Source organism: Meriones unguiculatus, chromosome 14, assembly GCF_030254825.1.
Source record: "Meriones unguiculatus strain TT.TT164.6M chromosome 14, Bangor_MerUng_6.1, whole genome shotgun sequence".
Taxonomy (NCBI): Eukaryota; Metazoa; Chordata; class Mammalia; order Rodentia; family Muridae; genus Meriones; species Meriones unguiculatus.
This window is the reverse complement of record NC_083361.1, coordinates 48796812-48911205: the sequence shown is the minus strand read 5'-3', so window position 1 is coordinate 48911205 and position 114394 is coordinate 48796812. Positions and strand designations below refer to the sequence as shown.

The following is a 114394-nucleotide window of genomic DNA, read 5'->3' as shown; positions in this document are numbered from 1 at the left end:
TCCCTCTCATGGCTAAACAACCTAGGCTTCGTCTTGCCTCTTGATGGTGGAACACTTGCTATGGCCCTGGCATTGTAGGGGACTTAGCTAGGTAGTCCCAACCCAAGCAAGTGACAAGGATACTACCTAATACCATTAGTATTTTGAGGTGCATTTGGAAAACCAACAGTTGGGTGAAGTTATTGGCATATTTGACTATCATTTGAAGCTACCATTGAAGCTTCCAATTCTAAATAATATATCCAGAAGTACTAAGAAAAGCCTTCTCCCAGCTCCTTCCCTTATGGACATTCAAGCTCAAAGAATTAAACTCTTCTTTCTGCCTTGACAGGTGTGGAACCCAAAGGAAGATGATTGGGTGTTAGGACTCTAGACCCGTAGAGCACAGAACAATAACCCTCACAAATTTCATCTATCCTTGATCCTCTGGCGTGGATACTAAGAGAGCCACCCATGCGTTTTCACTTCCTTGTAAGTAGCATGGAAACATGCAATCTTGCCCTCTAAAATTCAGGTGAATTGCCATAAAGTTTTCGAAAACCCAAACAGAGCTGACAATGAACCGTATTTATTCTTTTTATAAATGATTATGGATTATGTTGAGCCAGAAATCTAGTTGTCCATTGTCAGAACAAAACAAAACAAAACTAAGAATATTTTTGGTATTAAATGCAATGCATTCCTTCATCTTGGAAACTGGGTGGTGTTGAGTTCATTTGAAGAAACATGACATGAGAGGTGATACGAAGAGAAGATTCAGGAATCAGGCACACAGAACCCAACTCCTGTCCCTGTCAATGTCCTGTGGGATACCTGGTGATGTATATGGACCAAAATGTAGCTTGGCCTGTGTGTTGCTTTTTGTTGTCCTAGGAAATATGGAAGGAGCTGGTGGTCATGCGACATATATCACAAAATCCTCCAGAGCATTGACAATTCCAGGACAACTGGAAGGCTCAGTACTGGGCACTGTAAGATGGAGAGGAACATACATGGAAGACAGGGAACAGGAGGAGGAAGTGTAAAGGCGGGTTAACATGAAGAGCATAGAATCAAAACCACAAATTAGGATGTTGAAAAATCTTATCTAGATAGGAAAAAAAGTCATTTTGCTTTCTTGAATGTTTTCTCTATTCTTACCAAATCTTTGTTGTAAAGATTAAATACATAAGTTCAGGGAACATTCACAGGTACCCGATTTGGGGCCAGTGACACCCACCAAAGGCAATGTGTTGACCTCTATTTTTCTCATATGGTGTCAAAGGGGAAAGGCTCTTTAATCCTGTCCTCTGTGTTTCCACAGAACGTTTGACAGAATGAGCTACATGCCTCCTGCACAGTTTTGAACTTCCTTGTCAAGGCCCAGGTGTCTAGCTCTCTGGGGTTTCACTTGGTAGGTGAAAACTCATGTGTTGAGCGAAGGCCTTTCTGGATCTATGATGACAACAGGTATCTGAGGACGTTGACTGACTTGAACAGATGCGATCTGAGGTCCAGATATGAGGGCCTCGTGAGACCCATGAGGATTTCAGAGCCTGCCTTGCACTCTTCCCTCTTCAGAGAGGATGAGAACTGTGCAGTATGGCATCACATTGTGAGATTTTTCGAAAAAGGCCTCATAACAGTACCCATACTTTGTTTGATACAATCTTACTTGCTTTCTATTTTCAAAGAGATAGAAATGATTCCAAGTGATAGGGAGACAACCTTTACTATAGGAGTAGGCACATATATCAGGTAGAGATGACTGTAGGTGCAAATGACGTACTCAAAAAATATGTAAGAACTGATGAATTCGAACGTGCTGCTCATTCCTAGTCTCCGGCGATGTACCCTTGCACATATTTGGTAAAGTGTCAGGAGGGGAGGTTAGGGCTCATGCCAGTAGTCCCAAGAATATTGGAGGACAAGGACTGCCATCGCACTGTACCCAAAGTTGTGTAAAGGCTGACGAATAACTAATAATTAAAGGATCATTCAATTTATATAGAGTGAAAATTGAAATGGTCTTTCCTGTTGGAGGCTGGGTAAATTCTAGATAATAATGGCTAGGTGAGAAGCCAGGGCACCTGTTGGAGACATTCCCTAGTTTTATTGGTGTTCATCATTTATGTCTTATCTCCCAAAATCTTCCAGAGCATGTTGTGTTTACCTTTCTCTCTCTCGCATGGAAACCATCTCAGTTGATCCATCATGAGAAATGACAATTGGGCTTTGCTTTCTGTTATTTGTTGTTGTTGTTTCTGTTTTCCTCCTGGGTACATTCATCCTCTTATTGCCGTTCTCACACAGATGCAAATCATCTATTCTAACAAAATTTGCGTGTTACCCAAGATCTATGAAAACAACTATTCCTTTATGAAACAAGGAAAGATATTTCTAAAGAACATGTTGCTAGCTGGTAGACCTACAATCCTGATAATGGATCAGATGCGCTAACTCTTCAATGAAACAAGAAAGAACCACACACTGAATCTTCTTAACATCCTCATGATGAACACAATTAATTCAGAACTGACACACACATATATGTATATATATATATCTTACTACTAACAGACTTTTACGAAGCTGTAGCATAGGACTCTTGGTAACACTTGCTGGATACACAATTTCTAAAGCCATGGTTGAAGCTTGAATATCCAATCAAGGACATCATGTAATCTCAGATGTGTAGTACAACATACTCGATAAAAAGCAACCCAGTGTATTTAACCACGGGCTAGTCAGTTAGTGCGTAGAAAACATCTTCTTTTCATCAGATTTAACCTGAAGCATGGTAGATGATTCCAACGATCTTCCAAGTGGAAGGCTTGAGTTCTATGAATAGAGAAATGGTAACATACATGTAGACAAAAAGGTACCTTTGGATTCCCCTCTCTTCCAAGATGAGGTTGCATGGCAGGGAAGAAATCTAAAGTCAATTATGGAACACTCTGTTGAATAAACAAGGAGAGAATTCCATGCACAGAGGACAAATTTCAATGACACCCTGAAATCTCGAAGATACCATTGGGCTTACTGACTTTCACCTCTGTGCAACTTGGTCGTTTTGACTTTGAGAAAGGAGGAGTTAAGAATGACCATACTGCAATGCTATACTCACTGCTTCTTCTTTGCTTTGTCCAACTTCCTCGCTGCCCACTGAGAGGCGTCCACACTGTGCCTGCTGGCACTGGCAAAGATGCTCTCACAGACAGCTTCTGAGGAAGTCATCAGAAGAAGAGAAATCCTTGCCACAGTGGCTAAAATCTGAGGGGATTGGAAGGGAGGAAATGAATTCAATAGTTGGTTCTGGGAAAGACTGAAGTGCTGGCAGACTTGAAGGTCGGGTCACTTTAGAAAGTCAAGGTTGCCTAGACGCATTTCATTTTCTGATAACCTTCATACTTATTATGTTGCAGGCTAAAACTTGGAGAGGTGCTTCCCTTCTGGCAGGACAGGTAAGTGACGCTGCTTCCCATTGTGTCTTTTGTTTGTAGACAGGCTGCATTCTCGCCTGACGAAATATTTACCTACTGTGTACCACAAGAGATGAGATTTATTTAACATCCCTCTCATGGCTAAACAACCTAGGCTTCATCTTGCCTATTGATGGTGGAACACTTGCTATGGCCCTGGCATTGTAGGGGACTTAGCTAGGTAGACCAAACCCAAGCAAGTGACAAGGATACTAACTAATACCATTAGTATTTTGAGGTGCATTTGGAAAACCAACAGTTGGGTGAAGTTATTGGAATATTTGACTTTCTTTTGAAGCTACCATTGAAGCTTCCAATTCTAAATAATATATCCAGAAGTAGTAAGAAATGCCTTCTCCCAGCTCCTTCCCTTATCGACGTTCAAGCTCAAAGAATTAAACTTTTATTTCTGCCCTGACAGGTGTGGAACCCAAAGGAAGATGATAGGGTGTTAGGAGTCTAGACCCCTAGAGCACAGAACAATAACCCTCACAAATTTCATCTATCATTGATCCTCTGGCGTGGATACTAAGAGAGCAACCCATGCGTTTTCACTTCCTTGTAAGTAGCATGGAAACATGCAATCTTGCCCTCTAAAATTCAGGTGAATTGCCATAAAGTTTTCAAAAACCCAAACAGAGCTGACAATGAACCATATTTATTCTTTTTATAAATGATTATGGATTATGTTGAGCCAGAAATCTAGTTGTCCACTGTCAGAACAAAACAAAACAAAACTAAGAATATTTTTGGTATTAAATGCAATGCCTTCCTTCATCTTGGAACCTGTGTGGTGTTGAGTTCATTTGAAGAAACATGACATCAGAGGTGATAAGAAGAGAAGGTTCAGGAATCAGGCACACAGAACCCAACTCCTGTCCCTGTCAATGTCCTGTGGGATACCTGGTGATGTATATGGACCAAAATATAGCTTGGCCTGTGTGTTGCTTTTTGTTGTCCAAGGAAATATGGAAGGAGCTGGTGGTCATGGGACATACATCACAAAATCCTCCAGAGCATTGACAATTGCAGGACAACTGGAAGGCTCAATACTGTGCACTGTAAGATGGAGAGGAACATACATGGAAGACAGGGAACCTGAGGAGGAAGTGTAAAGGCGGGTTAACATGACGAGCATAGAATCAAAACCGCAAATTAGGATGTTGAAAAATCTTATCTAGATAGGAAAAAAAGTCATTTTGCTTTCTTGAATGTTTTCTCTCTTCTTACCAAATCTTTGTTGTAAAGATTAAATACATAAGTTCAGGGAACATTCACAGGTACCCGATTTGGGGCCAGTGACACCCACCAAAGGCAATGTGTTGACCTCTATTTTTCTCATATGGTGTCAAAGGGGAAAGGCTCTTTAATCCTGTCCTCTGTGTTTCCCCAGAACCGTTGACAGAATGAGGTACATGCCTCCTGCACAGTTTTGAACTTCCTTGTCAAGGCCCAGGAGTCTAGCTCTCTGGGGTTTCACTTGGTAGGTGAAAACTCATGTGTTGAGCGAAGGCCTTTCTGGATCTATGATGACAACAGGTCTCTGAGGACGTTGACTGACTTGAACAGATGCGATCTGAGGTCCAGATATGAGGTCCTCGTAAGACCCATGAGGAGTTCAGAGCCTGCCTTGCACTCTTCCCTCTTCAGAGAGGATGAGAACTGTGCAGTATGGCATCAGATTCTGAGATTTTTCGAAAAAGGCCTCATAACAATACCCATACTTGGTTTGATACAATCTTCATTGCTTTCTATTTTCAAAGAGATAGAAATGATTCCAAGTGATAGGGAGACAACCTTTACTATAGGAGTAGGCACATATATCAGGTAGAGATGACTGTAGGTGCAAATGAAGTACTCAAAAAATATGTAAGAACTGATGAATTAGAACGTGCTGCTCATTCCTAGTCTCCGGCGATGTACCCTTGCACATATGTGGTAAAGTGTCAGGCTGGGAGGTTAGAGCTCATGCCAGTAGTCCCAAGAATATTGGAGGACAATGACTGCCCTCGCACTTTTCCCAAAGTTGTGTAAAGGCTGACGTATAACTAATAATTAAAGGATCATTCAATTTATATAGAGGGAAAATTGAAATGGTCTTTCCTGTTGGAGGCTGGGTAAATTCTAGATAATAATGGCTAGGTGAGAAACCAGGGCACCTGTTGGAGACATTCCCTTGTTTTATTGGTGTTCATCATTTATGTCTTAGCTGCCAAAATCTTCCAGAGCATGTTGTGTTTACCTATCTCTTTCTCGCATGGAAACCATCTCAGTTGATCCATCATGAGAAATGACAATTGGGCTTTGTTTTCTGTTACTTGTTGTTGTTGTTTTTCTTTTCCTCCTGGGTACATTCATCCTCTTATTGCCGCTCTCACACAGATGCAAATCATCTATTCTAACAAAATTTGGGTGTTACCCAAGATCTATGAAAACAACTATTCCTTTATGAAACAAGGAAAGATATTTCTAAAGAACATGTTGCTAGCTGGTAGACCCACAATCCTGATAATGGATCAGATGCGCTAACTCTTCAATGAAACAAGAAAGAACCACACACTGAATCTTCTTAACTTCCTCATGATGAACACAATTAATTCAGAACTGACACACACATATATGTATGTATATATATATATATATATATATATATATATATATATATATCTTACTACTAACAGACTTTTACGAAGCTGTAGCATAGGACTCTTGGTAACACTTGCTGGATACACAATTTCTAAAGCCATGTTTGAAGCTTGAATATCCAATCAAGGACATCATGTAATCTCAGATGTGTAGTACAACATTCTCGATAAAAAGCAACCCATGTGTATTTGACCACGGGCTAGTCAGTTAGTGCGTAGAAAACATCTTCTTTTCATCAGATTTAACCTGAAGCATGGTAGATGATTCCCACGCTCTTCCAAGTGGAAGACTTGAGTTTTTATGAACCGAGACATGGTAACATACATGTAGACAAAAAGGTACCTTTGGATTCCCCTCTCTTCCAAGATGAGGTTGCATGGCAGGGAAGAAATCTAAAGTCAATTATGGAACACTCTGTTGGATAAACAAGGAGAGAATTCCATACACAGAGGACAAATTTCAATGACACCCTGAAATCTCAAAGATACCATTGGGCTTACTGACTTTCACCTCTGTGCAACTTGGTCGTTTTGACTTTGAGAAAGGAGGAGTTAAGAATGACCATACTGCAATGCTATACTCACTGCTTCTTCTTTGCTTTGTCCAACTTCCTCGCTGCCCACTGAGAGGCGTCCACACTGTGCCTGCTGGCACTGGCAAAGATGCTCTCACAGACAGCTTCTGAGGAAGTCATCAGAAGAAGAGAAATCCTTGCCACAGTGGCTAAAGTCTGAGGGGATTTGAAGGGAGGAAATTAATTCAATAGTTGGTTCTGGGAAAGACTGAACTGCTGGCAGACTTGAGGGTCGGGACACTTTAGAAAGTCAAGGTTGCCTAGACGCATTTCATTTTCTGATAACCTTCATACTTATTATGTTGCAGGCTAAAACTTAGAGAGGTGCTTCCCTTCTGGCAGGACAGGTAAGTGACGCTGCTTCCCATTGTGTCTTTTGTTTGTAGACAGGCTGCATTCTCGCCTGACGAAATATTTACCTACTGTATACCACAAGAGATGAGATTTATTTAACGTCCCTCTCATGGCTAAACAACCTAGGCTTCATCTTGCCTATTGATGGTGGAACACTTGCTATGGCCCTGGCATTGTAGGGGACTTAGCTAGGTAGACCAAACCCAAGCAAGTGACAAGGATACTAACTAATACCATTAGTATTTTGAGGTGCATTTGGAAAACCAACAGTTGGGTGAAGTTATTGGCATATTTGACTTTCTTTTGAAGCTACCATTGAAGCTTCCAATTCTAAATAATATATCCAGAAGTAGTAAGAAAAGCCTTCTCCCAGCTCCTTCCCTTATCGACATTCAAGCTCAAAGAATTAAACTTTTATTTCTGCCCTGACAGGTGTGGAACCCAAAGGAAGATGATAGGGTGTTAGAAGTCTAGACCCCTAGAGCACAGAACAATAACCCTCACAAATTTCATCTATCATTGATCCTCTGGCGTGGATACTAAGAGAGCAACCCATGCGTTTTCACTTCCTTGTAAGTAGCATGGAAACATGCAATCTTGCCCTCTAAAATTCAGGTGAATTGCCATAAAGTTTTCAAAAACCCAAACAGAGCTGACAATGAACCATATTTATTCTTTTTATAAATGATTATGGATTATGTTGAGCCAGAAATCTAGTTGTCCATTGTCAGAACAAAACAAAACAAAACTAAGAATATTTTTGGTATTAAATGCAATGCCTTCCTTCATCTTGGAACCTGGGTGGTGTTGAGTTCATTTGAAGAAACATGACATGAGAGGTGATAAGAAGAGAAGGTTCAGGAATCAGGCACACAGAACCCAACTCCTGTCCCTGTCAATGTCCTGTGGGATACCTGGTGATGTATATGGACCAAAATATAGCTTGGCCTGTGTGTTTTTCTTTTTGTTGTCCAAGGAAATATGGAAGGAGCTGGTGGTCATAGGACATACATCACAAAATCCTCCAGAGCATTGACAATTGCAGGACAACTGGAAGGCTCAATACTGTGCACTGTAAGATGGAGAGGAACATATATGGAAGACAGGGAACCTGAGGAGGAAGTGTAAAGGCGGGTTAACATGACGAGCATAGAATCAAAACCGCAAATTAGGATGTTGAAAAATCTTATCTAGATAGGAAAAAAAGTCATTTTGCTTTCTTGAATGTTTTCTCTATTCTTACCAAATCTTTGTTGTAAAGATTAAATACATAAATTCAAGGAACATTCACAGGTACCCGATTTGGGGCCAGTGACACCCACCAAAGGCAATGTGTTGACCTCTATTTTTCTCATATGGTGTCAAAGGGGAAAGGCTCTTTAATCCTGTCCTCTGTGTTTCCCCAGAACCTTTGACAGAATGAGCTACATGCCTCCTGCACAGTTTTGAACTTCCTTGTCAAGGCCCAGGAGTCTAGCTCTCTGGGATTTCACTTGGTAGGTGAAAACTCATGTGTTGAGCGAAGGCCTTTCTGGATCTATGATGACAACAGGTCTCTGAGGACGTTGACTGACTTGAACAGATGCGATCAGAGGTCCAGATATGAGGTCCTTGTGAGACCCATGTGGATTTCAGAGCCTGGCTTGCATTCTTCCCTCTTCAGAGAGGATGAGAACTGTGCATTATGGCATCAGATTCTGAGATTTTTCGAAAAAGGCCTCATAACAATACCCATACTTGGTTTGATACAATCTTCATTGCTTTCTATTTTCACAGAGATAGAAATGATTCCAAGTGATAGGGAGACAACCTTTACTATAGGAGTAGGCACATATATCAGGTAGAGATGACTGTAGGTGCAAACGACGTACTCCAAAAATATGTAAGAACTGATGAATTAGAACGTGCTGCTCATTCCTAGTCTCCGGCGATGTACCCTTGCACATATGTGGTAAAGTGTCAGGCTGGGAGGTTAGGGCTCATGCCAGTAGTCCCAAGAATATTGGAGGACAATGACTGCCCTCGCACTTTTCCCAAAGTTGTGTAAAGGCTGACGTATAACTAATAATTAAAGGATCATTCAATTTATATAGAGGGAAAATTGAAATGGTCTTTCCTGTTGGAGGCTGGGTAAATTCTAGATAATAATGGCTAGGTGAGAAACCAGGGCACCTGTTTGAGACATTCCCTAGTTTTATTGGTGTTCATCATTTATGTCTTAGCTGCCAAAATCTTCCAGAGCATGTTGTGTTTACCTATCTCTTTCTCGCATGGAAACCATCTCAGTTGATCCATCATGAGAAATGACAATTGGGCTTTGCTTTCTGTTACTTGTTGTTGTTGTTTTTCTTTTCCTCCTGGGTACATTCATCCTCTTATTGCCGCTCTCACACAGATGCAAATCATCTATTCTAACAAAATTTGCGTGTTACCCAAGATCTATGAAAACAACTATTCCTTTAAGAAAAAAGGAAAGATATTTCTAAAGAACATGTTGCTAGCTGGTAGACCCACAATCCTGATAATGGATCAGATGCGCTAACTCTTCAATGAAACAAGAAAGAACCACACACTGAATCTTCTTAACATCCTCATGATGAACACAATTAATTCAGAACTGACACACACATATATGTATATATATATATATATATATATATATATATATATATATATATATATTACTACTAACAGACTTTTACGAAGCTGTAGCATAGGACTCTTGGTAACACTTGCTGGATACACAATTTCTAAAGCCATGTTTGAAGCTTGAATATCCAATCAAGGACATCATGTAATCTCAGATGTGTAGTACAACATACTCGATAAAAAGCAACCCATGTGTATTTGACCACGGGCTAGTCAGTTAGTGCGTAGAAAACATCTTCTTTTCATCAGATTTAACCTGAAGCATGGTAGATGATTCCAACGCTCTTCCAAGTGGAAGACTTGAGTTTTTATGAATCGAGACATGGTAACATACATGTAGACAAAAAGGTACCTTTGGATTCCCCGCCCTTCCAAGATGAGGTTGCATGGCAGGGAAGAAATCTAAAGTCAATTATGGAACACTCTGTTGGATAAACAAGGAGAGAATTCCATGCACAGAGGACAAATTTCAATCACACCCTGAAATCTCAAAGATACCATTGGGCTTACTGACTTTCACCTCTGTGCAACTTGGTCGTTTTGACTTTGAGAAAGGAGGAGTTAAGAATGACCATACTGCAATGCTATACTCACTGCTTCTTCTTTGCTTTGTCCAACTTCCTCGCTGCCCACGGAGAGGCGTCCACACTGTGCCTGCTGGCACTGGCAAAGATGCTCTCACAGACAGCTTCTGAGGAAGTCATCAGAAGAAGAGAAATCCTTGCCACAGTGGCTAAAATCTGAGGGGATTGGAAGGGAGGAAATGAATTCAATAGTTGGTTCTGGGAAAGACTGAAGTGCTGGCAGACTTGAAGGTCGGGACACTTTAGAAAGTCAAGGTTGCCTAGACGCATTTCGTTTTCTGATAACCTTCATACTTATTATGTTGCAGGCTAAAACTTGGAGAGGTGCTTCCCTTCTGGCAGGACAGGTAAGTGACTCTGCTTCCCATTGTGTCTTTTGTTTGTAGACAGGCTGCATTCTCGCCTGACTAAATATTTACCTACTGTGTACCACAAGAGTTGAGATTTATTTAACGTCCCTCTCATGGCTAAACAACCTAGGCTTCATCTTGCCTATTGATGGTGGAACACTTGCTATGGCCCTGGCATTGTAGGGGACTTAGCTAGGTAGACCAAACCCAAGCAAGTGACAAGGATACTAACTAATACCATTAGTATTTTGAGGTGCATTTGGAAAACCAACAGTTGGGTGAAGTTATTGGCATATTTGACTTTCTTTTGAAGCTACCATTGAAGCTTCCAATTCTAAATAATATATCCAGAAGTACTAAGAAAAGCCTTCTCCAAGCTCCTTCCCTTATCGACATTCAAGCTCAAAGAATTAAACTTTTATTTCTCCCCTGACAGGTGTGGAACCCAAAGGAAGATGATAGGGTGTTAGGAGTCTAGACCCCTAGAACACAGAACAATAACCCTCACAAATTTCATCTATCATTGATCCTCTGGCGTGGATACTAAGAGAGCAACCCATGCGTTTTCACTTCCTTGTAAGTAGCATGGAAACATGCAATCTTGCCCTCTAAAATTCAGGTGAATTGCCATAAAGTTTTCAAAAACCCAAACAGAGCTGACAAGGAACCATATTTATTCTTTTTATAAATGATTATGGATTATGTTGAGCCAGAAATCTAGTTGTCCATTGTCAAAACAAAACAAAACAAAACTAAGAATATTTTTGGTATTAAATGCAATGCCTTCCTTCATCTTGGAACCTGGGTGGTGTTGAGTTCATTTGAAGAAACATGACATGAGAGGTGATAAGAAGAGAAGGTTCAGGAATCAGGCACACAGAACCCAACTCCTGTCCCTGTCAATGTCCTGTGGGATACCTGGTGATGTATATGTACCAAAATATAGCTTGGCCTGTGTGTTGCTTTTTGTTGTCCAAGGAAATATGGAAGGAGCTGGTGGTCATGCGACATACATCACAAAATCCTCCAGAGCATTGACAATTGCAGGACAACTGGAAGGCTCAATACTGTGCACTGTAAGATGGAGAGGAACATACATGGAAGACAGGGAACCTGAGGAGGAAGTGTAAAGTTGGGTTAACATGACGAGCATAGAATCAAAACCGCAAATTAGGATGTTGAAAAAACTTATCTAGATAGGAAAAAAGTCATTTTGCTTTCTTGAATGTTTTCTCTATTCTTACCAAATCTTTGTTGTAAAGATTAAATACATAAATTCAAGGAACATTCACAGGTACCCGATTTGGGGCCAGTGACACCCACCAAAGGCAATGTGTTGACCTCTATTTTTCTCATATGGTGTCAAAGGGGAAAGGCTCTTTAATCCTGTCCTCTGTGTTTCCCCAGAACCTTTGACAGAATGAGCTACATGCCTCCTGCACAGTTTTGAACTACCTTGTCAAGGCCCAGGAGTCTAGCTCTCTGGGGTTTCACTTGGTAGGTGAAAACTCATGTGTTGAGCGAAGGCCTTTCTGGATCTATGATGACAACAGGTCTCTGAGGACGTTGACTGACTTGAACAGATGCGATCTGAGGTCCAGATATGAGGTCCTCGTGAGACCCATGAGGAGTTCAGAGCCTGCCTTGCACTCTTCCCACTTCAGAGAGGATGAGAACTGTGCAGTATGTCATCAGATTCTGAGATTTTTCGAAAAAGGCCTCATAACAATACCCATACTTGGTTTGATACAATCTTCATTGCTTTCTATTTTCAAAGAGATAGAAATGATTCCAAGTGATAGGGAGACAACCTTTACTATAGGAGTAGGCACATATATCAGGTAGAGATGACTGTAGGTGCAAATGACGTACTCAAAAAATATGTAAGAACTGATGAATTAGAACGTGCTGCTCATTCCTAGTCTCCGGCGATGTACCCTTGCACATATGTGGTAAAGTGTCAGGCTGGGAGGTTAGGGCTCATGCCAGTAGTCCCAAGAATATTGGAGGACAAGGACTGCCCTCGCACTTTTCCCAAAGTTGTGTAAAGGCTGACGTATAACTAATAATTAAAGGATCATTCAATTTATATAGAGGGAAAATTGAAATGGTCTTTCCTGTTGGAGGCTGGGTAAATTCTAGATAATAATGGCTAGGTGAGAAACCAGGGCACCTGTTTGAGACATTCCCTAGTTTTATTGGTGTTCATCATTTATGTCTTAGCTGCCAAAATCTTCCAGAGCATGTTGTGTTTACCTATCTCTTTCTCGCATGGAAACCATCTCAGTTGATCCATCATGAGAAATGACAATTGGGCTTTGCTTTCTGTTACTTGTTGTTGTTGTTTTTCTTTTCCTCCTGGGTACATTCATCCTCTCATTGCCGCTCTCACACAGATGCAAATCATCTATTCTAACAAAATTTGCGTGTTACCCAAGATCTATGAAAACAACTATTCCTTTATGAAACAAGGAAAGATATTTCTAAAGAACATGTTGCTTGCTGGTAGACCCACAATCCTGATAATGGATCAGATGCGCTAACTCTTCAATGAAACAAGAAAGAACCACACACTGAATCTTCTTAACATCCTCATGATGAACACAATTAATTCAGGACTGACACACACATATATGTATATATATATATATATATATATATATATATATATTACTACTAACAGACTTTTACGAAGCTGTAGCATAGGACTCTTGGTAACACTTGCTGGATACACAATTTCTAAAGCCATGTTTGAAGCTTGAATATCCAATCAAGGACATCATGTAATCTCAGATGTGTAGTACAGCATACTCGATAAAAAGGAACCCATGTGTATTTGACCACGGGCTAGTCAGTTAGTGCGTAGAAAACATCTTCTTTTCATCAGATTTAACCTGAAGCATGGTAGATGATTCCAACGCTCTTCCAAGTGGAAGACTTGAGTTTTTATGAATCGAGACATGGTAACATACATGTAGACAAAAAGGTACCTTTGGATTCCCCTCTCTTCCAAGATGAGGTTGCATGGCAGGGAAGAAATCTAAAGTCAATTATGGAACACTCTGTTGGATAAACAAGGAGAGAATTCCATGCACAGAGGACAAATTTCAATGAAACCCTGAAATCTCAAAGATACCATTGGGCTTACTGACTTTCACCTCTGTGCAACTTGGTCGTTTTGACTTTGAGAAAGGAGGAGTTAAGAATGACCATACTGCAATGCTATACTCACTGCTTCTTCTTTGCTTTGTCCAACTTCCTCGCTGCCCACTGAGAGGCGTCCACACTGTGCCTGCTGGCACTGGCAAAGATGCTCTCACAGACAGCTTCTGAGGAAGTCATCAGAAGAAGAGAAATCCTTGCCACAGTGGCTAAAATCTGAGGGGATTGGAAGGGAGGAAATGAATTCAATAGTTGGTTCTGGGAAAGACTGAAGTGCTGGCAGACTTGAAGGTCGGGACACTTTAGAAAGTCAAGGTTGCCTAGACGCATTTCATTTTCTGATAACCTTCATACTTATTATGTTGCAGGCTAAAACTTGGAGAGGTGCTTCCCTTCTGGCAGGACAGGTAAGTGACGCTGCTTCCCATTGTGTCTTTTGTTTGTAGACAGGCTGCATTCTCGCCTGACTAAATATTTACCTACTGTGTACCACAAGAGATGAGATTTATTTAACGTCCCTCTCATGGCTAAACAACCTAGGCTTCGTCTTGCCTCTTGATGGTGGAACACTTGCTATGGCCCTGGCATTGTAGGGGACTTAGCTAGGTAGACCAAACCCAAGCAAGTGACAAGGATACTAACTAATACCATTAGTATTTTGAGGTGCATTTGGAAAACCAACAGTTAGGTGAAGTTATTGGCATATTTGACTTTCTTTTGAAGCTACCATTGAAGCTTCCAATTCTAAATAATATATCCAGAAGTACTAAGAAAAGCCTTCTCCCAGCTCCTTCCCTTATCGACATTCAAGCTCAAAGAATTAAACTTTTATTTCTGCCCTGACAGGTGTGGAACCCAAAGGAAGATGATAGGGTGTTAGGAGTCTAGACCCCTAGAGCACAGAACAATAACCCTCACAAATTTCATCTATCATTGATCCTCTGGCATGGATACTAAGAGAGCAAACCATGCGTTTTCACTTCCTTGTAAGTAGCATGGAAACATGCAATCTTGCCCTCTAAAATTCAGGTGAATTGCCATAAAGTTTTCAAAAACCCAAACAGAGCTGACAAGGAACCATATTTATTCTTTTTATAAATGATTATGGATTATGTTGAGCCAGAAATCTAGTTGTCCATTGTCAGAACAAAACAAAACAAAACTAAGAATATTTTTGGTATTAAATGCAATGGCTTCCTTCATCTTGGAACCTGGGTGGTGTTGAGTTCATTTGAAGAAACATGACATGAGAGGTGATAAGAAGAGAAGGTTCAGGAATCAGGCACACAGAACCCAACTCCTGTCCCTGTCAATGTCCTGTGGGATACCTGGTGATGTATATGGACCAAAATATAGCTTGGCCTGTGTGTTGCTTTTTGTTGTCCAAGGAAATATGGAAGGAGCTGGTGGTCATGCGACATACATCACAAAATCCTCCAGAGCATTGACAATTGCAGGACAACTGGAAGGCTCAATACTGTGCACTGTAAGATGGAGAGGAACATACATGGAAGACAGGGAACCTGAGGAGGAAGTGTAAAGGCGGGTTAACATGATGAGCATAGAATCAAAACCGCAAATTAGGATGTTGAAAAAATCTTATCTAGATAGGAAAAAAGTCATTTTGCTTTCTTGAATGTTTTCTCTATTCTTACCAAATCTTTGTTGTAAAGATTAAATACATAAATTCAAGGAACATTCACAGGTACCCGATTTGGGGCCAGTGACACCCACCAAAGGCAATGTGTTGACCTCTATTTTTCTCATATGGTGTCAAAGGGGAAAGGCTCTTTAATCCTGTCCTCTGTGTTTCCCCAGAACCTTTGACAGAATGAGGTACATGTCTCCTGCACAGTTTTGAACTTCCTTGTCAAGGCCCAGGAGTCTAGCTCTCTGGGATTTCACTTGGTAGGTGAAAACTCATGTGTTGAGCGAAGGCCTTTCTGGATCTATGATGACAACAGGTCTCTGAGGACGTTGACTGACTTGAACAGATGCGATCTGAGGTCCAGATATGAGGTCCTCGTGAGACCCATGAGGAGTTCAGAGCCTGCCTTGCACTCTTCCCTCTTCAGAGAGGATGAGAACTGTGCAGTATGGCATCAGATTCTGAGAATTTTCGAAAAAGTCCTCATAACAATACCCATACTTGGTTTGATACAATCTTCATTGCTTTCTATTTTCAAAGAGATAGAAATGATTCCAAGTGATAGGGAGACAACCTTTACTATAGGAGTAGGCACATATATCAGGTAGAGATGACTGTAGGTGCAAATGACGTACTCAAAAAATATGTAAGAACTGATGAATTAGAACGTGCTGCTCATTCCTAGTCTCCGGCGATGTACCCTTGCACATATGTGGTAAAGTGTCAGGCTGGGAGGTTAGGGCTCATGCCAGTAGTCCCAAGAATATTGGAGGACAATGACTGCCCTCGCACTTTTCCCAAAGTTGTGTAAAGGCTGACGTATAACTAATAATTAAAGGATCATTCAATTTATATAGAGGGAAAATTGAAATGGTCTTTCCTGTTGGAGGCTGGGTAAATTCTAGATAATAATGGCTAGGTGAGAAGCCAGGGCACCTGTTTGAGACATTCCCTAGTTTTATTGGTGTTCATCATTTATGTCTTAGCTGCCAAAATCTTCCAGAGCATGTTGTGTTTACCTATCTCTTTCTCGCATGGAAACCATCTCAGTTGATCCATCATGAGAAATGACAATTGGGCTTTGCTTTCTGTTACTTGTTGTTGTTGTTTTTCTTTTCCTCCTGGGTACATTCATCCTCTCATTGCCGCTCTCACACAGATGCAAATCATCTATTCTAACAAAATTTGCGTGTTACCCAAGATCTATGAAAACAACTATTCCTTTATGAAACAAGGAAAGATATTTCTAAAGAACATGTTGCTTGCTGGTAGACCCACAATCCTGATAATGGATCAGATGCGCTAACTCTTCAATGAAACAAGAAAGAACCACACACTGAATCTTCTTAACATCCTCATGATGAACACAATTAATTCAGGACTGACACACACATATATGTATATATATATATATATATATATATATATATATATATATATATATATATATATCTTACTACTAACAGACTTTTACGAAGCTGTAGCATAGGACTCTTGGTAACACTTGCTGGATACACAATTTTTAAAGCCATGTTTGAAGCTTGAATATCCAATCAAGGACATCATGTATCTCAGATGTGTAGTACAGCATACTCGATAAAAAGGAACCCATGTGTATTTGACCACGGGCTAGTCAGTTAGTGCGTAGAAAACATCTTCTTTTCATCAGATTTAACCTGAAGCATGGTAGATGATTCCAACGCTCTTCCAAGTGGAAGACTTGAGTTTTTATGAATCGAGACATGGTAACATACATGTAGACAAAAAGGTACCTTTGGATTCCCCTCTCTTCCAAGATGAGGTTGCATGGCAGGGAAGAAATCTAAAGTCAATTATGGAACACTCTGTTGGATAAACAAGGAGAGAATTCCATGCACAGAGGACAAATTTCAATGAAACCCTGAAATCTCAAAGATACCATTGGGCTTACTGACTTTCACCTCTGTGCAACTTGGTCGTTTTGACTTTGAGAAAGGAGGAGTTAAGAATGACCATACTGCAATGCTATACTCACTGCTTCTTCTTTGCTTTGTCCAACTTCCTCGCTGCCCACTGAGAGGCGTCCACACTGTGCCTGCTGGCACTGGCAAAGATGCTCTCACAGACAGCTTCTGAGGAAGTCATCAGAAGAAGAGAAATCCTTGCCACAGTGGCTAAAATCTGAGGGGATTGGAAGGGAGGAAATGAATTCAATAGTTGGTTCTGGGAAAGACTGAAGTGCTGGCAGACTTGAAGGTCGGGACACTTTAGAAAGTCAAGGTTGCCTAGACGCATTTCATTTTCTGATAACCTTCATACTTATTATGTTGCAGGCTAAAACTTGGAGAGGTGCTTCCCTTCTGGCAGGACAGGTAAGTGACGCTGCTTCCCATTGTGTCTTTTGTTTGTAGACAGGCTGCATTCTCGCCTGACTAAATATTTACCTACTGTGTACCACAAGAGATGAGATTTATTTAACGTCCCTCTCATGGCTAAACAACCTAGGCTTCATCTTGCCTATTGATGGTGGAACACTTGCTATGGCCCTGGCATTGTAGGGGACTTAGCTAGGTAGACCAAACCCAAGCAAGTGACAAGGATACTAACTAATACCATTAGTATTTTGAGGTGCATTTGGAAAACCAACAGTTAGGTGAAGTTATTGGCATATTTGACTTTCTTTTGAAGCTACCATTGAAGCTTCCAATGCTAAATAATATATCCAGAAGTACTAAGAAAAGCCTTCTCCCAGCTCCTTCCCTTATCGACATTCAAGCTCAAAGAATTAAACTTTTATTTCTGCCCTGACAGGTGTGGAACCCAAAGGAAGATGATAGGGTGTTAGGAGTCTAGACCCCTAGAGCACAGAACAATAACCCTCACAAATTTCATCTATCATTGATCCTCTGGCGTGGATACTAAGAGAGCAACCCATGCGTTTTCACTTCCTTGTAAGTAGCATGGAAACATGCAATCTTGCCCTCTAAAATTCAGGTGAATTGCCATAAAGTTTTCAAAAACCCAAACAGAGCTGACAAGGAACCATATTTATTCTTTTTATAAATGATTATGGATTATGTTGAGCCAGAAATCTAGTTGTCCATTGTCAAAACAAAACAAAACAAAACTAAGAATATTTTTGGTATTAAATGCAATGGCTTCCTTCATCTTGGAACCTGGGTGGTGTTGAGTTCATTTGAAGAAACATGACATGAGAGGTGATAAGAAGAGAAGGTTCAGGAATCAGGCACACAGAACCCAACTCCTGTCCCTGTCAATGTCCTGTGGGATACCTGGTGATGTATATGGACCAAAATATAGCTTGGCCTGTGTGTTGCTTTTTGTTGTCCAAGGAAATATGGAAGGAGCTGGTGGTCATGCGACATACATCACAAAATCCTCCAGAGCATTGACAATTGCAGGACAACTGGAAGGCTCAATACTGTGCACTGTAAGATGGAGAGGAACATACATGGAAGACAGGGAACCTGAGGAGGAAGTGTAAAGGCGGGTTAACATGATGAGCATAGAATCAAAACCGCAAATTAGGATGTTGAAAAAATCTTATCTAGATAGGAAAAAAGTCATTTTGCTTTCTTGAATGTTTTCTCTATTCTTACCAAATCTTTGTTGTAAAGATTAAATACATAAATTCAAGGAACATTCACAGGTACCCGATTTGGGGCCAGTGACACCCACCAAAGGCAATGTGTTGACCTCTATTTTTCTCATATGGTGTCAAAGGGGAAAGGCTCTTTAATCCTGTCCTCTGTGTTTCCCCAGAACCTTTGACAGAATGAGCTACATGCCTCCTGCACAGTTTTGAACTTCCTTGTCAAGGCCCAGGAGTCTAGCTCTCTGGGATTTCACTTGGTAGGTGAAAACTCATGTGTTGAGCGAAGGCCTTTCTGGATCTATGATGACAACAGGTCTCTGAGGACGTTGACTGACTTGAACAGATGCGATCTGAGGTCCAGATATGAGGTCCTCGTGAGACCCATGAGGAGTTCAGAGCCTGCCTTGCACTCTTCCCTCTTCAGAGAGGATGAGAACTGTGCAGTATGGCATCAGATTCTGAGATTTTTCGAAAAAGGCCTCATAACAATACCCATACTTGGTTTGATACAATCTTCATTGCTTTCTATTTTCAAAGAGATATAAATGATTCCAAGTGATAGGGAGACAACCTTTACTATAGGAGTAGGCACATATATCAGGTAGAGATGACTGTAGGTGCAAATGACGTACTCAAAAAATATGTAAGAACTGATGAATTAGAACGTGCTGCTCATTCCTAGTCTCCGGGGATGTACCCTTGCACATATGTGGTAAAGTGTCAGGCTGGGAGGTTAGGGCTCATGCCAGTAGTCCCAAGAATATTGGAGGACAATGACTGCCCTCGCACTTTTCCCAAAGTTGTGTAAAGGCTGACGTATAACTAATAATTAAAGGATCATTCAATTTATATAGAGGGAAAATTGAAATGGTCTTTCCTGTTGGAGGCTGGGTAAATTCTAGATAATAATGGCTAGGTGAGAAGCCAGGGCACCTGTTGGAGACATTCCCTAGTTTTATTGGTGTTCATCATTTATGTCTTAGCTGCCAAAATCTTCCAGAGCATGTTGTGTTTACCTATCTCTTTCTCGCATGGAAACCATCTCAGTTGATCCATCATCAGAAATGACAATTGGGCTTTGCTTTCTGTTACTTGTTGTTGTTGTTTTTCTTTTCCTTTTGGGTACATTCATCCTCTTATTGCCGCTCTCACACAGATGCAAATCATCTATTCTAACAAAATTTGCGTGTTACCCAAGATCTATGAAAACAACTATTCCTTTATGAAACAAGGAAAGATATTTCTAAAGAACATGTTGCTAGCTGGTAGACCCACAATCCTGATAATGGATCAGATGCACTAACTCTTCAATGAAACAAGAAAGAACCACACACTGAATCTTCTTAACATCCTCATGATGAACACAATTAATTCACAACTGACACACACATATATGTATATATATATATATATATATATATATATATATATATATATATATATATCTTACTACTAACAGACTTTTACGAAGCTGTAGCATAGGACTCTTGGTAACACTTGCTGGATACACAATTTCTAAAGCCATGGTTGAAGCTTGAATATCCAATCAAGGACATCATGTAATCTCAGATGTGTAGTACAACATACTCGATAAAATCAACCCAGTGTATTTGACCACGGGCTAGTCAGTTAGTGCGTAGAAAACATCTTCTTTTCATCAGATTTAACCTGAAGCATGGTAGATGATTCCAATGCTCTTCCAAGTGGAAGACTTGAGTTCCATGAATCGAGACATGGTAACATACATGTAGACAAAAAGTTACCTTTGGATTCCCCTCTCTTCCAAGATGAGGTTGCATGGCAGGGAAGAAATCTAAAGTCAATTATGGAACACTCTGTTGGATTAACAAGGAGAGAATTCCATGCACAGAGGACAAATTTCAATGACAACCTGAAATCTCAAAGATACCATTGGGCTTACTGACTTTCACCTCTGTGCAACTTGGTCGTTTTGACTTTGAGAAAGGAGGAGTTAAGAATGACCATACTGCAATGCTATACGCACTGCTTCTTCTTTGCTTTGTCCAACTTCCTCGCTGCCCACGGAGAGGCGTCCACACTGTGCCTGCTGGCACTGGCAAAGATGCTCTCACAGACAGCTTCTGAGGAAGTCATCAGAAGAAGAGAAATCCTTGCCACAGTGGCTAAAATCTGAGGGGATTGGAAGGGAGGAAATGAATTCAATAGTTGGTTCTGGGAAAGACTGAAGTGCTGGCAGACTTGAAGGTCGGGACACTTTAGAAAGTCAAGGTTGCCTAGACGCATTTCATTTTCTGATAACCTTCATACTTATTATGTTGCAGGCTAAAACTTGGAGAGGTGCTTCCCTTCTGGCAGGACAGGTAAGTGACGCTGCTTCCCATTGTGTCTTTTGTTTGTAGACAGGCTGCATTCTCGCCTGACGAAATATTTACCTACTGTGTACCACAAGAGATGAGATTTATTTAACATCCCTCTCATGGCTAAACAACCTAGGCTTCATCTTGCCTATTGATGGTGGAACACTTGCTATGGCCCTGGCATTGTAGGGGACTTAGCTAGGTAGACCAAACCCAAGCAAGTGACAAGGATACTAACTAATACCATTAGTATTTTGAGGTGCATTTGGAAAACCAACAGTTGGGTGAAGTTATTGGAATATTTGACTTTCTTTTGAAGCTACCATTGAAGCTTCCAATTCTAAATAATATATCCAGAAGTAGTAAGAAAAGCCTTCTCCCAGCTCCTTCCCTTATCGACGTTCAAGCTCAAAGAATTAAACTTTTATTTCTGCCCTGACAGGTGTGGAACCCAAAGGAAGATGATAGGGTGTTAGGAGTCTAGACCCCTAGAGCACAGAACAATAACCCTCACAAATTTCATCTATCATTGATCCTCTGGCGTGGATACTAAGAGAGCAACCCATGCGTTTTCACTTCCTTGTAAGTAGCATGGAAACATGCAATCTTGCCCTCTAAAATTCAGGTGAATTGCCATAAAGTTTTCAAAAACCCAAACAGAGCTGACAATGAACCATATTTATTCTTTTTATAAATGATTATGGATTATGTTGAGCCAGAAATCTAGTTGTCCACTGTCAGAACAAAACAAAACAAAACTAAGAATATTTTTGGTATTAAATGCAATGCCTTCCTTCATCTTGGAAACTGGGTGGGGTTGAGTTCATTTGAAGAAACATGACATGAGAGGTGATACGAAGAGAAGGTTCAGGAATCAGGCACACAGAACCCAACTCCTGTCCCTGTCAATGTCCTGTGGGATACCTGGTGATGTATATGGACCAAAATATAGCTTGGCCTGTGTGTTGCTTTTTGTTGTCCAAGGAAATATGGAAGGAGCTGGTGGTCATGGGACATACATCACAAAATCCTCCAGAGCATTGACAATTGCAGGACAACTGGAAGGCTCAATACTGTGCACTGTAAGATGGAGAGGAACATACATGGAAGACAGGGAACCTGAGGAGGAAGTGTAAAGGCGGGTTAACATGACGAGCATAGAATCAAAACCGCAAATTAGGATGTTGAAAAATCTTATCTAGATAGGAAAAAAAGTCATTTTGCTTTCTTGAATGTTTTCTCTCTTCTTACCAAATCTTTGTTGTAAAGATTAAATACATAAGTTCAGGGAACATTCACAGGTACCCGATTTGGGGCCAGTGACACCCACCAAAGGCAATGTGTTGACCTCTATTTTTCTCATATGGTGTCAAAGGGGAAAGGCTCTTTAATCCTGTCCTCTGTGTTTCCCCAGAACCTTTGACAGAATGAGGTACATGCCTCCTGCACAGTTTTGAACTTCCTTGTCAAGGCCCAGGAGTCTAGCTCTCTGGGGTTTCACTTGGTAGGTGAAAACTCATGTGTTGAGCGAAGGCCTTTCTGGATCTATGATGACAACAGGTCTCTGAGGACGTTGACTGACTTGAACAGATGCGATCTGAGGTCCAGATATGAGGTCCTCGTAAGACCCATGAGGAGTTCAGAGCCTGCCTTGCACTCTTCCCTCTTCAGAGAGGATGAGAACTGTGCAGTATGGCATCAGATTCTGAGATTTTTCGAAAAAGGCCTCATAACAATACCCATACTTGGTTTGATACAATCTTCATTGCTTTCTATTTTCAAAGAGATAGAAATGATTCCAAGTGATAGGGAGACAACCTTTACTATAGGAGTAGGCACATATATCAGGTAGAGATGACTGTAGGTGCAAATGAAGTACTCAAAAAATATGTAAGAACTGATGAATTAGAACGTGCTGCTCATTCCTAGTCTCCGGCGATGTACCCTTGCACATATGTGGTAAAGTGTCAGGCTGGGAGGTTAGAGCTCATGCCAGTAGTCCCAAGAATATTGGAGGACAATGACTGCCCTCGCACTTTTCCCAAAGTTGTGTAAAGGCTGACGTATAACTAATAATTAAAGGATCATTCAATTTATATAGAGGGAAAATTGAAATGGTCTTTCCTGTTGGAGGCTGGGTAAATTCTAGATAATAATGGCTAGGTGAGAAACCAGGGCACCTGTTGGAGACATTCCCTAGTTTTATTGGTGTTCATCATTTATGTCTTAGCTGCCAAAATCTTCCAGAGCATGTTGTGTTTACCTATCTCTTTCTCGCATGGAAACCATCTCAGTTGATCCATCATGAGAAATGACAATTGGGCTTTGTTTTCTGTTACTTGTTGTTGTTGTTTTTCTTTTCCTCCTGGGTACATTCATCCTCTTATTGCCGCTCTCACACAGATGCAAATCATCTATTCTAACAAAATTTGGGTGTTACCCAAGATCTATGAAAACAACTATTCCTTTATGAAACAAGGAAAGATATTTCTAAAGAACATGTTGCTAGCTGGTAGACCCACAATCCTGATAATGGATCAGATGCGCTAACTCTTCAATGAAACAAGAAAGAACCACACACTGAATCTTCTTAACTTCCTCATGATGAACACAATTAATTCAGAACTGACACACACATATATGTATGTATATATATATATATATATATATATATATATATATCTTACTACTAACAGACTTTTACGAAGCTGTAGCATAGGACTCTTGGTAACACTTGCTGGATACACAATTTCTAAAGCCATGTTTGAAGCTTGAATATCCAATCAAGGACATCATGTAATCTCAGATGTGTAGTACAACATTCTCGATAAAAAGCAACCCATGTGTATTTGACCACGGGCTAGTCAGTTAGTGCGTAGAAAACATCTTCTTTTCATCAGATTTAACCTGAAGCATGGTAGATGATTCCCACGCTCTTCCAAGTGGAAGACTTGAGTTTTTATGAATCGAGACATGGTAACATACATGTAGACAAAAAGGTACCTTTGGATTCCCCTCTCTTCCAAGATGAGGTTGCATGGCAGGGAAGAAATCTAAAGTCAATTATGGAACACTCTGTTGGATAAACAAGGAGAGAATTCCATACACAGAGGACAAATTTCAATGACACCCTGAAATCTCAAAGATACCATTGGGCTTACTGACTTTCACCTCTGTGCAACTTGGTCGTTTTGACTTTGAGAAAGGAGGAGTTAAGAATGACCATACTGCAATGCTATACTCACTGCTTCTTCTTTGCTTTGTCCAACTTCCTCGCTGCCCACTGAGAGGCGTCCACACTGTGCCTGCTGGCACTGGCAAAGATGCTCTCACAGACAGCTTCTGAGGAAGTCATCAGAAGAAGAGAAATCCTTGCCACAGTGGCTAAAATCTGAGGGGATTTGAAGGGAGGAAATTAATTCAATAGTTGGTTCTGGGAAAGACTGAACTGCTGGCAGACTTGAGGGTCGGGACACTTTAGAAAGTCAAGGTTGCCTAGACGCATTTCATTTTCTGATAACCTTCATACTTATTATGTTGCAGGCTAAAACTTAGAGAGGTGCTTCCCTTCTGGCAGGACAGGTAAGTGACGCTGCTTCCCATTGTGTCTTTTGTTTGTAGACAGGCTGCATTCTCGCCTGACGAAATATTTACCTACTGTATACCACAAGAGATGAGATTTATTTAACGTCCCTCTCATGGCTAAACAACCTAGGCTTCATCTTGCCTATTGATGGTGGAACACTTGCTATGGCCCTGGCATTGTAGGGGACTTAGCTAGGTAGACCAAACCCAAGCAAGTGACAAGGATACTAACTAATACCATTAGTATTTTGAGGTGCATTTGGAAAACCAACAGTTGGGTGAAGTTATTGGCATATTTGACTTTCTTTTGAAGCTACCATTGAAGCTTCCAATTCTAAATAATATATCCAGAAGTAGTAAGAAAAGCCTTCTCCCAGCTCCTTCCCTTATCGACATTCAAGCTCAAAGAATTAAACTTTTATTTCTGCCCTGACAGGTGTGGAACCCAAAGGAAGATGATAGGGTGTTAGGAGTCTAGACCCCTAGAGCACAGAACAATAACCCTCACAAATTTCATCTATCATTGATCCTCTGGCGTGGATACTAAGAGAGCAACCCATGCGTTTTCACTTCCTTGTAAGTAGCATGGAAACATGCAATCTTGCCCTCTAAAATTCAGGTGAATTGCCATAAAGTTTTCAAAAACCCAAACAGAGCTGACAATGAACCATATTTATTCTTTTTATAAATGATTATGGATTATGTTGAGCCAGAAATCTAGTTGTCCATTGTCAGAACAAAACAAAACAAAACTAAGAATATTTGTGGTATTAAATTCAATGCCTTCCTTCATCTTGGAACTTGGGTGGTGTTGAGTTCATTTGAAGAAACATGACATGAGAGGTGATAAGAAGAGAAGGTTCAGGAATCAGACACACAGAACCCAACTCCTGTCCCTGTCAATGTCCTGTGGGATACCTGGTGATGTATATGGACCAAAATATAGCTTGGCCTGTGTGTTGCTTTTTGTTGTCCAAGGAAATATGGAAGGAGCTGGTGGTCATGGGACATACATCACAAAATCCTCCAGAGCATTGACAATTGCAGGACAACTGGAAGGCTCAATACTGTGCACTGTAAGATGGAGAGGAACATACATGGAAGACAGGGAACCTGAGGAGGATGTGTAAAGGCGGGTTAACATGACGAGCATTGAATCAAAACCGCAAATTAGGATGTTGAAAAATCTTATCTAGATAGGAAAAAAGTCATTTTGCTTTCTTGAATGTTTTCTCTATTCTTACCAAATCTTTGTTGTAAAGATTAAATACATAAATTCAAGGAACATTCACAGGTACCCGATTTGGGGCCAGTGACACCCACCAAAGGCAATGTGTTGACCTCTATTTTTCTCATATGGTGTCAAAGGGGAAAGGCTCTTTAATCCTGTCCTCTGTGTTTCCCCAAAACCTTTGACAGAATGAGCTACATGCCTCCTGCACAGTTTTGAACTTCCTTGTCAAGGCCCAGGAGTCTAACTCTCTGGGATTTCACTTGGTAGGTGAAAACTCATGTGTTGAGCGAAGGCCTTTCTGGATCTATGATGACAACAGGTCTCTGAGGACGTTGACTGACTTGAACAGATGCGATCTGAGGTCCAGATATGAGGTCCTCGTGAGACCCATGAGGAGTTCAGAGCCTGCCTTGCACTCTTCCCTCTTCAGAGAGGATGAGAACTGTGCAGTATGGCATCAGATTCTGAGATTTTTCGAAAAAGGCCTCATAACAATACCCATACTTGGTTTGATACAATCTTCATTGCTTTCTATTTTCAAAGAGATAGAAATGATTCCAAGTGATAGGGAGACAACCTTTACTATAGGAGTAGGCACATATATCAGGTAGAGATGACTGTAGGTGCAAATGACGTACTCAAAAAATATGTAAGAACTGATGAATTAGAACGTGCTGCTCATTCCTAGTCTCCGGCGATGTACCCTTGCACATATGTGGTAAAGTGTCAGGCTGGGAGGTTAGGGCTCATGCCAGTAGTCCCAAGAATATTGGAGGACAATGACTGCCCTCGCACTTTTCCCAAAGTTGTGAAAAGGCTGACGTATAACTATTAATTAAAGGATCATTCAATTTATATAGAGGGAAAATTGAAATGGTCTTTCCTGTTGGAGGCTGGGTAAGTTCTAGATAATAATGGCTAGGTGAGAAACCAGGGCACCTGTTTGAGACATTCCCTAGTTTTATTGGTGTTCATCATTTATGTCTTAGCTGCCAAAATCTTCCAGAGCATGTTGTGTTTACCTATCTCTTTCTCGCATGGAAACCATCTCAGTTGATCCATCATCAGAAATGACAATTGGGCTTTGCTTTCTGTTACTTGTTGTTGTTGTTTTTCTTTTCCTCCTGGGTACATTCATCCTCTTATTGCCGCTCTCACACAGATGCAAATCATCTATTCTAACAAAATTTGGGTGTTACCCAAGATCTATGAAAACAACTATTCCTTTATGAAACAAGGAAAGATATTTCTAAAGAACATGTTGCTAGCTGGTAGACCCACAATCCTGATAATGGATCAGATGCGCTAACTCTTCAATGAAACAAGAAAGAACCACACACTGAATCTTCTTAACTTCCTCATGATGAACACAATTAATTCAGAACTGACACACACATATATGTATATATATATATATATATATATATATATATATATATATATATATATATCTTACTACTAACAGACTTTTAGGAAGCTGTAGCATAGGACTCTTGGTAACACTTGCTGGATACACAATATCTAAATCCATGTTTGAAGCTTGAATATCCAATCAAGGACATCATGTAATCTCAGATGTGTAGTACAACATACTCAATAAAAAGCAACCCATGTGTATTTGACCACGGGCTAGTCAGTTAGTGCGTAGAAAACATCTTCTTTTCATCAGATTTAACCTGAAGCATGGTAGATGATTCCAACGCTCTTCCAAGTGGAAGACTTGAGTTTTTATGAATCGAGACATGGTAACATACATGTAGACCAAAAGGTACCTTTGGATTCCCCTCTCTTCCAAGATGAGGTTGCATGGCAGGGAAGAAATCTAAAGTCAATTATGGAACACTCTGTTGGATAAACAAGGAGAGAATTCCATGCACAGAGGACAAATTTCAATGACACCCTGAAATCTCAAAGATACCATTGGGCTTACTGACTTTCACCTCTGTGCAACTTGGTCGTTTTGACTTTGAGAAAGGAGGAGTTAAGAATGACCATACTGCAATGCTATACTCACTGCTTCTTCTTTGCTTTGTCCAACTTCCTCGCTGCCCACTGAGAGGCGTCCACACTGTGCCTGCTGGCACTGGCAAAGATGCTCTCACAGACAGCTTCTGAGGAAGTCATCAGAAGAAGAGAAATCCTTGCCACAGTGGCTAAAATCTGAGGGGATTTGAAGGGAGGAAATTAATTCAATAGTTGGTTCTGGGAAAGACTGAACTGCTGGCAGACTTGAGGGTCGGGACACTTTAGAAAGTCAAGGTTGCCTAGACGCATTTCATTTTCTGATAACCTTCATACTTATTATGTTGCAGGCTAAAACTTAGAGAGGTGCTTCCCTTCTGGCAGGACAGGTAAGTGACGCTGCTTCCCATTGTGTCTTTTGTTTGTAGACAGGCTGCATTCTCGCCTGACGAAATATTTACCTACTGTGTACCACAAGAGATGAGATTTATTTAACGTCCCTCTCATGGCTAAACAACCTAGGCTTCATCTTGCCTATTGATGGTGGAACACTTGCTATGGCCCTGGCATTGTAGGGGACTTAGCTAGGTAGACCAAACCCAAGCAAGTGACAAGGATACTAACTAATACCATTAGTATTTTGAGGTGCATTTGGAAAACCAACAGTTGGGTGAAGTTATTGGCATATTTGACTTTCTTTTGAAGCTACCATTGAAGCTTCCAATTCTAAATAATATATCCAGAAGTACTAAGAAAAGCCTTCTCCCAGCTCCTTCCCTTATCGACATTCAAGCTCAAAGAATTAAACTTTTATTTCTGCCCTGACAGGTGTGGAACCCAAAGGAAGATGATAGGGTGTTAGGAGTCTAGACCCCTAGAGCACAGAACAATAACCCTCACAAATTTCATCTATCATTGATCCTCTGGCGTGGATACTAAGAGAGCAACCCATGCGTTTTCACTTCCTTGTAAGTAGCATGGAAACATGCAATCTTGCCCTCTAAAATTCAGGTGAATTGCCATAAAGTTTTCAAAAACCCAAACAGAGCTGACAATGAACCATATTTATTCTTTTTATAAATGACTATGGATTATGTTGAGCCAGAAATCTAGTTGTCCATTGTCAGAACAAAACAAAACAAAACTAAGAATATTTTTGGTATTAAATGCAATGCCTTCCTTCATCTTGGAACTTGGGTGGTGTTGAGTTCATTTGAAGAAACATGACATCAGAGGTGATAAGAAGAGAAGGTTCAGGAATCAGGCACACAGAACCCAACTCCTGTCCCTGTCAATGTCCTGTGGGATACCTGGTGATGTATATGGACCAAAATATAGCTTGGCCTGTGTGTTTTTCTTTTTGTTGTCCAAGGAAATATGGAAGGAGCTGGTGGTCATAGGACATACATCACAAAATCCTCCAGAGCATTGACAATTGCAGGACAACTGGAAGGCTCAATACTGTGCACTGTAAGATGGAGAGGAACATATATGGAAGACAGGGAACCTGAGGAGGAAGTGTAAAGGCGGGTTAACATGACGAGCATAGAATCAAAACCGCAAATTAGGATGTTGAAAAATCTTATCTAGATAGGAAAAAAAGTCATTTTGCTTTCTTGAATGTTTTCTCTATTCTTACCAAATCTTTGTTGTAAAGATTAAATACATAAATTCAAGGAACATTCACAGGTACCCGATTTGGGGCCAGTGACACCCACCAAAGGCAATGTGTTGACCTCTATTTTTCTCCTATGGTGTCAAAGGGGAAAGGCTCTTTAATCCTGTCCTCTGTGTTTCCCCAGAACCTTTGACAGAATGAGCTACATGCCTCCTGCACAGTTTTGAACTTCCTTGTCAAGGCCCAGGAGTCTAGCTCTCTGGGATTTCACTTGGTAGGTGAAAACTCATGTGTTGAGCGAAGGCCTTTCTGGATCTATGATGACAACAGGTCTCTGAGGACGTTGACTGACTTGAACAGATGCGATCAGAGGTCCAGATATGAGGTCCTTGTGAGACCCATGTGGATTTCAGAGCCTGGCTTGCATTCTTCCCTCTTCAGAGAGGATGAGAACTGTGCATTATGGCATCAGATTCTGAGATTTTTCGAAAAAGGCCTCATAACAATACCCATACTTGGTTTGATACAATCTTCATTGCTTTCTATTTTCACAGAGATAGAAATGATTCCAAGTGATAGGGAGACAACCTTTACTATAGGAGTAGGCACATATATCAGGTAGAGATGACTGTAGGTGCAAATGACGTACTCAAAAAATATGTAAGAACTGATGAATTAGAACGTGCTGCTCATTCCTAGTCTCCGGCGATGTACCCTTGCACATATGTGGTAAAGTGTCAGGCTGGGAGGTTAGGGCTCATGCCAGTAGTCCCAAGAATATTGGAGGACAATGACTGCCCTCGCACTTTTCCCAAAGTTGTGTAAAGGCTGACGTATAACTAATAATTAAAGGATCATTCAATTTATATAGAGGGAAAATTGAAATGGTCTTTCCTGTTGGAGGCTGGGTAAATTCTAGATAATAATGGCTAGGTGAGAAACCAGGGCACCTGTTTGAGACATTCCCTAGTTTTATTGGTGTTCATCATTTATGTCTTAGCTGCCAAAATCTTCCAGAGCATGTTGTGTTTAACTATCTCTTTCTCGCATGGAAACCATCTCAGTTGATCCATCATGAGAAATGACATTTGGGCTTTGCTTTCTGTTACTTGTTGTTGTTGTTTTTCTTTTCCTCCTGGGTACATTCATCCTCTTATTGCCGCTCTCACACAGATGCAAATCATCTATTCTAACAAAATTTGGGTGTTACCCAAGATCTATGAAAACAACTATTCCTTTATGAAACAAGGAAAGATATTTCTAAAGAACATGTTGCTAGCTGGTAGACCCACAATCCTGATAATGGATCAGATGCGCTAACTCTTCAATGAAACAAGAAAGAACCACACACTGAATCTTCTTAACTTCCTCATGATGAACACAATTAATTCAGAACTGACACACACATATATGTATATATATATATATATATATATATATATATATATATATATATCTTACTACTAACAGACTTTTAGGAAGCTGTAGCATAGGACTCTTGGTAACACTTGCTGGATACACAATATCTAAATCCATGTTTGAAGCTTGAATATCCAATCAAGGACATCATGTAATCTCAGATGTGTAGTACAACATACTCAATAAAAAGCAACCCATGTGTATTTGACCACGGGCTAGTCAGTTAGTGCGTAGAAAACATCTTCTTTTCATCAGATTTAACCTGAAGCATGGTAGATGATTCCAACGCTCTTCCAAGTGGAAGACTTGAGTTTTTATGAATCGAGACATGGTAACATACATGTAGACAAAAAGGTACCTTTGGATTCCCCTCTCTTCCAAGATGAGGTTGCATGGCAGGGAAGAAATCTAAAGTCAATTATGGAACACTCTGTTGGATAAACAAGGAGAGAATTCCATGCACAGAGGTTAAATTTCAATGACACCCTGAAATCTCAAAGATACCATTGGGCTTACTGACTTTCACCTCTGTGCAACTTGGTCGTTTTGACTTTGAGAAAGGAGGAGTTAAGAATGACCATACTGCAATGCTATACTCACTGCTTCTTCTTTGCTTTGTCCAACTTCCTCGCTGCCCACTGAGAGGCGTCCACACTGTGCCTGCTGGCACTGGCAAAGATGCTCTCACAGACAGCTTCTGAGGAAGTCATCAGAAGAAGAGAAATCCTTGCCACAGTGGCTAAAATCTGAGGGGATTGGAAGGGAGGAAATGAATTCAATAGTTGGTTCTGGGAAAGACTGAACTGCTGGCAGACTTGAAGGTCGGGACACTTTAGAAAGTCAAGATTGCCTAGACGCATTTCCTTTTCTGATAACCTTCATACTTATTATGTTGCAGGCTAAAACTTGGAGAGGTGCTTCCCTTCTGGCAGGACAGGTAAGTGACGCTGCTTCCCATTGTGTCTTTTGTTTGTAGACAGGCTGCATTCTCGCCTGACGAAATATTTACCTACTGTGTACCACAAGAGATGAGATTTATTTAACATCCCTCTCATGGCTAAACAACCTAGGATTCATCTTGCCTATTGATGGTGGAACACTTGCTATGGCCCTGGCATTGTAGGGGACTTAGCTAGGTAGACCAAACCCAAGCAAGTGACAAGGATACTAACTAATACCATTAGTATTTTGAGGTGCATTTGGAAAACCAACAGTTGGGTGAAGTTATTCGCATATTGGACTTTCTTTTGAAGCTACCATTGAAGCTTCCAATTCTAAATAATATATCCAGAAGTACTAAGAAAAGCCTTCTCCCAGCTCCTTCCCTTATCGACATTCAAGCTCAAAGAATTAAACTTTTATTTCTGCCCTGACAGGTGTGGAACCCAAAGGAAGATGATAGGGTGTTAGGAGTCTAGACCCCTAGAGCACAGAACAATAACCCTCACAAATTTCATCTATCATTGATCCTCTGGCGTGGATACTAAGAGAGCAACCCATGCGTTTTCACTTCCTTGTAAGTAGCATGGAAACATGCAATCTTGCCCTCTAAAATTCAGGTGAATTGCCATAAAGTTTTCAAAAACCCAAAGAGAGCTGACAATGAACCATATTTATTCTTTTTATAAATGATTATGGATTATGTTGAGCCAGAAATCTAGTTGTCCATTGTCAGAACAAAACAAAACAAAACTAAGAATATTTTTGGTATTAAATGCAATGCCTTCCTTCATCTTGGAACCTGGGTGGTGTTGAGTTCATTTGAAGAAACATGACATGAGAGGTGATAAGAAGAGAAGATTCAGGAATCAGGCACACAGAACCCAACTCCTGTCCCTGTCAATGTCCTGTGGGATACCTGGTGATGTATATGGACCAAAATATAGCTTGGCCTGTGTGTTGCTTTTTGTTGTCCAAGGAAATATGGAAGGAGCTGGTGGTCATGGGACATACATCACAAAATCCTCCAGAGCATTGACAATTGCAGGACAACTGGAAGGCTCAATACTGTGCACTGTAAGATGGAGAGGAACATACATGGAAGACCGGGAACCTGAGGAGGAATTGTAAAGGCGGGTTAACATGACGAGCATAGAATCAAAACCGCAAATTAGGATGTTGAAAAATCTTATCTAGATAGGAAAAAAGTCATTTTGCTTTCTTGAATGTTTTCTCTATTCTTACCAAATCTTTGTTGTAAAGATTAAATACATAAATTCAAGGAACATTCACAGGTACCCGATTTGGGGCCAGTGACACCCACCAAAGGCAATGTGTTGACCTCTATTTTTCTCATATGGTGTCAAAGGGGAAAGGCTCTTTAATCCTGTCCTCTGTGTTTCCCCAGAACCTTTGACAGAATGAGGTACATGCCTCCTGCACAGTTTTGAACTTCCTTGTCAAGGCCCAGGAGTCTAGCTTTCTGGGATTTCACTTGGTAGGTGAAAACTCATGTGTTGAGCGAAGTCCTTTCTGGATCTATGATGACAACAGGTCTCTGAGGACGTTGACTGACTTGAACAGATGCGATCTGAGGTCCAGATATGAGGTCCTCGTGAGACCCATGAGGAGTTCAGAGCCTGCCTTGCACTCTTCCCTCTTCAGAGAGGATGAGACTGTGCAGTATGGCATCAGATTCTGAGATTTTTCGAAAAAGGCCTCATAACAATACCCATACTTGGTTTGATACAATCTTCATTGCTTTCTATTTTCAAAGAGATAGAAATGATTCCAAGTGATAGGGAGACAACCTTTACTATAGGAGTAGGCACATATATCAGGTAGAGATGACTGTAGGTGCAAATGACGTACTCAAAAAATATGTAAGAATTGATGAATTCGAACGTGCTGCTCATTCCTAGTCTCCGGCGATGTACCCTTGCACATATGTGGTAAAGTGTCAGGCTGGGAGGTTAGGGCTCATGCCAGTAGTCCCAAGAATATTGGAGGACAATGACTGCCCTCGCACTTTTCCCAAAGTTGTGTAAAGGCTGACGTATAACTAATAATTAAAGGATCATTCAATTTATATAGAGGGAAAATTGAAATGGTCTTTCCTGTTGGAGGCTGGGTAAATTCTAGATAATAATGGCTAGGTGAGAAACCAGGGCACCTGTTTGAGACATTCCCTAGTTTTATTGGTGTTCATCATTTATGTCTTAGCTGCCAAAATCTTCCAGAGCATGTTGTGTTTACCTATCTCTTTCTCGCATGGAAACCATCTCAGTTGATCCATCATGAGAAATGACAATTGGGCTTTGCTTTCTGTTACTTGTTGTTGTTGTTTTTCTTTTCCTCCTGGGTACATTCATCCTCTTATTGCCGCTCTCACACAGATGCAAATCATCTATTCTAACAAAATTTGCGTGTTACCCAAGATCTATGAAAACAACTATTCCTTTATGAAACAAGGAAAGATATTTCTAAAGAACATGTTGCTAGCTGGTAGACCCACAATCCTGATAATGGATCAGATGCGCTAACTCTTCAATGAAACAAGAAAGAACCACACACTGAATCTTCTTAACATCCTCATGATGAACACAATTAATTCAGAACTGACACACACATATATGTATATATATATATATATATATATATATATATATATATATATATATTACTACTAACAGACTTTTACGAAGCTGTAGCATAGGACTCTTGGTAACACTTGCTGGATACACAATTTCTAAAGCCATGTTTGAAGCTTGAATATCCAATCAAGGACATCATGTAATCTCAGATGTGTAGTACAACATACTCGATAAAAAGCAACCCATGTGTATTTGACCACGGGCTAGTCAGTTAGTGCGTAGAAAACATCTTCTTTTCATCAGATTTAACCTGAAGCATGGTAGATGATTCCAACGCTCTTCCAAGTGGAAGACTTGAGTTTTTATGAATCGAGACATGGTAACATACATGTAGACAAAAAGGTACCTTTGGATTCCCCTCTCTTCCAAGATGAGGTTGCATGGCAGGGAAGAAATCTAAAGTCAATTATGGAACACTCTGTTGGATAAACAAGGAGAGAATTCCATGCACAGAGGACAAATTTCAATCACACCCTGAAATCTCAAAGATACCATTGGGCTTACTGACTTTCACCTCTGTGCAACTTGGTCGTTTTGACTTTGAGAAAGGAGGAGTTAAGAATGACCATACTGCAATGCTATACTCACTGCTTCTTCTTTGCTTTGTCCAACTTCCTCGCTGCCCACGGAGAGGCGTCCACACTGTGCCTGCTGGCACTGGCAAAGATGCTCTCACAGACAGCTTCTGAGGAAGTCATCAGAAGAAGAGAAATCCTTGCCACAGTGGCTAAAATCTGAGGGGATTGGAAGGGAGGAAATGAATTCAATAGTTGGTTCTGGGAAAGACTGAACTGCTGGCAGACTTGAAGGTCGGGACACTTTAGAAAGTCAAGATTGCCTAGACGCATTTCCTTTTCTGATAACCTTCATACTTATTATGTTGCAGGCTAAAACTTGGAGAGGTGCTTCCCTTCTGGCAGGACAGGTAAGTGACGCTGCTTCCCATTGTGTCTTTTGTTTGTAGACAGGCTGCATTCTCGCCTGATGAAATATTTACCTACTGTGTACCACAAGAGATGAGATTTATTTAACATCCCTCTCATGGCTAAACAACCTAGGATTCATCTTGCCTATTGATGGTGGAACACTTGCTATGGCCCTGGCATTGTAGGGGACTTAGCTAGGTAGACCAAACCCAAGCAAGTGACAAGGATACTAACTAATACCATTAGTATTTTGAGGTGCATTTGGAAAACCAACAGTTGGGTGAAGTTATTCGCATATTGGACTTTCTTTTGAAGCTACCATTGAAGCTTCCAATTCTAAATAATATATCCAGAAGTACTAAGAAAAGCCTTCTCCCAGCTCCTTCCCTTATCGACATTCAAGCTCAAAGAATTAAACTTTTATTTCTGCCCTGACAGGTGTGGAACCCAAAGGAAGATGATAGGGTGTTAGGAGTCTAGACCCCTAGAGCACAGAACAATAACCCTCACAAATTTCATCTATCATTGATCCTCTGGCGTGGATACTAAGAGAGCAACCCATGCGTTTTCACTTCCTTGTAAGTAGCATGGAAACATGCAATCTTGCCCTCTAAAATTCAGGTGAATTGCCATAAAGTTTTCAAAAACCCAAAGAGAGCTGACAATGAACCATATTTATTCTTTTTATAAATGATTATGGATTATGTTGAGCCAGAAATCTAGTTGTCCATTGTCAGAACAAAACAAAACAAAACTAAGAATATTTTTGGTATTAAATGCAATGCCTTCCTTCATCTTGGAACCTGGGTGGTGTTGAGTTCATTTGAAGAAACATGACATGAGAGGTGATAAGAAGAGAAGATTCAGGAATCAGGCACACAGAACCCAACTCCTGTCCCTGTCAATGTCCTGTGGGATACCTGGTGATGTATATGGACCAAAATATAGCTTGGCCTGTGTGTTGCTTTTTGTTGTCCAAGGAAATATGGAAGGAGCTGGTGGTCATGCGACATACATCACAAAATCCTCCAGAGCATTGACAATTGCAGGACAACTGGAAGGCTCAATACTGTGCACTGTAAGATGGAGAGGAACATACATGGAAGACAGGGAACCTGAGGAGGAATTGTAAAGGCGGGTTAACATGACGAGCATAGAATCAAAACCGCAAATTAGGATGTTGAAAAATCTTATCTAGATAGGAAAAAAGTCATTTTGCTTTCTTGAATGTTTTCTCTATTCTTACCAAATCTTTGTTGTAAAGATTAAATACATAAATTCAAGGAACATTCACAGGTACCCGATTTGGGGCCAGTGACACCCACCAAAGGCAATGTGTTGACCTCTATTTTTCTCATATGGTGTCAAAGGGGAAAGGCTCTTTAATCCTGTCCTCTGTGTTTCCCCAGAACCTTTGACAGAATGAGGTACATGCCTCCTGCACAGTTTTGAACTTCCTTGTCAAGGCCCAGGAGTCTAGCTCTCTGGGATTTCACTTGGTAGGTGAAAACTCATGTGTTGAGCGAAGTCCTTTCTGGATCTATGATGACAACAGGTCTCTGAGGACGTTGACTGACTTGAACAGATGCGATCTGAGGTCCAGATATGAGGTCCTCGTGAGACCCATGAGGAGTTCAGAGCCTGCCTTGCACTCTTCCCTCTTCAGAGAGGATGAGACTGTGCAGTATGGCATCAGATTCTGAGATTTTTCGAAAAAGGCCTCATAACAATACCCATACTTGGTTTGATACAATCTTCATTGCTTTCTATTTTCAAAGAGATAGAAATGATTCCAAGTGATAGGGAGACAACCTTTACTATAGGAGTAGGCACATATATCAGGTAGAGATGACTGTAGGTGCAAATGACGTACTCAAAAAATATGTAAGAATTGATGAATTCGAACGTGCTGCTCATTCCTAGTCTCCGGCGATGTACCCTTGCACATATGTGGTAAAGTGTCAGGCTGGGAGGTTAGGGCTCATGCCAGTAGTCCCAAGAATATTGGAGGACAATGACTGCCCTCGCACTTTTCCCAAAGTTGTGAAAAGGCTGACATATAACTAATAATTAAAGGATCATTCAATTTATATAGAGGGAAAATTGAAATGGTCTTTCCTGTTGGAGGCTGGGTAAATTCTAGATAATAATGGCTAGGTGAGAAACCAGGGCACCTGTTTGAGACATTCCCTAGTTTTATTGGTGTTCATCATTTATGTCTTAGCTGCCAAAATCTTCCAGAGCATGTTGTGTTTACCTATCTCTTTCTCGCATGGAAACCATCTCAGTTGATCCATCATGAGAAATGACAATTGGGCTTTGCTTTCTGTTACTTGTTGTTGTTGTTTTTCTTTTCCTCCTGGGTACATTCATCCTCTTATTGCCGCTCTCACACAGATGCAAATCATCTATTCTAACAAAATTTGCGTGTTACCCAAGATCTATGAAAACAACTATTCCTTTATGAAACAAGGAAAATATTTCTAAAGAACATGTTGCTAGCTGGTAGACCCACAATCCTGATAATGGATCAGATGCGCTAACTCTTCAATGAAACAAGAAAGAACCACACACTGAATCTTCTTAACATCCTCATGATGAACACAATTAATTCAGAACTGACACACACATATATGTGTATATATATATATATATATATATATATATATATATATATCTTACTACTAACAGACTTTTACGAAGCTGTAGCATAGGACTCTTGGTAACACTTGCTGGATACACAATTTCTAAAGCCATGTTTGAAGCTTGAATATCCAATCAAGGACATCATGTAATCTCAGATGTGTAGTACAACATTCTCGATAAAAAGCAACCCATGTGTATTTGACCACGGGCTAGTCAGTTAGTGCGTAGAAAACATCTTCTTTTCATCAGATTTAACCTGAAGCATGGTAGATGATTCCCACGCTCTTCCAAGTGGAAGACTTGAGTTTTTATGAATCGAGACATGGTAACATACAGGTAGACAAAAAGGTACCTTTGGTTTCCCCTCTCTTCCAAGATGAGGTTGCATGGCAGGGAAGAAATCTAAAGTCAATTATGGAACACTCTGTTGGATAAACAAGGAGAGAATTCCATGCACAGAGGACAAATTTCAATGACAACCTGAAATCTCAAAGATACCATTGGGCTTACTGACTTTCACCTCTGTGCAACTTGGTCGTTTTGACTTTGAGAAAGGAGGAGTTAAGAATGACCATACTGCAATGCTATACGCACTGCTTCTTCTTTGCTTTGTCCAACTTCCTCGCTGCCCACGGAGAGGCGTCCACACTGTGCCTGCTGGCACTGGCAAAGATGCTCTCACAGACAGCTTCTGAGGAAGTCATCAGAAGAAGAGAAATCCTTGCCACAGTGGCTAAAATCTGAGGGGATTGGAAGGGAGGAAATGAATTCAATAGTTGGTTCTGGGAAAGACTGAAGTGCTGGCAGACTTGAAGGTCGGGACACTTTAGAAAGTCAAGGTTGCCTAGACGCATTTCATTTTCTGATAACCTTCATACTTATTATGTTGCAGGCTAAAACTTGGAGAGGTGCTTCCCTTCTGGCAGGACAGGTAAGTGACGCTGCTTCCCATTGTGTCTTTTGTTTGTAGACAGGCTGCATTCTCGCCTGACTAAATATTTACCTACTGTGTACCACAAGAGTTGAGATTTATTTAACGTCCCTCTCATGGCTAAACAACCTAGGCTTCATCTTGCCTATTGATGGTGGAACACTTGCTATGGCCCTGGCATTGTAGGGGACTTAGCTAGGTAGACCAACCCAAGCAAGTGACAAGGATACTAACTAATACCATTAGTATTTTGAGGTGCATTTGGAAAACCAAAAGTTTGTGAAGTTATTGGCATATTTGACTTTCTTTTGAAGCTACCATTGAAGCTTCCAATTCTAAATAATATATCCAGAAGTACTAAGAAAAGCCTTCTCCCAGCTCCTTCCCTTATCGACATTCAAGCTCAAAGAATTAAACTTTTATTTCTCCCCTGACAGGTGTGGAACCCAAAGGAAGATGATAGGGTGTTAGGAGTCTAGACCCCTAGAGCACAGAACAATAACCCTCACAAATTTCATCTATCATTGATCCTCTGGCGTGGATACTAAGAGAGCAACCCATGCGTTTTCACTTCCTTGTAAGTAGCATGGAAACATGCAATCTTGCCCTCTAAAATTCAGGTGAATTGCCATAAAGTTTTCAAAAACCCAAACAGAGCTGACAATGAACCATATTTATTCTTTTTATAAATGATTATGGATTATGTTGAGCCAGAAATCTAGTTGTCCATTGTCAGAACAAAACAAAACAAAATTAAGAATATTTTTGGTATTAAATGCAATGCCTTCCTTCATCTTGGAACCTGGGTGGTGTTGAGTTCATTTGAAGAAACATGACATGAGAGGTGATAAGAAGAGAAGGTTCAGGAATCAGGCACACAGAACCCAACTCCTGTCCCTGTCAATGTCCTGTGGGATACCTGGTGATGTATATGGACCAAAATATAGCTTGGCCTGTGTGTTGCTTTTTGTTGTCCAAGGAAATATGGAAGGAGCTGGTGGTCATGCGACATACATCACAAAATCCTCCAGAGCATTGACAATTGCAGGACAACTGGAAGGCTCAATACTGTGCACTGTAAGATGGAGAGGAACATACATGGAAGACAGGGAACCTGAGGAGGAAGTGTAAAGGCGGGTTAACATGACAAGCATAGAATCAAAACCGCGAATTAGGATGTTGAAAAAACTTAGCTAGATAGGAAAAAATTCATTTTGATTTCTTGAATGTTTTCTCTATTCTTACCAAATCTTTGTTGTAAAGATTAAATAAATAAATTCAAGGAACATTCACAGGTACCCGATTTGGGGCCAGTGACACCCACCAAAGGCAATGTGTTGACCTCTATTTTTCTCATATGGTGTCAAAGGGGAAAGGCTCTTTAATCCTGTCCTCTGTGTTTCCCCAGAACCTTTGACAGAATGAGCTACATGCCTCCTGCACAGTTTTGAACTTCCTTGTCAAGGCCCAGGAGTCTAGCTCTCTGGGATTTCACTTGGTAGGTGAAAACTCATGTGTTGAGCGAAGGCCTTTCTGGATCTATGATGACAACAGGTCTCTGAGGACGTTGACTGACTTGAACAGATGCGATCTGAGGTCCAGATATGAGGTCCTCGTGAGACCCATGAGGAGTTCAGAGCCTGCCTTGCACTCTTCCCTCTTCAGAGAGGATGAGAACTGTGCAGTATGGCATCAGATTCTGAGATTTTTCGAAAAAGGCCTCATAACAATACCCATACTTGGTTTGATACAATCTTCATTGCTTTCTATTTTCAAAGAGATAGAAATGATTCCAAGTGATAGGGAGACAACCTTTACTATAGGAGTAGGCACATATATCAGGTAGAGATGACTGTAGGTGCAAATGACGTACTCAAAAAATATGTAAGAACTGATGAATTAGAACGTGCTGCTCATTCCTAGTCTCCGGCGATGTACCCTTGCACATATGTGGTAAAGTGTCAGGCTGGATGTTAGGGCTCATGCCAGTAGTCCCAAGAATATTGGAGGACAATGACTGCCCTCGCACTTTTCCCAAAGTTGTGTAAAGGCTGACGTATAACTAATAATTAAAGGATCATTCAATTTATATAGAGGGAAAATTGAAATGGTCTTTCCTGTTGGAGGCTGGGTAAATTCTAGATAATAATGGCTAGGTGAGAAACCAGGGCACCTGTTTGAGACATTCCCTAGTTTTATTGGTGTTCATCATTTATGTCTTAGCTGCCAAAATCTTCCAGAGCATGTTGTGTTTACCTATCTCTTTCTCGCATGGAAACCATCTCAGTTGATCCATCATGAGAAATGACAATTGGGCTTTGCTTTCTGTTACTTGTTGTTGTTGTTTTTCTTTTCCTCCTGGGTACATTCATCCTCTTATTGCCGCTCTCACACAGATGCAAATCATCTATTCTAACAAAATTTGCGTGTTACCCAAGATCTATGAAAACAACTATTCCTTTATGAAACAAGGAAAGATATTTCTAAAGAACATGTTGCTTGCTGGTAGACCCACAATCCTGATAATGGATCAGATGCGCTAACTCTTCAATGAAACAAGAAAGAACCACACACTGAATCTTCTTAACATCCTCATGATGAACACAATTAATTCAGGACTGACACACACATATATGTATATATATATATATATATATATATATATATATATATATATATATATATCTTACTACTAACAGACTTTTACGAAGCTGTAGCATAGAACTCTTGGTAACACTTGCTGGATACACAATTTCTAAAGCCATGGTTGAAGCTTGAATATCCATCAAGGACATCATGTAATCTCAGATGTGTAGTACAACATACTCGATAAAATCAACCCAGTGTATTTGACCACGGGCTAGTCAGTTAGTGCGTAGAAAACATCTTCTTTTCATCAGATTTAACCTGAAGCATGGTAGATGATTCCAATGCTCTTCCAAGTGGAAGACTTGAGTTCCATGAATCGAGACATGGTAACATACATGTAGACAAAAAGTTACCTTTGGATTCCCCTCTCTTCCAAGATGAGGTTGCATGGCAGGGAAGAAATCTAAAGTCAATTATGGAACACTCTGTTGGATAAACAAGGAGAGAATTCCATGCACAGAGGACAAATTTCAATGACAACCTGAAATCTCAAAGATACCATTGGGCTTACTGACTTTCACCTCTGTGCAACTTGGTCGTTTTGACTTTGAGAAAGGAGGAGTTAAGAATGACCATACTGCAATGCTATACGCACTGCTTCTTCTTTGCTTTGTCCAACTTCCTCGCTGCCCACTGAGAGGCGTACACAATGTGCCTGTTGGCACTGGCAAAGATGCTCTCACAGATAGCTTCTGAGGAAGTCATCAGAAGAGGAGAAATCCTTGCCACAGTGGCTAAAATCTGAGGGGATTGGAAGGGAGGAAATGAATTCAATAGTTGGTTCTGGGAAAGACTGAACTGCTGGCAGACTTGAAGGTCGGGACACTTTAGAAAGTCAAGGTTGCCTAGACGCATTTCCTTTTCTGATAACCTTCATACTTATTATGTTGCAGGCTAAAACTTGGAGAGGTGCTTCCCTTCTGGCAGGACAGGTAAGTGACGCTGCTTCCCATTGTGTCTTTTGTTTGTAGGCAGGCTGCATTCTCGCCTGACTAAATATTTACCTACTGTGTACCACAAGAGATGAGAATTATTTAACGTCCCTCTCATGGCTAAACAACCTAGGCTTCGTCTTGCCTCTTGATGGTGGAACACTTGCTATGGCCCTGGCATTGTAGGGGACTTAGCTAGGTAGTCCCAACCCAAGCAAGTGACAAGGATACTACCTAATACCATTAGTATTTTGAGGTGCATTTGGAAAACCAACAGTTGGGTGAAGTTATTGGCATATTTGACTTTCTTTTGAAGCTACCATTGAAGCTTCCAATTCTAAATAATATATCCAGAAGTACTAAGAAAAGCCTTCTCCCAGCTCCTTCCCTTATCGACATTCAATCTCAAAGAATTAAACTCTTATTTCTGCCCTGACAGGTGTGGAACCCAAAGGACGATGATAAGGTGTTAGGAGTCAAGACCCCTAGAGCACAGAACAATAACCCTCACAAATATCATCTATCCTTGATGCTCTGGCGTGGATACTAAGAGAGCCACCCATGCGTTTTCACTTCCTTGTAAGTAGCATGGAAACATGCAATCTTGCCCTCTAAAATTCAAGTGAATTGCCATAAATTTTTCGAAAACTCAAACAGAGCTGACAATGAACCATATTTATTCTTTTTATAAATGATTATGGATTATGTTGAGCCAGAAATCTAGTTGTCCATTGTCAGAACAAAACAAAACAAAATTAAGAATATTTTTGGTATTAAATGCAATGCCTTCCTTCATCTTGGAAACTGGGTGGTGTTGAGTTCATTTGAAGAAACATGACATGAGAGGTGATACGAAGAGAAGGTTCAGGAATCAGGCACACAGAACCCAACTCCTGTCCCTGTCAATGTCCTGTGGGATACCTGGTGATGTATATGGACCAAAATGTAGCTTGGCCTGTGTGTTGCTTTTTGTTGTCCAAGGAAATATGGAAGGAGCTGTTGGTCATGCGACATACATCACAAAATCCTCCAGAGCATTGACAATTGCAGGACAACTGGAAGGCTCAATACTGGGCACTGTAAGATGGAGAGGAACATACATGGAAGACAGGGAACAGGAGGAGGAAGTGTAAAGGCGGGTTAACATGAAGAGCATAGAATCAATACCGCAAATTAGGATGTTGAAAAAATCTTATCTAGATAGGAAAAAAAGTCATTTTGCTTTCTTGAATGTTTTCTCTATTCTTACCAAATCTTTGTTGTAAAGATTAAATACATAAGTTCAGGGAACATTCACAGGTACCCGATTTGGGGCCAGTGACACCCACCAAAGGCAATGTGTTGACCTCTATTTTTCTCATATTGTGTCAAAGGGGAAAGGCTCTTTAATCCTGTCCTCTGTGTTTCCCCAGAACCTTTGACAGAATGAGCTACATGCCTCCTGCACAGTTTTGAACTTCCTTGTCAAGGGCCAGGAGTCTAGCTCTCTGGGGTTTCACTTGGTAGGTGAAAACTCATGTGTTGAGCCTTTCTGGATCTATGATGACAACAGGTCTCTGAGGACGTTGACTGACTTGAACAGATGCGATCTGAGGTCCAGATATGAGGTCCTCGTGAGACCCATGAGAATTTCAGAGCCTGCCGTGCAATCTTCCCTCTTCAGAGAGGATGAGAACTGTGCAGTATGGCATCAGATTCTGAGATTTTTCGAAAAAGGCCTCATAACAGTACCCATACTTGGTTTGATACAATCTTCATTGCTTTCTATTTTCAAAGAGATAGAAATGATTCCAAGTGATAGGGAGACAACCTTTACTATAGGAGTAGGCACATATATCAGGTAGAGATGACTGTAGGTGCAAATGACGTACTCAAAAAATATGTAAGAACTGATGAATTCGAACGTGCTGCTAATTCCTCGTCTCCGGCGATGTACCCTTGCACATATGTAGTAAAGTGTCAGGAGGGGAGGTTAGGGCTCATGCCAGTAGTCCCAAGAATATTGGAGGACAAGGACTGCCCTCGCACTTTACCCAAAGTTGTGTAAAGGCTGACGTATAACTAATAATTAAAGGATCATTCAATTTATATAGAGGGAAAATTGAAATGGTCTTTCCTGCTGGAGGCTGGGTAAATTCTAGATAATAATGGCCAGGTGAGAAGCCAGGGCACCTGTTGGAGACATTCCCTAGTTTTATTGGTGTTCATCATTTATGTCTTAGCTGCCAAAATCTTCCAGAGCATGTTGTGTTTACCTATCTCTCTCTCCCATGGAAACCATCTCAGTTGATCCATCATGAGAAATGACAATTGGGCTTTGCTTTCTGTTATTTGTTGTTGTTGTTTCTGTTTTCCTCCTGGGTACATTCATCCTCTGATTGCCGCTCTCACACAGATGCAAATCATCTATTCTAACAAAATTTGCATGTTACCCAAGATCTATGAAAACAACTATTCCTTTATGTAACAAGGAAGGATATTTCTAAAGAACATGTTGCTAGCTGGTAGACCCACAGTCCTGATAATGGATCAGATGCGCTAACTCTTCAATGAAACAAGAAAGAACCACACACTGAATCTTCTTAACATCCTCATGATGAACATAATTAATTCAGAACTGACACACACATATATGTATATATATATATCTTACTACTAACAGACTTTTACGAAGCTGGAGCATAGGACTCTTGGTAACACTTGCTGGATACACAATTTCTACAGCCATGGTTGAAGCTTGAATATCCAATCAAGGACATCATGTAATCTCAGATGTGTAGTACAACATACTCGATAAAAAGCAACCCAGTGTATTTGACCACGGGCTAGTCAGTTAGTGCGTACAAAACATCTTCTTTTCATCAGATTTAACCGGAAGAAGGGTAGATGATTCCAACGCTCTTCCAAGGGGAAGACTTGAGTTCCATGAATCGAGACATGGTAACATACATGTAGACAAAAAGGTACCTTTGGATTCCCCTATCTTCCAAGATGAGGTTGCATGGCAGGGAAGAAATCTAAAGTCAATTATGGAACACTCTGTTGGATAAACAAGGAGAGAATTCCATGCACAGAGGACAAATTTCAATGACACCCTGAAATCTCAAAGATACCATTGGGCTTACTGACTTTCACCTCTGTGCAACTTGGTCGTTTTGACTTTGAGAAAGGAGGAGTTAAGAATGACCATACTGCAATGCTATACGCACTGCTTCTTCTTTGCTTTGTCCAACTTCCTCGCTGCCCACTGAGAGGCGTACACAATGTGCCTGTTGGCACTGGCAAAGATGCTCTCACAGACAGCTTCTGAGGAAGTCATCAGAAGAAGAGAAATCCTTGCCACAGTGGCTAAAATCTGAGGGGATTGGAAGGGAGGAAATGAATTCAATAGTTGGTTCTGGGAAAGACTGAACTGCTGGCAGACTTGAAGGTCGGGACACTTTAGAAAGTCAAGGTTGCCTAGACGCATTTCCTTTTCTGATAACCTTCATACTTATTATGTTGCAGGCTAAAACTTGGAGAGGTGATTCCCTTCTGGCAGGACAGGTAAGTGACGCTGCTTCCCATTGTGTCTTTTGTTTGTAGGCAGGCTGCATTCTCGCCTGACTAAATATTTACCTACTGTGTACCTCAAGAGATGAGAATTATTTAACGTCGCTCTCATGGCTAAACAACCTAGGCTTCGACTTGCCTCTTGATGTGGAACACTTGCTATGGCCCTGGCATTGTAGGGGACTTAGCTAGGTAGTCCCAACCCAAGCAAGTGACAAGGATACTACCTAATACCATTAGTATTTTGAGGTGCATTTGGAAAACCAACAGTTGGGTGAAGTTATTGGCATATTTGACTTTCTTCTGAAGCTACCATTGAAGCTTCCAATTCTAAATAATATATCCAGAAGTACTAAGAAAAGCCTTCTCCCAGCTCCTTCCCTTATCGACATTCAAGCTCAAAGAATTAAACTCTTATTTCTGCCCTGACAGGTGTGGAACCCAAAGGAAGATGATAAGGTGTTAGGAGTCTAGACCCCTAGAGCACAGAACAATAACCCTCACAAATTTCATCTATCCTTGATCCTCTGGCGTGGATACTAAGAGAGCCACCCATGCGTTTTCACTTCCTTGTAAGTAGCATGGAAACATGCAATCTTGCCCTCTAAAATTCAGGTGAATTGCCATAAAGTTTTCGAAAACTCAAACAGAGCTGACAATGAACCATATTTATTCTTTTTATAAATGATTATGGATTATGTTGAGCCAGAAATCTAGTTGTCCATTGTCGGAACAAAAAAAAAACAAAACTAAGAATATTTTTGGTATTAAATGCAATGCCTTCCTTCATCTTGGAAACTGGGTGGTGTTGAGTTCATTTGAAGAAACATGACATGAGAGGTGATACGAAGAGAAGGTTCAGGAATCAGGCACACAGAACCCAACTCCTGTCAATGTCCTGTGGGATACCTGGTGATGTATATGGACCAAAATGTAGCTTGGCCTGTGTTTTGCTTTTTGTTGTCCAAGGAAATATGGAAGGAGCTGGTGGTCATGCGACATACATCACAAATCCTCCAGAGCATTGACAATTGCAGGACAACTGGAAGGCTCAATAATGGGCACTGTAAGATGGAGAGGAACATACATGGAAGACAGGGAACAGGAGGAGGAAGTGTAAAGGCGGGTTAACATGAGGAGCATAGGATCAAAACCGCAAATTAGGATGTTGAAAAAATCTTATCTAGATAGGAAAAAAAGTCATTTTGCTTTCTTGAATGTTTTCTCTATTCTTACCAAATCTTTGTTGTAAAGATTAAATACATAAGTTCAGGGAACATTCACAGGTACCCGATTTGGGGCCAGTGACACCCACCAAAGGCAATGTGTTGACCTCTATTTTTCTCATATGGTGTCAAAGGGGAAAGGCTCTTTAATCCTGTCCTCTGTGTTTCCCCAGAACCTTTGACAGAATGAGCTACATGCCTCCTGCACAGTTTTGAACTTCCTTGTCAAGGCCCAGGAGTCTAGCTCTCTGGGGTTTCACTTGGTAGGTGAAAACTCATGTGTTGAGCGAAGGCCTTTCTGGATCTATGATGACAACAGGTCTCTGAGGACGTTGACTGACTTGAACAGATGCGATCTGAGGTCCAGATATGAGGTCCTCGTGAGAACCATGAGGATTTCAGAGCTTGCCTTGCACTCTTCCCTCTTCAGAGAGGATGAGAACTGTGCAGTATGGCATCAGATTCTGAGATTTTTCGAAAAAGGCCTCATAACAGTACCATACTTGGTTTGATACAATCTTCATTGCTTTCTATTTTCAAAGAGATAGAAATGATTCCAAGTGATAGGGAGACAACCTTTACTATAGGAATAGGCACATATATCAGATAGAGATGACTGTAGGTGCAAATGACGTACTCAAAAAATATGTAAGAACTGATGATTTATATGTAAGAACGTGCTGCTCATTCCTAGTCTCCGGCGATGTACCCTTGCAAATATGTGGTAAAGTGTCAGGAGGGGAGGTTAGGGCTCATGCCAGTAGTCCCAAGAATATTGGAGGACAAGGACTGCCCTCCCACTTTACCCAAAGTTGTGTAAAGGCTGACGTATAACTAATAATTAAAGGATCATTCAATTTATATAGAGGGAAAATTGAAATGGTCTTTCCTGCTGGAGGCTGGGTAAATTCTAGATAATAATGGCTAGGTGAGAAGCCAGGGCACCTGTTGGAGACATTCCCTAGTTTTATTGGTGTTCATCATTTAAGTCTTAGCTGCCAAAATCTTCCAGAGCAAAATGTGTTTGCCTATCTCTCTCTCGCATGGAAACCATCTCAGTTGATCCATCATGAGAAATGACAATTGGGCTTTGCTTTCTGTTATTTGTTGTTGTTGTTTCTGTTTTCCTCCTCGGTACATTCATCCTCTGATTGCCGCTCTCACACAGATGCAAATCATCTATTCTAACAAAATTTGCGTGTTACCCAAGATCTATGAAAACAACTATTCCTTTATGAAACAAGGAAAGATATTTCTAAAGAACATGTTGCTAGCTGGTAGACCCACAATCCTGATAATGGATCAGACGCGCTAACTCTCCAATGAAACAAGAAAGAACCACACACTGAATCTTCTTAACATCCTCATGATGAACACAATTAATTCAGAACTGACACACACATATATGTATATATATATATATATATATATTTATATATATCTTGATACTAACAGACTTTTACGAAGCAGGAGTATAGGACTCTTCCTAACACTTGCTGGATACAGTATTTCTAAAGCCATGGTTGAAGCTTGAATATCCAATCAAGGACATCATGTAATCTCAGATGTGTAGTACAACATACTCGATAAAAAGCAACCCATGTGTATTTGACCACGGGCTAGTCAGTTAGTGCGTAGAAAACATCTTCTTTTCATCAGATTTAACCTGAATGATGGTAAATGATTGCAACGCTCTTCCAAGTGGAAGACTTGAGTTGCATGAATCGAGACATGGTAACATACATGTAGACAAAAAGGTACCTTTGGATTCCCCTCTCTTCCAAGATGAGGTTGCATGGCAGGGAAGAAATCTAAAGTCAATTATGGAACACTCTGTTGAATAAACAAGGAGAGAATTCCATGCACAGAGGACAAATTTCAATGACACCCTGAAATCTCAAAGATACCATTGGGCTTACTGACTTTCACCTCTGTGCAAGTTGGTCGTTTTGACTTTGAGAAAGGAGGAGTTAAGAATGACGATACTGCAATGCTATACGCACTGCTTCTACTTTGCTTTGTCCAACTTCCTCGCTGCCCACTGAGAAGCGTCCACACTGTGCCTGCTGGCACTGGCAAAGATGCTCTCACAGACAGCTTCTGAGGAAGTCATCAGAAGAAGAGAAATCCTTGCCACAGTGGCTAAAATCTGAGGGGATTGGAAGGGAGGAAATGAATTCAATAGTTGGTTCTGGGAAAGACTGAACTGCTGGCAGACTTGAAAGTCGGGACACTTTAGAAAGTCAAGGTTGCCTAGACGCATTTCCTTTTCTGATAACCTTCATACTTACTATGTTGCAGGCTAAAACTTGGAGTGGTGCTTCCCTTCTGGCAGTACAGGTAAGTGACGCTGCTTCCCATTGTGTCTTTTGTTTGTAGGCAGGCTGCATTCTCGCCTGACTAAATATTTACCTACTGTGTACCACTAGAGATGAGATTTATTTAACGTCCCTCTCATGACTAAACAACCTAGGCTTCGTCTTGCCTCTTGATGGTGGAACACTTGCTATGGCCCTGGCATTGTAGGGGACTTAGCTAGGTAGTCCCAACCCAAGCAAGTGACAAGGATACTACCTAATACCATTAGTATTTTGAGGTGCATTTGGAAAACCAACAGTTGGGTGAAGTTATTGGCATATTTGACTTTCTTTTGAAGCTACCATTGAAGCTTCCAATTCTAAATAATATATCCAGAAGTACTAAGAAAAGCCTTCTCCCAGCTCCTTCCCTTATGGACATTCAAGCTCAAAGAATTAAACTCTTCTTTCTGCCCTGACAGGTGTGGAACCGAAAGGAAGATGATAGGGTGTTAGGAGTCTAGAAACATAGAGCACAGAACAATAACCCTCACAAATTTCATCTATCCTTGATCCTCTGGCGTGGATACTAAGAGAGCAACCCATGCATTTTCACTTCCTTGAAAGTAGCATGGAAACATGCAATCTTGCCCTCTAAAATTCAGGTGAATTGCCATAAAGTTTTCGAAAACCCAAACAGAGCTGACAATGAACCATATTTATTCTTTTTATAAATGATTATGCATTATGTTGAGCCAGAAATCTAGTTGTCCATTGTCAGAACAAAACAAAACAACACTAAGAATATTTTTGGTATTAAATGCAATGCCTTCCTTCATCTTGGAACCTGGGTGGTGTTGAGTTCATTTGAAGAAACATGACATGAGAGCTGATACGAAGAGAAGGTTTAGGAATCAGGCACACAAAACCCAACTCCTGTTCTCGTCAATGTCCTGTGGGATAACTGGTGATGTATATGGACCAAAATGTAGCTTGGCCTGTGTGTTGCTTTTTGTTGTCCAAGGAAATATGGAAGGAGCTGGTGGTCATGCGACATACATCACAAAATCCTCCAGAGCATTGACAATTGCAGGACAACTGGAAGGCTCAATACTGTGCACTGTAAGATGGAGAAGAACATACATGGAAGACAGGGAACAGGAGGAGGAAGTGTAAAAGCAGGTTAACATGAAGAGCATAGAATCGAAACCGCAAATTAGGATGTTGAAAAAATCTTATCTAGATAGGAAAAAAAGTCATTTTGCTTTCTTGAATGTTTTCTCTATTCTTACCAAATCTTGTTGTAAAGATTAAATACATAAGTTCAGGGAACATTCACAGGTACCCGATTTGGGGCCAGTGACACCCACCAAAAGCAATGTGTTGACCTCTATTTTTCTCATATGGTGTCAAAGGGGAAAGGCTCTTTAATCCTGTCCTCTGTGTTTCCCCAAAACCTTTGACAGAATGAGCTACATGCCTCCTGCACAGTTTTGAACTTCCTTGTCAAGGCCCAGGAGTCTATCTCTCTGGGGTTTCACTTGGTAGGTGAAAACTCATGTGTTGAGCGAAGGCCTTTCTGGATATATGATGACAACAGGTATCTGAGGACGTTGACTGACTTGAACAGATGCGATCTGAGGTCCAGATATGAGGTCCTCGTGAGACCCATGAGGAGTTCAGAGCCTGCCTTGCACTCTTCCCTCTTCAGAGAGGATGAGAACTGTGCAGTATGGCATCAGATTCTGAGATTTTTCGAAAAAGGCCTCATAACAGTACCATACTTGGTTTGATACAATCTTCATTGCTTTCTATTTTCAAAGAGATAGAAATGATTCAAAGTGATAGGGAGACAACCTTTACTATAGGTTTAGGCACATATATCAGGTAGAGATGACTGTAGGTGCAAATGACGTACTCAAAAAATATGTAAGAACTGATGAATTATATGTAAGAACGTGCTGCTCATTCCTAGTCTCCGGCGATGTACCCTTGCACATATGTGATAAAGTGTCAGGAGGGGAGGTTAGGGCTCATGCCAGTAGTCCCAAGAATATTGGAGGACAAGGACTGCCCTCGCACTTTACCCAAAGTTGTGTAAAGGCTGACGTATAACTAATAATTAAAGGATCATTCAATTTATATAGAGGGAAAATTGAAATGGTCTTTCCTGTTGGAGGCTGGGTAAATTCTAGATAATAATGGCTAGGTGAGAAGCCAGGGCACCTGTTGGATACATTCCATAGTTTTATTGGTGTTCATCATTTATGTCTTAGCTGCCAAAATCTTCCAGAGCATGTTGTGTTTACCTATCTCTCTCTCGCATGGAAACCATCTCAGTTGATCCATCATGAGAAATGACAATTGGGCTTTGCTTTCTGTTATTTGTTGTTGTTGTTTCTGTTTTCCTCCTGGGTACATTCATCCTCTGATATCCGCTCTCACACAGATGCAAATCATCTATTCTAACAAAATTTGCGTGTTAACCAAGATCTATGGAAACAACTATTCCTTTATGAAACAAGGAAAGATATTTCTAAAGAACATGTTGCTAGCTGGTAGACCCACAGTCCTGATAATGGATCAGATGCGCTAACTCTTCAATGAAACAAGAAAGAACCACACACTGAATCTTTTAAACATCCTCATGATGAACACAATTAATTCATAACTGACACACACATATATGTATATATATATATATCTTACTACTAACAGACTTTGACAAAGCTGTAGCATAGGACTCTTGGTAACACTTGCTGGATACACAATTTCTAAAGCCATGGTTGAAGCTTGAATATCCAATCAAGGACATCATGTAATCTCAGATGTGTAGTACAACATACTCGATAAAAAGCAACCCAGTGTATTTGACCACGGCCTAGTCAGTTAGTGCGTAGAAAACATCTTCTTTTCATCAGATTTAACCTGAAGCATGGTAGATGATTCCAACGCTTTTCCAAGTGGAAGACTTGAGTTCCATGAATCGAGACATGGTAACATACATGTAGACAAAAAGGTACCTTTGGATTCCCCTCTCTTCCAAGATGAGGTAGCATGGCAGGGAAGAAATCTAAAGTCAATTATGGTACACTCTGTTGGATAAACAAGGAGAGAATTCCATGCACAGAGGACAAATTTCAATGACACCCTGAAATCTCAAAGATACCATTGGGCTTACTGACTTTCACCTCTGTGCAACTTGGTCGTTTTGACTTTGAGAAAGGAGGAGTTAAAAATGACCATACTGCAATGCTATACTCACTGCTTCTTCTTTGCTTTGTCCAACTTCCTCGTTGCCCACTGAGAGGCGTACACAATGTGCCTGCTGGCACTGGCAAAGATGCTCTCACAGACAGCTTCTGAGGAAGTCATCAGAAGAAGAGAAATCCTTGCCACAGTGGCTAAAATCTGAGGGGATTGGAAGGGAGGAAATGAATTCAATAGTTGGTTCTGGGAACGACTGAACTGCTGGCAGACTTGAAGGTCGGGACACTTTAGAAAGTCAAGGTTGCCTAGACGCATTTCCTTTTCTGATAACCTTCATACTTATTATGTTACAGGCTAAAACTTGGAGAGGTGCTTCCCTTCTGGCAGGACAGGTAAGTGACGCTGCTTCCCATTGTGTCTTTTGTTTGTAGGCAGGCTGCATTCTCGCCTGACGAAATATTTACCTACTGTGTACCACAATAGATGAGAATTATTTATCGTCCCTCTCATGGCTAAACAACCTAGGCTTCGTCTTGCCTCTTGATGGTGGAATACCTGCTATGGCCCTGGCATTGTAGGGGACTTAGCTAGGTAGTCCCAACCCAAGCAAGTGACAAGGATACTACCTAATACCATTAGTATTTTGAGGTGCATTTGGAAAACCAACAGTTGGGTGAAGTTATTGGCATATTTGACTTTCTTTTGAAGCTACCATTGAAGCTTCCAATTCTAAATAATATATCCAGAAGTACTAAGAAAAGCCTTCTCCCAGCTCCTTCCCTTATCGACATTCAAGCTCAAAGAATTAAACTCTTATTTCTGCCCTGACAGGTGTGGAACCCAAAGGAAGATGATAGGGTGTTAGGAGTCTAGACCCCTAGACCACAGAACAATAACCCTCACAAATTTCATCTATCCTTGATCCTCTGGCGTGGATACTAAGAGAGCCACCCATGCGTTTTCACTTCCTTGTAAGTAGCATGGAAACATGCATTCTTGCCTTCTAAAATTCAGGTGAATTGCCATAAAGTTTTCGAAAACCCAAACAGAGCTGACAATGAACCATATTTATTCTTTTTATAAATGATTATGCATTATGTTGAGCCAGAAATCTAGTTGTCCATTGTCAGAACAAAACAAAACAACACTAAGAATATTTTTGGTATTAAATGCAATGGCTTCCTTCATCTTGGAACCTGGGTGGTGTTGAGTTCATTTGAAGAAACATGACATGAGAGCTGATACGAAGAGAAGGTTTAGGAATCAGGCACACAGAACCCAACTCCTGTCCTTGTCAATGTCCTGTGGGATAACTGGTGATGTATATGGACCAAAATGTAGCTTGGCCTGTGTGTTGCTTTTTGTTGTCCACGGAAATATGGAAGGAGCTGGTGGTCATGCGACATACATCACAAAATCCTCCAGAGCATTGACAATTGCAGGACAACTGGAAGGCTCAATACTGTGCACTGTAAGATGGAGAAGAACATACATGGAAGACAGGGAACAGGAGGAGGAAGTGTAAAAGCGGGTTAACATGAAGAGCATAGAATCGAAACCGCAAATTAGGATGTTGAAAAAATCTTATCTATATAGGAAAAAAAGTCATTTTGCTTTCTTGAATGTTTTCTCTATTCTTACCAAATCTTTGTTGTAAAGATTAAATACATAAGTTCAGGGAACATTCACAGGTACCCGATTTGGGGCCAGTGACACCCACCAAAAGCAATGTGTTGACCTCTATTTTTCTCATATGGTGTCAAAGGGGAAAGGCTCTTTAATCCTGTCCTCTGTGTTTCCCCAGAACCTTTGACAGAATGAGCTACATGCCTCCTGCACAGTTTTGAACTTCCTTGTCAAGGCCCAGGAGTCTATCTCTCTGGGGTTTCACATGGTAGGTGAAAACTCATGTGGTGAGCGAAGGCCTTTCTGGATCTATGATGACAACAGGTATCTGAGGACATTGACTGACTTGAACAGATGCGATCTGAGGTCCAGATATGACTTCCTCGTGAGACCCATGAGGAGTTCAGAGCCTGCCTTGCACTCTTCCCTCTTCAGAGAGGATGAGAACTGTGCAGTATGGCATCAGATTCTGAGATTTTTCGAAAAAGGCCTCATAACAGTACCATACTTGGTTTGATACAATCTTCATTGCTTTCTATTTTGAAAGAGATAGAAATGATTCAAAGTGATAGGGAGACAACCTTTACTATAGGTTTAGGCACATATATCAGGTAGAGATGACTGTAGGTGCAAATGACGTACTCAAAAAATATGTAAGAACTGATGAATTATATGTAAGAACGTGCTGCTCATTCCTAGTCTCCGGCGATGTACCCTTGCACATATGTGGTAAAGTGTCAGGAGGGGAGGTTAGGGCTCATGCCAGTAGTCCCAAGAATATTGGAGGACAAGGACTGCCCTCCCACTTTACCCAAAGTTGTGTAAAGGCTGACGTATAACTAATAATTAAAGGATCATTCAATTTATATAGAGGGAAAATTGAAATGGTCTTTCCTGCTGGAGGCTGGGTAAATTCTAGATAATAATGGCTAGGTGAGAAGCCAGGGCACCTGTTGGAGACATTCCCTAGTTTTATTGGTGTTCATCATTTATGTCTTAGCTGACAAAATCTTCCAGAGCATGTTGTGTTTACCTATCTCTCTCTCGCATGGAAACCATCTCAGTTGATCCATCATGAGAAATGACAATTGGGCTTTGCTTTCTGTTATTTGTTGTTGTTGTTTTCGTTTTCTTCCTGGGTACATTCATCCTCTGATTGCCGCTCTCACACAGATGCAAATCATCTAATCTAACAAAATTTGCGTGTTACCCAAGATCTATGAAAACAACTATTCCTTTATGTAACAAGGAAGGATATTTCTAAAGAACATGTTGCTAGCTGGTAAACCCACAGTCCTGATAATGGATCAGATGCGCTAACTCTTCAATGAAACAAGAAAGAACCACACACTGAATCTTCTTAACATCCTCATGATGAACACAATTAATTCAGAACTGACACACACATATATGTATATATATATATATATCTTACTACTAACAGACTTTTACGAAGCTGTAGCATAGGACTCTTGGTAACACTTGCTGGATACACAATTTCTAAAGCCATGGTTGAAGCTTGAATATCCAATATAGGACATCATGTAATCTCAGATGTGTAGTACAACATACTCGATAAAAAGCAACCCAGTGTATTTGACCACGGGCTAGTCAGTTAGTGCGTAGAAAACATCTTCTTTTCATCAGATTTAACCGGAAACATGGTAGATGATTCCAATGCTCTTCCAAGTGGAAGACTTGAGTTCCATGAATCGAGACATGGTAACATACATGTAGACAAAAAGGTACCTTTGGATTCCCCTCTCTTCCAAGATGAGGTAGCATGGCAGGGAAGAAATCTAAAGTCAATTATGGAACAATCTGTTGGATAAACAAGGAGAGAATTCCATGCACAGAGGACAAATTTCAATGACACCCTGAAATCTCAAAGATACCATTGGGCTTACTGACTTTCACCTCTGTGCAACTTGGTCGTTTTGACTTTGAGAAAGGAGGAGTTAAGAATGACCATACTGCAATGCTATACTCACTGCTTCTTCTTTGCTTTGTCCAACTTCCTCGTTGCCCACTGAGGCGTACACAATGTGCCTGCTGGCACTGGCAAAGATGCTCTCACTGACAGCTTCTGAGGAAGTCATCAGAAGAGGAGAAATCCTTGCCACAGTGGCTAAAATCTGAGGGGATTGGAAGGGAGGAAATGAATTCAATAGTTGGTTCTGGGAAAGACTGAACTGCTGGCAGACTTGAAGGTCGGGACACTTTAGAAAGTCAAGGTTGCCTAGACGCATTTCCTTTTCTGATAACCTTCATACTTATTATGTTGCAGGCTAAAACTTGGAGAGGTGCTTCCCTTCTGGCAGGACAGGTAAGTGACGCTGCTTCCCATTGTGTCTTTTGTTTGTAGGCAGGCTGCATTCTCGCCTGACTAAATATTTACCTACTGTGTACCACTAGAGATGAGATTTATTTAACATCCCTCTCATGACTAAACAAACTAGGCTTCGTCTTGCCTCTTGATGGTGGAACACTTGCTATGGCCCTGGCATTGTAGGGGACTTAGCTAGGTAGTCCCAACCCAAGCAAGTGACAAGGATACTACCTAATACCATTAGTATTTTGAGGTGCATTTGGAAAACCAACAGTTGGGTGAAGTTATTGGCATATTTGACTTTCTTTTGAAGCTACCATTGAAGCTTCCAATTCTAAATAATATATCCAGAAGTACTAAGAAAAGCCTTCTCCCAGCTCCTTCCCTTATGGACATTCAAGCTCAAAGAATTAAACTCTTCTTTCTGCCCTGACAGGTGTGGAACCCAAAGGAAGATGATAAGGTGTTAGGAGTCTAGACCCCTAGAGCACAGAACAATAACCCTCACAAATTTCATCTATTCTTGATCCTCTGGCGTGGATACTAAGAGAGCCACCCCTGCGTTTTCACTTCCTTGTAAGTAGCATGGAAACATGCAATCTTGCCCTCTAAAATTCAGGTGAATTGCCATAAAGTTTTCGAAAACTCAAACAGAGATGACAATGAACCATATTTATTCTTTTTATAAATGATTATGGATTATGTTGAGCCAGAAAACTTGTTGTCCATTGTCAGAACAAAACAAAACAAAACTAAGAATATTTTTGGTATTAAATGCAATGCCTTCCTTCATCTTGGAAACTGGGTGGTGTTGAGTTCATTTGAAGAAACATGACATGAGAGGTGATACGAAGAGAAGGTTCAGGAATCAGGCACACAGAACCCAACTCCTGTCCCTATCAATGTCCTGTAGGATACCTGGTGATGTATATGGACCAAAATGTAGCTTGGCCTGTGTGTTGCTTTTTGTTGTCCAAGGAAATATGGAAGGAGCTGGTGGTCATGCGACATACATCACAAAATCCTCCAGAACATTGACAATTGCAGGACAACTGGAAGGCTCAATACTGGGCACTGAAAGATGGAGAGGAACATACATGGAAGACAGGGAACAGGAGGAGGAAGTGTAAATGCGGGTTAACATGAGGAGCATAGAATCGAAACCGCAAATTAGGATGTTGAAAAAATCTTATCTAGATAGGAAAAAAACTCATTTTGCTTTCTTGAATGTTTTCTCTATTCTTACCAAATCTTTGTTGTAAAGATTAAATACATAAGTTCAGGGAACATTCACAGGTACCCGATTTGGGGCCAGTGACACCCACCAAAGGCAATGTGTTGACCTCTATTTTTCTCATATGGTGTCAAAGGGGAAAGGCTCTTTAATCCTGTCCTCTGTGTTTCCCCAGAACCTTTGACAGAATGAGCTACATGCCTCCTGCACAGTTTTGAACTTCCTTGTCAAGGCCCAGGAGTCTAGCTCTCTGGGTTTCACTTGGTAGGTGAAAACTCATGTGTTGAGCGAAGGCCTTTCTGGATCTATGATGACAACAGGTATCTGAGGACGTTGACTGACTTGAACAGATGCGATCTGAGGTCCAGATATGAGGTCCTCGTGAGACCCATGAGGAGTTCAGAGCCTGCCTTGCACACTTCCCTCTTCAGAGAGGATGAGAACTGTGCAGTATGGCATCAGATTCTGAGATTTTTCGAAAAAGGCATCATAACAGTACCATACTTTTTTGATACAATCTGCATTACTTTCTATTTTCAAAGAGATAGAAATGATTCCAAGTGATAGGGAGACAACCTTTACTATAGGAGTAGGCACATATATCAGGTAGAGATGACTGTAGGTGCAAATGACGTACTCCAAAAATATGTAAGAACTGATGAATTCGAACGTGCTGCTCATTCCTAGTCTACGGCGATGTACCCTTGCACATATGTGGTAAAGTGTCAGGAGGGGAGGTTAGGGCTCATGCCAGTAGTCCCAAGAATATTGGAGGACAATGACTGCCCTCGCACTTTACCAAAAGTTGTGTAAATGCTGACGTATAACAAATAATTAAAGGATCATTCAATTTATATAGAGGGAAAATTGAAATGGTCTTTCCTGTTGGAGGCTGGGTAAATTCTAGATAATAATGGCTAGGTGATAAGCCAGGGCATCTGTTTGAGACATTCCCTAGTTTTATTGGTGTTCATCATTTATGTCTTAGCTGCCAAAATCTTCCAGAGCATGTTGTGTTTACCTGTCTCTCTCTCGCATGGAAACCATCTCAGTTGATCCATCATGAGAAATGACAATTGGGCTTTGCTTTCTGTTATTTGTTGTTGTTGTTTCTCTTTTCCTCCTGGATACATTCATCCTCTTATTGCCGCTCTCACACAGATGCAAATCATCTATTCTAACAAAATTTGCGTGTTACCCAAGATCTATGAAAACAACTATTCCTTCATGAAACAAGGAAAGATATTTCTAAAGAACATGTTGCTAGCTGGTAGATCTACAATCCTGATAATGGATCAGAGGCGCTAACTCTCCAATGAAACAAGAAAGAACCACACACTGAATCTTCTTAACATCCTCATGATGAACACAATTAATTCAGAACTGACACACACATACATGTATATATATATATATATATATATATATATATATATATATATATATATCTTACTACTAACAGACTTTTACGAAGTTGGAGCATAGGACTCTTGGTAACACTTGCTGGATACACAATTTCTAAAGCCATGGTTGAAGTTTGAATATCCAAACAAGGACATCATGTAATCTCAGATGTGTAGTACAAAATACTCGATAAAAAGCAACACATGTGTATTTGACCACGGGCTAGTCAGTTAGTGCGTAGAAAACATCTTCTTTTCATCAGATTTAACCTGAAGCATGGTAGATGATTCCAACGCTCTTCCAAGTGGAAGACTTGAGTTCCATGAATCGAGACATGGTAACATACATGTAGACAAATAGGTACCTTTGGATTCCCCTCTCTTCCAAGATGAGGTTGCATGGCAGGGAAGAAATCTAAAGTCAATTATGGAACACTCTGTTGGATAAACAAGGAGAGAATTCCATGCACAGAGGACAAATTTCAATGACACCCTGAAATCTCAAAGATACCATTGGGCTTACTGACTTTCACCTCTGTGCAACTTGGTCGTTTTGACTTTGAGAAAGGAGGAGTTAAGAATGACCATACTGCAATGCTATACTCACTGCTTCTTCTTTGCTTTGTCCAACTTCCTCGCTGCCCACTGAGAGGCGTCCACACTGTGCCTGCTGGCACTGGCAAAGATGCTCTCACAGACAGCTTCTGAGGAAGTCATCAGAAGAAGAGAAATCCTTGCCACAGTGGCTAAAATCTGAGGGGATTGGAAGGGAGGAAATGAATTCAATAGTTGGTTCTGGGAAAGACTGAAGTGCTGGCAGACTTGAAGGTCGGGACACTTTAGAAAGTCAAGGTTGCCTAGAAGCATTTCATTTTCTGATAACCTTCATACTTATTATGTTGCAGGCTAAAACTTGGAGAGGTGCTTCCCTTCTGGCAGGACAGGTAAGTGACGCTGCTTCCCATTGTGTCTTTTGTTTGTAGACAGGCTTCATTCTCGCCTGACTAAATATTTACCTACTGTGTACCACAAGAGATGAGATTTATTTAACGTCCCTCTCATGGCTAAACAACCTAGGCTTCATCTTGCCTATTGATGGTGGAACACTTGCTATGGCCCTGGCATTGTAGGGGACTTAGCTAGGTAGACCAAACCCAAGCAAGTGACAAGGATACTAACTAATACCATTAGTATTTTGAGGTGCATTTGGAAAACCAACAGTTGGGTGAAGTTATTGGCATATTTGACTTTCTTTTGAAGCTACCATTGAAGCTTCCAATTCTAAATAATATATCCAGAAGTACTATGAAAAGCCTTCTCCCAGCTCCTTCCCTTATCGACATTCAAGCTCAAAGAATTAAACTTTTATTTCTGCCCTGACAGGTGTGGAACCCAAAGGAAGGTGATAGGGTCTTAGGAGTCTAGTCCCCTAGAGCACAGAACAATAACCCTCACAAATTTCATCTATCATTGATCATCTGGCGTGGATACTAAGAGAGCAACCCATGCGTTTTCACTTCCTTGTAAGTAGCATGGAATCATGCAATCTTGCCCTCTAAAATTCAGGTGAATTGCCATAAAGTTTTCAAAAACCCAAACAGAGCTGACAATGAACCATATTTATTCTTTTTATAAATGATTATGGATTATGTTGAGCCAGAAATCTAGTTGTCCATTGTCAGAACAAAACAAAACAAAACTAAGAATATTTTTGGTATTAAATGCAATGCCTTCCTTCATCTTGGAACCTGGGTGGTGTTGAGTTCATTTGAAGAAACATGACATGAGAGGTGATAAGAAGAGAAGGTTCAGGAATCAGGCACACAGAACCCAACTCCTGTCCCTGTCAATGTCCTGTGGGATACCTGGTGATGTATATGGACCAAAATATAGCTTGGCCTGTGTGTTGCTTTTTGTTGTCCAAGGAAATATGGAAGGAGCTGGTGGTCATGCGACATACATCACAAAATCCTCCAGAGCATTGACAATTGCAGGACAACTGGAAGGCTCAATACTGTGCACTGTAAGATGGAGAGGAACATACACGGAAGACAGGGAACAGGAGGAGGAAGTTTAAAGGCGGGTAAAGAGGAAGAGCATAGAATCAAAACCTCAAATTTGGATGTTGAAAAAATCTTATCTAGATAGGAAAAAAAGTCATTTTGCTTACTTGAATGTTTTCTCTCTTCTTACCAAATCTTTGTTGTAAAGATTAAATACATAAGTTCAGGGAACATTCACAGGTACCCGATTTGGGGCCAGTGACACCCACCAAAGGCAATGTGTTGACCTCTAGTTTTCTCATATGGTGTCAAAGGGGAAAGGCTCTTTAATCCTGTCCTCTGTGTTTCCCCAGAACCTTTGACAGAATGAGCTACATGCCTCCTGCACAGTTTTGAACTTCCTTGTCAAGGCCCAGGAGTCTAGCTCTCTGGGGTTTCACTTGGTAGGTGAAAACTCATGTGTTGAGCGAAGGCCTTTCTGGATCTATGATGACAACAGGTATCTGAGGACGTTGACTGACTTGAACAGATGCGATCTGAGGTCCAGATATGAGGTCCTCGTGAGACCCATGAGGAGTTCAGAGCCTGACTTGCACTCTTCCCTCTTCAGAGAGGATGAGAACTGTGCAGTATGGCATCAGATTATGAGATTTTTCGAAAAAGGCCTCATAACAGTACCATACTTGGTTTGATACAATCTTCATTGCTTTCTATTTTCAAAGAGATAGAAATGATTCCAAGTGATAGGGAGACAACCTTTACTATAGGTTTAGGCACATATATCAGGTAGAGATGACTGTAGGTGCAAATGACGTACTCAAAAAATATGTAAGAACTGATGAATTATATGTAAGAACGTGCTGCTCATTCCTAGTCTCCGGCGATGTACCCTTGCACATATGTGGTAAAGTGTCAGGAGGGGAGGTTAGGGCTCATGCCAGTAGTCCCAAGAATATTGGAGGACAATGACTGCCCTCGCACTTTACCCAAAGTTGTGTAAAGGATGACATATAACTAATAATTAAAGGATCATTCAATTTATATAGAGGGAAAATTGAAATGGTCTTTCCTGCTGGAGGCTGGGTAAATTCTAGATAATAATGGCTAGGTGAGAAGCCAGGGCACCTGTTTGAGACATTCCCTAGTTTTATTGGTGTTCATCATTTATGTCTTAGCTGCCAAAATCTTCCAGAGCATGTTGTGTTTACCTATCTCTCTCTCGCATGGAAACCATCTCAGTTGATCCATCATGAGAAATGACAATTGGGCTTTGCTTTCTGTTATTTGTTGTTGTTGTTTCTGTTTTCCTCCTGGGTACATTCATCCTCTTATTTCCGCTCTCACACAGATGCAAATCATCTATTCTAACAAAATTTGCGTGTTACCCAAGATCTATGAAAACAACTATTCCTTCATGAAACAAGGAAAGATATTTCTAAAGAACATGTTGCTAGCTGGTAGATCTACAATCCTGATAATGGATCAGAGGCGCTAACTCTCCAATGAAACAAGAAAGAACCACACACTGAATCTTCTTAACATCCTCATGATGAACACAATTAATTCAGAACTGACACACACATACATGTATATATATATATATATATATATATATATATATATATATATATCTTACTACTAACAGACTTTTACGAAGTTGGAGCATAGGACTCTTGGTAACACTTGCTGGATACACAATTTCTAAAGCCATGGTTGAAGTTTGAATATCCAAACAAGGACATCATGTAATCTCAGATGTGTAGTACTAAATACTCGATAAAAAGCAACCCATGTGTATTTGACCACGGGCTAGTCAGTTAGTGCGTAGAAAACATCTTCTTTTCATCAGATTTAACCTGAAGCATGGTAGATGATTCCAACGCTCTTCCAAGTGGAAGACTTGAGTTCCATGAATCGAGACATGGTAACATACATGTAGACAAATAGGTACCTTTGGATTCCCCTCTCTTCCAAGATGAGGTTGCATGGCATGGAAGAAATCTAAAGTCAATTATGGAACACTCTGTTGGATAAACAAGGAGAGAATTCCATGCACAGAGGACAAATTTCAATGACACCCTGAAATCTCAAAGATACCATTGGGCTTACTGACTTTCACCTCTGTGCAACTTGGTCGTTTTGACTTTGAGAAAGGAGGAGTTAAGAATGACCATACTGCAATGCTATACGCACTGCTTCTACTTTGCTTTGTCCATCTTCCTCGCTGCCCACTGAGAAGCGTCCACACTGTGCCTGCTGGCACTGGCAAAGATGTTCTCACAGACAGCTTCTGTGGAAGTCATCAGAAGAAGAGAAATCCTTGCCACAGTGGCTAAAATCTGAGGGGATTGGAAGGGAGGAAATGAATTCAATAGTTGGTTCTGGGAAAGACTGAAATGCTGGCAGACTTGAAGGTCGGGACACTTTAGAAAGTCAAGGTTGCCTAGACGCATTTCCTTTTCTGATAACCTTCATACTTACTATGTTGCAGGCTAAAACTTGGAGAGGTGCTTCCCTTCTGGCAGGACAGGTAAGTGACGCTGCTTCCCATTGTGTCTTTTGTTTGTAGGCAGGCTGCATTCTCGAGTGACTAAATATTTACCTACTCTGTACCACTAGAGATGAGATTTATTTAACGTCCCTCTCATGACTAAACAACCTAGGCTTCGTCTTGCCTCTTGATGGTGGAACACTTGCTATGGCCCTGGCATTGTAGGGGACTTAGCTAGGTAGTCCCAACCCAAGCAAGTGACAAGGATACTACCTAATACCATTAGTATTTTGAGGTGCATTTGGAAAACCAACAGTTGGGTGAAGTTATTGGCATATTTGACTTTCTTTTGAAGCTACCATTGAAGCTTCCAATTCTAAATAATATATCCAGAAGTACTAAGAAAAGCCTTCTCCCAGCTCCTTCCCTTATCGACATTCAAGCTCAAAGAATTAAACTCTTATTTCTGCCCTGACAGGTGTGGAACCCAAAGGAAGATGATAAGGTGTTAGGAGTCTAGACCCCTAGAGCACAGAACAATAACCCTCACAAATTTCATCTATCCTTGATCATCTAGCGTGGATACTAAGAAAGCCACCCATGCGTTTTCACTTTCTTGTAAGTAGCATGGAAACATGCAATCTTGCCCTCTAAAATTCAGGTGAATTGCCATAAAGTTTTCGAAAACTCAAACAGAGCTGACAATGAACCATATTTATTCTTTTTATAAATGATTATGGATTATGTTGAGCCAGAAATCTAGTTGTCCATTGTCAGAACAAAACAAAACAAAACTAAGAATATTTTTGGTATTAAATGCAATGCCTTCCTTCATCTTGGAAACTGGGTGGTGTTGAGTTCATTTGAAGAAACATGACATGAGAGGTGATACGAAGAGAAGGTTCAGGAATCAGGCACACAGAACCCAACTCCTGTCCTTCTCAATGTCCTGTGGGATAACTGGTGATGTATATGGACCAAAATGTAGCTTTCCTGTGTGTTGCTTTTTGTTGTCCAAGGAAATATGGAAGGAGCTGGTGGTCATGCGACATACATCACAAAATCCTCCAGAGCATTGACAATTGCAGGACAACTGGAAGGCTCAATACTGTGCACTGTAAGATGGAGAGGAACATACACGGAGACAGGGAACAGGAGGAGGAAGTTTAAAGGTGGGTAAAGAGGAAGAGCATAGAATCAAAACCTCAAATTTGGATGTTGAAAAAAATCTTATCTAGATAGGAAAAAAAGTCATTTTGCTTACTTGAATGTTTTCTCTCTTCTTACCAAATCTTTGTTGTAAAGATTAAATACATAAGTTCAGGGAACATTCACAGGTACCCGATTTGGGGCCAGTGACACCCACCAAAGGCAATGTGTTGACCTCTACTTTTCTCATATGGTGTCAAAGGGGAAAGGCTCTTTAATCCTGTCCTCTGTGTTTCCCCAGAACCTTTGACAGAATGAGCTACATGCCTCCTGCACAGTTTTGAACTTCCTTGTCAAGGCCCAGGAGTCTAGCTCTCTGGGATTTCACTTGGTAGGTGAAAACTCATGTGTTGAGCGAAGGCCTTTCTGGATCTATGATGACAACAGGTCTCTGAGGACGTTGACTGACTTGAACAGATGCGATCTGAGGTCCAGATATGAGGTCCTCGTGAGACCCATGAGGAGTTCAGAGCCTGCCTTGAACTCTTCCCTCTTCAGAGAGGATGAGAACTGTGCAGTATGGCATCATATTCTGAGATTTTTCGAAAAAGGCCTCATAACAATACCCATACTTGGTTTGATACAATCTTCATAGCTTTCTATTTTCAAAGAGAAAGAAATGATTCCAAGTGATAGGGAGACAACCTTTACTATAGGAGTAGGCACATATATCAGGTAGAGATGACTGTAGGTGCTAATGACGTACTCAAAAAATATGTAAGAACTGATGAATTAGAACGTGCTGCTCATTCCTAGTCTCCGGCGATGTACCCTTGCACATATGTGGTAAAGTGTCAGGAGGGGAGGTTAGGGTTCATGCCAGTAGTCCCAAGAATATTGGAGGACAAGGACTGCCCTCGCACTTTTCCCAAAGTTGTGTAAAGGCTAACGTATAACTAATAATTAAAGGATCATTCAATTTATATAGAGGGAAAATTGAAATGGTCTTTCCTGTTGGAGGCTGGGTAAATTCTAGATAATAATGGCTAGGTGAGAAACCAGGGCACCTGTTTGAGACATTCCCTAGTTTTATTGGTGTTCATCATTTATGTCTTAGCTGCCAAAATCTTCCAGAGCATGTTGTGTTTACCTATCTCTCTCTCGCATGGAAACCATCTCAGTTGATCCATCATGAGAAATGACAATTGGGCTTTGCTTTCTGTTATTTGTTGTTGTTGTTTCTGTTTTCCTCCTGGGTACATTCATCCTCTGATTGCCGCTCTCACACAGATGCAAATCATCTATTCTAACAAAATTTGCGTGTTACCCAAGATCTATGGAAACAACTATTCCTTTATGAAACAAGGAAAGATATTTCTAAAGAACATGTTGCTAGCTGGTAGACCCACAATCCTGATAATGGATCAGATGCGCTAACTCTTCAATGAAACAAGAAAGAAACACACACTGAATCTTCTTAACATCCTCATGATGAACACAATTAATTCAGAACTGACACACACATATATGTATATATATATATATATATATATCTTACTACTAACAGACTTTTACGAAACTGTAGCATAGGACTCTTGGTAACACTTGCTGGATACACAATTTCTAAAGCCATGGTTGAAGCTTGAATATCCAATCAAGGACATCATGTAATCTAAGATGTGTAGTACAACATACTCGATAAAAAGCAACCCATTGTATTTGACCACGGGCTAGTCAGTTAGTGCGTACAAAACATCTTCTTTTCATCAGATTTAACCTGAAGCATGGTAGATGATTCCAACGCTCTTCCAAGTGGAAGACTTGAGTTCCATGAATCGAGACATGGTAACATACATGTAGACAAAAAGGTACCTTTGGATTCCCCTCTCTTCCAAGATGAGGTTGCATGGCAGGGAAGAAATCTAAAGTCAATTATGGAACACTCTGTTGGACAAACAAGGAGAGAATTCCATGCACAGAGGACAAATTTCAATGACAACCTGAAATCTCAAAGATACCATTGGGCTTACTGACTTTCACCTCTGTGCAACTTGGTCGTTTTGACTTTGAGAAAGGAGGAGTTAAGAATGACCATACTGCAATGCTATACTCACTGCTTCTTCTTTGCTTTGTCCAACTTCCTCTCTGCCCACTGAGAGGTGTACACAATGTGCCTGTTGGCACTGGCAAAGATGCTCTCACAGACAGCTTCTGAGGAAGTCATCAGAAGAAGAGAAATCCTTGCCACAGTGGCTAACATCTGAGGGGATTGGAAGGGAGGAAATGAATTCAATAGTTTGTTCTGGGAAAGACTGAACTGCTGGCAGACTTGAAGGTCGGGACACTTTAGAAAGTCAAGGTTGCCTAGACGCATTTCCTTTTCTGATAACCTTCATATATATTATGTTGCAGGCTAAAACTTGGAGAGGTGCTTCTCTTCTGGCAGGACAGGTAAGTGACGCTGCTTCCCATTGTGTCTTTTGTTTGTAGGCAGGCTGCATTCTCGCCTGACTAAATATTTACCTATTGTGTACCACAAGAGATGAGAATTATTTATCGTCCCTCTCATGGCTAAACAACCTAGGCTTCGTCTTGCCTCTTGATGGTGGAACACTTGCTATGGCCCTGGCATTGTAGGGGACTTAGCTAGGTAGTCCCAACCCAAGCAAGTGACAAGGATACTATCTAATACCATTAGTATTTTGAGGTGCATTTGGAAAACCAACAGTTGGGTGAAGATATTGGCATATTTGACTTTCTTTTGAAGCTACCATTGAAGCTTCCAATTCTAAATAATATATCCAGAAGTACTAAGAAAAGCCTTCTCCCAGCTCCTTCCCTTATCGACATTCAAGCTCAAAGAATTAAACTCTTATTTCTGCCCTGACAGGTGTGGAACCCAAAGGAAGATGATAAGGTGTTAGGAGTCTAGACCCCTAGAGCACAGAACAATAACCCTCACAAATTTCATCTATCCTTGATCCTCTGGCGTGGATACTAAGAGAGCCACCCATGCGTTTTCACTTCCTTGTAAGTAGCATGGAAACATGCAATCTTGCCCTCTAAAATTCAGGTGAATTGCCATAAAGTTTTCGAAAACTCAAACAGAGCTGACAGTGAACCATATTTATTCTTTTTATAAATGATTATGGATTATGTTGAGCCAGAAATCTTGTTGTCCATTGTCAGAACAAAACAAAACAAAACTAAGAATATTTTTGGTATTAAATGCAATGCCTTCCTTCATCTTGGAAACTGGGTGGTGTTGAGTTCATTTGAAGAAACATGACATGAGAGGTGATACGAAGAGAAGGTTCAGGAATCAGGCACACAGAACCCAACTCCTGTCCCTATCAATGTCCTGTGGGATACCTGGTGATGTATATGGACCAAAATGTAGCTTGGCCTGTGTGTTGCTTTTTGTTGTCCAAGGAAATATGGAAGGAGCTGGTGGTCATGCGACATACATCACAAAATCCTCCAGAGCATTGACAATTGCAGGACAACTGGAAGTCTCAATACTGGGCACTGAAAGATGGAGAGGAACATACATGGAAGACAGGGAACAGGAGGAGGAAGTGTAAAGGCAGGTTAACATGAGGAGCATAGAATCGAAACCGCAAATTAGGATGTTGAAAAAATCTTATCTAGATAGGAAAAAAAGTCATTTTGCTTTCTTGAATGTTTTCTCTATTCTTACCAAATCTTTGTTGTAAAGATTAAATACATAAGTTCAGGGAACATTCACAGGTACCCGATTTGGGGCCAGTGACACCCACCAAAGGCAATGTGTTGACCTCTATTTTTCTCCTATGGTGTCAAAGGGGAAAGGCTCTTTAATCCTGTCCTCTGTGTTTCCCCAGAACCTTTGACAGAATGAGCTACATGCCTCCTGCACAGTTTTGAACTTCCTTGTCAAGGCCCAGGAGTCTAGCTCTCTGGGTTTCACTTGGTAGGTGAAAACTCATGTGTTGAGCGAAGGCCTTTCTGGATCTATGATGACAACAGGTCTCTGAGGACGTTGACTGACTTGAACAGATGCGATCTGAGGTCCAGATATGAGGTCCTCGTGAGAACCATGAGGATTTCAGAGCCTGCCTTGCACTCTTCCCACTTCAGAGAGGATGAGAACTGTGCAGTATGGCATCAGATTCTGAGATTTTTCGAAAAAGGCCTCATAACAGTACCCATACTTGGTTTGATACAATCTTCATTGCTTTCTATTTTCAAAGAGATAGAAATGATTCCAAGTGATAGGGAGACAACCTTTACTATAGGAGTAGGCACATATATCAGGTAGAGATGACTGTAGGTGCAAATGACGTACTCAAAAAATATGTAAGAACTGATGAATTCGAACGTGCTGCTCATTCCTAGTCTCCGGCGATGTAACCTTGCACATATGTGGTAAAGTGTCAGGAGGGGAGGTTAGGGCTCATGCCAGTAGTCCCAAGAATATTGGAGGACAAGGACTGCCCTCGCACTTTACCCAAAGTTGTGTAAAGGCTGACGTATAACTAATAATTAAAGGATCATTCAATTTATATAGAGGGAAAATTGAAATGGTCTTTCCTGCTGGAGGCTGGGTAAATTCTAGATAATAATGGCTAGGTGAGAAGCCAGGGCACCTGTTGGAGACATTCCCTAGTTTTATTGGTGTTCATCATTTATGTCTTAGCTGCCAAAATCTTCCAGAGCATGTTGTGTTTACCTATCTCTCTCTCGCATGGAAACCATCTCAGTTGATCCATCATGAGAAATGACAATTGGGCTTTGCTTTCTGTTATTTGTTGTTGTTGTTTCTGTTTTCCTCCTGGGTACATTCATCCTCTGATTGCCGCTCTCACACAGATGCAAATCATCTATTCTAACAAAATTTGCGTGTTACCCAAGATCTATGAAAACAACCATTCCTTTATGAAACAAGGAAAGATATTTCTAAAGAACATGTTGCTAGCTGGTAGACCCACAGTCCTGATAATGGATCAGATGCGCTAACTCTTCAAAGAAACAAGAAAGAACCACACACTGAATCTTCTTAACATCCTCATGATGAACACAATTAATTCAGAACTGACACACACATATATGTATATATATATATCTTACTACTAACAGACTTTTACGAAGCTGTAGCATAGGACTCTTGGTAACACTTGCTGGATACACAATTTCTAAAGCCATGGTTGAAGCTTGAATATCCAATCAAGGACATCATGTAATCTCAGATGTGTAGTACAACATACTCGATAAAAAGCAACCCAGAGTATTTGACCACGGGCTAGTCAGTTAGTGCGTAGAAAACATCTTCTTTTCATCAGATTTAACCTGAAGCATGGTAGATGATTCCAACGCTCTTCCAAGTGGAAGACTTGAGTTCCATGAATCGAGACATAGTAACATACATGTAGACAAAAAGGTACCTTTGGATTCCTCTCTCTTCCAAGATGAGGTAGCATGGCAGGGAAGAAATCTAAAGTCAATTATGGAACACTCTGTTGGATAAACAAGGAGAGAATTCCATGCACAGAGGACAAATTTCAATGACACCCTGAAATCTCAAAGATACCATTGGGCTTACTGACTTTCACCTCTGTGCAACTTGGTCGTTTTGACTTTGAGAAAGGAGGAGTTAAGAATGACCATACTGCAATGCTATACTCACTGCTTCTTCTTTGCTTTGTCCAACTTCCTCTCTGCCCACTGAGAAGTGTACACAATGTGCCTGTTGGCACTGGCAAAGATGCTCTCACAGACAGCTTCTGAGGAAGTCATCAGAAGAAGAGAAATCCTTGCCACAGTGGCTAACATCTGAGGGGATTGGAAGGGAGGAAATGAATTCAATAGTTGGTTCTGGGAAAGACTGAACTGCTGGCAGACTTGAAGGTCGGGACACTTTAGAAAGTCAAGGTTGCCTAGACGCATTTCCTTTTCTGATAACCTTCATACTTATTATGTTGCAGGCTAAAACTTGGAGAGGTGCTTCCCTTCTGGTAGGACAGGTAAGTGACGCTGCTTCCCATTGTGTCTTTTGTTTGTAGGCAGGCTGCATTCTCGCCTGTCTAAATATTTACCTATTGTGTACCGCAAGAGATGAGAATTATTTAACGTCCCTCTCATGGCTAAACAACCTAGGCTTCGTCTTGCCTCTTGATGGTGGAACACTTGCTATGGCCCTGGCATTGTAGGGGACTTAGCTAGGTAGTCCCAACCCAAGCAAGTGACAAGGATACTACCTAATACCATTAGTATTTTGAGGTGCATTTGGAAAACCAACAGTTGGGTGAAGTTATTGGCATATTTGACTTTCTTTTGAAGCTACCATTGAAGCTTCCAATTCTAAATAATATATCCAGAAGTACTAAGAAAAGCCTTCTCCCAGCTCCTTCCCTTATCGACATTCAAGCTCAAAGAATTAAACTCTTATTTCTGCCCTGACAGGTGTGGAACCCAAAGGAAGATGATAAGGTGTTAGGAGTCTAGACCCCTAGAGCACAGAACAATAACCCTCACAAATTTCATCTATCCTTGATCCTCTGGCGTGGATACTAAGAGAGCCACCCATGCGTTTTCACTTCCTTGTAAGTAGCATGGAAACATGCAATCTTGCCCTCTAAAATTCAGGTGAATTGCCATAAAGTTTTCGAAAACACAAACAGAGCTGACAATGAACCATATTTATTCTTTTTATAAATGATTATGGATTATGTTGAGCCAGAAATCTAGTTGTCCATTGTCAGAACAAAACAAAACAAAACTAAGAATATTTTTGGTATTAAATGCAATGCCTTCCTTCATCTTGGAACCTGGGTGGTGTTGAGTTCATTTGAAGAAACATGACATGAGAGGTGATACGAAGAGAAGGTTCAGGAATCAGGCACACAGAACCCAACTCCTGTCCCTATCAATGTCCTGTGGGATACCTGGTGATGTTTATGGACCAAAATGTAGCTTGGCCTGTGTGTTGCTTTTTGTTGTCCAAGGAAATATGGAAGGAGCTGGTGGTCATGCGACATACATCACAAAATCCTCCAGAGCATTGACAATTGCAGGACAACTGGAAGGCTCAATACTGGGCACTGAAAGATGGAGAGGAACATACATGGAAGACAGGGAACAGGAGGAGGAAGTGTAAAGGCGGGTTAACATGAGGAGCATAGAATCGAAACCGCAAATTAGGATGTTGAAAAAATCTTATCTAGATAGGAAAAAAAGTCATTTTGCTTTCTTGAATGTTTTCTCTATTCTTACCAAATCTTTGTTGTAAAGATTAAATACATAAGTTCAGGGAACATTCACAGGTACCCGATTTGGGGCCAGTGACACCCACCAAAGGCAATGTGTTGACCTCTATTTTTCTCCTATGGTGTCAAAGGGGAAAGGCTCTTTAATCCTGTCCTCTGTGTTTCCCCAGAACCTTTGACAGAATGAGCTACATGCCTCCTGCACAGTTTTGAACTTCCTTGTCAAGGCCCAGGAGTCTAGCTCTCTGGGTTTCACTTGGTAGGTGAAAACTCATGTGTTGAGCGAAGGCCTTTCTGGATCTATGATGACAACAGGTCTCTGAGGACGTTGACTGACTTGAACAGATGCGATCTGAGGTCCAGATATGAGGTCCTCGTGAGAACCATGAGGATTTCAGAGCCTGCCTTGCACTCTTCCCTCTTCAGAGAGGATGAGAACTGTGCAGTATGGCATCAGATTCTGAGATTTTTCGAAAAAGGCCTCATAACAGTACCCATACTTGGTTTGATACAATCTTCATTGCTTTCTATTTTCAAAGAGATAGAAATGATTCCAAGTGATAGGGAGACAACCTTTACTATAGGAGTAGGCACATATATCAGGTAGAGATGACTGTAGGTGCAAATGACGTACTCAAAAAATATGTAAGAACTGATGAATTCGAACGTGCTGCTCATTCCTAGTCTCCGGCGATGTACCCTTGCACATATGTGGTAAAGTGTCAGGAGGGGAGGTTAGGGCTCATGCCAGTAGTCCCAAGAATATTGGAGGACAAGGACTGCCCTCGCACTTTACCCAAAGTTGTGTAAAGGCTGACGTATAACTAATAATTAAAGGATCATTCAATTTATATAGAGGGAAAATTGAAATGGTCTTTCCTGCTGGAGGCTGGGTAAATTCTAGATAATAATGGCTAGGTGAGAAGCCAGGGCACCTGTTGGAGACATTCCCTAGTTTTATTGGTGTTCATCATTTATGTCTTAGCTGCCAAAATCTTCCAGAGCATGTTGTGTTTACCTATCTCTCTCTCGCATGGAAACCATCTCAGTTGATCCATCATGAGAAATGACAATTGGGCTTTGCTTTCTGTTATTTGTTGTTGTTGTTTCTGTTTTCCTCCTGGGTACATTCATCCTCTGATTGCCGCTCTCACACAGATGCAAATCATCTATTCTAACAAAATTTGCATGTTACCCAAGATCTATGAAAACAACCATTCCTTTATAAAACAAGGAAAGATATTTCTAAAGAACATGTTGCTAGCTGGTAGACCCACAGTCCTGATAATGGATCAGATGCGCTAACTCTTCAAAGAAACAAGAAAGAACCACACACTGAATCTTCTTAACATCCTCATGATGAACACAATTAATTCAGAACTGACACACACATATATGTATATATATATATATCTTACTACTAACAGACTTTTACGAAGCTGTAGCATAGGACTCTTGGTAACACTTGCTGGATACACAATTTCTAAAGCCATGGTTGAAGCTTGAATATCCAATCAAGGACATCATGTAATCTCAGATGTGTAGTACAACATACTCGATAAAAAGCAACCCAGTGTATTTGACCACGGGCTAGTCAGTTAGTGCGTAGAAAACATCTTCTTTTCATCAGATTTAACCTGAAGCATGGTAGATGATTCCAACGCTCTTCCAAGTGGAAGACTTGAGTTCCATGAATCGAGACATAGTAACATACATGTAGACAAAAAGGTACCTTTGGATTCCTCTCTCTTCCAAGATGAGGTAGCATGGCAGGGAAGAAATCTAAAGTCAATTATCGAACACTCTGTTGGATAAACAAGGAGAGAATTCCATGCACAGAGGACAAATTTCAATGACACCCTGAAATCTCAAAGATACCATTGGGCTTACTGACTTTCACCTCTGTGCAACTTGGTCGTTTTGACTTTGAGAAAGGAGGAGTTAAGAATGACCATACTGCAATGCTATACTCACTGCTTCTTCTTTGCTTTGTCCAACTTCCTCGTTGCCCACTGAGAGGTGTACACAATGTGCCTGCTGGCACTGGCAAAGATGCTCTCACAGACAGCTTCTGAGGAAGTCATCAGAAGAAGAGAAATCCTTGCCACAGTGGCTAAAATCTGAGGGGATTGGAAGGGAGGAAATGAATTCAATAGTTGGTTCTGGGAAAGACTGAACTGCTGGCTGACTTGAAGGTCGGGACACTTTAGAAAGTCAAGGTTGCCTAGACGCATTTCCTTTTCTGATAACCTTCATACTTATTATGTTGCAGGCTAAAACTTTGAGAGGTGCTTCCCTTCTGGCAGGACAGGTAAGTGACGCTGCTTCCCATTGTGTCTTTTGTTTGTCGGCAGGCTGCATTCTCGCCTGACGAAATATTTACCTACTGTGTACCACAAGAGATGAGAATTATTTAACGTCCCTCTCATGGCTAAACAACCTAGGCTTCATCTTGCCTCTTGATGGTGGAACACTTGCTATGCCCCTGGCATTGTAGGGGACTTAGCTAGGTAGTCCCAACCCAAGCAAGTAACAAGGATACTACCTAATACCATTAGTATTTTGAGGTGCATTTGGAAAACCAACAGTTGGGTGAAGTTATTGGCATATTTGACTTTCTTTTGAAGCTACCATTGAAGCTTCCAATTCTAAATAATATATCCAGAAGTACTAAGAAAATCCTTCTCCCAGCTCCTTCCCTTATCGACATTCAAGCTCAAAGAATTAAACTCTTATTTCTGCCCTGACAGGTGTGGAACCCAAAGGAAGATGATAGGGTGTTAGGAGTCTAGACCCCTAGAGCACAGAACAATAACCCTCACAAATTTCATCTATCCTTGATCCTCTGGCGAGGATACTAAGAGAGCCACCCATGCGTTTTCACTTCCTTGTAAGGAGCATGGAAACATGCAATCTTGCCCTCTAAAATTCAGGTGTATTGCCATAAAGTTTTCGAAAACTCAAACTGAGATGAAAATGAACCATATTTATTCTTTTTATAAATGATTATGGATTATGTTGAGCCAGAAATCTAGTTGTCCATTGTCAGAACAAAACAAAACAAAACTAAGAATATTTTTGGTATTAAATGCAATGCCTTCCTTCATCTTGGAAACTGGGTGGTGTTGAGTTCATTTGAAGAAACATGACATGAGAGGTGATACGAAGAGAAGGTTCAGGAATCAGGCACACAGAACCCAACTCCTGTCCCTGTCAACGTCCTGTGGGATACCTGGTGATGTATATGGACCAAAATGTAGCTTGGCCTGTGTGTTGCTTTTTGTTGTCCAAGGAAATATGGAAGGAGCTGGTGGTCATGCGACATACATCACAAAATCCTCCAGAGCATTGACAATTCCAGGACAACTGGAAGGCTCAATACTGGGCACTGTAAGATGGAGAGGAACATACATGGAAGACAGGGAACAGGAGGAGGAAGTGTAAAGGCGGGTTAACATGAAGAGCATAGAATCAAAACCGCAAATTAGGATGTTGAAAAAATCTTATCTAGATAGGAAAAAAAGTCATTTTGCTTTCTTGAATGTTTTCTCTATTCTTACCAAATCTTTGTTGTAAAGATTAAATACATAAGTTCAGGGAACATTCACAGGTACCCGATTTGGGGCCAGTGACACCCACCAAAGGCAATGTGTTGACCTCTATTTTTCTCCTATGGTGTCAAAGGGGAAAGGCTCTTTAATCCTGTCCTCTGTGTTTCCCCAGAACCTTTGACAGAATGAGCTACATGCCTCCTGCACAGTTTTGAACTTCCTTGTCAAGGCCCAGGAGACTAGCTCTCTGGGTTTCACTTGGTAGGTGAAAACTCATGTGTTGAGCGAAGGCCTTTCTGGATCTATGATGACAACAGGTCTCTGAGGAAGTTGCCTGACTTGAACAGATGCAATCTGAGGTCCAGATATGAGGTCCTCGTGAGACCCATGAGGATTTCAGAGCCTGCCATGCACTCTTCCCTCTTCAGAGACGATGAGAACTATGCAGTATGGCATCAGATTCTGAGATTTTTCGAAAAAGGCCTCATAACAATACCCATACTTTGTTTGATACAATCTTCATTGCTTTCTATTTTCAAAGAGATAGAAATGATTCCAAGTGATTGGGAGACAACCTTCACTATAGGAGTAGGGACATATATCAGGTAGAGATGACTGTAGGTGCAAATGACGTACTCAAAAAATATGTAAGAACTGATGAATTCGAACGTGCTGCTCATTCCGAGTCTCCGGCGATGTACCCTTGCACATATGTGGTAAAGTGTCAGGAGGGGAGGTTAGGGCTCATGCCAGTAGTCCCAAGAATATTGGAGGACAAGGACTGCCCTCGCACTTTACCCAAAGTTGTGTAAAGGCTGACGTATAACTAATAATTAAAGGATCATTCAATGTATATAGAGGGAAAATTGAAATGGTCTTTCCTGTTGGAGGCTGGGTAAATTCTAGATAATAATGGCTAGGTGAGAGGCCAGGGCACCTGTTGGAGACATTCCCTAGTTTTATTGGTGTTCATCATTTATGTCTTAGCTGCCAAAATCTTCCAGAGCATGTTGTGTTTACCTATCTCTCTCTCGCATGGAAACCATCTCAGTTGATCCATCATGAGAAATGACGATTGGGCTTTGCTTTCTGTTATTTGTTGTTGTTGTTTCTGTTTTCCTCCTGGGTACATTCATCCTCTGATTGCCGCTCTCACACAGATGCAAATCATCTATTCTAACAAAATTTGCGTGTTACCCAAGATCTATGAAAACAACTATTCCTTCATGAAACAAGGAAAGATATTTCTAAAGAACATGTTGCTAGCTGGTAGATCTACAATCCTGATAATGGATCAGAGGCGCTAACTCTCCAATGAAACAAGAAAGAACCACACACTGAATCTTCTTAACATCCTCATGATGAACACAATTAATTCAGAACTGACACACACATACATGTATATATATATATATATATATATATATATATATATATATATATATATATATATATCTTACTACTAACAGACTTTTACGAAGCTGGAGCATAGGACTCTTGGTAACACTTGCTGGATACACAATTTCTAAAGCCATGGTTGAAGTTTGAATATCCAATCAAGGACATCATGTAATCTCAGATGTGTAGTACAACATACTTGAAAAAAAGCAACCCATGTGTATTTGACCACGGGCTATTCAGTTAGTGCGTACAAAACATCTTCTTTTCATCAGATTTAACCTGAAGCATGGTAGATGATTCCAACGCTCTTCCAAGTGGAAGACTTCAGTTCCATGAATCGAGACATGGTAACATACATGTAGACAAAAAGGCACCTTTGGATTCCCCTCTCTTCCAAGATGAGGTTGCATGGCATGGAAGAAATCTAAAGTCAATTATGGAATACTCTGTTGGATAAACAAGGAAAGAATTCCATGCACAGAGCATAAATTTCAATGACACCCTGAAATCTCAAAGATACCATAGGGCTTACTGATTTTAACCTCTGTGCAACTTGTTCGTTTTGACTTTGAGAAACTAGGAGGAGTCAAGAATGACCATACTGCAATGCTATAGGCAGTGCCTCTTCTTTGCTTTGTTGAACTTCCTTGCTGCCCACTGAGAGGCGTCCACACTTTGTCTGCTGGCACTGGCAAAGATGCTCTCACAGACAGCTTTTGAGGAAGCCATCAGAAGAAGAGAAATTTTTGCCCCAGTGGCTAAAATCTGAGGGGATTGGAAGGGAGGAAATGAATTCAATAGTTGGTTCTGGGAAATACTGAACGGCTGGCAGACTTGAAGGTCGGGACACTTTAGAAAGTCAAGGTTGCCTAGACGCATTTCCTTTTCTGATAACCTTCATACTTATTATGTTGCAGGCTAAAACTTGGAGAGGTGCTTCCCTTCTGGCAGGACAGGTAAGCAGTGACGCTGCTTCCCATGGTGTCTTTTGTTTGTAGGCAGGCTGCAGTCTCCGCTGACTAAATATTTACCTACTGTGTACCTCTAGAGATGAGAATCATTTGACGTCCCTCTTATGGCTAAACAACCTAGGCTTCATCTTGCCTCTTGCTGGTGGAACACTTGTTATGGCCCTGGCATTGTAGGGGACTTAGCTAGGTAGTCCCAACCCAAGCAAGTGACAAGGATACTACCTAATACCATTAGTATGTTGATGTGCATTTGGAAAACCATTAGTTGGGTGAAGTTATTGGACTATGTGACTTTCTTTTGTAGCTACCCTTGAAGCTTCCAATTCTAAATAATATATCCAGAAGTACTAAGAAAAGCCTTCTCCCAGGTCCTTCCCTTATGGACATTCAAGCTCAAAGAATTAAACTCTTCTTTCTGCCCTAACAGGTGTGGAACCCAAAGGAATATGATAGGGTGTTAGGAGTCTAGACCCCTAGAGCACAGAACAATAACCCTCACAAATTTCATCTATCCTTGATCCTCTGGCGTGGATACTAAGAGAGCCACCCATGCGTTTTCACGTCCTTGTAAGTAGCATGGAAACTTGCAATCTTGCCCTCTAAAATTCAGGTGAATGGCCATAAAGTTTTCGCAGCCCCAAACAGAGCTGACAATGAACCATAATTATTCTTTTTATAAATGATTATGGATTATGTTGAGCCAGAAATCTAGTTGTCCATTGTTGGAAAAATCAAAACAAAACAAAACAAAACGAAGAATATTTTGGTATTAAATGCAATGCCTTCTTTCATCTTGGAAACTGGGTGGATTTGAGTTCATTTGAAGAAACATGACATGAGAGGTGATAAGAAGAGAAGGTTCAGGAACCAGGAACACAGAACCCAACTCCTGTCCCTGTCAATGTCCTGTGGGATACCTGGAAATGTATATGGACCAAAATGTAGCTTGGCTTGTGTGTTCCAATTTGTTGTCCAAGGAAATATGGAACGAGCTGGTGGTCATGTGACATACATCACAAAATCCTCCAGAGCATTGACAATTGCAGGACAACTGGAAGGCTCAATACTGGGCACTGTAAGATGGAGAGGAACATACATGGAAGAAAGGAACAGGAGGAGGAATCCTAAAGTAGGGTTAAGAGGAAGAGCATAGAATCAAAACCGCAAATTAGGATGTTGAAAAAATCTTATCTAGATAGGAACAAAGTCATTTTGCTTACTTGAATGTTTTCTCTATTCTTACCAAAATCTCTGTTGTAAAGATTAAGTACATAATTTCAGGGAACATTCACAGCTACCCGATTTGGGGCCAGTGACACCCACCAAATGCAATGTTTTTGACCTCTATTTTTCTCATATGGTGTCAGAGGGGAAAGGCTCTTCAATCCTGTCAATGTGTTTCCCCACCGCCTTTGACAGAATGAGCTACATGCCTCCTGCACAGTTGTGAACTTCCTTGTCAAGGCCCAGGAGTCTAGCTCTCTGGGGTTTCACTTGGTAGGTGAAAACTCATGTGTTGAGCGAAGGTCTTTCTGGATCTATGATGACAACAGGTATCTGAGGACGTTGACTGACTTGAGCAGATGTAATCTGAGGTCCAGATATGAGGACCTTGTGAGACCCATGAGGATTTCAGAGCCTGCCTGGCACTCTTCCCTCTTCAGAGAGGATGAGAACTGTGCAGTTTGGCATCAGATTATGAGATTTTTCGAAAAAGGCCTCATAAAAGTACCCATACTTGGTTTGATGCATTCTTCATTGCTTTCTATTTTCAAAGAGATTGAAATGATTCCAAGTGATAGGGAGACAGCCTTTACTATAGGAGTAGGCACATATATCAGGTAGAGATGACTGAAGGTGCAAATGATATACTCAAACAATATCTAAGAACTGATGAATTCGAACGTGGTGCTCATTCCTAGTCTTGGTCGATGTACCCTTGCACATATGTGGTAAAGTGTCAGGAGCGGATTTTGTGGCTCATGCCAGTAGTCCCAAGAATATTGGAGGACAATGACTGCCCTCGCCCTTTACCCAAAGTTGTGTAAAGGCTGACGTATAACAAATAAATCCAGGATCATTCAATTTAGATAGAGGGAAAATTGAAAAGGTCTTTCCTGTTGGAGGCTGGGTAAATTCTAGATAATAATGGCTAGGTGATAAGCCAGGGCACCTGTTTGAGACATTCCCTAGTTTTATTGGTGTTCTTCAATTATGTCTTAGCTGCCAAAATCTTCCAGAGTATGTTGTGTTTACCTATCTCTCTCTCTCGCATGGAAACCATCTCAGTTGATCCATCATGGAAATGACAATTGGGCTTTGCTTTCTGTTATTTCTTGTTGTTGTTTCTGTTTTCCACCTGCGTACATTCTTCCTCTTATTGCAGCTCTCACACAGATGCACATCATCTCTTCTAACAAAATTTGCGTGTTACCCAAGATCTATGAAAACAACTATTCCTTTAAAAAACAAGGAAAGATATTTCTAAAGAACATGTTGCTAGCTGGTAGACCCACAGTCCTGATAATGGAGCAGACACGCTAACTCTCCAATGAAACAAGAACGAACCACACACTGAATCTTCTTAATATCCTCATGATGAAAATAATTAATTCAGAACTTACACACACACACACACAGATATATATATATATATATATATATATATATATATATATATATATATATCTTACTACTAACAGACTTTTAGGAAGCAGGAGGATCGGACTCTTGGTAACTCTTGCTGGATACACAATTTCTACAACCATGGTTGAAACTTGAATATCCAATCAAGGACATCATGTAATCTCAGATGTGTAGTACAACATACTCTATTAAAAAGCAACCCATGAGTATTTGACCACAGGCTAGTCAGTTAGTGCGTACAAAACATCTTCTTTTCATCAGATTTAACCTGAAGCATGGTAGATGATTCCAACGCACTTCCAAGTGGAAGACTTGAGTTCCATGAATCGAGACATGGTAACATACATGTAGACAAAAAGGTACCTTTGGATTCCCCTCTCTTCCAAGATGAGGTTGCATGGCAGGGAAGAAATCTAAAGTCAATTATGGAATACTCTTGGATAAACAAGGAAAGAATTCCATGCACAGAGCATAAATTTCATTGACACCCTGAAATCTCAAAGATACCATAGGGCTTACTGACTTTCACCTCTGTGCAACTTGTTCGTTTTGACTTTGAGAAACGAGGAGGAGTTAAGAATGACCATACTGCAATGCTATAGGCAGTGCCTCTACTTTGCTTTGTTGAACTTCCTTGCTGCCCACTGAGAGGCGTCCACACTGTGTCTGCTGGCACTGGCAAAGATGCTCTCACAAACAGCTTTTGAGGAAGCCATCAGAAGAAGAGAAATTTTTGCCCCAGTGGCTAAAATCTGAGGGGATTGGAAGGGAGGAAATGAATTCAATAGTTGGTTCTGGGAAATACTGAACGGCTGGCAGACTTGAAGGTCGGGACACTTTAGAAAGTCAAGGTTGCCTAGACGCATTTCCTTTTCTGCTAACCTTCGTACTTATTATGTTGCAGGCTAAAACTTGGAGAGGTGCTTCCCTTCTGGCAGGACAGGTAAGCAGTGACGCTGCTTCCCATGGTGTCTTTTGTTTGTAGGCAGGCTGCAGTCTCGGCTGACTAAATATTTACCTACTGTGTACCTCTAGAGATGAGAATCATTTGACGTCCCTCTTATGGCTAAACAACCTAGGCTTCATCTTGCCTCTTGCTGGTGGAACACTTGTTATGGCCCTGGCATTGTAGGGGACTTAGCTAGGTAGTCCCAACCCAAGCAAGTGACAAGGATACTACCTAATACCATTAGTATGTTGATGTGCATTTGGAAAACCATTAATTGGGTGAAGTTATTGGACTATGTGACTTTCTTTTGTAGCTACCCTTGAAGCTTCCAATTCTAAATAATATATCCAGAAGTACTAAGAAAAGCCTGCTCCCAGGTCCTTCCCTTATGGACATTCAAGCTCAAAGAATTAAACTCTTCTTTCTGCCCTGACAGGTGTGGAACCCAAAGGAAGATGATAGGGTGTTAGGAGTCTAGACCCCTAGAGCACTGAACAATAACCCTCACAAATTTCATCTATCCTTGATCCTCTGGCGTGGATCCTAAGAGAGCAACCCATGCGTTTTCACTTCCTTGTAAGTAGCATGGAAACTTGCAATCTTGCCCTCTAAAATTCAGGTGAATTGCCATAAAGTTTTCGAAAACCCAAACAGAGCTGACAATGAACCATAATTATTCTTTTTATAAATGATTATGGATTATGTTGAGCCAGAAATCTAGTTGTCCATTGTCGGAAAAATCAAAACAAAACAAAACAAAACGAAGAATATTTTTGGTATTAAATGCAATGCCTTCCTTCATCTTGGAAACTGAGTGGATTTGAGTTCATTTGAAGAAACATGACATGAGAGGTGATAAGAAGAGAAGGTTCAGGAATCAGGAACACAGAACCCGACTCCTGTCCCTGTCAATGTCCTGTGGGATACCTGGAAATGTATATGGACCTAAATGTAGCTTGGCTTGTGTGTTCCAATTTGTTGTCCAACGAAATATGGAACGAGCTGGTGGTCATGTGACATACATCACAAAATCCTCCAGAGCATTGACAATTGCAGGACAACTGGAAGGCTCAATACTGGGCACTGTAAGATGGAGAGGAACATACATGGAAGAAAGGAACAGGAGGAGGAATCCTAAAGTAGGGTTAAGAGGAAGATCATAGAATCAAAACCGCAAATTAGGATGTTGAAAAAATCTTATCTAGATAGGAATAAAGTCATTTTGCTTACTTGAATGTTTTCTCTATTCTTACCAAAATCTCTGTTGTAAAGATTAAGTACATAATTTCAGGGAACATTCACAGCTACCCGATTTGGGGCCAGTGACACCCACCAAATGCAATGTTTTGACCTCTATTTTTCTCATATGGTGTCAGAGGGGAAAGGCTCTTCAATCCTGTCACTGTGTTTCCCCACCACCTTTGACAGAATGAGCTACATGCCTCCTGCACAGTTGTGAACTTCCTTGTCAAGGCCCAGGAGTCTAGCTCTCTGGGGTTTCACTTGGTAGGTGAAAACTCATGTGTTGAGCGAAGGTCTTTCTGGATCTATGATGACAACAGGTATCTGAGGACGTTGACTGACTTGAGCAGATGTAATCTGAGGTCCAGATATGAGGACCTTGTGAGACCCATGAGGATTTCAGAGCCTGCCTGGCACTCTTCCCTCTTCAGAGAGGATGAGAACTGTGCAGTTTGGCATCAGATTCTGAGATTTTTCGAAAAAGGCCTCATAAAAGTACCCATACTTGGTTTGATGCATTCTTCATTGCTTTCTATTTTCAAAGAGATTGAAATGATTCCAAGTGATAGGGAGACAGCCTTTACTATAGGAGTAGGCACATATATCAGGTAGAGATGACTGTAGGTGCAAATGATATACTCAAAAAATATCTAAGAACTGATGAATTCGAACGTGGTGCTCATTCCTAGTCTCGGTCGATGTACCCTTGCACATATGTGGTAAAGTGTCAGGAGCGGATTTTATGGCTCATGCCAGTAGTCCCAAGAATATTGGAGGACAATGACTGCCCTCGCCCTTTACCCAAAGATGTGTAAAGGCTGACGTATAACAAATAAATCCAGGATCATTCAATTTAGATAGAGGGAAAATTGAAAAGGTCTTTCCTGTTGGAGGCTGGGTAAATTCTAGATAATAATGGCTAGGTGATAAGCCAGGGCACCTGTTTGAGACATTCCCTAGACTTATTGGTGTTCTTCAATTATGTCTTAGCTGCCAAAATCTTCCAGAGCATGTTGTGTTTACCTATCTCTCTCTCTCGCATGGAAACCATCTCAGTTGATCCATCATGGAAATGACAATTGGGCTTTGCTTTCTGTTATTTCTTGTTGTTGTTTCTGTTTTCCACCTGCGTACATTCTTCCTCTTATTGCAGCTCTCACACAGATGCACATCATCTCTTCTAACAAAATTTGCGTGTTACCCAAGATCTATGAAAACAACTATTCCTTTAAAAAACAAGGAAAGTTATTTCTAAAGAACATGTTGCTAGCTGGTAGACCCACAGTCCTGAAAATGGAGCAGACACGCTAACTCTCCAATGAAACAAGAACGAACCACACACTGAATCTTCTTAATATCCTCATGATGAACATAATTAATTCAGAACTGACACACACACACACAGATATATATATATATATATATATATATATATATATATATATATATATATAGATATATATATATATTACTACTAACAGACTTTTAGGAAGCAGGAGGATAGGACTCTTGGTAACTCTTGCTGGATACACAATTTCTACAACCATGGTTGAAACTTGAATATCCAATCAAGGACATCTTGTAATCTCAGATATGTAGTACAACATACTCTATTAAAAAGCAACCCATGAGTATTTGCCCACAGGCTAGTCAGTTAGTGCGTATAAAACATCTTCTTTTCATCAGATTTAACCTAAAGCATGGTAGATGATTCCAACGCTCTTCCAAGTGGAAGACTTGAGTTCCATGAATCGAGACATGGTAACATACATGTAGACAAAAAGGCACCTTTGGATTCCCCTTTCTTCCAAGATCAGGTTGCATGGCATGGAAGAAATCTAAAGTCAATTATGGAATACTCTGTTAGATAAACAAGGAAAGAATTCCATGCACAGAAGATAAATTTCAATGACACCCTGAAATCTCAAAGATACCATAGGGCTTACTGACTTTCACCTCTGTGCAACTTGTTCGTTTTGACTTTGAGAAACGAGGAGGAGTTAAGAATGACCATACTGCAATGCTATAGGCAGTGCCTCTTCTTTGCTTTGTTGAACTTCCTTGCTGCCCACTGAGAGGCGTCCTCACTGTGTCTGCTGGCACTGGCAAAGATGCTCTCACAGACAGCTTTTGAGGAAGCCATCAGAAGAAGAGAAATTTTTGCCACAGTGGCTAAATTCTGAGGGGATTGGAAGGGAGGAAATGAATTCAATAGTTGGTTCTGGGAAATATTGAACGGCTGGCAGACTTGAAGGTCGGGACACTTTAGAAAGTCAAGGTTGCCTAGACGCATTTCCTTTTCTGATAACCTTCATACTTATTATGTTGCAGGCTAAAACTTGGAGAGGTGCTTCCCTTCTGGCAGGACAGGTAAGCAGTGACGCTGCTTCCCATGGTGTCTTTTGTTTGTAGGCAGGCTGCAGTCTCGGCTGACTAAATATTTACCTACTGTGTACCTCTACAGATGAGAATCATTTGACGTCCCTCTGATGGCTAAACAACCTAGGCTTCATCTTGCCTCTTGCTGGTGGAACACTTGTTATTGCCCTGGCATTGTAGGGGACTTAGCTAGGTAGTCCCAACCCAAGCAAGTGACAAGGATACTACCTAATACCATTAGTATGTTGATGTGCATTTGGAAAACCAACAGTTGGGTGAAGTTATTGGACTATGTGACTTTCTTTTGTAGCTACCCTTGAAGCTTCCAATTCTAAATAATATATCCAGAAGTACTAAGAAAAGCCTTCTCCCAGCTCCTTCCCTTATGGACATTCAAGCTCAAAGAATTAAACTCTTCTTTCTGCCCTGACAGGTGTGGAACCCAAAGGAAGATGATAGGGTGTTAGGAGTCTAGACCCCTAGAGCACAGAACAATAACCCTCACAAATTTCATCTATCCTTGATCCTCTGGCGTGGATACTGTGAGAGCAACCCATGCGTTTTCACTTCCTTGTAAGTAGCATGGAAACTTGCAATCTTGCCCTCTAAAATTCAGGTGAATTGCCATAAAGTTTTCGCAGCCCCAAACAGAGCTGACAATGAACCATAATTATTCTTTTTATAAATGATTATGGATTATGTTGAGCCAGAAATCTAGTTGTCCATTGTCGGAAAAATCAAAACAAAACAAAACAAAACGAAGAATATTTTTGGTATTAAATGCAATGCCTTCCTTCATCTTGGAAACTGGGTGGATTTGAGTTCATTTGAAGAAACATGACATGAGAGGTGATAAGAAGAGAAGGTTCAGGAATCAGGAACACAGAACCCAACTCCTGTCCCTGTCAATGTCCTGTGGGATACCTGGAAATGTATATGGACCAAAATGTAGCTTGGCTTGTGTGTTCCAATTTGTTGTCCAAGGAAATATGGAACGAGCTTGTGGTCATGTGACATACATCACAAAATCCTCCAGAGCATTGACAATTGCAGGACAACTGGAAGGCTCAATACTGGGCACTGTAAGATGGAGAGGAACATACATGGAAGAAAGGAACAGGAGGAGGAATCCTAAAGTAGGGTTAAGAGGAAGAGCATAGAATCAAAACCGCAAATTAGGATGTTGACAAAATCTTATCTAGATAGGAACAAAGTCATTTTGCTTACTTGAATGTTTTCTCTATTCTTACCAAAATCTCTGTTGTAAAGATTAAGTACATAATTTCAGGGAACATTCACAGCTACCCGACTTGGGGCCAGTGACACCGACCAAATGCAATGTTTTGACCTCTATTTTTCTCATATGGTGTCAGAGGGGAAAGGCTCTTCAATCCTGTCACTGTGTTTCCCCACCACCTTTGACAGAATGAGCTACATGCCTCCTGCACAGTTTTGAACTTCCTTGTCAAGGCCCAGGAGTCTAGCTCTCTGGGGTTTCACTTGGTAGGTGAAAACTCATGTGTTGAGCGAAGGCCTTTCTGGATCTATGATGACAACAGGTATCTGAGGACGTTGACTGACTTGAGCAGATGTGATCTGAGGTCCAGATATGAGGGCCTCGTGAGACCCATGAGGATTTCAGAGCCTGCCTGGCACTATTCCCTCTTCAGAGAGGATGAGAACTGTGCAGTTTGGCATCAGATTCTGAGATTTTTCGAAAAAGGCCTCATAACAGTACCCATACTTGGTTTGATACTTTCTTCATTGCTTTCTATTTTCAAAGAGATAGAAATGATTCCAATTGATAGGGAGACAGCCTTTACTATAGGAGTAGGCACATATATCAGGTAGAGATGACTGTAGGTGCAAATGATATACTCAAAAAATATCTAAGAACTGATGAATTCGAACGTGGTGCTCATTCCTAGTCTCGGTCGATGTACCCTTGCACATATGTGGTAAAGTGTCAGGAGCGGCTTTTATGGCTCATGCCAGTAGTCCCAAGAATATTGGAGGACAATGACTGCCCTCGCCCTTTACCCAAAGTTGTGTAAAGGCTGACGTATAACTAATAATTAAAGGATCATTCAATTTATATAGAGGGAAAATTGAAATGGTCTTTCCTGCTGGAGGCTGGGTAAATTCTAGATAATAATGGCTAGGTGAGAAGCCAGGGCACCTGTTTGAGACATTCAATAGTTTTATTGTTGTTCTTCAATTCTGTCTTAGCTGCCAAAATCTTCCAGAGCATGTTGTGTTTACCTATCTCTCTCTCTCGCATGGAAACCATTTCAGTTGATCCATCATGGAAATGACAATTCGGCTTTGCTTTCTGTTATTTCTTGTTGTTGTTTCTGTTTTCCACCTGCGTACATTCTTCCTCTTATTGCAGCTCTCACACAGATGCACATCATCTCTTCTAACAAAATTTGCGTGTTACCCAAGATCTATGAAAACAACTATTCCTTTAAAAAAAGAGGAAAGATATTTCTAAAGAACATGTTGCTAGCTGGTAGACCCACAGTCCTGATAATGGAGCAGACATGCTAACTCTCCAATGAAACAAGAACGAACCACACACTGAATCTTCTTAATATCCTCATGATGAACATAATTAATTCAGAACTGACACACACACATACACACACACACACACACACACACACACACACATATATATATATATATATATATATATATATATATTACTACTAACTGACATTTAGGAAGCAGGAGGATAGGACACTTGGTAACTCTTGCTGGATACACAATTTCTACAACCATGGTTGAAACTTGAATATCCAATCAAGGACATCATGTAATCTAAGATGTGTAGTACAACATACTCTATTAAAAAGCAACCCATGAGTATTTGACAACAGGCTAGTCAGTTAGTGCGTACAAAACATCTTCTTTTCATGAGATTTAACCTGAAGCATGGTAGATGATTCCAATGCTCTTCCAAGTGGAAGACTTGAGTTCCATGAATCGAGACATGGTAACATACATGTAGACAAAAAGGCACCTTTGGATTCCCCTCTCTTCCAAGATGAGGTTGCATGGCATGGAAGAAATCTAAAGTCAATTATGGAATACTCTGTTGGATAAACAAGGAAAGAATTCCATGCACAGAGCATAAATTTCAATGACACCCTGAAATCTCAAAGATACCATAGGGCTTACTGACTTTCACCTCTTTGCTACTTGTTCGTTTTTACTTTGAGAAACGAGGAGGAGTTAAGAATGACCATACTGCAATGCTATAGGCAGTGCCTCTTCTTTGCTTTGTTGAACTTCCTTGCTGCCCACTGAGAGGCGTCCACACTGTGTCTGCTGGCACTGGCAAAGATGCTCTCACAGACAGCTTTTGAGGAAGCCATCAGAAGAAGAAAATTTTTGCCACAGTGGCTAAAATCTGAGGGGATTGGAAGGGAGGAAATGAATTCAATAGTTGGTTCTGGGAAATACTGAACGGCTGGTAGACTTGAAGGTCGGGACACTTTAGAAAGTCAAGGTTGCCTAGACGCATTTCCTTTTCTGATAACCTTCATACTTATTATGTTGCAGGCTAAAACTTGGAGAGGTGCTTCCCTTCTGGCAGGACAGGTAAGCAGTGATGCTGCTTCCCATGGTGTCTTTTGTTTGTAGGCAGGCTGCAGTCTCGGCTGACTAAATATTTACCTACTGTGTACCTCTAGAGATGAGAATCATTTGACGTCCCTCTTATGGCTAAACAACCTAGGCTTCATCTTGCCTCTTGCTGGTGGAACACTTGTTATGGCCCTGGCATTGTAGGGGACTTAGCTAGGTAGTCCCAACCCAAGCAAGTGACAAGGATACTACCTAATACCATTAGTATGTTGATGTGCATTTGGAAAACCATTAGTTGGGTGAAGTTATTGGACTATGTGACTTTCTTTTGTAGCTACCCTTGAAGCTTCCAATTCTAAATAATATATCCAGAAGTACTAAGAAAAGCCTTCTCCCAGCTCCTTCCCTTATGGACATTCAAGCTCAAAGAATTAAACTCTTCTTTCTGCCCTGACAGGTGTGGAACCCAAAGGAAGATGATAGGGTGTTAGGAGTCTAGACCCCTAGAGCACAAAACAATAACCCTCACAAATTTCATCTATCCTTGATCCTCTGGCGTGGATACTAAGAGAGCAACCCATGCGTTTTCACGTCCTTGTAAGTAGCATGGAAACTTGCAATCTTGCCCTCTAAAATTCAGGTGAATTGCCATAAAGTTTTCGCAGCCCCAAACAGAGCTGACAATGAACCATAATTTTTCTTTTTATAAATGATTATGGATTATGTTGAGCCAGAAATCTAGTTGTCCATTGTCGGAAAAAAATCAAATCAAAACAAAAGAAAACGAAGAATATTTTTGGTATTAAATGCAATGCCTTCCTTCATCTTGGAAACTGGGTGGATTTGAGTTCATTTGAAGAAACATGACATGAGAGGTGATAAGAAGAGAAGGTTCAGGAACCAGGAACACAGAACCCAACTCCTGTCCCTGTCAATGTCCTGTGGGATACCTGGAAATGTATATGGACCAAAATGTAGCTTGGCTTGTGTGTTCCAATTTGTTGTCCAAGGAAATATGGAACGAGCTGGTGGTCATGTGACATACATCACAAAATCCTCCAGAGCATTGACAATTGCAGGACAACTGTAAGGCTCAATACTGGGCACTGTAAGATGGAGAGGAACATACATGGAAGAAAGGAACAGGAGGAGGAATCCTAAAGTAGGGTTAAGAGGAAGAGCATAGAATCAAAACCGCAAATTAGGGTGTTGACAAAATCTTATCTAGATAGGAACAAAGTCATTTTGCTTACTTGAATGTTTTCTCTATTCTTACCAAAATCTCTGTTGTAAAGATTAAGTACATAATTTCAGGGAACATTCACAGCTACCCGACTTGGGGCCAGTGACACCGACCAAATGCAATGTTTTGACCTCTATTTTTCTCATATGGTGTCAGAGGGGAAAGGCTCTTCAATCCTGTCACTGTGTTTCCCCACCACCTTTGACAGAATGAGCTACATGCCTCCTGCACAGTTTTGAACTTCCTTGTCAAGGCCCAGGAGTCTAGCTCTCTGGGGTTTCACTTGGTAGGTGAAAACTCATGTGTTGAGCGAAGGCCTTTCTGGATCTATGATGACAACAGGTATCTGAGGACGTTGACTGACTTGAGCAGATGTGATCTGAGGTCCAGATATGAGGACCTCGTGAGACCCATGAGGATTTCAGAGCCTGCCTGGCACTCTTCCTCTTCAAAGAGGATGAGAACTGTGCAGTTTGGCATCAGATTCTGAGATTTTTCGAAAAAGGCCTCGTAACAGTACCCATACTTGGTTTGATACTTTCTTCATTGCTTTCTATTTTCAAAGAGATTGAAATGATTCCAAATGATAGGGAGACAGCCTTTACTATAGGAGTAGGCACATATATCAGGTAGAGATGACTGTAGGTGCAAATGATATACTCAAAAAATATCTAAGAACTGATGAATTCGAACGTGGTGCTCATTCCTAGTCTTGGTCGATGTACCCATGCACATATGTGGTAAAGTGTCAGGAGCGGATTTTATGGCTCATGCCAGTAGTCCCAAGAATATTGGAGGACAATGACTGCCCTCGCCCTTTACCCAAAGTTGTGTAAAGGCTGACGTATAACAAATAATTCCAGGATCATTCAATTTAGATAGAGGGAAAATTGAAATGGTCTTTCCTGTTGGAGGCTGGGTAAATTCTAGATAATAATGCCTAGGTGATAAGCCAGGGCACCTGTTTGAGACATTCCCTAGTTTTATTGGTGTTCTTCAATTATGTCTTAGCTGCCAAAATCTTCCAGAGCATGTTGTGTTTACCTATCTCTCTCTCTCGCATGGAAACCATCTCAGTTGATCCATCATGGAAATGACAATTGGGCTTTGCTTTCTGTTATTTCTTGTTGTTGTTTCTGTTTTCCACCTGCGTACATTCTTCCTCTTAGTGCAGCTCTCACACAGATGCACATCATCTCTTCTAACAAAATTTGCGTGTTACCCAAGATCTATGAAAACAACTATTCCTTTAAAAAACAAGGAAAGATATTTCTAAAGAACATGTTGCTAGCTGGTAGACCCACAGTCCTGATAATGGAGCAGACACGCTAACTCTCCAATGAAACAAGAACGAACCACACACTGAATCTTCTTAATATCCTCATGATGAACATAATTAATTCAGAACTTACACACACATACACACACAGATATATATATATATATATATATATATATATATATATATATATATATATATATATATCTTACTACTAACAGACATTTAGGAAGCAGGAGGATAGGACACTTGGTAACTCTTGCTGGATACACAATTTCTACAACCATGGTTGAAACTTGAATATCCAATCAAGGACATCATGTAATCTCAGATGTGTAGTACAACATACTCTATTAAAAAGCAACCCATGAGTATTTGACAACAGGCTAGTCAGTTAGTGCGTACAAAACATCTTCTTTTCATCAGATTTAACCTGAAGCATGGTAGATGATTCCAACGCTCTTCCAAGTGGAAGACTTGAGTTCCAAGAATCGAGACATGGTAACATACATGTAGACAAAAAGGCACCTTTGGATTCCCCTCTCTTCCAAGATGAGGTTGCATGGCATGGAAGAAATCTAAAGTTAATTATGGAATACTCTGTTGGATAAACAAGGAAAGAATTCCATGCACAGAGTATAAATTTCAATGACACCCTGAAATCTCAAAGATACCATAGGGCTTATTGACTTTCACCTCTGTGCTACTTGTTCGTTTTTACTTTGAGAAACGAGGAGGAGTTAAGAATGACCATACTGCAATGCTATAGGCAGTGCCTCTTCTTTGCTTTGTTGAACTTCCTTGCTGCCCACTGAGAGGCGTCCTCACTGTGTCTGCTGGCACTGGCAAAGATGCTCTCACAGACAGCTTTTGAGGAAGCCATCAGAAGAAGAAAATTTTTGCCACAGTGGCTAAAATCTGAGGGGAGTGGAAGGGAGGAAATGAATTCAATAGTTGGTTCTGGGAAATACTGAACGGCTGGCAGACTTGAAGGTCGGGACACTTTAGAAAGTCAAGGTTGCCTAGACGCATTTCCTTTTCTGATAACCTTCATACTTATTATGTTGCAGGCTAAAACTTGGAGAGGTGCTTCCCTTCTGGCAGGACAGGTAAGCAGTGACGCTGCTTCCCATGGTGTCTTTTGTTTGTAGGCAGGCTGCAGTCTCGGCTGACTAAATATTTACCTACTGTGTACCTCTAGAGATGAGAATCATTTGACGTCCCTCTTATGGCTAAACAACCTAGGCTTCATCTTGCCTCTTGCTGGTGGAACACTTGTTATGGCCCTGGCATTGTAGGGGACTTAGCTAGGTAGTCCCAACCCAAGCAAGTGACAAGGATACTACCTAATACCATTAGTATGTTGATGTGCATTTGGAAAACCATTAGTTGGGTGAAGTTATTGGACTATGTGACTTTCTTTTGTAGCTACCCTTGAAGCTTCCAATTCTAAATAATATATCCAGAAGTACTAAGAAAAGCCTTCTCCCAGCTCCTTCCCTTATGGACATTCAAGCTCAAAGAATTAAACTCTTCTTTCTGCCCTGACAGGTGTGGAACCCAAAGGAAGATGATAGGGTGTTAGGAGTCTAGACCCCTAGAGCACAGAACAATAATCCTCACAAATTTCATCTATCCTTGATCCTCTGGCGTGGATACTAAGAGAGCAACCCATGCGTTTTCACGTCCTTGTAAGTAGCATGGAAACTTGCAATCTTGCCTTCTAAAATTCAGGTGAATTGCCATAAAGTTTTCGCAGCCCCAAACAGAGCTGACAATGAACCATAATTATTCTTTTTATAAATGATTATGGATTATGTTGAGCCAGAAATCTAGTTTTCCATTGTCGGAAAAATCAAAACAAAACAAAACAAAACGAAGAATATTTTTGGTATTAAATGCAATGCCTTCCTTCATCTTGGAAACTGGGTGGATTTGAGTTCATTTGAAGAAACATGACATGAGAGGTGATAAGAAGAGAAGGTTCAGGAATCAGGAACACAGAAACCAACTCCTGTCCCTGTCAATGTCCTGTGGGATACCTGGAAATGTATATGGACCAAAATGTAGCTTGGCTTGTGTGTTCCAATTTGTTGTCCAAGGAAATATGGAACGAGCTGGTGGTCATGTGACATACATCACAAAATCCTCCAGAGCATTGACAATTGCAGGACAACTGGAAGGCTCAATACTGGGCACTGTAAGATGGAGAGGAACATACATGGAAGAAAGGAACAGGAGGAGGAATCCTAAAGTAGGGTTAAGAGGAAGAGCATAGAATCAAAACCGCAAATTAGGATGTTGACAAAATCTTATCTAGATAGGAACAAAGTCATTTTGCTTACTTGAATGTTTTCTCTATTCTTACCAAAATCTCTGTTGTAAAGATTAAGTACATAATTTCAGGGAACATTCACAGCTACCCGACTTGGGGCCAGTGACACCGACCAAATGCAATGTTTTGACCTCTATTTTTCTCATATGGTGTCAGAGGGGAAAGGCTCTTCAATCCTGTCACTGTGTTTCCCCACCACCTTTGACAGAATGAGCTACATGCCTCCTGCACAGTTTTGAACTTCCTTGTCAAGGCCCAGGAGTCTAGCTCTCTGGGGTTTCACTTGGTAGGTGAAAACTCATGTGTTGAGCGAAGGCCTTTCTGGATCTATGATGACAACAGGTATCTGAGGACGTTGACTGACTTGAGCAGATGTGATCTGAGGTCCAGATATGAGGGCCTCGTGAGACCCATGAGGATTTCAGAGCCTGCCTGGCACTATTCCCTCTTCAGAGAGGATGAGAACTGTGCAGTTTGGCATCAGATTCTGAGATTTTTCGAAAAAGGCCTCATAACAGTACCCATACTTGGTTTGATACTTTCTTCATTGCTTTCTATTTTCAAAGAGATAGAAATGATTCCAATTGATAGGGAGACAGCCTTTACTATAGGAGTAGGCACATATATCAGGTAGAGATGACTGTAGGTGCAAATGATATACTCAAAAAATATCTAAGAACTGATGAATTCGAACGTGGTGCTCATTCCTAGTCTCGGTCGATGTACCCTTGCACATATGTGGTAAAGTGTCAGGAGCGGCTTTTATGGCTCATGCCAGTAGTCCCAAGAATATTGGAGGACAATGACTGCCCTCGCCCTTTACCCAAAGTTGTGTAAAGGCTGACGTATAACTAATAATTAAAGGATCATTCAATTTATATAGAGGGAAAATTGAAATGGTCTTTCCTGTTGGAGGCTGGGTAAATTCTAGATAATAATGGCTAGGTGATAAGCCAGGGCACCTGTTTGAGACATTCCCTAGTTTTATTGGTGTTCTTCAATTATGTCTTAGCTGCCAAAATCTTCCAGAGCATGTTGTGTTTACCTATCTCTCTCTCTCTCGCATGGAAACCATCTCAGTTGATCCATCATGGAAATGACAATTGGGCTTTGCTTTCTGTTATTTCTTGTTGTTGTTTCTGTTTTCCACCTGCGTACATTCTTCCTCTTATTGCAGCTCTCACACAGATGCACATCATCTCTTCTAACAAAATTTGCGTGTTACCCAAGATCTATGAAAACAACTATTCCTTTAAAAAAAGAGGAAAGATATTTCTAAAGAACATGTTGCTAGCTGGTAGACCCACAGTCCTGAAAATGGAGCAGACACGCTAACTCTCCAATGAAACAAGAACGAACCACACACTGAATCTTCTTAATATCCTCATGATGAACATAATTAATTCAGAACTGACACACACACATACACACACACACACACACACACACACACACATATATATATATATATATATATATATATATATATATATATATATATATTACTACTAACAGACATTTAGGAAGCAGGAGGATAGGACACTTGGTAACTCTTGCTGGATACACAATTTCTACAACCATGGTTGAAACTTGAATATCCAATCAAGGACATCATGTAATCTAAGATGTGTAGTACAACATACTCTATTAAAAAGCAACCCATGAGTATTTGACAACAGGCTAGTCAGTTAGTGCGTACAAAACATCTTCTTTTCATGAGATTTAACCTGAAGCATGGTAGATGATTCCAATGCTCTTCCAAGTGGAAGACTTGAGTTCCATGAATCGAGACATGGTAACATACATGTAGACAAAAAGGCACCTTTGGATTCCCCTCTCTTCCAAGATGAGGTTGCATGGCATGGAAGAAATCTAAAGTCAATTATGGAATACTCTGTTGGATAAACAAGGAAAGAATTCCATGCACAGAGCATAAATTTCAATGACACCCTGAAATCTCAAAGATACCATAGGGCTTACTGACTTTCACCTCTTTGCTACTTGTTCGTTTTTACTTTGAGAAACGAGGAGGAGTTAAGAATGACCATACTGCAATGCTATAGGCAGTGCCTCTTCTTTGCTTTGTTGAACTTCCTTGCTGCCCACTGAGAGGCGTCCACACTGTGTCTGCTGGCACTGGCAAAGATGCTCTCACAAACAGCTTTTGAGGAAGCCATCAGAAGAAGAAAATTTTTGCCACAGTGGCTAAAATCTGAGGGGATTGGAAGGGAGGAAAAGAATTCAATAGTTGGTTCTGAGAAATACTGAACGGCTGGTAGACTTGAAGGTCGGGACACTTTAGAAAGTCAAGGTTGCCTAGACGCATTTCCTTTTCTGATAACCTTCATACTTATTATGTTGCAGGCTAAAACTTGGAGAGGTGCTTCCCTTCTGGCAGGACAGGTAAGCAGTGACGCTGCTTCCCATGGTGTCTTTTGTTTGTAGGCAGGCTGCAGTCTCGGCTGACTAAATATTTACCTACTGTGTACCTCTAGAGATGAGAATCATTTGACGTCCCTCTTATGGCTAAACAACCTAGGCTTCATCTTGCCTCTTGCTGGTGGAACACTTGTTATGGCCCTGGCATTGTAGGGGACTTAGCTAGGTAGTCCCAACCCAAGCAAGTGACAAGGATACTACCTAATACCATTAGTATGTTGATGTGCATTTGGAAAACCATTAGTTGGGTGAAGTTATTGGACTATGTGACTTTCTTTTGTAGCTACCCTTGAAGCTTCCAATTCTAAATAATATATCCAGAAGTACTAAGAAAAGCCTTCTCCCAGCTCCTTCCCTTATGGACATTCAAGCTCAAAGAATTAAACTCTTCTTTCTGCCCTGACAGGTGTGGAACCCAAAGGAAGATGATAGGGTGTTAGGAGTCTAGACCCCTAGAGCACAGAACAATAATCCTCACAAATTTCATCTATCCTTGATCCTCTGGCGTGGATACTAAGAGAGCAACCCATGCGTTTTCACGTCCTTGTAAGTAGCATGGAAACTTGCAATCTTGCCTTCTAAAATTCAGGTGAATTGCCATAAAGTTTTCACAGCCCCAAACAGAGCTGACAATGAACCATAATTATTCTTTTTATAAATGATTATGGATTATGTTGAGCCAGAAATCTAGTTTTCCATTGTCGGAAAAATCAAAACAAAACAAAACAAAACGAAGAATATTTTTGGTATTAAATGCAATGCCTTCCTTCATCTTGGAAACTGGGTGGATTTGAGTTCATTTGAAGAAACATGACATGAGAGGTGATAAGAAGAGAAGGTTCAGGAATCAGGAACACAGAAACCAACTCCTGTCCCTGTCAATGTCCTGTGGGATACCTGGAAATGTATATGGACCAAAATGTAGCTTGGCTTGTGTGTTCCAATTTGTTGTCCAAGGAAATATGGAACGAGCTGGTGGTCATGTGACATACATCACAAAATCCTCCAGAGCATTGACAATTGCAGGACAACTGGAAGGCTCAATACTGGGCACTGTAAGATGGAGAGGAACATACATGGAAGAAATGAACAGGAGGAGGAATCCTAAAGTAGGGTTAAGAGGAAGAGCATAGAATCAAAACCGCAAATTAGGATGTTGACAAAATCTTATCTAGATAGGAACAAAGTCATTTTGCTTACTTGAATGTTTTCTCTATTCTTACCAAAATCTCTGTTGTAAAGATTAAGTACATAATTTCAGGGAACATTCACAGCTACCCGACTTGGGGCCAGTGACACCGACCAAATGCAATGTTTTGACCTCTATTTTTCTCATATGGTGTCAGAGGGGAAAGGCTCTTCAATCCTTTCACTGTGTTTCCCCACCACCTTTGACAGAATGAGCTACATGCCTCCTGCACAGTTTTGAACTTCCTTGTCAAGGCCCAGGAGTCTAGCTCTCTGGGGTTTCACTTGGTAGGTGAAAACTCATGTGTTGAGCGAAGGCCTTTCTGGATCTATGATGACAACAGGTATCTGAGGACGTTGACTGACTTGAGCAGATGTGATCTGAGGTCCAGATATGAGGGCCTCGTGAGACCGATGAGGATTTCAGAGCCTGCCTGGCACTATTCCCTCTTCAGAGAGGATGAGAACTGTGCAGTTTGGCATCAGATTCTGAGATTTTTCGAAAAAGGCCTCATAACAGTACCCATACTTGGTTTGATACTTTCTTCATTGCTTTCTATTTTCAAAGAGATAGAAATGATTCCAATTGATAGGGAGACAGCCTTTACTATAGGAGTAGGCACATATATCAGGTAGAGATGACTGTAGGTGCAAATGATATACTCAAAAAATATCTAAGAACTGATGAATTCGAACGTGGTGCTCATTCCTAGTCTCGGTCGATGTACCCTTGCACATATGTGGTAAAGTGTCAGGAGCGGCTTTTATGGCTCATGCCAGTAGTCCCAAGAATATTGGAGGACAATGACTGCCCTCGCCCTTTACCCAAAGTTGTGTAAAGGCTGACGTATAACAAATAATTCCAGGATCATTCAATTTAGATAGAGGGAAAATTGAAATGGTCTTTCCTGTTGGAGGCTGGGTAAATTCTAGATAATAATGGCTAGGTGATAAGCCAGGGCACCTGTTTGAGACATTCCCTAGTTTTATTGGTGTTCTTCAATTATGTCTTAGCTGCCAAAATCTTCCAGAGCATGTTGTGTTTACCTATCTCTCTCTCTCTCGCATGGAAACCATCTCAGTTGATCCATCATGGAAATGACAATTGGGCTTTGCTTTCTGTTATTTCTTGTTGTTGTTTCTGTTTTCCACCTGCGTACATTCTTCCTCTTATTGCAGCTCTCACACAGATGCACATCATCTCTTCTAACAAAATTTGCGTGTTACCCAAGATCTATGAAAACAACTATTCCTTTAAAAAAAGAGGAAAGATATTTCTAAAGAACATGTTGCTAGCTGGTAGACCCACAGTCCTGATAATGGAGCAGACATGCTAACTCTCCAATGAAACAAGAACGAACCACACACTGAATCTTCTTAATATCCTCATGATGAACATAATTAATTCAGAACTGACACACACACATACACACACACACACACACACACACACACACACACACACACACACATATATATATATATATATATATATATATATATATATATATATATATTACTACTAACAGACATTTAGGAAGCAGGAGGATAGGACACTTGGTAACTCTTGCTGGATACACAATTTCTACAACCATGGTTGAAACTTGAATATCCAATCAAGGACATCATGTAATCTAAGATGTGTAGTACAACATACTCTATTAAAAAGCAACCCATGAGTATTTGACAACAGGCTAGTCAGTTAGTGCGTACAAAACATCTTCTTTTCATGAGATTTAACCTGAAGCATGGTAGATGATTCCAATGCTCTTCCAAGTGGAAGACTTGAGTTCCATGAATCGAGACATGGTAACATACATGTAGACAAAAAGGCACCTTTGGATTGCCCTCTCTTCCAAGATGAGGTTGCATGGCATGGAAGAAATCTAAAGTCAATTATGGAATACTCTGTTGGATAAACAAGGAAAGAATTCCATGCACAGAGCATAAATTTCAATGACACCCTGAAATCTCAAAGATACCATAGGGCTTACTGACTTTCACCTCTTTGCTACTTGTTCGTTTTTACTTTGAGAAACGAGGAGGAGTTAAGAATGACCATACTGCAATGCTATAGGCAGTGCCTCTTCTTTGCTTTGTTGAACTTCCTTGCTGCCCACTGAGAGGTGTCCACACTGTGTCTGCTGGCACTGGCAAAGATGCTCTCACAGACAGCTTTTGAGGAAGCCATCAGAAGAAGAAAATTTTTGCCACAGTGGCTAAAATCTGAGGGGATTGGAAGGGAGGAAATGAATTCAATAGTTGGTTCTGAGAAATACTGAACGGCTGGTAGACTTGAAGGTCGGGACACTTTAGAAAGTCAAGGTTGCCTAGACGCATTTCCTTTTCTGATAACCTTCATACTTATTATGTTGCAGGCTAAAACTTGGAGAGGTGCTTCCCTTCTGGCAGGACAGGTAAGCAGTGACGCTGCTTCCCATGGTGTCTTTTGTTTGTAGGCAGGCTGCAGTCTCGGCTGACTAAATATTTACCTACTGTGTACCTCTAGAGATGAGAATCATTTGACGTCCCTCTTATGGCTAAACAACCTAGGCTTCATCTTGCCTCTTGCTGGTGGAACACTTGTTATGGCCCTGGCATTGTAGGGGACTTAGCTAGGTAGTCCCAACCCAAGCAAGTGACAAGGATACTACCTAATACCATTAGTATGTTGATGTGCATTTGGAAAACCATTAGTTGGGTGAAGTTATTGGACTATGTGACTTTCTTTTGTAGCTACCCTTGAAGCTTCCAATTCTAAATAATATATCCAGAAGTACTAAGAAAAGCCTTCTCCCAGCTCCTTCCCTTATGGACATTCAAGCTCAAAGAATTAAACTCTTCTTTCTGCCCTGACAGGTGTGGAACCCAAAGGAAGATGATAGGGTGTTAGGAGTCTAGACCCCTAGAGCACAGAACAATAATCCTCACAAATTTCATCTATCCTTGATCCTCTGGCGTGGATACTAAGAGAGCAACCCATGCGTTTTCACGTCCTTGTAAGTAGCATGGAAACTTGCAATCTTGCCTTCTAAAATTCAGGTGAATTGCCATAAAGTTTTCACAGCCCCAAACAGAGCTGACAATGAACCATAATTATTCTTTTTATAAATGATTATGGATTATGTTGAGCCAGAAATCTAGTTTTCCATTGTCGGAAAAATCAAAACAAAACAAAACAAAACGAAGAATATTTTTGGTATTAAATGCAATGCCTTCCTTCATCTTGGAAACTGGGTGGATTTGAGTTCATTTGAAGAAACATGACATGAGAGGTGATAAGAAGAGAAGGTTCAGGAATCAGGAACACAGAAACCAACTCCTGTCCCTGTCAATGTCCTGTGGGATACCTGGAAATGTATATGGACCAAAATGTAGCTTGGCTTGTGTGTTCCAATTTGTTGTCCAAGGAAATATGGAACGAGCTGGTGGTCATGTGACATACATCACAAAATCCTCCAGAGCATTGACAATTGCAGGACAACTGGAAGGCTCAATACTGGGCACTGTAAGATGGAGAGGAACATACATGGAAGAAATGAACAGGAGGAGGAATCCTAAAGTAGGGTTAAGAGGAAGAGCATAGAATCAAAACCGCAAATTAGGATGTTGACAAAATCTTATCTAGATAGGAACAAAGTCATTTTGCTTACTTGAATGTTTTCTCTATTCTTACCAAAATCTCTGTTGTAAAGATTAAGTACATAATTTCAGGGAACATTCACAGCTACCCGACTTGGGGCCAGTGACACCGACCAAATGCAATGTTTTGACCTCTATTTTTCTCATATGGTGTCAGAGGGGAAAGGCTCTTCAATCCTTTCACTGTGTTTCCCCACCACCTTTGACAGAATGAGCTACATGCCTCCTGCACAGTTTTGAACTTCCTTGTCAAGGCCCAGGAGTCTAGCTCTCTGGGGTTTCACTTGGTAGGTGAAAACTCATGTGTTGAGCGAAGGCCTTTCTGGATCTATGATGACAACAGGTATCTGAGGACGTTGACTGACTTGAGCAGATGTGATCTGAGGTCCAGATATGAGGGCCTCGTGAGACCGATGAGGATTTCAGAGCCTGCCTGGCACTATTCCCTCTTCAGAGAGGATGAGAACTGTGCAGTTTGGCATCAGATTCTGAGATTTTTCGAAAAAGGCCTCATAACAGTACCCATACTTGGTTTGATACTTTCTTCATTGCTTTCTATTTTCAAAGAGATAGAAATGATTCCAATTGATAGGGAGACAGCCTTTACTATAGGAGTAGGCACATATATCAGGTAGAGATGACTGTAGGTGCAAATGATATACTCAAAAAATATCTAAGAACTGATGAATTCGAACGTGGTGCTCATTCCTAGTCTCGGTCGATGTACCCTTGCACATATGTGGTAAAGTGTCAGGAGCGGCTTTTATGGCTCATGCCAGTAGTCCCAAGAATATTGGAGGACAATGACTGCCCTCGCCCTTTACCCAAAGTTGTGTAAAGGCTGACGTATAACAAATAATTCCAGGATCATTCAATTTAGATAGAGGGAAAATTGAAATGGTCTTTCCTGTTGGAGGCTGGGTAAATTCTAGATAATAATGGCTAGGTGATAAGCCAGGGCACCTGTTTGAGACATTCCCTAGTTTTATTGGTGTTCTTCAATTATGTCTTAGCTGCCAAAATCTTCCAGAGCATGTTGTGTTTACCTATCTCTCTCTCTCTCGCATGGAAACCATCTCAGTTGATCCATCATGGAAATGACAATTGGGCTTTGCTTTCTGTTATTTCTTGTTGTTGTTTCTGTTTTCCACCTGCGTACATTCTTCCTCTTATTGCAGCTCTCACACAGATGCACATCATCTCTTCTAACAAAATTTGCGTGTTACCCAAGATCTATGAAAACAACTATTCCTTTAAAAAAAGAGGAAAGATATTTCTAAAGAACATGTTGCTAGCTGGTAGACCCACAGTCCTGATAATGGAGCAGACATGCTAACTCTCCAATGAAACAAGAACGAACCACACACTGAATCTTCTTAATATCCTCATGATGAACATAATTAATTCAGAACTGACACACACACATACACACACACACACACACACACACACACACACACACACACACATATATATATATATATATATATATATATATATATATATATTACTACTAACAGACATTTAGGAAGCAGGAGGATAGGACACTTGGTAACTCTTGCTGGATACACAATTTCTACAACCATGGTTGAAACTTGAATATCCAATCAAGGACATCATGTAATCTAAGATGTGTAGTACAACATACTCTATTAAAAAGCAACCCATGAGTATTTGACAACAGGCTAGTCAGTTAGTGCGTACAAAACATCTTCTTTTCATGAGATTTAACCTGAAGCATGGTAGATGATTCCAATGCTCTTCCAAGTGGAAGACTTGAGTTCCATGAATCGAGACATGGTAACATACATGTAGACAAAAAGGCACCTTTGGATTGCCCTCTCTTCCAAGATGAGGTTGCATGGCATGGAAGAAATCTAAAGTCAATTATGGAATACTCTGTTGGATAAACAAGGAAAGAATTCCATGCACAGAGCATAAATTTCAATGACACCCTGAAATCTCAAAGATACCATAGGGCTTACTGACTTTCACCTCTTTGCTACTTGTTCGTTTTTACTTTGAGAAACGAGGAGGAGTTAAGAATGACCATACTGCAATGCTATAGGCAGTGCCTCTTCTTTGCTTTGTTGAACTTCCTTGCTGCCCACTGAGAGGTGTCCACACTGTGTCTGCTGGCACTGGCAAAGATGCTCTCACAGACAGCTTTTGAGGAAGCCATCAGAAGAAGAAAATTTTTGCCACAGTGGCTAAAATCTGAGGGGATTGGAAGGGAGGAAATGAATTCAATAGTTGGTTCTGAGAAATACTGAACGGCTGGTAGACTTGAAGGTCGGGACACTTTAGAAAGTCAAGGTTGCCTAGACGCATTTCCTTTTCTGATAACCTTCATACTTATTATGTTGCAGGCTAAAACTTGGAGAGGTGCTTCCCTTCTGGCAGGACAGGTAAGCAGTGACGCTGCTTCCCATGGTGTCTTTTGTTTGTAGGCAGGCTGCAGTCTCGGCTGACTAAATATTTACCTACTGTGTACCTCTAGAGATGAGAATCATTTGACGTCCCTCTTATGGCTAAACAACCTAGGCTTCATCTTGCCTCTTGCTGGTGGAACACTTGTTATGGCCCTGGCATTGTAGGGGACTTAGCTAGGTAGTCCCAACCCAAGCAAGTGACAAGGATACTACCTAATACCATTAGTATGTTGATGTGCATTTGGAAAACCATTAGTTGGGTGAAGTTATTGGACTATGTGACTTTCTTTTGTAGCTACCCTTGAAGCTTCCAATTCTAAATAATATATCCAGAAGTACTAAGAAAAGCCTTCTCCCAGCTCCTTCCCTTATGGACATTCAAGCTCAAAGAATTAAACTCTTCTTTCTGCCCTGACAGGTGTGGAACCCAAAGGAAGATGATAGGGTGTTAGGAGTCTAGACCCCTAGAGCACAAAACAATAACCCTCACAAATTTCATCTATCCTTGATCCTCTGGCGTGGATACTAAGAGAGCAACCCATGCGTTTTCACGTCCTTGTAAGTAGCATGGAAACTTGCAATCTTGCCCTCTAAAATTCAGGTGAATTGCCATAAAGTTTTCGCAGCCCCAAACAGAGCTGACAATGAACCATAATTATTCTTTTTATAAATGATTATGGATTATGTTGAGCCAGAAATCTAGTTTTCCATTGTCGGAAAAATCAAAACAAAACAAAACAAAACGAAGAATATTTTTGGTATTAAATGCAATGCCTTCCTTCATCTTGGAAACTGGGTGGATTTGAGTTCATTTGAAGAAACATGACATGAGAGGTGATAAGAAGAGAAGGTTCAGGAATCAGGAACACAGAAACCAACTCCTGTCCCTGTCAATGTCCTGTGGGATACCTGGAAATGTATATGGACCAAAATGTAGCTTGGCTTGTGTGTTCCAATTTGTTGTCCAAGGAAATATGGAACGAGCTGGTGGTCATGTGACATACATCACAAAATCCTCCAGAGCATTGACAATTGCAGGACAACTGGAAGGCTCAATACTGGGCACTGTAAGATGGAGAGGAACATACATGGAAGAAAGGAACAGGAGGAGGAATCCTAAAGTAGGGTTAAGAGGAAGAGCATAGAATCAAAACCGCAAATTAGGATGTTGACAAAATCTTATCTAGATAGGAACAAAGTCATTTTGCTTACTTGAATGTTTTCTCTATTCTTACCAAAATCTCTGTTGTAAAGATTAAGTACATAATTTCAGGGAACATTCACAGCTACCCGACTTGGGGCCAGTGACACCGACCAAATGCAATGTTTTGACCTCTATTTTTCTCATAAGGTGTCAGAGGGGAAAGGCTCTTCAATCCTGTCACTGTGTTTCCCCACCACCTTTGACAGAATGAGCTACATGCCTCCTGCACAGTTTTGAACGTTCTTGTCAAGGCCCAGGAGTCTAGCTCTCTGGGGTTTCACTTGGTAGGTGAAAACTCATGTGTTGAGCGAAGGCCTTTCTGGATCTATGATGACAACAGGTATCTGAGGACGTTGACTGACTTGAGCAGATGTAATCTGAGGTCCAGATATGAGGACCTCGTGAGACCCATGAGGATTTCAGAGCCTGCCTGGCACTCTTCCCTCTTCAGAGAGGATGAGAACTGTGCAGTTTGGCATCAGATTCTGAGATTTTTCGAAAAAGGCCTCATAACAGTACCCATACTTGGTTTGATACTTTCTTCATTGCTTTCTATTTTCAAAGAGATTGAAATGATTCCAAGTGATAGGGAGACAGCCTTTACTATAGGAGTAGGCACATATATCAGGTAGAGATGACTGTAGGTGCAAATGATATACTCAAAAAATATCTAAGAACTGATGAATTCGAACGTGGTGCTCATTCCTAGTCTCGGTCGATGTACCCTTGCACATATGTGGTAAAGTGTCAGGAGCGGATTTTATGGCTCATGCCAGTAGTCCCAAGAATATTGGAGGACAATGACTGCCCTCGCCCTTTACCCAAAGTTGTGTAAAGGCTGACGTATAACAAATAATTCCAGGATCATTCAATTTAGATAGAGGGAAAATTGAAATGGTCTTTCCTGTTGGAGGCTGGGTAAATTCTAGATAATAATGCCTAGGTGATAAGCCAGGGCACCTGTTTGAGACATTCCCTAGTTTTATTGGTGTTCTTCAATTATGTCTTAGCTGCCAAAATCTTCCAGAGCATGTTGTGTTTACCTATCTCTCTCTCTCGCATGGAAACCATCTCAGTTGATCCATCATGGAAATGACAATTGGGCTTTGCTTTCTGTTATTTCTTGTTGTTGTTTCTGTTTTCCACCTGCGTACATTCTTCCTCTTAGTGCAGCTCTCACACAGATGCACATCATCTCTTCTAACAAAATTTGCGTGTTACCCAAGATCTATGAAAACAACTATTCCTTTAAAAAACAAGGAAAGATATTTCTAAAGAACATGTTGCTAGCTGGTAGACCCACAGTCCTGATAATGGAGCAGACACGCTAACTCTCCAATGAAACAAGAACGAACCACACACTGAATCTTCTTAATATCCTCATGATGAACATAATTAATTCAGAACTTACACACACATACACACACAGATATATATATATATATATATATATATATATATATATATATATATATATATCTTACTACTAACAGACATTTAGGAAGCAGGAGGATAGGACTCTTGGTAACTCTTGCTGGATACACAATTTCTACAACCATGGTTGAAACTTGAATATCCAATCAAGGACATCATGTAATCTCAGATGTGTAGTACAACATACTCTATTAAAAAGCAACCCATGAGTATTTGACAACAGGCTAGTCAGTTAGTGCGTACAAAACATCTTCTTTTCATCAGATTTAACCTGAAGCATGGTAGATGATTCCAACGCTCTTCCAAGTGGAAGACTTGAGTTCCAAGAATTGAGACATGGTAACATACATGTAGACAAAAAGGCAACTTTGGATTCCCCTCTCTTCCAAGATGAGGTTGCATGGCATGGAAGAAATCTAAAGTTAATTATGGAATACTCTGTTGGATAAACAAGGAAAGAATTCCATGCACAGAGTATAAATTTCAATGACACCCTGAAATCTCAAAGATACCATAGGGCTTATTGACTTTCACCTCTGTGCTACTTGTTCGTTTTTACTTTGAGAAACGAGGAGGAGTTAAGAATGACCATACTGCAATGCTATAGGCAGTGCCTCTTCTTTGCTTTGTTGAACTTCCTTGCTGCCCACTGAGAGGCGTCCACACTGTGTCTGCTGGCACTGGCAAAGATGCTCTCACAGACAGCTTTTGAGGAAGCCATCAGAAGAAGAAAATTTTTGCCACAGTGGCTAAAATCTGAGGGGATTGGAAGGGAGGAAATGAATTCAATAGTTGGTTCTGGGAAATACAGAACGGCTGGCAGACTTGAAGGTCAGGACACTTTAGAAAGTCAAGGTTGCCTAGACGCATTTCCTTTTCTGATAACCTTCATACTTATTATGTTGCAGGCTAAAACTTGGAGAGGTGCTTCCCTTCTGGCAGGACAGGTAAGCAGTGACGCTGCTTCCCATGGTGTCTTTTGTTTGTAGGCAGGCTGCAGTCTCGGCTGACTAAATATTTACCTACTGTGTACCTCTAGAGATGAGAATCATTTGACGTCCCTCTTATGGCTAAACAACCTAGGCTTCATCTTGCCTCTTGCTGGTGGAACACTTGTTATGGCCCTGGCATTGTAGGGGACTTAGCTAGGTAGTCCCAACCCAAGCAAGTGACAAGGATACTACCTAATACCATTAGTATGTTGATGTGCATTTGGAAAACCATTAGTTGGGTGAAGTTATTGGACTATGTGACTTTCTTTTGTAGCTACCCTTGAAGCTTCCAATTCTAAATAATATATCCAGAAGTACTAAGAAAAGCCTTCTCCCAGCTCCTTCCCTTATGGACATTCAAGCTCAAAGAATTAAACTCTTCTTTCTGCCCTGACAGGTGTGGAACCCAAAGGAAGATGATAGGGTGTTAGGAGTCTAGACCCCTAGAGCACAGAACAATAATCCTCACAAATTTCATCTATCCTTGATCCTCTGGCGTGGATACTAAGAGAGCAACCCATGCGTTTTCACGTCCTTGTAAGTAGCATGGAAACTTGCAATCTTGCCCTCTAAAATTCAGGTGAATTGCCATAAAGTTTTCGCAGCCCCAAACAGAGCTGACAATGAACCATAATTATTCTTTTTATAAATGATTATGGATTATGTTGAGCCAGAAATCTAGTTTTCCATTGTCGGAAAAATCAAAACAAAACAAAACAAAACTAAGAATATTTTTGGTATTAAATGCAATGCCTTCCTTCATCTTGGAAACTGGGTGGATTTGAGTTCATTTGAAGAAACATGACATGAGAGGTGATAAGAAGAGAAGGTTCAGGAATCAGGAACACAGAAACCAACTCCTGTCCCTGTCAATGTCCTGTGGGATACCTGGAAATGTATATGGACCAAAATGTAGCTTGGCTTGTGTGTTCCAATTTGTTGTCCAAGGAAATATGGAACGAGCTGGTGGTCATGTGACATACATCACAAAATCCTCCAGAGCATTGACAATTGCAGGACAACTGGAAGGCTCAATACTGGGCACTGTAAGATGGAGAGGAACATACATGGAAGAAAGGAACAGGAGGAGGAATCCTAAAGTAGGGTTAAGAGGAAGAGCATAGAATCAAAACCGCAAATTAGGATGTTGACAAAATCTTATCTAGATAGGAACAAAGTCATTTTGCTTACTTGAATGTTTTCTCTATTCTTACCAAAATCTCTGTTGTAAAGATTAAGTACATAATTTCAGGGAACATTCACAGCTACCCGACTTGGGGCCAGTGACACCGACCAAATGCAATGTTTTGACCTCTATTTTTCTCATAAGGTGTCAGAGGGGAAAGGCTCTTCAATCCTGTCACTGTGTTTCCCCACCACCTTTGACAGAATGAGCTACATGCCTCCTGCACAGTTTTGAACTTTCTTGTCAAGGCCCAGGAGTCTAGCTCTCTGGGGTTTCACTTGGTACGTGAAAACTCATGTGTTGAGCGAAGGCCTTTCTGGATCTATGATGACAACAGGTATCTGAGGACGTTGACTGACTTGAGCAGATGTAATCTGAGGTCCAGATATGAGGACCTCGTGAGACCCATGAGGATTTCAGAGCCTGCCTGGCACTCTTCCCTCTTCAGAGAGGATGAGAACTGTGCAGTTTGGCATCAGATTCTGAGATTTTTCGAAAAAGGCCTCATAACAGTACCCATACTTGGTTTGATACTTTCTTCATTGCTTTCTATTTTCAAAGAGATTGAAATGATTCCAAGTGATAGGGAGACAGCCTTTACTATAGGAGTAGGCACATATATCAGGTAGAGATGACTGTAGGTGCAAATGATATACTCAAAAAATATCTAAGAACTGATGAATTCGAACGTGGTGCTCATTCCTAGTCTCGGTCGATGTACCCTTGCACATATGTGGTAAAGTGTCAGGAGCGGATTTTATGGCTCATGCCAGTAGTCCCAAGAATATTGGAGGACAATGACTGCCCTCGCCCTTTACCCAAAGTTGTGTAAATGCTGACGTATAACAAATAATTCCAGGATCATTCAATTTAGATAGAGGGAAAATTGAAATGGTCTTTCCTGTTGGAGGCTGGGTAAATTCTAGATAATAATGCCTAGGTGATAAGCCAGGGCACCTGTTTGAGACATTCAATAGTTTTATTGTTGTTCTTCAATTCTGTCTTAGCTGCCAAAATCTTCCAGAGCATGTTGTGTTTACCTATCTCTCTCTCTCGCATGGAAACCATCTCAGTTGATCCATCATGGAAATGACAATTGGGCTTTGCTTTCTGTTATTTCTTGTTGTTGTTTCTGTTTTCCACCTGTGTACATTCTTCCTCTTATTGCAGCTCTCACACAGATGCACATCATCTCTTCTAACAAAATTTGCGTGTTAACCAAAATCTATGAAAACAACTATACCTTTAAAAAACAAGGAAAGATATTTCTAAAGAACATGTTGCTAGCTGGTAGACCCACAGTCCTGATAATGGAGCAGACACGCTAACACTCCAATGAAACAAGAACGAACTACACACTGAATCTTCTTAATATCCTCATGATGAACATAATTAATTCAGAACTGACACACACACACACACACAGATATATATATATATATATATATATATATATATATATATCTTACTACTAACAGACTTTTAGGAAGCAGGAGGATAGGACTCTTGGTAACTCTTGCTGGATACACAATTTCTACAACCATGGTTGAAACTTGAATATCCAATCAAGGAAATCATGTAATCTCAGATGTGTAGTACAACATATTCTATTAAAAAGCAACCCATGAGTATTTGACCACAGGCTAGTCAGTTAGTGCATACAAAACATCTTCTTTTCATCAGATTTAACCTGAAGCATGGTAGATGATTCCAACGCTCTTCCAAGTGGAAGACTTGAGTTCCGTGAATCGAGACATGGTAACATACATGTAGACAAAAAGGCACCTTTGGATTCCCCTCTCATCCAAGATGAGGTTGCATGGCATGGAAGAAATCTATAGTAAATTATGGAATACTCTGTTGGATAAACAATGAAAGAATTCCATGCACAGAGGATAAATTTCAATGACACCCTGAAATCTCAAAGATACCATAGGGCTTACTGACTTTCACCTCTGTGCAACTTGTTCGTTTTGACTTTGAGAAACGAGGAGGAGTTAAGAATGACCATACTGCAATGCTATAGGCAGTGCCTCTTCTTTGCTTTGTTGAACTTCCTTGCTGCCCACTGAGAGGCATCCATACTGTGTCTGCTGGCACTCGCAAAGATGCTCTCACAGACAGCTTTTGAGGAAGCCATCAGAAGAAGAGAAATTTTTGCCACAGTGGCTAAAATCTGAGGGGATTGGAAGGGAGGAAATGAATTCAATAGTTGGTTCTGGGAAATACTGAACGGCTGGCAGACTTGAAGGTCGGGAAACTTTAGAAAGTCAAGGTTGCCTAGACGCATTTCCTTTTCTGATAACCTTCATACTTATTATGTTGCAGGTTAAAACTTGGAGAGGTGCTTCCCTTCTGGCAGGACAGGTAAGCAGTGACGCTGCTTCCCATGGTGTCTTTTGTTTGTAGGCAGGCTGCAGTCTCGGCTGACTAAATATTTACCTACTGTGTACCTCTAGAGATGAGAATCATTTGACTTCCCTCTTATGGCTAAACAACCTAGGCTTCATCTTGCCTCTTGCTGGTGGAACACTTGTTATGGCCTTTGCATTGTAGGGGACTTAGCTAGGTAGTCCCAACCCAAGCAAGGATACTACCTATTACCATTAGCATGTTGAGGTGCATTTGGAAAACCAACAGTTGGGTGAAGTTATTGGCATATTTGACTTTCTTTTGAAGCTACCATTGAAGCTTCCAATTCTAAATAATATATCCAGAAATACTAAGAAAAGTCTTTTCCCAGCTCCTTCCCTTATCGACATTCAAGCTCAAAGAATTAAACTCTTATTTCTGCCCTGGCAGGTTGGAACTCAAAGGAAGATGATAGGGTGTTAGGAGTCTAGACCCCTAGAGCACAGAACAATAACCCTCACAAATTTCATCTATCCTTGTTCCTCTGGCGTGGATACTAAGAGAGCGACCAATGTATTTTCAAGTCCTTGTAAGTAGCATGGAAACTTGCAATCTGCCCTCCAAAATTCAGGTGAATTGCCGTAAAGTTTTCGTAGCCCCAAACAGAGCTGATAATGAACCATAATTATTCTTTTTATAAATGATTATGGATTATGTTGAGCCAGAAATCAAGTTTTCCATTGTCAGAAAAAACAAAACAAAACAAAACTAAGAATATTTTTGGTATTAAATGCAATGCCTTCCTTCATCTTGGAAACTGGGTGGTTTTGAGTTCATTTGAAGAAACATGACATGAGAGGTGATAAGAAGAGCAGGTTCAGGAATCAGGCACACAGAATCCAACTCCTGTCCCTGTCAATGTCCTTTGGGATACCTGGTGATATATATGGATCAAAATGTAGCTTGGTTTCTCTGTTCCAGTTTGTGTCCAAGGAAATATGGAACGAGCTGGTGGTCATGTGACATACATCACAAAATCCTCCAGAGCATTGACAATTGCAGGACAACTGGAAGGCTCAATACTGGGCACTGAAAGATAGAGAGGAACATACATGGAAGACAGGGAACAGGAGGAAGAATCCTAAAGGAGGGTAAAGAGGAAGAGCATAGAATCAAAACCACAAATTAGGATGTTGAAAAAATCTTATCTAGATAGGAACAAAGTCATTTTGCTTACTTGTATGTTTTCTCTATTCTTGCCAAAATCTCTGTTGTAAAGGTTAAGTACAGAAGTTCAGGGAACATTGAGAGGCACCCGATTTGGGGGCAGTGACACCCACCGAATGCAATGTTTTGACCTCTATTTTTCTCATATGGGGTCAAAGGGGAAAGGCTCTTTAATCCTGTCCTCTGTGTTTCCCCACCACCTTTGATAGAATGAGCTACATGCCTCCTGCTCAGTTTTAAACTTCCTTGTCAAGGCCCAGGAGTCTAGCTCTCTGGGGTTTCATTTGGTAGGTGAAAACTCATGTGTTTATCAAAGGCCTTTCTGGATCTATGATGACAACAGGTATCTGAGGACGTTGACTGACTAAAACAGATGCTATATGAGGTCCAGATATGAGGTCCGTGTGAGACCCATGAGGATTTCAGAGTCTGGCTGGCACTCTTCCCTCTTCAGAGAGGATGAGAACTGTGCAGTTTGGCATCAGATTCTGAGATTTTTCGAAAAAGGCCTCATAACAGTACCCATACATGGTTTGATACATTCTTCATTGCGTTCTATTTTCCAAGAGATTGAAATGATTTCAAGTGATAGGGAGAGAGCCTTTACTATAGGAGTAGGCACATATATCAGGTAGAGATGACTGTAGGTGCAAATTACGTACTCAAAAACTATCTAGGAACTGATGAATTCGAACGTGCTGCTCATTCCTAGTCTCGGTCGATGTACCCTTGCACATATGTAGTAAAGTGTCAGGAGGGGATGTTATGGATCATGCCAGTAGTCCCAAGAATATTGGAGGACAATAACTGCCCTCGCCATTTACCCAAAGTTGTGTAAAGGCTGACGTATAACAAATAATTCCAGGACCATTCAATTTATATAGAGGGAAATTTGAAATGATCTTTCCTGTTGGAGCCTGGGTAAATTCTAGATAATAATGGCTAGGTGATAAGCCAGGGCACCTGTTTGAGACATTCCCTAGTTTTATTGGTGTTCATCAAGTATGTCTTAGCTGCCAAAATATTCCAGAGCATGTTGTGTTTACCTATCTCTCTCTCGCATGGAAACCCTCTCAGTTGATCCATCATGAGAAATGACAATTGGGCTTTGCTTTCTGTTATTCGTTGTTTTTGTTTCTATTTTCCTCCTTGGTACATTCATCCTCTTATTGCTGCACTCACACAGATGCAAATCATCTCTTTTAACAAAATTTGCGTGTTACCCAATATCTATGAAAACAACTATTCCTTTAAAAAACAAAGGAAAGATACGTCTATAGAACATGTTGCTAGCTTGTAGACCCACAGTCCTGATAATGGAGCAGACACACTAACTCTCCAATGAAACAAGAAGGAACCACACACTGAATCTTCTTAATATCCTCATGATGAACACAATTAATTCAGAACTGACACACACACACACACACATATATATATAAATATATATATATATACATATATATATCTTACTACTAACAGACTTTTAGGAAGCAGGAGCATAGGACTTTTGGTAATACTTGCTGGATACACAATTTCTAAAGCCATGGTTGACGCTTGAATATCCAATCAAGGACATCATGTAATCTCAGATTTGTAGTACAACATACTCGATAAAAAGCAACCCATGAGTATTTGACCACGGGCTAGTCAGTTAGTGAGTAGAAAACATCTTCTTTTCATCAGATTTAACCTGAAGCATGGTAGATGATTCCAACTCTCTTCCAAGTGGAATACTTGAGTTCCATGAATCGATACATGGTAACTTACATATAGACAAAAAGGCACCTTTGGAATCCCCTCTCTTCCAAGATGAGGTTGCATGGCAGGGAAGAAATCTAAAGTCAATTATGGAACACTCTGTTGGATAAACATGAGAGAATTCCATGCACAGAGGACAAATTTCAATGACACCCTGAAATCTCAAAGATACCATAGGTCTTACTGACTTTCACCTCTGTGCAACTTGTTCATTTTGACTTTGAGAAACCAGGAGTTAAGAATGACCATACTGTACAGTATGACTCATGGCTAATGCCCTGGTGGTAGCTCCAACAGCTGTCAATGAGATGGTAGTAACAATGGTGGCT

The 114394-nt window shown here is 40.8% G+C and overlaps 32 non-coding genes across 32 annotated transcripts; all 32 read left to right on the top strand.

Annotated features, from left to right (window-relative positions):
- The first annotated feature begins 1430 nt into the window (after positions 1-1430).
- On the top strand, positions 1431-1495 carry LOC132647756 (small nucleolar RNA SNORD109A). The gene has a single exon (XR_009586099.1). It is a non-coding gene; the product is annotated as a small nucleolar RNA SNORD109A (small nucleolar RNA).
- A 3486-nt stretch (positions 1496-4981) lies between these two features.
- On the top strand, positions 4982-5046 carry LOC132647883 (small nucleolar RNA SNORD109A). Its single transcript, XR_009586224.1, has one exon. It is a non-coding gene; the product is annotated as a small nucleolar RNA SNORD109A (small nucleolar RNA).
- Positions 5047-8568: 3522 nt separating this feature from the next.
- On the top strand, positions 8569-8633 carry LOC132647385 (small nucleolar RNA SNORD109A). The gene has a single exon (XR_009585753.1). It is a non-coding gene; the product is annotated as a small nucleolar RNA SNORD109A (small nucleolar RNA).
- A 3519-nt stretch (positions 8634-12152) lies between these two features.
- LOC132647882 (small nucleolar RNA SNORD109A) lies at positions 12153-12217 on the top strand. The gene has a single exon (XR_009586223.1). It is a non-coding gene; the product is annotated as a small nucleolar RNA SNORD109A (small nucleolar RNA).
- A 3508-nt stretch (positions 12218-15725) lies between these two features.
- LOC132647881 (small nucleolar RNA SNORD109A) lies at positions 15726-15790 on the top strand. Its single transcript, XR_009586222.1, has one exon. It is a non-coding gene; the product is annotated as a small nucleolar RNA SNORD109A (small nucleolar RNA).
- A 3527-nt stretch (positions 15791-19317) lies between these two features.
- Positions 19318-19382, top strand: LOC132647880 (small nucleolar RNA SNORD109A). Its single transcript, XR_009586221.1, has one exon. It is a non-coding gene; the product is annotated as a small nucleolar RNA SNORD109A (small nucleolar RNA).
- Positions 19383-22903: 3521 nt separating this feature from the next.
- On the top strand, positions 22904-22968 carry LOC132647879 (small nucleolar RNA SNORD109A). The gene has a single exon (XR_009586220.1). It is a non-coding gene; the product is annotated as a small nucleolar RNA SNORD109A (small nucleolar RNA).
- Positions 22969-26481: 3513 nt separating this feature from the next.
- LOC132647877 (small nucleolar RNA SNORD109A) lies at positions 26482-26546 on the top strand. The gene has a single exon (XR_009586217.1). It is a non-coding gene; the product is annotated as a small nucleolar RNA SNORD109A (small nucleolar RNA).
- A 3526-nt stretch (positions 26547-30072) lies between these two features.
- Positions 30073-30137, top strand: LOC132647384 (small nucleolar RNA SNORD109A). The gene has a single exon (XR_009585752.1). It is a non-coding gene; the product is annotated as a small nucleolar RNA SNORD109A (small nucleolar RNA).
- A 3517-nt stretch (positions 30138-33654) lies between these two features.
- LOC132647876 (small nucleolar RNA SNORD109A) lies at positions 33655-33719 on the top strand. Its single transcript, XR_009586216.1, has one exon. It is a non-coding gene; the product is annotated as a small nucleolar RNA SNORD109A (small nucleolar RNA).
- A 3516-nt stretch (positions 33720-37235) lies between these two features.
- LOC132647875 (small nucleolar RNA SNORD109A) lies at positions 37236-37300 on the top strand. The gene has a single exon (XR_009586215.1). It is a non-coding gene; the product is annotated as a small nucleolar RNA SNORD109A (small nucleolar RNA).
- Positions 37301-40811: 3511 nt separating this feature from the next.
- LOC132647874 (small nucleolar RNA SNORD109A) lies at positions 40812-40876 on the top strand. The gene has a single exon (XR_009586214.1). It is a non-coding gene; the product is annotated as a small nucleolar RNA SNORD109A (small nucleolar RNA).
- A 3514-nt stretch (positions 40877-44390) lies between these two features.
- LOC132647873 (small nucleolar RNA SNORD109A) lies at positions 44391-44455 on the top strand. Its single transcript, XR_009586213.1, has one exon. It is a non-coding gene; the product is annotated as a small nucleolar RNA SNORD109A (small nucleolar RNA).
- A 3480-nt stretch (positions 44456-47935) lies between these two features.
- LOC132647872 (small nucleolar RNA SNORD109A) lies at positions 47936-48000 on the top strand. Its single transcript, XR_009586212.1, has one exon. It is a non-coding gene; the product is annotated as a small nucleolar RNA SNORD109A (small nucleolar RNA).
- A 3513-nt stretch (positions 48001-51513) lies between these two features.
- Positions 51514-51578, top strand: LOC132647428 (small nucleolar RNA SNORD109A). Its single transcript, XR_009585796.1, has one exon. It is a non-coding gene; the product is annotated as a small nucleolar RNA SNORD109A (small nucleolar RNA).
- Positions 51579-55073: 3495 nt separating this feature from the next.
- Positions 55074-55138, top strand: LOC132647351 (small nucleolar RNA SNORD109A). The gene has a single exon (XR_009585719.1). It is a non-coding gene; the product is annotated as a small nucleolar RNA SNORD109A (small nucleolar RNA).
- A 3494-nt stretch (positions 55139-58632) lies between these two features.
- On the top strand, positions 58633-58697 carry LOC132647755 (small nucleolar RNA SNORD109A). The gene has a single exon (XR_009586098.1). It is a non-coding gene; the product is annotated as a small nucleolar RNA SNORD109A (small nucleolar RNA).
- Positions 58698-62217: 3520 nt separating this feature from the next.
- On the top strand, positions 62218-62282 carry LOC132647753 (small nucleolar RNA SNORD109A). Its single transcript, XR_009586096.1, has one exon. It is a non-coding gene; the product is annotated as a small nucleolar RNA SNORD109A (small nucleolar RNA).
- Positions 62283-65805: 3523 nt separating this feature from the next.
- On the top strand, positions 65806-65870 carry LOC132647871 (small nucleolar RNA SNORD109A). Its single transcript, XR_009586211.1, has one exon. It is a non-coding gene; the product is annotated as a small nucleolar RNA SNORD109A (small nucleolar RNA).
- A 3496-nt stretch (positions 65871-69366) lies between these two features.
- LOC132647870 (small nucleolar RNA SNORD109A) lies at positions 69367-69431 on the top strand. The gene has a single exon (XR_009586210.1). It is a non-coding gene; the product is annotated as a small nucleolar RNA SNORD109A (small nucleolar RNA).
- A 3486-nt stretch (positions 69432-72917) lies between these two features.
- LOC132647869 (small nucleolar RNA SNORD109A) lies at positions 72918-72982 on the top strand. The gene has a single exon (XR_009586209.1). It is a non-coding gene; the product is annotated as a small nucleolar RNA SNORD109A (small nucleolar RNA).
- Positions 72983-76470: 3488 nt separating this feature from the next.
- On the top strand, positions 76471-76535 carry LOC132647341 (small nucleolar RNA SNORD109A). The gene has a single exon (XR_009585709.1). It is a non-coding gene; the product is annotated as a small nucleolar RNA SNORD109A (small nucleolar RNA).
- Positions 76536-80078: 3543 nt separating this feature from the next.
- LOC132647643 (small nucleolar RNA SNORD109A) lies at positions 80079-80143 on the top strand. Its single transcript, XR_009585989.1, has one exon. It is a non-coding gene; the product is annotated as a small nucleolar RNA SNORD109A (small nucleolar RNA).
- Positions 80144-83682: 3539 nt separating this feature from the next.
- On the top strand, positions 83683-83747 carry LOC132647641 (small nucleolar RNA SNORD109A). The gene has a single exon (XR_009585987.1). It is a non-coding gene; the product is annotated as a small nucleolar RNA SNORD109A (small nucleolar RNA).
- Positions 83748-87300: 3553 nt separating this feature from the next.
- Positions 87301-87365, top strand: LOC132647714 (small nucleolar RNA SNORD109A). Its single transcript, XR_009586058.1, has one exon. It is a non-coding gene; the product is annotated as a small nucleolar RNA SNORD109A (small nucleolar RNA).
- A 3552-nt stretch (positions 87366-90917) lies between these two features.
- Positions 90918-90982, top strand: LOC132647713 (small nucleolar RNA SNORD109A). Its single transcript, XR_009586057.1, has one exon. It is a non-coding gene; the product is annotated as a small nucleolar RNA SNORD109A (small nucleolar RNA).
- A 3549-nt stretch (positions 90983-94531) lies between these two features.
- LOC132647712 (small nucleolar RNA SNORD109A) lies at positions 94532-94596 on the top strand. The gene has a single exon (XR_009586056.1). It is a non-coding gene; the product is annotated as a small nucleolar RNA SNORD109A (small nucleolar RNA).
- Positions 94597-98160: 3564 nt separating this feature from the next.
- Positions 98161-98225, top strand: LOC132647711 (small nucleolar RNA SNORD109A). Its single transcript, XR_009586055.1, has one exon. It is a non-coding gene; the product is annotated as a small nucleolar RNA SNORD109A (small nucleolar RNA).
- A 3576-nt stretch (positions 98226-101801) lies between these two features.
- Positions 101802-101866, top strand: LOC132647710 (small nucleolar RNA SNORD109A). The gene has a single exon (XR_009586054.1). It is a non-coding gene; the product is annotated as a small nucleolar RNA SNORD109A (small nucleolar RNA).
- A 3568-nt stretch (positions 101867-105434) lies between these two features.
- On the top strand, positions 105435-105499 carry LOC132647640 (small nucleolar RNA SNORD109A). Its single transcript, XR_009585986.1, has one exon. It is a non-coding gene; the product is annotated as a small nucleolar RNA SNORD109A (small nucleolar RNA).
- Positions 105500-109043: 3544 nt separating this feature from the next.
- On the top strand, positions 109044-109108 carry LOC132647639 (small nucleolar RNA SNORD109A). Its single transcript, XR_009585985.1, has one exon. It is a non-coding gene; the product is annotated as a small nucleolar RNA SNORD109A (small nucleolar RNA).
- Positions 109109-112628: 3520 nt separating this feature from the next.
- On the top strand, positions 112629-112693 carry LOC132647731 (small nucleolar RNA SNORD109A). Its single transcript, XR_009586074.1, has one exon. It is a non-coding gene; the product is annotated as a small nucleolar RNA SNORD109A (small nucleolar RNA).
- Positions 112694-114394: the final 1701 nt, after the last annotated feature.